This window comes from Ovis canadensis, chromosome 24, assembly GCF_042477335.2.
Source record: "Ovis canadensis isolate MfBH-ARS-UI-01 breed Bighorn chromosome 24, ARS-UI_OviCan_v2, whole genome shotgun sequence".
NCBI classification, from domain to species: Eukaryota; Metazoa; Chordata; class Mammalia; order Artiodactyla; family Bovidae; genus Ovis; species Ovis canadensis.
Window position 1 is genome coordinate 36,192,200 of NC_091268.1, and position 118,348 is coordinate 36,310,547.

General features: G+C 47.4%; 1 protein-coding gene, 1 long non-coding RNA gene and 1 other non-coding gene across 6 annotated transcripts; 2 read left to right on the forward strand and 1 right to left on the reverse strand.

Annotated features, from left to right (window-relative positions):
- Positions 1 to 25,745: 25,745 nt before the first annotated feature.
- Positions 25,746 to 41,202, reverse strand: LOC138429645 (uncharacterized). Its single transcript, XR_011252872.1, has 3 exons — positions 41,088 to 41,202; positions 27,904 to 28,033; positions 25,746 to 26,233 (listed from the first exon to the last, which is right to left on the reverse strand). It is a non-coding gene; the product is annotated as an uncharacterized lncRNA (long non-coding RNA).
- TRNAV-CAC (transfer RNA valine (anticodon CAC)) lies at positions 31,167 to 31,239 on the forward strand. The gene has a single exon. It is a non-coding gene; the product is annotated as a tRNA-Val (tRNA).
- SCNN1B (sodium channel epithelial 1 subunit beta) lies at positions 39,847 to 113,816 on the forward strand. 4 transcript variants are annotated; one of them, XM_069571391.1, is made up of 14 exons: positions 40,578 to 40,652; positions 53,389 to 53,529; positions 88,969 to 89,287; positions 92,239 to 92,515; positions 93,601 to 93,791; positions 104,049 to 104,152; positions 106,363 to 106,526; positions 106,813 to 106,920; positions 109,583 to 109,700; positions 110,391 to 110,466; positions 110,556 to 110,613; positions 111,014 to 111,075; positions 112,180 to 112,255; positions 112,980 to 113,816. In XM_069571391.1, the coding sequence occupies exons 3-14, from the start codon at positions 88,977 to 88,979 to the stop codon at positions 113,358 to 113,360; spliced, it is 1,926 nt and encodes a 641-aa protein (XP_069427492.1). In that variant the 5' UTR covers positions 40,578 to 40,652; positions 53,389 to 53,529; positions 88,969 to 88,976; the 3' UTR covers positions 113,361 to 113,816. The 4 variants fall into 4 exon arrangements, with proteins under 4 accessions (XP_069427490.1, XP_069427491.1, XP_069427492.1 ...); XM_069571389.1 differs by lacking the exons at positions 40,578 to 40,652; positions 53,389 to 53,529 and adding an exon at positions 39,847 to 40,312; XM_069571390.1 differs by lacking the exon at positions 53,389 to 53,529 and having other exon boundaries at positions 39,876 to 40,652.
- Positions 113,817 to 118,348: the final 4,532 nt, after the last annotated feature.

Sequence of the window (118,348 nt, forward strand, 5' to 3'; positions counted from 1 at the left end):
GTAAGTACAGAAAGTTACAGTAGATGCTAATTATGACCTGAGTAGCTAGACGTGACATGTGAGCCTAATTGAGTGAGCAGATTTCACTAAGTATGGGGGTTGAGGGTCTCAGAAGAGGGAACACATCTGAAAATGCACACAGGCATGGAAGGGCATGAGGAGTTGGGTGAAGCAAGATGTCCAAATTATTTTTCCATGAGTAGGAGGGCCAGAAAACTGGAATGGTCAGCTGCGGTTTGTCAAGTTCTTGAAGGAGAGTGAAGTCATCCTACAGCCAGAGGGAGACGATAGGCAGATGGGCAGAGATGATGAGATTAGATCCTCACTTTAGGTAAAAACATAAAAACACTGAAACAGAGCAGGGATGGATTGGAGCAAAGTGAACTTTCATTCATTCAATTCCATAAATATCTGTTGAGATCACCTGGTATTTGTTTCCTACTGCTCCTGTAAGGAACTATCACAAACTCAGTGGCTTAAGATAATCAGTTCAGTTCAGTTCATTTCAGTTCAGTCGCTCAGTCGTGTCCGACTCTTTGCGACCCCATGAATCGCAGCACGCCAGGCCTCCCTGTCCATCACCAACTCCCGGAGTTCATTCAGACCCACATCCATCGAGTCCATGATGCCATCCAGCCACCTCATCCTCTGTCATCCCTTCTCCTCCTGCCCCCAATCCCTCCCAGCATCAGAGTCTTTTCCAGTGAGTCAACTCTTCGCATGAGGTGGCCAAAGTACTGGAGTTTCAGCTTTAGCATTATTCCTTCCAAAGAAATCCCAGGGCTGATCTCCTTCAGAATGGACTGGTTGGGTCTCCTTGCAGTCTAAGGGACTCTCAAGAGTCTTCTCCAACACCACAGTTCAAAAGCATCAATTCTTCGGCGCTCAGCTTTCTTCACAGTCCAACTCTCACATCCATACAGATTTCTTATTTTACAGTTCTGGATGTCCGAAATTTGAAGTAGGTTGCAATCGGGTCTGAAATATCTAAAATCAGGATGAGGGCAGGGGGTGCCTGAGGAGAATCCATTTCCTTGCCTTTCCAATATCTAGAGGCCCTCTACTCCTGGCTCCTTTCTCCATCTTCACAACCAGCATCATCAACCTGAGTTCTTCTCTTTGACTCCCTTTCTCTTGCCTCTCTCTCCCCCTTCAAGGTCCTTGTGATCCCATTGTGTCTATCCAGATAATTCAGAACAATCTTTCCATCTCAAGATCAATGAATTGGTAAACTTAATTCCATATGCAGTATTAACTCCCCTTTGCCTTATAAGCTAATGTAGTCACAGGTTCTGCAGGTTGGGATGTTGATGTCTTTGCAGGGGGTGCATTATTCTGCCAACCACGCTCTCTATGTATTAGGGGTGTGTTAGGTTTTGGGGATTGGAATGAAAACTGACCTTTTCCAGTCCTGTGGCCACTGCTGAGTTTTCCAAATTTGCTGGCATATTGAGTGCAGCACTTTCATAGCATCATCTTTCAGGATTTGAAATAGCTCAACTGGAATTCCATCACCTCCACTAGCTTTGTTCATAGTGATGCTTTCTAAGGACCACTTGACTTCGCATTCCAGGATGTCTGGCTTTAGGTGAGTGATCACACCATTGTGATTATCTGGGTCATGAAGATCTTTTTTGTATAGTTCTTCTGTGTTTTCTTGCCATCTCTTCTTAATATCTTCTGCTTCTGTTAGGTCCATACCATTCCTGTCCTTTATTGAGCCCATCTTTGCTTGAAATGTTCCCTTGGTATCTCTAATTTTCTTGAAGAGATCTCTAGTCTTTCCCATTCTGTTCTTTTGCTCTATTTCTTTGCATTGATCACTGAGGAAGGGTTTCTTATCTCTCCTTTGGAACCCTATTCTTTGGAACTCTGCATTCAAACAGGAATATCTTTCCTTTTCTCCTTTGCTTTTTGCTTCTCTTCTTTTCATAGCTATTTGTAAGGCCTCCCCAGACAGCCATTTTGCTTTTTTGCATTTCTTTTCCATGGGGATGGTCTTGATCTCTGTCTCCTGTGCAATGTCATGAACCTCCATCCATAATCAGGTACTCTGTCTATCAGATCTAGTCCCTTAAATCTATTTCTCACTTCCACTGTATAATCGTAAGGGATTTGATTTAGGTCATACCTGAATGGTCTAGTGGTTTTCCCTACTTTCTTCAATTTAAGAAAGGCAATGCCAAAGAATGCTCAGACTACCACACAATTGCACTCATCTCACATGCTAGTAAAGTAATGCTCAAAATTCTCCAAGCCAGGCTTTAACAATAAGTGAACTGTGAACTTCCAGATGTTCAAGCTAGTTTTAGGAAAGGCAGAGGAACCAGAGATCAAATTGCCAACATCGCTGGATCATGGAAAAAACAAGAGAGTTCCAGAAACACATCTATTTCTGCTTTATTGACTATGCCAAAGCCTTTGACTGTGTGGATCACAATCAACTGTGGAAAATTCTGAAAGAGATGAGAATACCAGACCACCTGACCTGCCTCTTGAGAAATCTGTATGCAGGTCAGGAAGCAACAGTTTGAACTGGACATGGAACAACAGACTGGTTCCAAGTAGGGATAGGAGTACATCAAGGCTGTATATTGTCACCCTGTTTATTTAATTTATATGCAGAGTACATCATGAGAAATGCTGGGCTGGAAGAAGCACAAGCTGTAATCAAGATTGCCAGGAGAATTATCAATAACCTCAGATATGCAGATGACACCATCCTTATGGTAGAAAATGAAGAAGAACTAAAAAGCCTTTTGATGAAAGAGGAGAGTGAAAAAGTTGGCTTAAAGCTCAATATTCAGAAAACTAAGATCATGGAGTCTGGTCCCAGCACTTCATGGGAAATGGATGGGGAAACAGTGGAAACAGTGTCAGACTTTATTTGAGGGGGCTCTGTAAGTCTGTTCACAGCATGTCTTCCCTCAGAGCAAATAATGAGAGCAAGAGGGTGAATGAGAGCTCAGAATGGAAGCCTCAGTCCTTTTGAACCTATCCCAGAAATGCTGCGCTATCACATTCTGCCATACGCAATTACCTACAGAGCTGTGTTCCTACTGATGCTGCAACAAGCTGCTACAAGCTTCGTGGCTTTAAACAGCACAGATTTATTATCTTACCATTCTCCAAATCAGAAGTCTGAAATGGGTCTCACTTGGCTACTATTTAAGATGTGTCAAGAAGGCAGGGTTCCTTTCCAAGACTTTAGGGGAGAGTCCATTTGCCTGCCTTTCTCAGTCTCCAGAGACACCTGCATTCCTTGGCTCCTGCTTTCTTCCATTTTCAAATCCAGCAATGCCTGGTTGAAGCCATTCCTCTAGTTCTGACTCCTCTGTATTCTTCTTCTGCATTTAAATTCATGTTGATATATGGCAAAATCCATCAAGATGTTATAAAGTAATTATCCTCCAATCAAAATAAAGTAATTAATTGGAAAAAAAAGAACACCTGTGGTTACAGTGGGGGCTTTCCAGGTGGGGCTAGTGGTAAAGAACCCATCTGCCAATGAAAGAGACATATGAGAGGCAGGTTCAATCCCTGGGTCAGGAAGACCCCTTGGAGGAGGGCATGGTAACCCACTCCAGTATTCCTGTCTGGAGAATCCCATGGACAGAAGAGTCTGGTGGGCTATGCCCCATAGGGTCACAAAGAGTCAGACATGACTGAAGCGACTTAGTACACATGCCCGCACATGATTACATTGGGCCCATCCAGATAATCCAGGATAATCTCCCCATCTCTAGGTCAATTAACTAATAACCTTAATTCCATTTACAACCTTAACTTTCCCTTTCCATGTAACCTAAAGCCTTTGACTGTGTGGATCACAAAAAACTGTGGAAAATTCTTAAGGAGGTGAGAGTACCAGACCACTTTACCTGTCTCATGAGAAGCTTGTATGCAGGTCAAGACACAACAGTTAGAACCTTACATGGAACAACGGATTCCAAATTGGGAAAGGATATTGGGAAATATACAACAAGGCTGCATATAGTCATCCCACTTATTTAACTTATGGGCAGACTATATCATGTGAAATGCCAGGCTAGATGAATCACAAACTGAAATCAAGATTGCCAAGAGAAATATCAACAATCTCAGATAATCTGCATCCATTCTAATGGCAGAAAGTGAAGAGGAACTAAAGAGCTGGCTTAAAACTCAACATTTACAAAACTAAGATCATGGCATCCAGTCCCATCACTTCATGGCAAATAGAAGGGGGAAAACTGAAAGCAGTGAAAGATTTTATTTTGAGAGGGCTCCAAAATCACTGCAGGTAGTGGCAGCAGTCATGAAATTAAAAGACACTTGCACCTTGGAAGAAAAGCTCTGACAAACTCAGCATATTTAAAAGCAGAGACATCGCATTGCCAACAAAGGTCCATGTAGTCAAAGCTATGATTTTTCCAGTAGTCATGTACAGATGTGAGAGCTGGACCATAAGGAAGGCTGAGCACTAAAGAATTGATGTTTTCAAATTGTGGTGCTGGAGAAGACTCTTCAGAGTCCTTTGGACTGCAAGGAGATCAAAACAGCCAATCCTAAAGGAAATCAACCTGAATATTCATTGGGAAGACTGATACTGAAGCTGAAACTCCAATACTGTGGCCACTTTATGGGAAGAGATGACTCACTGGGAAAAAACCCTGATACTGGGAAAGACTAAGGACAAGAGAAGCAGACAGCAGAGGATGAGATTGTTAGATAGCATCACTGACTCAATGAACATGAATCTGAGCAAACTCCAGGAGATAGTGGAGGACGGAGGAGCCTGATGTGCTATAGTCCATGGAGTCGCAGAGAGTTGGACACAACTTAGTGACTAAACAATAACATATTCACAGGTTGCAGGAGTTAGGGCATGAAATCTTTGGAGGCCGTTATTCTGCCAACCACTCAGACCAGTCATGGTAAATATGGGAGAAACCCCCCCAAGGACAGGAATAACAGGAGGCATGGATAACTGGGGGCCTTCCACAATGCCCTGTGGATTTCCAGTTTGAGCCATTGGTTGAGTAGATGATAAATACTATAGCCTGGCCTCAGACACCACTGGAAATTAAAGCTCGATTTGTTTTCTAGTCATTTGTATGGTCATGTCACAATGATGAGTCCCTATCTTCTTGTTCAGCAGCTGGGCCAAGTTTCCCTTCAGAGAAAGATTCTCAAGGTGCTGGGAATACGGAAGCGGGGGGGCGGGGGGTGTGGGATTCCCATTTTATCAAATTGCCCCATGTTCATCTGTCACCCTCATTACACCTGGCTTCTTAAAGTCAAAGACAACAGGAAAAGTCCTAAGGTGACATTGCTATTCCCATCTCCTCTTAATCCCCTCTCCCACAAAGCAGGTAAATCCAACCTTTGTTCCACTCAGTGGACAAAACAAAATATAACACAGAAAGCAGGGAGCATCAATGTTTGGACAACCAAAGAGTGAGGGTTAAGGGTGCTCATTTCAAGGTGACGTGCTCTGGGTGTCTGATTTCTCAACTTCATTCCATCCCTGGTATCATTATGAGATCTGTCCTCATGCTAAGAGACTAAAGCAATGTTTTCCATGGTCACCCTCCATTTACACCATACCATCCAGCTGTATTTTCAGCAGGAAGTTTCTGATTATGCAATAAGCATTGTAGGATATGAAAACAGCTCAGGCAGCAGGCAAGGTCATCCTAAGGTGATTCTCACGCTAAAACTAGTTGCAGGCAGCTTCTGGGCTGTTTGGTCTGTACCTGGGCCCCAGGTATCATCTCCGTTCCAAAAAAAAAAAAAAAAACTAAAATAAGTCCAGGATTCCTGGACTTATTGATACTCTCCTTTCAATACCCTCCAACTGATCTTACATCAATAACCAAGACCTGTTGCTTGAGTTCCCTGGACAGCCCTAGAGTCTGTCTTCTCTCCATCCTCAGGGTTACCACCCTCTCCCAGACGCCACTGTCTGGCTCCTGGACTCCAGCAAGATCTTCCTCGTCACTGCTTCCGCATCCTCTTTACCCCTTCTCAATCCATTTTTCTCTTCACAGCCTAAAGATACAGATTTTTTAAATTCTCTTTTTATTGAAGTATAGTGGTTTATCTTGGCTGTGCTGGGCCTTCATGGTTATGCCGGACTTTCTCTATTTGCAGAGAGAGGCAGCTGCTCTCTAGTTGTGATGCGCACGCAGGCTCTTCATTGCAATGTTTTCTCTTGTTGTGGAGCCATGTCTCTAGGCATGCGGGCTGCAGTAGTTGTAGCACTCAGGCTCAATAGTTACGGTGCGTGGGCTTCGTTGCTCCATGGCATGTGGGATCTTCCCAGACCAGGGATCAAACCCTTATCCCCAGCATTGGCAGGAAGATTCTTTACTGCTGAGCCACCAGGGAAGCCTGTGAAGAATAGCTGATGTACAATGTTGTACTAATTTGTGCTGTACAGCAAAGTGACTCAGTTATACACATGTATACATTCATTTTTATTTTTCCATTATGGTTTATCCCAGGAGATTGGATATAGCTCCCCGTGCAATACAGTAGGACCTTGTTGCTTATCCATTCTATAGATAATAGTTTGCATCTGCTAATCCCAAAGTCCCACTCCATCCCTGCCTCTCCTCCACCTCCTTGGCAACCACAAGTCTGTCATCTATGTCTGTGAATGTTTTGCAGACGGGTTCATTTTGCGCTATTTTTTCCCATAAATAAAGCTCTGTTGGGAACACAATAATACTCATTTGCTTATGCATTGTCTGTGACTGACTGCTTTCACACTGCAATGGCAGAGTGGAGTAGCTGTCACAGATACCGTACGACCCAAAACCTAAAATATTATTTGTCTGGTCATTTACAGAAAAAGTTTGCTGACACTTTCACAGACTCTAATCTCTGTTAGAATCAACTTTATGTTTGTGCACAGTTGCTGTATCCGTTCAAGACCATGTCTGTTTTGTTCATGGTCAAGGCTGTTGAACTGATTGTAACCCACCTGTCATGGCAAATAGCTGTCAAAACAAAGGAAGCAAAAAGCAAAGGAGAAAAGGAAAGATATACCCATTTGAATGCAGAGTTCCAAAGAATAGCAAGGAGAGATAAGAAAGCCTTCCTCAGCAATCAGTGCAAAGAAATAGAGGAAAACAATAGAATGGGAAAGACTAGAGATCTCTTCAAGAAAATTAGAGATACCAAGGGAACATTTCATGCAAAGATGGGCTCAATCAAGGACAGAAATGGTATGGACCTAACAGAAGCAGAAGATATTAAGAAGAGATGGCAAGAAAATACAGAAGAACTATACAAAAAAGATCTTCATGACCAAGATAATCACGGTGGTGATAATACTCACCTAGAGCCAGACATCCTGGAATGTGAAGTCAAGTGGTCCTTAGAAAGCATCACTATGAACAAAGCTAGTGGGGGTGATGGAATTCCAGTTGAGCTATTTCAAATCCTGAAAAATGATGCTGTGAAAGTGCTGCACTCAATATGCCAGCAAATTTGGAAAACTCAGCAGTGGCCACAGGACAGAAAAAGATCAGTTTTTATTCCAATCCTAAAGAAAGGCAATGCCAAACAATGCTCAAACTACCACAGTTGCACTCATCTCATACACTAGTAAAGTAATGCTCAAAATTCTCCAAGCCAGACTTCAGCAATACGTGAACCGTGAACATCCAGATGTTCAAGCTGGTTTTAGAAAAAGCAGAGGAACCAGAGATCAAATTGCCAACGTCCACTGGATCATCAAAAAAGCAAGGGAGTTCTAGAAAAACATCTATTCCTGCTTTATTGACTATGCCAAAGCCTTTGGCTGTGTGGGTCACAATAATCTGTGGAAAATTCTGAAAGAGATGAGAATACCAGACCACCTGACCTGCCTCTTGAGAAACCTATATGCAGGTCAGGAAGCAACAGTTTGAACTGGACATGGAACAACAGACTGGTTTCCAAACAGGAAAAGGAGTATGTCAAGGCTGTATACTGTCACCCTGCTTATTTAACTTATATGCAGAGTACATCATGAGAAACGCCGGGCTGGAAGAAGCACAAGCTGGAATCAAGATTGATGGGAGAAATATTGATAACCTCAGATATGCAAATGATACCACCCTTATGGCAGAAATTGAAGAGGAACTAAAGAGCCTCTTGATGAAAGTGAAAGAGGAGAGTGAAAAAGTTGGCCAGAAAACTAAGATCATGGTATCTGGTCCCAGCACTTCATGGGAAATAGATGGGGTGGTGTTGGAGAAGACTCTTGAGAGTCCCTTGGACTGCAAGGAGGCACAACCAGTCCATCCTAAAGGAGATCAGTTCTGGGTGTTCATTGGGAGGACTGATGCTGAAGCTGAAACTCCAATACTTTGGCCACCTGATGCAAACAGTTGACTCATTGGAAAAGACCCTGATGCTGGGAAAGATTGAGGGCAGGAGGAGAAGGGGATGACGGAGGATGAGATGGTTGGATGGCATCACCGACTCAATGGACATGGGTTTGGGTGGACTCCAGGAGTTGGTGACGGACAGGGAGGCCTGGTGTGCTGCGGTTCATGGGGTCGCAAAGAGTCGGACATGACTGAGTGACTGAACTGAACTGAACTGTCCTGGCATTCTCCACCTTCCATTAATAGTTGCATTACAATTGTTTGAGCTCTTCTCCTAGTTGATCCACTGGAGTTGCAGCCTTATACCAGCCTGCCCTTCCCAGGTATTTCTGGGGAATTTTTCCAAGTTCCCGACATCTGCTCTAAGGATCTTCTTCTGGGCTCCTGCTCCTAAGTTGTCTGTTGAACATCTCTTATCACCTTAGCCCTACAGCATTTACTGGGTGCCTGGAGGCTTCATAGGAATTCTGTCCCAGGGGTGGCAACTCTCAGGTTCAGAACTCTGAGAACTTTTTTCCCTTATTCTTAGTCTGTTTTCACTTCCTCAAAGTGAGCCTCATGCAGAGGCCTTTCTCCCAGGATTTCAGACCAGACCTCATACTATGAAGAGGCTGTTTCAATACCTCAACTCAGCAGGCCCCATTTATCCCACATTTTAGACTGCACATGCAAGTAATGTCATGTGGCATTTGTCTTTCTCTTTCTGACTTACTTCACTTAGTATGAATCTCTAGTTGCATCCATGTTGCTGCACGTTATTTTTTATGGCTGAGTAGTATTCCATTGTATACATGTATATATGTACCACAACTCTGTTTTTTTTTTATTTTCAGCCATGCTGGGTCTTCGTTGCTGTGCATGGGCTTTCTCTGGTTGTGGTGAGTGAGACCTACCCTCTAGCTATGGTGCATGGGCTTCTCATTGCAGTGGCCTCTTTTGTCGCTGAGCACAGGCTCTAGGGTGCATGAGCTTCAGTAGCTGTGGCACATGGGCTTAGTTGCCCCATGGCTTGTGGAATCTTCCTGGAACAGGGATTGAACCCGTGTCCCCTGCATTGGCAGGCAGATTCTTAACCACCAGACCACCAGGGAGGTCCTGTACTACATCTTCTTTATCCATTCACCATAAGGTTGTTTCCATATCTTGGCTATTGTGAATAGTGCTACTATGAACAGAGGGGTGCATGTATCCTTTTGAATTATAATTTTGTCTCTATATATGCCCAGGATTAGAATTGCTGAATCATATGGTAGCTCTATTTTTAGTTTTCTGAGGAGACACCATACTATTTTCCAAAGTGGGTGCACCAATTTATACTCCTACCAAGAGGATGGGAGGGTTCCTTTTTCCCCACACTCTCCAGCATTTGTTATTTGTATACTTCTTTAATGATAGTCTTCTGACCAGTGTGAGGTGGTACCTCATTGTAGTTTTGATTTGCATTTCTCTAGTAATTAGTGATGGTAACCATCTTTTTATGTGCCTACTGGCCATCTGTATGCCTTCTTTGGAGAAATGTACATTAAGGTCTTATGCCCTTTTTCTAATTGTGTTGTTTGTTTTTTTGTTGTTGAGTTGAATGAGTTGTTTTTGTGTTTTACAAATAAACCTTTATCAGTCATATCATTTACAAATATTTTCTCCCATTTTGTAGGTTGTCCTTTTTTTAATGGTTTCCTTTGGTGGGCAAAATCTTGAATGTTTGATTATATTCCATTTGTTTATTTTTGTTTTGATTTCTACTGCTTTGGGAGATTGACCTAAGGAAACATTGGTAGGATTTATGTCAGAAAATGGTTTGTCTATGCTCTCTTCTAGGAGTTTTATAGTGTCATCTCTTAGGTTTAAGCCATTAGGAGTTTCTTCTTGTGCATTGCGTGAGGATGTGGTCTGACTTCACGGATTTACTTGCAGCTGTCCAACTTTCCCAGTACCATTTGCTGAAGAGGTTGCTCTGTCCCATTTTTGTATTTTTGCCTCCTTTGTCAAAGAGGGGTGGGGTTAAGAAGAGGCATAATGACCAGATCTGTGTTTTCAAAAAATCTTTGATAGACCAGGGTGTGTTGGTTTATTTTGGGCTATTATGTTCCATTGATGCTTATGGATCAGAATCAATAGAAAGATCTTTTGATCTTTCCACTGGCCATTATGCCTCTCCTTACCCCTCCTATCCCCCCACCCCAAACATAATGCCTTTCCATTGTTCTTGATTTAAAGCCTAAATCCTCACTCAGCCTTACGTGACTCTTTATAGCTGGATCCCTTTTTACTTTACTCTCTGTACTTGATTTGCAGGGGCCTTCTGTGTAGTGGACATTCCACCCTTTCCCTCTTCCAAACCACCTCAGGACTCTGTCTTGCCTGAGTTCTTCCTCTGGCCTCTGAAACTCCTCTCCTACTTCCCTCCCTCCACTTCCCCCCCTCACCCCACCCCCCGCCGCCAGCAGTTATCAGACAATGGATGATGAGAGTCTGAGTGTAAATACCCAATGTTCCTCGCCTGAGTGAATCACTCTGACATGTCTCTGGTGTGTCGCTGTCTCCTAGTGTGCCCCAGCAGGATTAAACCCACAGGAGGCACCGGCTTGAGTGTTAATTTTCTATGTCTATTTGGCTAAGGGGTTACCATGGCAGAGAAAAGCCAGTTCTAATTCCATGCTTGGGAACTTTCCAAAGTTTCTTTGACTTGCTTTTTTGTTGCTGTTGATATTATAATCATACATAATGACCTGTCTCAACCAGCTATGTAAGTCAAGAAGCAACAGTTAGAATTGCATATGGAACGATGGACTGCTTCAAAATTGGGAAAGGGGTACATCAAGGCTGTATACTGTCACCTTGTTTATTTAACTTCTATGCAGAAAATATCATGTAAAACACCAGGCTGGATGAATCACAAGCTGGAATCAAGATTTCCAGGAGAAACATCAATAACCTCAGATATACAGATGATACCACCCTAATGGCAGAAAGCAAAAAGGAACTAAAGAGCCTCTTGACAAAGGTGAAAGAGGAGAGTGAAAAAGTTGGCTTAAAACTCAACATTCAAAAAAACTAAGATCATGGCATCTGGTCCCATTGCTTTGTGGCAAACAAATGGGGGAAAAATGTAAACAGAGACAGACTTTATTTTCCTGGGCTCCAAAATCACTGTGGATAGTGATGATAGCCATGGAATTCAGAAAACTTGCTCCTTGGAAGAAAAGCTATGTCAAACCTAGACAGTGTATTAGAAAGCAAAGACATCATTTTGCCAACAATTTTCGTATACTTGAAGCTATGGTTTTTCCAATAGTCATGTACAGATGTGAGAGTTGGACAATAAAAAAGGCTGAGCACTGAAGAGTTGATGCCTTCAAACTGGTGCTGGAGAAGGCTCTTGAGAGTCCCTTGGACTGCAAGGAGATCAAACCAGTCAATCCTAAAGGAAATCAACTCTGAATATTCATGAGAAGGATTGATTCTGAAGCTGAAGCTCCAGTACTTTGGCTGCCTGATGTAAAGAGCTGACTAATTGGAACAAAACCTGATGCTGGCAAAGATTGAGGGCAGGAGAAGAGGGTGACAAAGAATGAGTTGGTTGGATGACATCATCAACTCCATGGACATGAGTTTGGGCAAGCTCCTGGAGATAGTGAAGGACAGGGAAGCCTGGCATGCTGCAGTTCATAGGGTCTTCCTGGCAGAGCAAGCTTAGATTTGGTAACAGTATTACCCAGTTATTCCATCAAATACTAACTAAAATGTGACTGTATTTGGTAGATGTGATTAACATCTATAGTCAGTTGACTTTAAGTAAAGGAGATTACTGTGGAAAATTCTGAAAGAGATGGGAATACCAGACCACCTGAACTGCCTCTTGAGAAATCTGTATGCAGGTCAGGAAGCAACAGTTAGAACTGGACATGGAACAACAGACTGGTTCCAAATAGGAAAAGGAGTACGTCAAGGCTGTATATTGTCACCCTGCTTATTTAACTTCTATGCAGAGTACATCATGAGAAACGCTGGGCTGGAGGAAGCACAAACTGGAATCAAGATTGCTGGGAGAAATATCAATAACCTCAGACATGCAGATGACACCACCCTTATGGCAGAAAGTGAAGAGGAACTCAAAAGCTTCTTGATGAACATGAAAGAGGAGAGTGAAAAAGTTGGCTTAAAGCTCAACATTCAGAAAACGAAGATCATGGCATCCGGTCCCATCACTTCATGGGAAATAGATGGGGAAACAGTGGAAACAGTGTCAGACTTTATTTTGGGGGGCTCCAAAATCACTGCAGATGGTGACTGCAGCCATGAAATTAAAAGACGCTTACTCTTGGAAGAAAAGTTATGACCAATCTAAATATTGTATTCAAAAGCAGAGACATTACTTTGCCGACTAAGGTCCGTCTAGTCAAGGCTAGGGTTTTGCAGTAGTCATGTATGGATGTGAGAGTTGGACTGTGAAGAAGGCAGAGCCCTGAAGAATTGATGCTTTTGAAGTGTGGTGTTGGAGAAGACTCTTGGGAGTCCCTTGGACTGCAAGGAGATCCAACCAGTCCGTTCTGAAGGAGATCAACCCTGGGATTTCTTTGGAAGGACTGATGCTAAAGCTGAAACTCCAGTACTTTGGCCACCTCATGCAAAGAATTGACTCATTGGAAAAGACTCTGATGCTTGGATGGATTGGGAGCAGGAGGAGAAGGGGACGACAGAGGATGAGATGGCTGAATGGCATCACAGACTCGATGGATGAGTCTGAGTCAGCTCCTGGAGTTGGTGGTGGACAGGGAGGCCTGGCGTGCTGCGATTCATGGGGTTGCAAAGAGTCAGACATGACTGAGCACCTGAACTGAACTGAAAGGAGATTACAGTCAGTAATATGGATGGGCTTCCATCAGTTCAAGGCCTGGTGTAAAATCTGAGTTTCTCAAAGGAGAAATTCTGCCTTAAGCTTGCATCAGCTCTAGCCTGAGTCTCCAACCTGCCAGCCTACTCTACAGGTTTCAGATTTGCCAGCCCTCACATTCATGTGGGTTAATTCCTTAATATAAATATCTCAATATATCTATGCATGTGTGTATCCATCCATCCATCTATGCATGCATTTGACTACCCATCCATATCTCTCTATTTATCTGCTTACCCGTCCATGTCTATCTATCTACTGACCTATCCCCTGCATGTCCAATTTCTCTGGATACCCTACCCTGGAGCAAGACTGTCCCCTTAATTGGCTTCCCCATCTCATTTTCCACTTTCCCTACTCTTCCAAATAAATATCTTGCACAGGAATCCTCTTCTCAGGGCCTACTTCTGAGGACACTCACTCTAAGAACTTTTTTCCGTTTCTTGAAGGTGTCACACAGGGTGACCAAACTGTTCTAGTTTGCCCAGAACTTCCTCAGGACTAGCACTGAAATCCTGTGTCTCAGGACTCCCCCGTCCCTGGTGAACTAGAACAGGTGCCCCAAGACTGTTGCAGTTTTAAAACTGAAAATCTGGTGCCTAAAACCCACCCTACCCACTCAATCTTGAGCAAGCAGGGGATAGCCGATAACAGTGCACACGGGCTCCAGAAGTGAAGCCTCTACACCAGCTGGTGCTTCTGCCTGGAAAGCCTTCCCCCAGTTCCTGGTTAATTTCTACTGATCACCCTTTCAGATCTCACCCACATGTCATTTCCTCAAGGAGACTGTCTCAGACCCCCAAGCCTGGCCCACATCTCCCTGTTAAAATACTCTGAGCACCACGAACGTCTCCCTCATAGAATTTCCACATGGTTATAATTTTACACTTGTGGGTATAATACTAATGTCTGTCTCATACACTAGAGTGTGCACTACGGTGGAGGAAGCTTGTTCCAGGTTCTCTTCTGTGATGGCCAATCAGCTGTGGCCACAAGAGGGAACACAGGAGAGACTCAGGAAAACAGTTTATTCTATAACTGATCCTAGAAACAGGGCCACTGGGGAAAGCCCAGTATGGTCAGCAGGCAGAAGGCAGGAGCAAGGAGAAAGCATGACTGGGATGCTCTAGTCTGAATAATTTCAGCAGGCTCTTAGCTATAGGGGTGGCCCTGAGTTACCTGGTATCTGACTCTGGGACGATTAAGACCTGGAATAGTACTTCTGGAACAATAATATCTGGAATATTATATGGTGTGGGGGCCAGAGAGAGCAGCCAGGCTCTGGATGGGTTCGCTTGTATATGAAAGACTGAGTCTCTTCCTGTCTCTAATTGGCTCTGCCCAGAAAGGGCAATCTCTCCTCAGCCAGACACTCTCTCTCTCTCTCTTTTTTTTTTTTTAATGTTTATTTATTTGGCAGTGCCAGGTCTTTAATTGCAGCATGTGGGGTCTTTGATCTTCATTGCAGCATGTGGGATCTAGTTCCCTGACCAGGGATCAAACCCAGACCCCCTGCATTGGGAGCGAGGAGTCTTAGCCACTGGACCACCAGGGAAGTCCCAGACTTCTTCTAAGATGTCAAAACATCATAATATACAGAAAAATTTAAATATAGACAATGAAATCTGTATTAGAGGTTGCTTTCCATTGATTCCTGGCCCACAGCAGGCATGTCAAAGAGATTTATTGAATGAATGGATTTTCAGGACAGTGAAGGTCTGTCCCATTTACCTTCCATCCTTTGGTTGTCCTGTGGAGGGTGTCTGTGACCTGGATGGAGAATGAATTCAGAAGAGAAAACATAGGAAAGACCCTAGGAAGCAAAAGGTTCAGATCCACTAAAGGAAGAATTGAGTGTTTTCAAAATTCTTTGCTGTTACACAGGTGATATGTTCAGATTAACAAAATAGAGAATACTAAAGCTGCATGTAATTTAACAACTGGAGACATCTGAGTAATGCCTGTTCCTGAATTAATAATGTTATAACAGTGAGTAAGATGTTATCGTGGGGGAAGCTGGGTGAAGGGTGCATGGGGTCTCCCTGTGTGAGTCTTAAAACTATTTCAAAATAAAAAATTATAATTAAAAATCACTTGTAATCCTACCACCCAAAGACAATGACATTAACATTTTGTTACTTTTTCTTCCAGATGCTTTTTATGCGTATGTATTTGTGCTTTGTAAATTATATTTGATCATGCTGTTCCTCACCTCCATACCCTCTTTGATCACAGTGATTCTTAACTCTGGTTGCATATTACAGTCACCTGGTAAAACTTGAAAAGCTTCTGGTGGGGACTTGCCTGGCAGTCCAATGGCTAAGACTTCACACCCACAATGCAGGGGGCTCAGGATGGATCCCTGGTCAGGGAACTAGATCCCGCATGCCGCAACCAAGACTCAGAACAGTCAAATAAATTTAGTTAAATAAATATATTTTTAAAAGATACTGGTGACTTACTTTCAGAGTGAAGTCCTTCTCTCTATTCCTCCCACAAAGTGTAATTAAAGACTCTGGACATTATATATAATACAAACATGGGAAGACTGCCAGGTGGAAAGAAGGAAGCAGACAGAGGGATGCTGGGATCAGGAGACACAGTGTTGAAATCCTTGGGTTTTCTTTCTGCCTCCTACATCCAAGACTTGAAGCTGAGGAATCTTGAACCTGAAAATGTGAACAGGCACACAACCAAACAAGCACCAAAAGCCAGCAGAGGAACAGCTTAAAGCCTGTCTGTCCATTTCTCTCTTTTCTCACCTCGCCCCTCCCTCCCCAGCTCTGCTTCCAACATCGCATCTGCTCCTCTATCTGATGCTCCAGCATTCCTCTTGTAAGCAGGACTTTTGTGATTGATTGCATTAAGCCCACCCAGATAATCCAGGATAATCGCTCCCTGTCAAGGTCCTTAACTTAATCACATCTGCAAAATCCCTTTTGCCACATAAGGCAAGGTTCATGGATTCTGGGAGTTAGGATGTGAACATCTTTGCTGGAGAGGGGGGTAGGGAGCCATTATGAAGCCTACTCCGCAGTAGAGGGAGTAAAAGTTAAATCCCTCTCCCCCCCCCCGCCCCCCCGTCCCGACTGGGGCCAGGACTCTACTCTCCTCCCACCCTACACTGTGCTATTTCCAGTTTCTGAAGTGTTCTTATAAAAATGTTTTCATGCAAACTCCAGTGTATCTATATCTTTTTTTATTTTTTCATGTACCCTGTTTTCTATCCCCAACTTCTTTTTGCTAACAACGTAGCTTGGTGATTGCCCCACTGCCAGAGCCTCAGCTTGTCGCAAAGAAAGTTCCAGGGCTTGAGAAGAAAACCAGTCCAGCAGACGCAAAGGTGACATCCAGAAGGCAGACAGCAGGCATGAGAAAATCAAACAGTGTCCAGGATCCTGACAGGTGGGTGGAGACCCAGGCTTGGGAGCTGTGGCAATATTGGGAAATCGGAGGGGCAGCGGGCAGTTCGCTTCGGGAGCTGTGTCATCAGGGAGTCCCAGCTATTGGGCTGGTTCAAAGGCAGGTCCTGAGTAATAGGAAAGGACTGGGGAGGTGAAGGAGGAATCCCAGTCGTGGGCAAGTTACCAAAATAGGCACCTAGGGAAAGAGAATTCAACAGCCACAAAGCAATTCCATAAATATTTATTTAGTGGCTGTGACACTCCAGGTGCTGAGCTGAGTGCCCATTCATACTTAAGACAGGCCTGATCCATCCCTATTCTCCCACGGGTGAAGACGCAGACAGGTGAGAGGCTGTTGTTATTTAATATGATAAGTGCTGTGGTGGGAGGTAAAAAAATGATATGGGAGAATGGGGGTGGGGTAGGAGAGGGGAGAACAATTCATTTAAATATATTTGCCAGGGCAGGCTAACTGCTATTTAACAAACCAGCAAGTCTCAGTGACTTAACCCAACAAAGTTTATTTCTCATGTTATAATCCCATGCTGGTTGGGGAGAAGGCTGGTGGGACTCTGCTCCACACAGTCATTCAGGGACCCAGGTTCTTTCTATCTAATTGCTCCACTGCCCTCTCCCAGGGTGTCAGAGTTCTCCATAGGGTTCCTTGCATCCACCAGGCAGAGGAGGGAAATAGAAACTGTGAGAGGTTTGGGGGTATGCTTTAAACCTTGAATGCTGGGCTGTGCTTAGTCCCTCAGTCGTGTATGACTCTTTGTGACCCCATGGACTGTACCCCACCAGGCTCCTCTATCCATGGGGATTTTCCAGGCAAGAATACTAGAGTGGGTTGCCATGTGCTCCTCCAGGAGATCTTCCCAACCCAGCGATTGAACCCAGGTCTCCCTCATTGCAGGCAAATTCTTTACCGTCTGAACCACCAGGGAAGCCCTTAAGCCTTGAACAAATGTTCCTCACTCTTCGAGAAACTTTTCATTGACTGGAACTCAGTCACGTGACCCCACCCATCCCAGGCATGGGAACCTGGGAAACGTTCAACTGTGAGCCCAAGGAGAAAAAGAACCAGAGTTTGGTGAACACATAGTAGTCTACAGTGCTCCAGACTTGGGAAAATGGGGGAAACTTCTGGAGGGGTGGTTTCTGTATATAGAAATATACCTAGGGGATATATTATGAGTTACAGGATGAAGAGAGCCAGGAGAGAGTGGGAAGGGCTGTATTGCAGACAGACATTAATATAAGCAAAAACTGTGAAGCCTTGACAACCACGGTACACTGAGGAGAATCAGCTCTGCAGAGGGCGGAAGGCAAGCCTGGTGGTGGAGCCATCATGAGGGGTGAGGTTGGGGGAACAGGCACGGTATCATAAGCCGGGTTAGGGAATTTCTCCCAAGGGTCAACAAAGCCGTGGCAGGTTTAGCAACCGAGGATCACGTTCGTATTCCAGAGATGTCTCTCTGGCTTCTGTGTAGAGAATAAACTGGAAGGGGGCCAGAGGAGATGCCGGAAGACCAGCTGTGTGAGAAAAGATGACACTGAACTATGGGAGTGGCTGTAGAGAGAAGTAGACAGTTCTAGATATCAGGAAGTGGGGTTTATGGATTGGTGATGGATTAGATGTACAAATAAGCAAAAGAAAAAAATGAATCAAGTTCATTTCTATGTTGGGTTTCTATGTTGGACAGCTGAGTGGTGGGGGATTCTATTTGCCAAGAACAACCTGGCTGTTGGGAGGGTTGTTTCACCCTGGACTTGTGAGTTTGCAGTGCCTCCGGGGTGTTTATAGAGAGATGCCCTGAAGGCAATTGCGCGTGAGTCTGAAGATTAAGGAAAGGACTTAGGCTCATGTATTCATGAAAGTGAGCTCACTGCAGGGAGAGGAGAAAGGAGAGAAGAGGACTTTCATGAAAACTTGTGAAATGCCAACATGTAAGGGATGCACAGAGGAAATGGAGCTCACACAGGCATCTGAAAGGAAACGGCCAGGTATGCAGGGACCAAAAAAAAAAAAATGAGCGCATGGCATCAAGAAATGCAAGAACAGAAACCATTTCATGAAGGTGTGAGTGGTCCACAGGGTGAAATGTGCAGAAAGGTAAAGGAAATTAGGGGCCCAAAGCCATCAATTGCATATTCTAGAAAGAGCCTGAGTACAAAGGGCCTGAGGTAGGAGAGACGTGATCATGTGTGTTGAGAGCCAGGATGCTGGCCCGAGTGGGACGACAACACTGATGATGGCAGAGTTGAACTCAGAGATGTGATCAGAGGCTGGGAGATGTCAACTTTGATCGTGAATGAGATGAGGGCAGGGGCGCTGGAGGGTTTTGATCACAGGAGGGACATGATGTGCCTTAAGCTTTAACTGAATCACTCTGGATTCTGGGTGGAGAGGAAAACTGGACAGAAAGGTTGGGGTCTGGGGATAAGAAGGACAGAAACAAGAAAATGTGATAATCCAGGTGAGAGGCGATGGTCTGGATGGGACAAGGAGGTGCAATAGAGATGACAAGTAGTGAATCCATTCTAGAAATATTTTGAGGAGTTCCTTGGCAGTCCAGCGGTTAGGACTCCACTCTTCCATTGCAGGGGCATGTGTTCAGTCCCTCATTGGGGAACTAAGATGCTGCAAGCCAAGCCGAGTGGTGGGGTCAAAAACAAGAGAGAGAAAAGAAATATTTTGAAGGTAGCCAACTGGCTTGTTTAGCTGGCTGATTGTGGAGTGTAAAGACAGAGTAATCGAGACTATCTCCAGAGCATTCTTCAGCTATGAGACGGAATGAAGTGCTGACACATGCGGCAACATGAAAGAGAAAGTGTTAGTCGCTCAGTCACATCCAACTCTTTGCAGCCCCATGGACAGTATAGCCCACCAGGCTCCTCTGTCCATGGGATTCTCCAGGCAAGAATACTGGAGTGGGTTGCCATTCCCTTCTCCAGGGGATCTTCCCAACCCAGGGATCGAACTCAGGTCTCTCCCACATTTCAGGCAAATTCTTTACCGTCTGAGCCATCAGGGAAGCCTGAACCTCAAAAGCATTTTGTTAGTGAAAGAAGCCAGACAGGAGAGGCCACATGTTATATGATTTCATTTATACAAAATACTCAGAATAGGTAAATCCACAGAGACAGAAAGTAGATTAGTAATTGCCAGGGATTAGAGGAAGATGGAGAAAGGGAAATGACTGCTTAATGGGTATGGGTTTTCTCACAGGGTGATAAAAGATATTTGGAATTAGATAGAGGTAGGCTTCCCCTGTGGTTCAGCTGGTATAGAATCTGCCTGCAGGGTATAGTCCATGGGGTGGCAAAGAGCTGGACATGACTGAGCGACTTTCACTTCACTTCATTTCAGTGGCTCCTGGACACTGCGAATGAACTTAATGCCATGAAATTGTTCGCTCTAAAATGGTCAGTTTCGGGTTTTCCCTGGCAGTACAGTAGCAGTCCAAAAACATCTTCATTTTCTGATCCTGGGTGTGCTGGGTTCAATCCCTGGTCAGGGAACTGGCCTTGGCCAAAAACCCAAAACATTAAAAAAAAAAAAAAAGAGGAAGATTTTCCTGGTGGTATAGTGGATAAAAATCTGCCTGCCATTGCAGGGAAGACAGGTTCGATTTGTGGTCCAGGAAGATTTCATACACTGAGGGGCAACTAAACCTGTGCACCGCAACTACTGAGCCCACAAACTGCAACCTACTGAACGCATACACCCTATAGCCCGTGATGGGTGAGAGGGCTTCACAGGAGAAGCCTGTGCACCACGAGGAAGAGTATCCCCCTCCCATCGCAGCTAAAGAAAGCCCACGCGCACCAACAAAGAGTTCAAACAGCCAAAAAATAAACAAATTTTAAAAAGAAGCAATATTGTAACAAGTTCAATAAAGACTTCAAAAATGGTCCACATCAAAAACATCGTTTAATAATAATAAATTAATTAAATGGTTAATTTTATGTCATGTGAATTTCACCCCAATTTTTTTTAAAGTGTTTTTTTTAAATGACTCCGATGTCTTCTATCTGAAAACTTGAAGAATGGGGTTGCCCTCACTGAGATGGAGAAGACTGTAGGAGCAACAGGGCTGGGAAGAAAATGTCAGTGTTCAGTTTTGAATGATTATTCATTTAAAGATGCCTATTGACGTGAGATTGTCAATAGACAGATGTGTGCTTGGATTTCAGGGAAGATGCTGGAGATAATTTGAGAGTCTTCAGCATGTAGCTCACCTTTAGACTTAGAACCTACTGATAAAGTTTCTGTTTCCTAGAAGAAGTCAGAAATAGGAACGATATTGTCACAGAAAAGTAAACAATTTTATGTATTACACATACAAGTTTGTGGAGTGAAATTCATACCTTCTACGGGTTATAGCTCTTTAAACCCATCTAGGCATGACTGATCTGGAGCCAGGCAGGGCTGGGCTCTCTGGCAGGGAGGAGGAAGGCTACAAAGCTTCCGGCTCGCTTCTTCACTGCTTCTACGCAGCACCTGGAAAACAACAGCTGACTTTCAGTCTTCACTAAGTATCCGTCTGTCTTGCCTACTAGCATTGTTCTCATCCTGCTGAGACTTGTCAGTTGGAAAGCCAGAAAGAATGCATCTGGTTTGTTAGACCAGCAGAACTTTGCCAAGCTAAGGGGTGTAGTATTTAGAGCAACAGCCTTCTATTGTTGGCTACAGGCAATTAACAATCGTCATCAACAAGTAATAGTAACCACAGATAACTGAGCCGTCTTTGTGTGGCCAGCACTCAACTAAGAGACCTTTGCATTTATTGTATCTTCCTGCCTTAACATTAAGCGCGTGAGGCAGGTATCACTATTATTATTTATTAGCCCCAGTTTTATGTATATAAACCAGCCCAGAGAGGTTAAGTCATCTGTTTGAGGTCACACAGCAAGTAAAGCAAGAAGCAGGAGGAAAGCTTAATTATGTCTGATTCTAAAGTGCTGTGCTGCCTGGCGTTCCATGATGACCTAGTAAGGTGTGATGGTGGGGGGTGAGGGAGGGAAGGGACAGAAGGAAGGGATATGTAATTATGACTGATTTGAGTTGGTGTACAACACAAAATCATAAAGCAATTTCCCACCAATTAAAAAAATAATTTTTAAAAAGAAAAATAAAGGGCAGTACTTTGGAGGAATGAAAAGAGGAAATGTCAGAAGCCTCCCATGTTACCGCTCTGCACTCCATGGCTACAGAAGGTAAGTCTGGGTCCCCAAGCCACCTTGAACGTCCTCACCAGCCTTTCGCACAGATTGGTGCCTAATGGATACCCAGAGTTTGCTGAATGAATGAATGATTGGATGCACAGGCACGCAAAGAATGATTGGCATGTGCAGCACTGCGTTGTGCTTAATAATGAACAAACCTGTCTCTCCAGCTAGACTGTGCACTGTTTGAGGGAAGAGACCCTTTCTCACCTGCCGCAACAATGGAGGGCAGCATATTGAGGGTTCACGGTGTAGGTTAAAGGACACGGGCTCCAGAGGCGGTCCACACAGTTTCGCATCACGCCTCCTCTGCCATGAGACCTTGAGCAAGTTACTCAACCTCATCGGGAAAATAGGGAGAAGAGCAAGATCTATGGCTTAGATACATTTATCAAGAGTAAATAAGTTAAGACCTTGGAAATAGTAGATGCTCAGTGAACACAAGCTGCGTTGTCGATGGAGTCATAGACGAAGAAGTCACTTGGTGTCCCCTGGTCAGTGGAGGGGAGAGGGGAGTGTCGGGTACAGTCTATAGACCGTGGTCTAGAATAATAGGTCACATTTTTGAACACTTACTGTTAGGTTCCAGGAAATGAGCTAACCACCTTATATGCATCATTGCGTTTCATCCTCACAGCAGGAATATGAGGGAAATACCATTTTCGTCCTATTTTCCTGACGGGAAGACAGAACAAAGTTAAGAGAGATTGAGTAATTTGCCAAGAGTCACAAAGCAAGTAAACGCAGATAAAGACCCAGTACATGCTCCCTGAGGTCAGGGGCCAGGTATGTTTTATGAGAAAAATCGAAACCAGTCCAGGTATTTCACACAGGGCGAACTTCATCAAGGAATTGATTCTGCAAATGAGTTAAGAGCTGAGAAGAGGAGATGGTGAAACCACCTTGGGCTGAGCAATGGCAGGAAGCTGCTGTCACTGCTGGGATACACGGAGGGCAGGGGTGTCCGTCTCTGGGGCCATCCAGGAGGAGCTAGAGTCACAGCAGGGGCTGCCCAGCGAAAAGCTAAACCATGGAGGAGACGCAGCCTCTGCTGGAAAACACTCTCTGAGGTTGGGAAGGAGCTCTGGCTCCTCCTCAGCCCACCATGCCATCTCCTGCCAGTTTTTGGCTCAGTTTAGCTGGAAACGAGGGCTTCCCAGGTGGTGCAGTGAAAGACTCCACCTGCCAATGCAGGAAACACAAGAGACACGAGTTCAGTCCCTGGGTCTGAAAGATCCCCTGGAGAAAGAAAAAGCAACCCACTCCAGTATTCTTGCCTGGAAAATCTTGCGGACAGAGGAGCCTGGTGGGCTACAGTCCATGGAGCTGCAGAGGGTTGGACAAGACTGAGCAACTGAGCACGCACGCGCGCGCGCGCGCGCACACACACACACACACACACACACGCGCGCGCGCGCACACACACACACGGCTGGAAACCAGCCAGCCAGCCACTGGCAGTGGTGCCTGGGAAATGTACTTTGCAGAAGAAGGTCAAGGCCTGGCTCTAAGATCAAACAAGCCAATGACCTCAGTATTTGCCTTGTCTGCCTTTAGAAGCCCAGCATTTCACATCAGTGCTTGGCACCTAGACGCCACTTCATACGTAGGAAAGATGGGAGGGAGGAGGAAGAGCAGGCAGCAGCAGAGTCTGTGTTAAGTTCTTAACCCAAAGGGCTGCAGAAGCCGGGCGGCTTACATAAAGGCATGGTACAAACCGGTCCTGGGGAGTGGTGGGGCTTCTGTCAAGCTCACGGGTACACGCCCTGTCTAAATGGGGCAGCCCTACTAAGCTTGGGCCAGTTTCTGCCAAGCAGGAAGGCAAGTTGCCAGATCTGCTGACTTCAGAAGGAAAACTGAAAATCCCGACTTTCACTTTAAATCTGTGCTGTGCTTAGTCACTCAGTCGTGTCCAACTTTTTGAGACCCCATGGACCGTAGCCCGCCAGGCTCCTCTGTCCATGGGATTATCCAGGCAAGAATACTGGAGTGGGGTGCCACGTCCTTCTCCAGGGGATCTTCCCAACACCAGGGATCGAACCCAGGTCTCTTGCATTGCAGGTGGATTCTTTACCAGCTGAGCTACCAGGGAAGCCTTCACTTTAAATCAACTACTTTTTAAATGTTGTCAAGGAAGTCAAATCCAGATGAGCTTGGGACATCTTGACGGTCCAGAAAGAAGTTTAACAAAACTAGCTGGGGTCATGGTCATGTCAAGAGGATCTGGGCCCAGCCTCACTAGGCTCCCATTTAGTTCTGTTAGGTCAGTTTTAAGCATCAAAAAGAATGAATGAATGATCCTAGACTGAATCCTGAAACAGAAAAGGGACATTCATGGAAAACCTAGTAAAATATAAATAAAGTCTGGAGTTTTATTAATAGCAGTATACCAATGTTGATTTCTCAGCTTGTCAAAGGAATCATGGGAATGTAAAGTGTTATTATAACATTGAATTACATTATGGGGAAACTGCTTGTGGGAATTCTCTGTACTATTGTAGCAACTTTTCTGTAAATCTAAAATTATTCCAAATTAAAAGTTCTTTTTTTAAATTAATGAGTGCACTTGAATGAAACATCTGAGCTCTATTTTTAAGGGTCAATGAGTTTACAATGATACCCAAATAAACAAAAACAGAAAGAAAAAAGAAACAGAATAGAAAGGACTAATTTGTCACCATTGGAGGTAGCTATTGCATCAAATCCTTACCCTTAAAAAGTAGCAGTAAGAGGGAAATAGGGCTTCCCCGGTGGCTCAGCGGTAAAAATCCACCTGAAATGCAGGGAACATGAGACTCGGGTTCAGTCCCTGAGCTGGGAAGATTCCCTGGAGGAGGGCATTGGTAGTCCACTCCAATGTTCTTGCCTGGAGAATCCCATGAACAGAGGAACTTGGCAGGTACAGTCCATAAGGTTGCAAGAGTCAGACACTACTGAACTGATCGAGCACACACACACTCAAGAGGGAAATAATTTATTCTGCCCTAGTCAGTGAGGGAAAGAAGCTCTTCTTTACAGGAGAATGACAGCTCATAATTGTCGAAGGAGGGATTGCATTAGATTTTGCAACCCTGAATGAAATACTTGACTCAGGCAATGAGTAGCAATGGATGCTGAAACCATGGGGTGAAAGGTTCAAGGGAGACTGGATATTCACAAGGTGCCAAGAATACATAACGTCACAATGGAGGGATCAGGCTGTCACCACCTGAACCCAGTGATCCATCTTAGCTTCACTCATGAGATACCCAGTCATGAGCCTGCTGGTGTGAGTCAACAGAGGGTGCTCGTAGCACCACCTGGGAAGAATTATTGCTAAAATGTTCAGCTAAAATCTGATGATGTCTTTAAATCTGCTGCTAGTTTACCAGAAATACAGGGTGTTGAGGGAAAAATTAAATGCTTCATGAGGAAGCAATCAAAGACAAGAAGTAGGGCATTCCACCAAAAGGACTATGAACCTGGTTTCTTCAGTGACCTGGAAAAAAGGGAGGAGACGCGAGAGAGATTCTAGACGTAGACACTTATGAGATGTGATCAAATGCAATATGAGGATCTTGACTGAGTCCTGGTTTGAAGCAATGTAAAAGGCATTTTGGGGGCAAATGGGGAAATGTGTATAAGGAGGAATTTAATGGCACTATGGATTTGGGGTTCATTTTGTTAGGTGTTATAATGGTATTGTGGCTAAGTAGTGTTTCATTTTTAACAGATTGAAAGAAACTGATAGAGATTAAGGAGAATCCTAGAGATCATTATTTAGTGATGAAATGTCATGTTGACTATAAATACTTTAAAATACTCAGGCCAAAAAAGGAAAGAGATGAAGCAAATACGGCCAGTGTTCACAAGTTATGTCTAGGAGATGTTCCTTACTTACAAGTCTCTTTACTCTTCTGTGCATTTGAAATTATTCAAAATAAATGACAAAAGAAAAGTGGAGTTTAAACAAGCACTCATTAACTGCACAAATAGTAATATCCCAAGCACTGATTTAGGCATTAGAGTTTTGCTCATTGATTTTTTTATTCATTATTTTATTTTTGGCTCCCCTGTCTTCGTTGCTGTGCACAGGCTGCTGCAGTGGCCAAGAGTGGGGGCTGCTCTCTAGCTGCGATGTGTGGGTTTCTCTTGTTGTGGAGCACAGGCTCGAGGCACGCGGGCTTCGGTAGTTGAGGCACTCAGGCTCAGTTGTGTGGCACAGGCTTTAGCTTCCTCACAGCATGTGGAATCTTTCCAGACCAGTGACTGAACCCACATCCCCTGCATTGGCAGGCGAATTCCTATCCCCTGTACCACCAGGGAAGTCCATGATTTAAGTCCTCACTTTCCTGAAATTACACCTGGTTGGAGAAAGAAGACAATCAATGCTCAACATCACTCATTATCAGAGAAATGCAAATCAAGACCACAATGAGGTACCATTTCACACCAGTCAGAATGGCTGCAATCCAAAAGTCTACAAGCAATGAATGCTGGAGAGGGTGTGGAGAAAAGGGAATCCTCTTACACTGTTGGTGGGAATGCAAACTAGTACAGCCACTATGGAGAACAGTGTGGAGATTCCTTAAAAAACTGGGACTAGAACTGCACTGCCTTATGACCCAGCAATCCCACTGCTGGGCATACACACTGAGGAAACCAGAATTGAAAGAGACACGTGTACCCCAATGTTCATCGCAGCACTGTTTATAATAGTCAGGACATGGAAGCAACCTAGATGTCCATCAGCAGATGAATGGATAAGAAAGCTGTGGTACATATACACAATGGAGTATTACTCGGCCATCAAAAAGAATACATTTGAATCAGTTCTAATGAGGTGGATGAAACTGGAGCCTATTATACAGAGTGAAGTAAGCCAGAAAGAAAAACACCAATACAGTATACTAACACATATATATGGAATTTAGAAAGAAAGTAACGATAACCCTGTATGCAAGACAGCAAAAGAGACGCAGATGTACAGAACAGACTTTTTGACTCTGCAGGAGAGGGAGAGGGTGGCATGATTTAGGAGAATGGCATTGAAACATGTATAATATCATATAAAAAACGAATCACCAGTCTAGGTTCGATGCAGGATACAGGATGCTTGGGCCTGGTGCACTGGGATAACCCAGAGGGATGGTATGGGAAGGGAGGTGGGAGGGAAAAAAAAAAAAGAAAGAAGACAATCAAGGAACCAAACAGATAAAGTGTAATGTATGTCAAGTGCCACAGAGAAAAACAGGGCATGCAAATAAGGACAAGAATTTCTGTATGTGGCATATATTGCTATTTCATATGGGATAATCAAGGAAGACCTCTCCGAGGACTGGCAGAGTCTCTACCTGAGAAAAGTAAGAAAAACAGTCCCTGGGAACTGACAAAGGAGCAAGAGGGACTGGCAAGCGCAAAGGCCCTGGGGTAGGAGCTGCTGCTAAGTCGCTTCAGTCGTGTCCGACTCTGTGTGACCCCATAGACGGCAGCCCACCAGGCTCCCCCGTCCCTGGGATTCTCCAGGCAAGAACACTGGAGTGGGTTGCCATTTCCTTCTCCAATGCATGAAAGTGAAAAGTGAAAGTGAAGTTGCTCAGTCGTGTCAGACTCTTAGCAACCCCATGGACTGCAGCCCACCAGGCTCCTCCTTCCATGGGATTTTCCATGCAAGAGTACTAGAGTGGGGTGCCACTGCCTTCTCCAGGGGTAGGAGCAGGAGGGGGTATTCAAGAGGCAACAAGGGGGCCAGTTAAAGTCACATGGAAGAACAATGGGAGAATGTTAGGAGATAAGCTCAGAGAAAGTAACAAAGGGGATGGGGGGTTTCAGATAAAGGGGAAACTTACAGGCCATTTCAGCTCTTATTCTCACTAAGTGAGAAGGAAAACATTAGATTTTACTTAGATCTTTTTTTTTTGAAAATGGTTTTTATGGAAATTTCTAAATATACGAAAAGTAGAGAGAATAGAATAATGAACACACAAGTACTCATTATGCCGTTTCGACATTATCAGTTCATGACCCATCTTACTTCATCTGTATCTTCCACACCATCCTAATGCATCGTTTTGAAGTGGATCCCAGACATCTTCCCATTTCACCTCTAAATATTTCTGCACATAAGCATGCCTTGGAAATATCGCAGGTTTGATTCCAGATCACTGTGAATACAAAGTAAATGTCACAATAAAGCAAGTCATAAATATTTTGGTTTCTCAGTGCACATGAAAGTTATGTTTATACTTTACCACAGCCTATTAGTATGCAATAGCATTATATCTAATAAAACAAGGTTATAGCTTAATTTAAAAATACTTTCTTGTTAAAAATATGCTTACCATCAATTTGAGCCTTCAGTGATTTGTAGTAACATCAAAGATCGATCATTGATCACAGATCATCATAATAACGTATAATAGTATAGTAATAATAATATAAAAATATAATAATAATAATATAATATATAATAATATTATATATAATATAATATATAATTATTATATTATATTATATTAACTATTGCAAGAATTAAGTAAAATATGACAGAGACACAAAGTGAGCAAATGCTATTGGAAAAGGAAAAAACGATGACAATAGATTTGCTCAACACAGCACTGCCACAAACCTTCAGTTTGTAAAACCTGCAATATCTGCAAAGCACCATAAAGTGAGGTCTGCCTTTATATCTTTAAAATATAAGGTCTCTTTTTGACACAGATGTGTATAACGGACTTTTGGACTCAGAGGGAGAGGGAGAGGGTGGGATGATTTGGGAGAATGACATTCTAACATGTATACTATCATGTGAATTGAATCGCCAGTCTATGTCTGACGCAGGATGCAGCATGCTTGGGGCTGGTGCATGGGGATGACCCAGAAAGATGTTATGGGGAGGGAGGTGGGAGGGGGGTTCATGTTTGGAAATGCATGTAAGAATTAAAGATTTTAAAATTTTAAAAAAAAAAAATAAATAAATAAATTTAAAAAAATAAAATAAAATAAAATATAAGGTCTCTTTTAGAAAACTCACAAAAAACCATTGCTATACTTAAAAATGTAAGAATAAGTTCTATATACCACAATTGTGTTCAAATGTGCCGTTTTATTGATAATTTTCACAGAGTTTGCATGAATCAGCATCCAAGTAAGTCATGAATTGCAATTGTTGGAATAGCTCTTAAACCTCTTTTAATCTCTAGGATTCTCCTCAATTTCTATCAGTTTCTTTCAATCTGTTGAAACTGGTCCTTTGTCTTATAGTTTCCCACCATCTGAATTTCACTGGGTATATCCCCATGGTGTTATTTAACAAGTTCCTCTGTTCCCTGGATTTCTCATAAACTTGTAGTTACATGTTGTTGTTGTTGTTATTCAGTTGCCCAGTCGTGTCCAATTCTTTGCAACCCCATGGACTGCAGCACGCCACGCCTCTCTGTCCCTCATCATCTCCTGGAGTTTGCCCAAGTTCATGTTAATTGCATCTGTGATACCTTCCAGCCATCTCTTCCTCTGATGCCCGCTTCTTCTGCCCTCAGTCTTTCCCAGCATCAGAGACTTTTCCATTGAACCATCTATTTGCATCAGATGACCAAAATACTGAAGCTTCAGCTTCAGCATCAGTCCTTCCAGTGAATATTCAGGGTTGATCTCCCTTAAGATTGACTGGTTTGATCTCCTTGCTGTCCAAGCGACTTTCAGGATTCTTCTCCAGCACCACAGTTTGAAGGCATCAATTCTTTGGCATTCTGCCTTCTTTATTGTCCAGCTCTCATAACCATGCATGACCACTGGGAAGACCATAGCCTTGGCTATGCAGACCTTTCGTCAGTAATGTCTCTGCTTTTCAATACACTGTCTAGCTTTGTCGTTGCTTTCCTTCCAAAAAGAAATTGTCTTCTGAATTCATGGCTGCAGTCACCAGCCACAATGATTTTGGAGCCCAAGAAGAGGACATCTGTCACTACTTCCACCTTTTCCCCTTCTATTTGCCGTGTAGTAATGGGGTTGGATGCCATGATCTTAGTTTTTTCAATATTTAGTCTTAAGCTGGCTCTTTCACTCTCCTCCTTCACCCTCATCAAGAGTCTCTTTAGTTCTTGTTCAGACAGACCTAATCACAATCAAGGGGGGGAGGGGGTTGTGTTTGTTTTTTGGCAAGAATACTTCATAAATGAAGTTAGGGACTTTCAGCAAGGGATGTATACTGTTTGATTGCCGCTCACATCAGGATATAAGCAGCCACGAATGACCTTTGCCCAGGTTCACTAATTCATTAGAAGTTTCGAAGTGCTGACATTTTATTTTTTCTTTCTTTAGTTAGATGGTATGTATACGTACAGAACATTTCCTCACAGCAACTATCTGGTTACCCTGTATAGCACAGGCAGAATACATGCTTGACTCTTTCCTTTATTCGAAAGTGAAAGTGAAAGTTGCTCAGTCGTGTCCAACTCTTTGTGACCCCATGGACTATACAGTCCCTGGGGAATTCTCCAGGCCAGAATTCCGGAGTGGGTAGCCTTTCCCTTCTCCAGGGCATCTTCCCAACCCAGGGATCAAACCCAGGTCAAAACAATGAACTGGCTGTCTGATCTAATCGGCTGTCTGTTCTCTAATACCACGAAACAAATCACCACATTTAGTGGCTTACAACAGCACACATTTCTTCTCTTTCAGTTCCTGTGGGTCAGGGGTCCCAGCATGGCTTAGCTGGGTCCTCTGCTGCAGGGTCACCCATGAAGCTACCGTGGAGGTACTGGCTGGGGCGGTGGTCTCACTGGAAGGCTCAGCTGGGGAGGGATTTGACTCTGACCTCACTTATGTGGTGGGGGAGGGGACTACACAGGGTGTCAACGCTAGGAGGGGAACCTCAAGGGCCATCTCAGGATAACGCTGCCACAACCACTATGTTCCAAGGTGACTACTAAGTTTCCTCTTTTGTTTGTTTGGTATGACCTGGATTATTAAAAGATAAAAGGATTATCCTGTCAGCTGCGTGGAGACTATGTGCCAGTATGCCAGGGGACCTGCTGTCAACATCCCCATAGCCTCATTGTTTGCCGCGTCACCATTAAGCCCTGCAACATGATCCAAACCTCATAAGTGAAGTAAAAAGACAAGAAACAGGCAAGGAGGAAACAATAGGAGATGGAATTTATCCCCAGAATGTGCAATGAGTGGAAATCTGTGTGCCTCTATTTCCTTCCTGTACATTTAGGCTAATAGTCTCTACCTCCCTGGGCTATTGTTAGTTAGTACATGTGAAATGTTTCGAGCATTGGTTGGCAGAGGAGTTCTCTGGTGGTCCAGTGGCTAAGACTCTGCATTCACAATGCAAGGGGCCCGGGTTCAATCCCTGGTCAGGGAATTATTTCCCACATACTGTAACTCAAGGTTCCACATGCACAGTGAAGATCAAAGATCCCATGTGCGGCAAGTAAGACCCAGCCAAATAAATAAATAAATGAATTTTTAAAAATAGAGCTGGCACTGCAAGTGCCACCTAGGTGTAAGTGGTTGCTGCTGCTATTTTATCGTTGTTGAAATGATTATTGTCACTTATGTGATTACACGTTAATATTTGCTGACTTCTCTAAGGCTGCCTGGTTGGTCCTGGGCTATGTGCCCATGCTAGCTGGAAAGGCTTTTGCTTTCAGTAGACAGAGCCAAATGAAAGTCTCCTATTTTTCTTCCCAGCATGAATGAGTGATTCATGCCACTTCAGTAGCAATTAAATAGCTTCAGAAGTGAATCTGACTCATTAAATATCCAATTGGCTGGGAGAACTTGGCCCTAAATTAAACCAAGCCCCTTCTAGTCTTTTTAAAAGGTGAACACTATTCACTAGGGATTTTTTTAAAGTTTTAATTACACAAGTGGTATATGAATATACTCTTTTATTTTAAATGATGAACACACCTAAAGATAAGATTCTCCGGACTTCCCTAGTGATCCAGTGGTTAAGAATCTGCCTGCCAATGAAAGAGACATGAGTTTGATCCTGCTCTGGGAAGATTCCACAAGCCATGGGGCAACTACGCTTGTGAGCCACAGCTGCTGGGTCTGTGCTCTAGAGCCTGTGCTCCGCAACGAAGAGAAGCCACCCCAATGAGAAGCCAGGGCACCGCAACGAGAGAGCAGTCCCAACTCGCCACAGCTAGAGAAGGTCCATTAGCACCAACGAAGACCCAGTTCAGTTCAGGCGCTCAGTCGTGTCCGACTCTTTGCGACCCCATGAATCGCAGCACGCCAGGCCTCCCTGTCCATCACCATCTCCCAGAGTTCACTCAGACTCACGTCCATCGAGTCCGTGATGCCATCTCATCCTCTGTCGTCCCCTTCTCCTCCTGCCCCCAGTCCCTCCCAGCATCAGAGTCTTTTCCAATGAGTCAACTCTTCGCATGAGGTGGCCAAAGTACTGGAGTTTCAGCCCAGCACAGCCTAAAAACCAGAGAGAGACAAGGTTCTGCTTGAGGACACTCACCTCTGCTTCCTCTCTCTCATTCGAGAGGCAACCATGGTTAATAATCTGATATGTATTCTTTGAGAGCTCTATCTTTGCGTTTACATGGTTTTATATGTTTTTATGTAAATAATGTTGTTTGGCATGCATTATTCTGCAACTTTCTTAAATAGCTGCAAATGACTCATTAAACACCAAGTTATCTGGGAAGGTTTGGTCTTAAATTGTCTCACACCCCACACCAGATCCTCCAGCAAATTATGTCAGCTATCCTTGAAAAATACATCCAGAATCTAACCACTTCTCACCCCCTCCACAGCTCTGACCCTGGACCCTGCTCCAGCTTCCATTTCAACTTTCGATCAGATACACCTAAAAAATTTGAAAGCAAGTTCTTAAAAAGGTATATTTACCTTTGAATAGTAATTACTCAGTGCTACCTATGTTCATTGTAGCAGTCTTCACAATGGCCAAAAGATGGAAATAATCCAAATGTCCAGTGGATGGGGGGATAAAATGTCATATACATTACACTGGGCTATTATTCAGTGTTTAAAAGGAAGGAAATTATGTCACATGCTACGGTATGAATGAGTCTTGTAGACATGAGATAATCAGACACAAAAAGGCAAATATTGTATGATTTCACTTAAATGGAGTATCTAGCTGAGTTAAACTGATAGAGACAAGAGTAGAATAATCACTATTCTACCAGGAGCTGGAAGGAGAGGAAACCGGATAGTTCTGGAGACAGGTGATGGCGATGGTTGAACAACAACATGAGTATACTTAATGCTGCTGTACTTATACTTTTAAATGGTTAAAATGGTATTGTTATGTGTATTTTATCACAATAAAAAACACATCAGAAATTTTTGATCAGGTTGCTTGCTTGCATGCTTAGTTGCTCAGCCGTGTCCAACTCTTTGTGACCCCATGGACTGTAGCCCACCAGGTTCCTCTGTCCGTGGGATTTTTCAGGTAAGAATACTGAAGTGGACTGCCATTCCCTTCTCCAGGGGATCTGCCTGACCCTGGGACTGAACCTGTGTCTCCTGCATTACAGGCGGATTCTTTACCTGCTGAGCCACCAGGAAAGCGCCTTTGATGGGGTTATATCACCCCAAAACCTCTACAAGCCCACATCTCAGGGCTTCAGGACCAAAGTCCCTACCCTGGCCTACAAGGGCCTGTCCTGGGTTGTTTCCACGCCCTGTGCGAACTTTCTGAATCTCCCTCTCATGGTCTTCTTGTTCACTTCCACTACAGACATGCTGGCACCTTTACTGCTTTTCAAACACGCCAGGCATGCTTTGCCTCAGGGCCTTTGCAGTTTCTATTCTTCTGCCTGGTACATTTTTCTCCCAGGTATCTGCAGGGCTGGCTTCTTCTCCTCCTTTAGGCTTATGGATCTTAGTTCCCTGACCAAGGGTTGAACTCATGCCCCAGCAGTGGAATCACAGAGTCCTAATTTCTGAACTGCCAGCTGACCCTACTTTTTAAAACTCAACTTTCACCCCACCCCTTTTGGCCTGCATTCTTCTTCTCCACAGCAGTTAAACCATCTAAAAGCTTCTTTGTCTTATTTATTGTCTGTCTTGCCTCACTAGAATGTATGAGTGTTCGAATGTTTTAAAGTCTCCAAGCAGCAACCTGACCTTTCTCAAGGTTCCTGGATGCCACTGATAACCTCAATAGCAAAGTTGCAAAGTTTGTTCTCAGATCTTCCTTTTCCTTGGGTCACAGCCCAGAAGCTGATTAAATTTTTCCTCTAGGCCAGGAAGGGGAGACAAATGGAAAGGTATGTGCTCTGAGTGACCAGGTGAGCCCTGAGTGCCAGCCTGGCTGTTCCCTGTGTGATTTAGACTCCATGGCTGGATTTCTGGGAACAAAGTGAAAACTGCCAGCCTTGGCAGTAGCTGGGAGCTTTTGTGGCAGACTGGCCTGGTGAAGAAGAAGAAGCAGAGACGGCCTGGACGTGATGGGAGCAGAGGCTCCATACTCAAACATCTATCAGTCATCAATGCACAGGCAAGCTGGGCAAGGGGACACTGGACAACTTGGAAATGGAGAATCACGGGAAATCAGGACCCATTCAGCTGCCACTCAGCTCCAGGTGACTCGGACCAAGCAGGAATGAAAGCATTCTTGTTGCCAGACCTCCTGACTGCTTATTTTCCAGAGAATCAGGAAGTTGATTTTTATGAGCTATTTTCTCACTTTTAAACATTGGTTAAAATTTTTTTTTTTTAAATACCACATGATCTTACAAAACATGTTTGAAAACTGGATCTCTTCCATCCCCATTCCCTCCCATACACACCCGCCACTGTTTACAAATCTGCAGTTTAGGAAAACACTTAAGAACATGGACTTTAGCTCCAGAGAGACCTGGCTTCGCTGCTATTTGGGCCAAGTTCCTTGACATCTGCAAGTCTGTTTCTTTATCTGTAAAATGGGAACAAAACTAGAACCTACCTCATAAGATTGTTTGGGAGGATAAAGGAGACTTAGCAAGGTGCCTGGCAAATAGTATCACAATTCAATATGAGTAGTAGTAATTGGAGAAGGCAATGGCACCCCACTCCAGTACTCTTGCCTGGAAAATCCCATGGATGGAGGAGCCTGGTGGGCTGCAGTTCATGGGGTTGCTAAGAGTCGGACACGACTGAGCAACTTCACTTTCACTTTTCACTTTCATGCATTGGAGAAGGAAATGGCAACCCACTCCAGTGTTCTTGCTTGGAGAATCCCAGGGACGGGGGAGCCTGGTGGGCTGCCATCTATGGGGTCGCACAGAGTCAGACACAACTGAAGTGACTTGGCAGTAGTAATTGGGGGAAGGGGGAGCCAAAGGGTACTACTAGGGAGAGAAAGTGGAATAATAGAAAGGTCGTGCATGGTATGAGCTGGTGTGATGTGGTCAGAGGCAGAGGAACATCCAAGCTTGCTTGCTATGGCCTGAGGGAATGAGACTGAAGATCCAGGACCCACCATAAGCAATGGACTCAGGTAAAGATTCTGCCTGGTGGCTCAGGCAGTAAAGAATCCGCCTGCAATGCGGGAGACCTGGGTTCGAACCCTGGGTTGGGAAGATCCACTGGAGGAGGGCATGGCAACCCACTCCAGTATTCTTGCCTGGAGAATCCCCATGGACAGAGGAATCTGGCTGGCTACAGTCCATGGGTTTGCAGAGTCCAACATGACTGAGTGACTAAGCACAGCACACAAGGATTCTGCCAACCACGCCAGAGACCAGCACGTCCCAGGTCTTCCAGGCCTATGGGTGGCACTGCATCTCTAAGAGGCTCTCTATCTCAGAGGGTGGCACAGGTCCCAAGCCAGAATTTGTCTGAATGACCCAACTGTAGGACTTTACATCTGTGCTTGTGGGAGTTAATCTTCTTAGTTTGGGACCTGACATTTCAGATGTCAAGATTCTGCAACTGTCCCTCCTGACTTCCTTCTTTTGTAGTTTGGATAAAATTTTCACCAGAATCACTCAGGAGGAATACAGTGTGTGATTTCTAGGCCAGGGCAACATCAACTTGGATGGGGGTGGTGATACCTGAAATCAGCATCACCAGGATCAAAATATGGATGAGGGGTAAGAAAAGGAGGCTGACCCAAGAACTAAATCATGTGCACTTACCTAAAGTAGAATAAGTGGGTATTCAGTGACCCTCCTCTCCTTAGGGGAAAAAAATAGTCACCTTATCTTTTATGCAATGTATTTTTAAAATAGTCATTACAAAGAACAGCATTTAACACTCTACGGATCCCCAGGGCTGGCTTGGCTGATCTTGGATTCCTTTTTATATTTATCATCTCCTAGAATTGCACTACCTTGTCTAAAGAAAGCAGGAGGACTATTCTTCCACAATAATATAGAATAAGATATTTAGGGGGCACTTACCTTTCAAACCAGTCATGAATCTATCCAGGCCTAAATTTGCCCCAACTGTGCCATAACTCACCCCACATATCTTTGTCTAGAAAAAGATTTTTGTTTTCTCGCCAAGTGATCCATGGTTCTAAACACCTGGCAAAAGTCCACACAGACTCTCTTATGTCCTTCAATCAACTCTGAGAACACCGCTCTCCGTGTTCACAACTGTTTAAAATACATACTTCAAAATTTGTCAGCCTAATATCACCGAGCTCGTAGTTCCTATGCATCCCTCAAATGCCACCTCCCCCACAGTGGAAATCATGACATAAAGAAAGACATAACATTGGTGCAAAGCTGCCCACAGCAACACAGTCCCAGCGGAGACACACCGAATGATGTTTTCCTGGGCCTGGCTAGGAAAGCAGAGTGTGAACCAAATAGAAAACCTTCCAAAATAACATGTATTCGCTGGAACAATATGAAATTGCCATTTTTGTATCAACAATTTTAATGATCACAGCTACATGTATTAGGGCAGTGGTTTTCAAAGTGTGATTTACAGACTTCGGGGGAGGTTGGGGTGGGGAGTAGGGATGTGTCCCAAAGATCCTTTCAAGAAGAACGTGAAGTCAAAACTGTTGTCATAAATGTTATTTGCCTTTTCACCATATTGACATTTGCCCTGAGAAAAGCAATGAAAGTGAAAGTCGCTCAGTCATGTCCGACTCTTTGCAACCCCATGGTCTATCTGGAATTCTCCAGGCCAGAATACTGGAGTGGGTAGTAGCCTTTCTCTTCTTCAGGGGATCTTCCCAACCCAGAGATCAAACCCAGGTCTGCTACATTGCAGGCGGATTCTTTACCAACAAAGCTATCAGGGAAACCCCCGAGAAAAGCAATGGTGAGTAAAATTACAAGAAGCTGAATTTCCTTCCTGTATTCATTTCAACTAAACAACATAATGCAACAGATTGAGTTTAGAGGCAGATTATGAACCCACCTATCCTTTTTAAATTTTAATCGAAGTATCAGTTCAGTTCAGTTGCTCAGTCGTGTCTGACTCTTTGTGACCCCATGGACTGCAGCACGCCAGGCTTCCCTGTTCTTCACCAACTCCCAGAGCTTGCTCAAACTCACATGCATCAACTCAGTGATGCCATCCAACCATCTCATCCTCTGTCATCCCTTTCTCCTCCTGCCTTCAGTCTTTTCCAGCATCAGGGTCTTTTCCAATGAGTCAGTTCTTCGCATCAGGTGGCCAAAATATTGGAGCTTCAAAGTCAGCATCAGTCCTTCCAATGAATATTCAGGATTGATTTCCTTTAGGATTGACTGGTTTGATCTCCTTGCAGTCCAAAGACTCTCAAGGGTCTTCTCCAACAGCACAGTTCAAAAGCATCAATTCTTCAGTGCTCAGTTTTCTTTATGGTCCAACTTTCACATGCGTACATGACCACTGGGAAAACCAAAGATTTGACCAGATGGTTGATGTACACTTGAAGTACAGTTGATTTATATATAGTTGAAGTAAATTGAAGTATAGTTGATTTAAAATATTGTGCTCATTTCAGGTATTCAGCAAAGTGATTTGTAGATAGGTAGTTTTATGTCCTCTAAATACCTATGTATATATTGTTTTGTGTGCTCTAAAATTTTTACTTGAAGTAATTCATACTGTAAAAATTGATCTGCTACAGTGACGTGCACAGGCTCTGGATTAAGACTGACTCTGGATTCAAATCTTGACTGATGATTCCTAGTTGCATGACCTTGGGCACGTTATTCAACTGCCTGTACCATACTTTCCTCCAGGAATAATACTTGTACATATCCCATGGGATTGCTCTGAGTGTTAATATACTATACAAGTTCCTAGGAACAGCATCTGGCACAGAGTAAGCACTACAAAAGTGTTTGCTCTCATTATTATGTCAGTCTGCTTGCTTTTTTCACTCAGGATTTTTTTTTACGTGTTTGTGTCAGATCTTAGTTAAGTCAGGTAGGACTCTGTTGCAGCATACTGACTCTCTAGTTATAACTCAGACTTAGTTGCTCCTCAGCATGTGGGATCTTCGTTCCTCGACAAGGGATCAAACCCACATCCCTTGCATTGCAAGGTGGATTCTTAACCACAGGACCAGCAGGGAAATCCCTTCACTCATGATTTTGAACCTTCATATGCCTAGACGGAATAGGTTCTTGTTTGGGGCTGTATAGTATTCCATCACATGAACAAACATTCCACATTATCTTTTTATCTATTCATGGTCACATTGAGCTTTCATTGCTTTTGTGTGAACTTTCTCTAGTTGCAATGAGCGAGGGCCACTCTTTGTTGCAGTGCCAGGGCTTCTTATCTTAGTGGCTTCTGTTACTGTGGAGCACAGGCTCTAGGTGACCAGGCTTCAGTAGTTGCAGCACACAGGCCCAGTAGTTGTTCCTTGGTATGTGGAATCTTCCTGGACCAGAGATAGAACCTATGTCCCCTGCATTGGCAGGCGGATTCTTATCCACTGTGCCACTGGGGAGATCCCCAAACATTCCACATTTTATTATGTCTCTGCTGCAAATACTGACAATGATAAGCTTCTTTCTACTTATAGATATTCATAAGTTTATAACATCAAAAATCTTCTCAGATGACTAATTTTCTCCAGTAAGGATCGCCTCTGTGGTAGGCAGAATAACAGTTAAAAGATGTCTCAGTCCTCGTTCCTAGTACCTGTTAATATGTTAAATTATGTGACAAAGAGTAAGTAAGACTACAGATAGAATTACGATTGGTTAGAATTAGAAATGGAGACATTATCCTGGATTGTCCATCCAGATGGGCTTCCGTGATGGCTGAGTGGTGAAGAATCCCTCTGCCAATGGAGGAGATGTGGGTTTGATCCCTGGGTCAGGAAGATCCCCTGGAGAAGGAAATGGCAACCCACTCCAGCATTCTTGCCTGGGAAATCTCATAGACAGAGAAACCTGGTAGGCTACAGTCCATGGGGTCTCAAAAGAGTCGGATCCGACTAGCAACTAAACAACTACAACAACAATCCATCCAGGTAAACCGAACATAATCACAAGAGTCCTTTTAAGTGGAAGAGGGAGGTAGAGGAGAGACAAGACAAGACAAGAAAGACAGTCAGTATTCAGAAGCTAGAAAAGGCAAGAAAATAGATTCTCCCCTAGTTCCTCCAGAAGGAACACAGTCATACCACTTCTTGATTTTAGTGGTGTCCCACTTCTGACCTCCAGAACGCTAAGATAATACATTCGGACGTATTAAGCTAGCACTCCTGTGCTCATTTGTTATGGCAGCAAGAGAAAAGAAACGGGCTCTAAATGGTGGCTCTGTGGTAAAGAATCCGTCTGCCAATGCAGAAGATGTGGGTTTGATCGGGAAGATCCCCTGGAGAAGGAAATAGCAGCCCACTCCAGTATTCTTGCCTGGAGAATCCCATACACAGAGGAGCCTGGAGGGCTACAGTCCATGGGATCGCAAAGAGTTGGACACCACTGAGCAAATGAGCATTCAAGCACCGCCGGACAGAGAAAGGCTGACATTTGGGGTTTGCCATGCACACGTGAAATGGATATATGAAATTAGCGTCCTTGGAACTTCCACCAGATGGGAAGAGGGAAGGAAGTGAGGATTAGAGAAGGGAGCCTGGCAGCTGCTGAGGCTGCAGCACAGGTGTAGCGGGTGTCACTGGGAGGAAGCCAGAGGTCCAAACAGATGGGGTCCTCATGGGCTGACAGGAATCTGCGAGTGACCTTGGAGCAGGTGGCCAAGGACAGGAAGCAGAAGATCACTGAGAGTCCAGAGCTCCGGTGAAGGGCAGGGAAATCAGCTGCAGAAGCCGGTTCCTATGCAAACTCCTGGAAGTCCTCACGCCGCCCGAGGACACTGCCTGCGGCGGGTTAGGGTTGCGATGATTGGACAGGTGTGCGCCCTGAGTCCAGGCGCGCCGCGGGGCAGAATGGGGCCCTGCGCAGGGCCTGTGTGTGCTGCTGGGACCGTGGTCTTTCTGGGAACACGAGGATGACGGATGACGGGGTCTGTGTGTACGGATCTGTGCCACGCATCTGGAGGTGCGGAGGGAAAATGCGGGGGTGTGTGCGCAAGAGTCTGGGTGGATGAGCTGGGGAGACGCGGCTGTGGACGCGGGAACAAGGGAGCGCGCGAGGCCAGAGCTCCTTTGAGGGCAGAGGGAGAAAGAAGGGCCGCGGGAGCCGCGCGGTGTGGTGGCCCGGCCGTCCTCCCCGCCAAGCCCCGCCCGCCGCGCTCCCGGGCTTCCCCGCCCCGCGGCCCGCTCCCTCCCCGTCCCTGTCTCCGCGCGCCCGCGGCACCGCCGCCAGAGCCGCCCGGCCGCCGCCGCCAGCCGCCGCCGCCGCCGCCGCCGCACGCACCCCGAGCCGCCGCGGGAAGCAGGTATGACCGCGACGCCGGGCTCCGCGCTTTCCCCGCCGCCCGCCCCGCCGTTTCCCACCCGAGGGCGCTCGGCGCTCGCGCCCGCGGCACTGCTGGGATCCGGCCTCGGGCGCAGGGCGACCGCCCGGCAGGATGGGGAGGGGAAGACCCCCGGACGCGAGCCGAGGTTTCGGACGAGTGCGCCGTCGGGGGCGGCCGAGAGGGTGGCGGCGTCCTCGGCACCGAAGGGGCGGGATGCGAGGTCCTCTGGGAGGGTGACAACAGCGACACCTGAGAGCTAGGCGCCTGGACGCACAACGCGTTGCTGAACTTAGGTTGTCTTCACGGTGTTTCCATTTAACAAAGGGGAAAACTGAGGGCCAGAGGCCGCAGCAGCTTCCCTGGGTCCTTGGGACAAGTTGCTGAGGCCAGATTCTGAGCACAGAGCTCACTCACCTTAGCCTCCTCGACCAGCCTCCCTCTGGGGAACGGGGGTGTCTTCAATGAGTGTGCCCCTTGAGACTGCCCAGCGCGGGGAGACCAGCTCCGAAGGCCCTGCTCTCTGTTTCCCAGAGAAGCAGAAGTCAACACTTAGGTGGGCTGGGCAGGGGTGGGGGCGGGGTTGGGGGCAGAACGTGTGCCGCTGAAGCGGGACCTTGTCGTCTAGTCTGGAGGGAGAAACTGAGGCAGGGGGAGGTTTAGAGAGGAAGTTGCAGAGCTTCTCCATCCACAGGGGGCAGGACAGCTCCCCCTACCACCCCCCACCCCCCCCCCCACACACACAGACACCCGCCCATCTCCACTGGAGTGAGGGCAGAACAGCCAAAGCAATGGATTGACCCCGACAGCTCAGTCCTCAGTCCACGGGAGGCTTGTGTGGCTAGTTCCCTGAACCTACGCATCCCCTGCATGAGCAATGACCCCACCTGCCTGCCCACTGAACTGCGCGATCCAAGAAGGAATATACACTCATCCGGTCTCCTTTGCCTGTAACCCCTGCCCCCCTCAAAGGTTACCACCTTCATATTTGGGGGTGTTCCTTTTGGGTCTTTCCTACACCCATGCAGTCATATAGATGCCTATCCACAGAAAGTATGTAAGCGGCACAGTAACGAGGGTGGATGTTTCCAGAAATGGTACAGTACATCCGGCATCCTTCTGCAACTTGCCACCCCTCTCCACTCAGTTATCGTTGCTTTGAAAGTTATCCAAGTGGCTGCATATAAAGCCAGCTCATTTAAACTGCTGCCTTGTCTTCCACCATGGATATGCCAGGTGATAGTGCTGTTACTCCCCCAGTGGTATCCACCTCTTTGCAATCCCATAGACTGTAGACCGCCAGGCTCTTCTGTCCATGGAATTCTCCAGGCAAGAATACTGGAGTGGGTAGCCATTCCCTTCTCCAAGGGATCTTCCCGGCCCAGGGATCAAACCCAGGTCTCCTGCATTGCAGGCGGATTCTTTACCATATGAGCCGCAGGAAAGCCCATGGATATGCCTGCTGCTGCTGATACTGCTAAGTCGCTTCAGTCGTGTCCGACTCTGCGCGACCCCATAGATGGCAGCCCACCAGGCTCCCCCGTCCCTGGGATTCTCCAGGCAAGAATACTAGAGTGGGTTGCCATTTCCTTCTCCAATGCATGAAAGTGAAAAGTGAAAGTGAAGTCGCTCAGACGTGTCCGACTCTTGGCGACCCCATGGACTGCAGCCCACCAGGTTCCTCCATCCATGGGATTTTCCAGGCAAGAGTACTGGAGTGGGGTGCCATTGCCTTCTCCATGGATATGCCTATTGCTGAGTATTTAAGTTGTAACATTAGATGACTCTTTTCTATTTCAACCTCTTCTATAAATTGACATTTCTGGGTGAAATAAGATTTCTTTGTTCTTTGTTCTATACTAACTTCGCAGGATCTGAATTTGGGGGACAAGTTCCCCTGTTCCCCATTGCACACACACGTGCCATGCACACATGCACAAGGCACACACCCATGCACAGGTGTACGTATACACATCTCTGTCCTTCTGTCTTTGGACAAGGACAAACCCTGAAGCCCCTATCTGCGGTCATTGCTGAGCCAAAAGGCCTGGGACTGAGCCAGGCCACAAGCCCTGATTATCCAGGCCCTGGTGGGCAGAATTCCCATAAGGGACCGTGACCAGGAGTTTCCTCTAGACATGCTCGCAATGCCATCCCCACCATCCGGTAGGATATGGAAGGACTTAGAAACCATGTCTGACAGACTAGAGTGTCTAGGGTCTTCCTAGCGTACCACAGACTTTCCAGGTCCAGGCTGTGCCGTGGGAGTGTCCTTAGCCTAGACTGTGGGCTGGGACTGTCAAAAGTTTGGTGGAAGCTCTGATGACAGCTGGCTGAGGGAAGCTGGAATCCCAGCTCTTTGCATTACAGTCCCAGCTCCACCTCTTCCTTGCTTGGGCAATAACTCCCTTCCAGTGTCTGAGCCACAGTTTCACATCTGTAACATGGGATGATGACAAAGGCAGCCTCCCAGAACTGTTGAGTGGGTCAGTGGGATGACAAAACCAAGCACTTAGCACGTTGTCAGCACTCAGAAAGCAGCAAGTCTTATCTTGGACAGAGAAGACCCAGCGATGGCCCCAGGGAGGGGGTGACACTCAGGGCCACCATTTAGGACCTCATCTACATCCCAGCGCAGGGCAGAGAATCCCAGCGCTGAGTGGGACGGAGGGTGAGACCTCAGCGTATGGGAGCCACGCCCAGCTCACAGTGGGGTCCAGAAGTATCATGACACCTACAAAGGACCTACTGTGCACCTGGCCCTGAGCTAAGATACAGAAACAAACTGAGCCACGGTCCCCGCAAAGCACACCTGTGCGCAGCTTTTGTGAGGCCCATGCTCCTTTTGAAATTCCTATTTACTCCCAAGATTTTAAAAGGTGGGAGAATAGGATTTGGGGATCCTCCTGAGAAGAGAGGATCAGAAAAGCTGACAATTCCATCCCTAACTTTCGGCTGCCCCCTGGCATGGGGCAGGCACCCTAGAGCGTGGCACAGTCCCCAGCTGGCCCACCCCTTAAACATAAAGAGCAGCATACTATAAAAGTTAGTAACTCAGACTCCATAGCCAGCTTCTGCATCCCAGCTCTGGCGTGGATTACTTGTGTGATCAAAGCAAATTATCTAGCACTTTTTGGGAGACAGTTTTTTGATCTTTTTGAAAAATTTACATTTTTTTCACATGTGTGCACTGCTCTATTTATTTATTTATTTATTTTTGGCTGTGCTGGATCTTTGTTGCTATGCAGACCTTTTCTAGTTGCAGAGAGCAAGGGGCTGCTCTCGAGTTGCTGTGCATGGGCTTCTTATCGCGGTGGCCTCTCTTGTTGTGGAGCACAGACTCTTCAGGCAATTGGGCTTCAGTAGTTGCTGCTCACGGGCTCTAGAGCTCAGGCTCAGTAGTTGTGACGCACGAGCTCAGCTCCCCTGCAGCGTGTGGAATCTTCCTGGACCAGGAATCAAACCCGTGTCCCCTGTATGCGCAATCGGATTCCTATCCACTATTCCAATTTAGCACTTCTGTGATTCAATTTCCTCGTATGGAAAAGAGGGATAATAAGTAGCACTTCCCTCAAACATTATTTTCAGCATTAAATGAATCAACAAACCTCAGTCTCTTACAACAGTGCCAGGAGCATGGAATAGACTAAGCGTTGATGATGGTGATGCTCGCTGCTGGCGGTGTAAGCTGTCTGATCCCTGAAAGAGTGCAATTTGTATTCCAAATTGTACTGCACGTAAAATGTTGGGGGAGCACAAGTGAAAGAGGAAGGAAGGAATGAAAGTAACACTTTAAGCTCTTTCTTCAAAGAAGATGCTGCAATCCTGGATATTCTGCCCAAGGTCAGGAAGAGGACAACATTACAAGGAAAGTGACAAAAGGAGGGGACTTCTAAGATGGGTTTTAAAGGATCAATAGGCATTTCTCTGGAGCAATAGAGTGAGAAAAGCATTTCCACACAAAGGAAATAGCCTTTCCAAAGCCCTGGGAGCATGACCAGGGAGACCATGTTTAGGAAGTGACAATATCCAGTGTTACTTTAGGCAAGGTATCTCAGAGTATAGGGAGTGGCAGGATGATGAATCTGGGAAGACATAAAAGGATGAGGCTTTCAGGAAAGGGGATGTACATTTCTTCTGCTTCTACTGTGTGCAGGTGCCCTTGTAATCTCCACTCCCCCTCATCCTCATAGTACCCCAGGAATCAGGTTTTTTGGTCTCCATTTACTGATGAATTAGAGGCTCAGGAAGGTAAGCCACTTGCTCAAGAGCTCAGACTATGGTTCAGTGGCAGAACTGAAATCAGACCCCAGATCTGTCTGATTCTAAAGCCCATGTTCCCTCTCTGAGCCTCCTGTTTTCTCATTGGAAAGTGGAGGTAGTACTAGTGAAGCCTACTGAGTGGGCTTGGCGTGAGGATGAGATGAGATTGAGCATGCAGCCCTTAGCACAGTCCCTGGCACAGAGCAGTTGCTGTTGTTGTTGTGATGGAATATGTTGCTCTAGGTTTCGCGCCTGAACTCACACCACTGCCCAGCCTGAAATGGGGGTCCCCAGGGAGAGAATGTCCGGGGCTAGTCGATCTCTCTGGGCCAGAAACATCAGCATCACCTGGAGCTTTTGTCAAAATGCAGATTCTCAGACCCAATCTAGACCTTCTAAATTGGAGACCCTGAGGGGTGGCCCAGCAACCTGTATTTTAACAAGCTCTTCAGATGATTCTCATGAATGCTGAAATTTCAGAACCACTGACCTGGAGAAAACCTTCAAATGAGATCCTCCTTGGCCACCTGCCGGTGGCGAGAATTCTGTCCTCACCAAGAGCAAGCAACAAAACATCCCCTTCAGCACGGGAGGCTGGAAAGAACCATTTCTTTACAGATAAGAAAGTTGCCAAGGCCTTGTGGGGTTTTTACTTTTTAATATTTATTTATTTGACTGCATTCAGTCTTAGTAGCAGCCCTCGGGATCCTCGTTACACCATTCCGGCACACAGACTCTCTAGTTGTGGTGCGTGGGCTCAGGAGTTGTGGCTCAAGGCCTTAGTTGCCCCAAGGCATGTGGGATCTTAGTTCCCCCACGAGGGATCAAACTCTGCATTACAAGGTGGATTTTTAACCGCTGGACCACCACCAGGGAAGTCCCGGGGTTTTTATTCTTGACAGCTTGCTCTCCCTTCTAGTCTCACAGCCTCCAGGGGGCCCACCTTGAGAATCTAGGGGCAAGATTTGACTTGCAGAGGAGTTGTTCTCCAGGGCAGGATACCCCAGGCAGCTGAGGAGCTATCCCCCTCCAGTATGAAAGCCCTCAATTACAGACTCCCTGTGCCTGGGGGCCTTCATGGGCTGTCTCTTCTCCCTCAGAGCCTTGAGATCACGTGTCCAGGCCCAAGTCCAGGTTGGACAATCATGTTTTTTAGCGGACCTCTTAGGGAGAAACAGAGCCACTCTATATGTCATCTTCAAATCGCTGATCAGAGCAGAGAGGCCAGACAGCCTAATGGGTAGAAGCAGGGGCCTTGCCTTAAAGATAAAAGTTGTTAAGTCTGCCTACATAAAAATTAATTATTTCTACATGACCTCTGCAAGGAAATCAAACCAGTCAATCCTAAAGTAAATCAATCCTGAATATTCATTGGAAGGACTGATGCTGAAGCTGAAGCTCCAATACTTTGGCCACCTGATGCAAAGAACTGACTCCTTGGAAAAGACCCTGATACTGGGAAAGATTGAAGATAGGAGGAGAAAGGGACAGAGGTTGAGATGGTTGGATGGCATTCCCGACTTGAGCTAGCTTGGAGAGTTGGTGATGGACAGGGAAGCCTGGCATACTGCAGTCCATAGGGTCACAAAGAATGAGACATGACTGAGCAACTGAACTGAACTGATATGACCATAACAAACAAAAATCCATAAGCCCAGGCATGTCCAACTAATAAAAATATATGCCACTTTTATGACAGAGAGTTAATTTCATAGAGAGCTCTTACAAATTAAAGATCAACTGCTTGTTTCAAAAATGGAAGGAAAAAGGAATAGAGGATATGATTCAGCTGTTTACATCAAAAGAAATACAAATGGAATTCAAACAGATGAAAAGATGCCCAACTCTGAAAACAAAAGCACACAACAAAACCACATCAATTCTATTTTCCACCTGCAGGATTGCTAGGTAACACCCAGTGCTGGTAGAGACACCAGGATTCTCAGCCTTCCTTGGTGGGAGCATATACTGAGCAATCTCGGCAGGGGTGGTGGGGCAGGAGTTAGGAAAACTGTTGATATTTATGATGCTCACAACCTCTGTCTCTACCACTTCACCTCTTGAAATGTATCCCGTGGATATCGTTGCATTGGACACATTCTGTTAGAACAAAGAGACTCAGTGTTGTGTGAGAGCAAGTGATTGGAAATTAGCTAAACAGCCACCAGAGGGGAACTAACTGCCGTACATGTCCGTACAGCCATACAAGAGAATATGAGGCAGTCGGTCAAAAGACAGCAGTCGCTCTTCATGAATAAATGTGAAACCGTCTCCTGGATGTAGTGTAAAAAGAAAAATGCAAGGTATAGAACAGCATATAGTGTTCTACCAGGTGTGTGTGTGTGTGTGTGTGTGTGTGTGTGCCCGCGCATTTGTCTGTATTTTAAAAAGGGAGTTTAAGAGAATGGATACATGTATATTTATGTCTGAGTCCCTTCACCGTTCATTGGAAACTATCACATTATTTGTTAATTGGCTATACTCCAATACGAAAACAAAGTTTAAAGTAAAAGTAGATAATTAAAAAAGGGGAATCATGTGCATATATTTGTGTAGATTTGTATACACACATTAGGATTTGGAGGGCACACTAGAAGCTGGTGATACTGATTGATTTGGGGAAGGAAACTGATGAATAGGAAGCATACAATTTGGTACCCATTAGATGTTTTTTCCCCTCGTACAGTTGCTAGTGTTATAAAATCCAGCCACATGTATCTTCCTTCTCCTTACTTAAAATAAGCATGATGCTAGAGATAAGGTTAATTCCCCCTTTGACTGTGACCCAAATTATATAATATGTGTTCGAATAAAAATGAAATTAACTGTTTCAGGCAGGGCCTTTGTCACAAAAGAACAAATATTGCATAATTTCACTTATGTGAAGTGCCTGAAATAGGCAAGTGCAGAGAGAAAGTAGAAAAGATGTTACCCGGGGCAGAGGAGGAAGAGTGGATGGGGTGTTCATGTTTAGTGGGTACAGTTTCATTCTGGTTGGGATGATGAAATTTTTCTGAAGATAGACAAATGGTGATGGTTGCACGATAGTGGAAATATATAATGTCACTGAAATGTACACTTAAAAATGGTTAAAATGGTGATCCTTTATCTCACGTCTATTATGAATAAATTTTCCCTAGTGGCTCAGACAGTAAAGTGTCTACCTGCAATGCAGGAGACCTGAGTTCGATCCCTGGGTCGGGAAGATCCCCTGGAGAAGAAAATGGCAACCCACTCCAGTATTCTTGCCTGGAAAATCCCATGGTCAGAGGAGCCTGATAGGTTATAGTCCATGGGGTCGTAAAGAGTTGGACACGACTAAGCAACTTCACTTTCTTTCTATACCAACAGCATATTAGCAAGTTAGTTTTAAAACAATTAGCTGGGTGGGAAAAGTGAAAGTGTAATTGCTGGTAAGCCAAGGCTACTTCAATTTTTATTTTGTGGAATGGATATTACTCCTTTGATGTAAGAAACAGGCAGGAAAGGCTCAAGGGGGACTGGTGTGGCACCTTGCAGTCAATGATGACATTTCAATTTACAACCTTTGTAAGACAATTATGTTTCAACCTGAATGTTGATGTTAATGTGTATCTTTACCAAAAGAAAGGTTAAAATGGTAAATTTTATGTTGTGCATTTTGTCACAGTGAAAAAACTTTAGGGATGATTAAAAAAAAAAAAAAAACAGGGGCTTTGATATCAGATTGCTTTGGTTCTAGTCCTGGATTCCAGTGTGTGTACTTCTTTAAATCATTGGTTTTCTCACCTGCAAAATGAGTTGTCAGAGAGTACCTGGCTCACAGAAATCCTGCAAGAACTAAAAGACTTTATCCATATAAAGTGCTTGCTCTGCATCTCTTGAATGTAGGAGGTAGGAGTTCAGGTTTAGGAGGATAAGGAATATTAAAATCAGCAGATTCAAGTGGAGTGAGTTTATATATAAGGAGTTTGTGTAAGCTCCATCTGTATTTTTCTGTCACTTTGTATTTGCAAAAAAAAAATTTTTTTAATGCATTTCCATAGTGTGAAATTACAGAATAGTCAGACAAATCATCTTGGCTGGTGGGAAGCCACCAAAGATGAAGCAGTTCTAAACCTGTGGCCTCCTTACCTACACAGATTTGAATCCTGGCTCTGTCACTTATTAGCTGTGTGACTTCAGTCAAGTTAGTCTAACCTCTCTGTGCTTCAGTTTTCTTATCTGTAAACTGAAGGTAATAATAATTCTCATCCCATAAGGGATGTTACTAGGATTAAAGGTGTCAAGTGCTTAGAGCAATGCCTGGCCCACAGTAAATCCTAAGTAATTGTTAAGAAAATAGACTTGAAATAAACCTGAAAGTCTTAGCATTTTTGTTTTTAAAAGAGGAATTTTTTTTTTTTTTTTAACACAAAGGGAATAGTCTCTTAACAAAGCAGCAAAGATTCAGAATCTGGAGCTTAATCTGGAGGACTTCCCTGGGTGGTTGTGGGGAGCGAGCTGGGGAGACCAAGGTAAGGTGACAGGAGCCCAGCTGATGAAGGATGGGGCAATAAGGGGCTCCAGGGGGTTCAGGGATTTTCCCAAGAGGCCCCACAGAGATAACAACAGAGCCCCAGTTCAGCCCAAACTTCCCCTCCCCACACAGTGCCTCCTGATGGCGAGAGTCTTGAGGATCGGAGGCCCTCAGCCTTGCTTCCTCCTGATGTGCCAGGGAGCTCATTTCCAAACCGAGGCCTGGACTGAGGCCTGAGAAGCCTGGCACACCTCCTTCAGGAGCCACACCTGCACCTGTTACATCAAGGCCCTTAAGCCGGAGCTGGAGTACAACCTCCCCAAACAAGCTGATTCCTGAAATTCCGCTCTTACCTGTGTCTGTGTGTGGAGTTGGTTGATTTCCCTGGTTGAAAGGCCCTACCCCGCACCCCAGGGGGGATCACTATTCTCGTTTCTTAGCGGGTTTGCACCACGGGGAGGAGGAGTTTGGCTGGTGAGAGAGACCACAGAGAACCTTCAGGGTCTGAGGCTGTGGGCCTGAAGGCAGCCTTGGAAGGGCTGTTTTAGAGACTGGGAGGAGTGTGAAATGGTTAGACATGCCTTTGCCCCATGCTGGGTGCTCCCAGGTGGAAGGAGGGTCTTGGAGGTCCTAATTTACCACAGGCTGTCTGGGAAGACAGCTCCTGTCCCCCAGAGCCTTGCTGCCATGTTTTAAATATTAAAATCCCCCAGATGCTTTAATTCTCTTCTTTGGACACTCATTTATGTTGGGAAGATCCCCTGGAGAAGGAACGGCTAACCCACTCCAGTATTCTGGCCTGGAGAATTCCACAGACTGTATAGTCCATGGGGTGGCAAAGAGTCGGATACGACTGAGCGACTTTCACTTATGTAACCATTAAGGGTTTGGGAGTTCAATGTGCTGGAGTTGCAGCTCAGTTACGTGTGACCTTGCGGGTGAGGTACTTAACCTCTGAGTCCCAGCTCTGGCCTGTGGAATGGGGACAATAGGGCCTCCTGCAGGGGCATCATTAAGCAAGCCCAGCACCTTACCTCTGTGGCCAGCAGATAATAGACCCTCATTCCCAGGCCCCACCCTTCTTACTGCTCCAGTTAACTCCAGAAATGCTGTTCGAGCCCCGCATTGGAAAGAGATGAGGGTGGGGGCAAAAGGAGGAGAGTTCTGGGCTGAAAGGTCTGAAACTCCTATAGAATTCAGGGCAAGTTGAAAGATCAGAATTGGGCCTGGGTGTGTGTGTCCAGGGAGGGGTGATATTCCAGCGGAGGATGGACGGGATGGTTGTAGCTTGCTGGCTGGAGGAGCGGGAGCCGGACTGGGCCTCACCCTCTCTGACCCCTCAGATACCTGATGACAGAGGGTGGCAGTCTGGCCACAGGATGACCTACCCTTTGGGCAAATCTCCACCTCGCCCCCAGTAGAAGGCAGAACCTGGAGGGAAAGGGTAGGGCAAGGGGAGGGAGGAATCAGACCCATTTCCCAGCACTGGGGGATAATTTCAGGAGTGTTTCCTGAAGCCTAGACACTAGTTCGCAGGGATTTAAACTTCAGGGGACAGATTTTTGTCTGTTTTGTTTTGTTTTGTTTTTACTGATTCACTGCTATAGCCCCAGCTCTCTGTAGACTCTCAATGATATTTTGTTATTGTTCAATCGCTAAGTCGTGTCCGATTCTGGGACCCCATGGACTGCAACACACAGACTTCCCTGTCCATCACTAACTCCCGGAGTTTGCTCAAACTCATGTCCATCGAGTCAGGGATGCCATCCAACCATCTCATCCTCTGTCATCACCTTCTCCTCCTGCCTTCAAACTTTCCCAGCATCAGGGTCTTTTCCAATGAGTCAGTTCTTCGCATCAGGTGGCCCAAGTCTTGGAGTTTCAACTTCAGCATCAATCCTTCCAATGAATATTCAGGAATGATTTCCTTTAGGATTGACTGGTTTGATCTCCTTGCATGATAATGATATTGGTTGAGTGAATAAATGACAGGTGGCTGGATGAGTGCCAGTGATGGACTAGGCCCTGGCGATCCAGAGCCGAGTGAGCCACATCTCTCAGCCCCCAGGAGACTCCTCGACCCCCACCCCATCCTGAGAGGCCCCCTCCATCCTCACCCCCACTCTTGAACTCCCACTAGGGTCCCTGATGCCTGGGCTTGGGAAGGAGGGGCTGTGTTCTTATTGGATCTTAGAATCTAATGGGCTAGAAAAAACCTCCCTGCAGTCAGCCCCCAAACCATCTCAGTCATTGGAGGAGGTGCAGGCGCTCTGTCTGGGATCCATGTTGTTTGCTTGCCTTGTACACAGGGATGGACTGACTTTAGTTTCTCAACATAAGATACCTCTCATCAGATACATGTTGGTGGGGTCAATGTGGCTTTCCCCTCTACAGTAATAATAGGTGGCACTCTACATGCCGGGTTACAGCATAGAATTTGTTCAGTGACTATAAAGTTACCCTCTCCCTCACTTGACCTTTGGAGACACTGAGTTCTCTCACCGCGTGATCTCATCGTACTCTTCCAACAGTCCGGTGAAACAGGTGATGTTGTTGTCTGCACTTTGCAGATCAGAAAATAGGCTCAGAGAGGTTAAGTCATTTGCCCAAGGTCACACAGAGCTAACAAATGGTTGGACTGGGATTCGAACTCAAGCAGTCTGATCACAGAGCTCATCCTGCCTCTCCTCGGCTTCCAGATGAGTGTGGAGGAGGAATAGAAAAGTTTACTCCATGACAATGGCTCTCAAAGCTGTTGGCTCACCAGCAGTGGAGTATAAGGGTTCAGGGGTCACTCCCACAGGACCTCCCCTGGGTCACTGTAGGGGTAAAGATCCTAATCTCCCCCAACAGAGAGTGGGCAGACCAGAGCCTGGCTTGCATGTGGCTGTGATTCCTGGGGCAGCAGCCCCTTCCTGGGCACCACTTTCGCAGCCTCCAAGTCTCCCTGGAGGCTGGGGGAGATGGCCACCCAGGGCCCAGGAAGCCGGCCGAGGCCAGGCCTCCCTCCCAGGGACTCGGTTCCAAAGCCAAGCTAGATTTCAGAGGTTGGCAAGAATGGAGACTTAGCAGGAAACAGGAGGGACCAACAGAAAAAATGTTGCCCTTTTCCCCCTTTCTTGTCTCTGGTTCATGCCTTTGACCTAGTGTTTGAGGAGGAGGGTGTTTGTTTAAAAAGGCAGTGGAACCCACTCTGGAGGTCTAGAGCACAGAGACCTCAGCTGATGCAATGCTTATAGAGTGCTGATTATAGAACCGGCATGGTGAGCAATGTTTGACCTGAGTTACATCATGCGGTCTGCACCATCCCCCTATCAAGTGGGTACATCGTGGTCCTCGTCACCACCATCCTCATCATTATCATCCCATCCTCTTATCCCATCAGCTTCATCTTCATCATCATCACCATCATCCCCATTATTCTCATCGTCTCCTTCACCACCATCATCACCAACAGCAACATCATGCTCACCCACATGGCTTCCCAGCCCCATGACCCAGCCTGCTCACAGGGAAACAGACCTAGAGGACGTGACACATTCATCCCTCAGAAAGATAAAGAAGTAGACTCTAAAGGAAAAAGACCCAAATCTGATTCCTGCCTCTGACACTTTTCTAACTGTGTGACTCTGGGTAATTGATTTAACCTCTCTGAACCTCTCCAAGCCCTTGTCTGTAAAATGAGAGTAATCATAGTTCCTGCCTCCTGGGAATCTGATGAGGGTCACATGAGCTGGCACAGGGCCTGGCTCAAATCATAAAAGCAAAGCAAACACAGGAAAACACTCTGGCAAGGGCAGCAGTGAAGGGGAGAGCTGGGGGCATTGGGCTGGGAGTTTCCTGCAGCCCTGCATAGCCAGGGGCAGTGTGTGTGAGAACGGGCACTGGAGGGCTGATGTGGGGCAGTTTGGGGTCAGGACTGGAGAGAACACTCAAGGGCCCTTCTTTCTTTTCAAGGAGGCAGGGTGTGGAGGAAAGAGCTGGGGACCTTTCACCTGGAGCGAGGCTGAGAGTTCAGAGCTGGAGCTGTGGTCAGTCCAATCCGAGAGAGATCAGGGAGCAAGATCCAGTTTTCCGAACTGGATAGAGGAGGTTCCAGTAAGTGCCAGCTGCTCCCTGCCCCAGACCCAAAGGACTCCCCAAAACTGCCTGCCTAAACCTTCACCATCTATGATGGTGTTCCCTTTGGGGCCACCTCTTTTTTGGATGAATTGTTTCTGAACGGCAGTAATGGTGGGCACCCAAGGCCACTCTTATGCCAGGCAGCTCTGAGCATCTCACCTCCAGCCTCCAGCTCCACAGACCCATGGGTGCTATTCACACAGAGTACGTTGTGAACAACACCCCCAGTGTACAGCCTGCACAGTCGTACGGGGCCGCTGTGCTAGCCTCCCTCTTCCTGGAGTGGACACAGAGTCTATTTTGGATGCCCCAGATCTGACTGCAGCTCAAAGCAGAGAAGGTTGGTTGGTGTCTGGATGCCAGGTGAGATGCAGAGAGCCCAGCTGTGCTGCCGAAAGCTTGTCCTTGAGAAGGCTGTCTCTGACTGTCACATGGACTGGTGATGTGATGGATTATTGAGAGGTGATATGGCAGGGCGGTTATGAGAGCAGCCTCTAGAGTCAAGCTGACATGGATTCAATTCTGTTCTATTTCTCTCACCCTGTGACTTTAGGAAAATCACCTGACCTCGTTGTGCCTCAGTTTTCTCATCTGAAAAATGGGTATATAATAATACACATGAGCATATACTAGTCCTCTCTCTCTTGAGGAGTGAGAAGGAAATAAGATGATGCAGGTCAGGCTAAATGGTCACTACATGTGGTCAATGACATCTCCAGCCAGGGAGGTGGGCTCAGAGTTGCCCACTGGAAGGCAGCTCCCTGAAATCCTGCCAGGGTAATGAAGGACTTAGGTTCTAATCTGACATTGTTGGCCCAGAGCCAGACCAAGTCAATACTTGATCCGGCCTTGTCAACATAACCTTTTCATAATCCAGTGCTGCTAAGGTTTCAGAGATTGTGTGGGTAAATACCAGGAAGAAGAAGGAGGCCTGCAGTCCAGACCTCCATGCCCTCAATTCATTCCTCCAGCCCAGAGGTTGGCAAACTATGGCCCAAAGGCCAAGTCTATGCAGTCCATGAGTTTCCTGTGGTTGGAAAAAAAAAATCCAGAGAAAAAAATCATATCCTGTGACATATGCAAACTACATGAAGTTCAAAATTCAGGATTCATAAAGAAAGTATTATTAAAACACAGCTGTGGGACTGCTCTGGTGGGCCAGTGGCTAAGACTCCATGCTTCCAATGCAGGGGCCCAGGTTTGATCTCTGGTTGGGGAGCAAGATCACATATGCCAAAATAAAAAGGTCAAAGATCTTGCATGCCCCATCTAAGACCTGGTGTGTGTGTGTGTGTGTGTGTGCTAAGCTGCTTCAGTCGTGTCCAACTCTTTACAACCTCATAGACTGTAGCCCACTAGGCTCCTCTGTCCATGGAGTTTGGAGTGGGTTGCCATGCCCTCCTCCGGGGGATCTTCCCAACCCACAGATCGAACTTGCATCTCTTTCATCTCCTGTATTGACAGACGGATTCTTTACCACTAGAGCCACCTGGGAAGCCTAAGACTGGGTACAGCCAAATAAATAAATAAAACTAAAAAAAGAAAAAAGAAAAAACAGCAACAAAACCAAAAGTGAACACACAGCCATGCTGGGAATTCCCTGGTGGGCCAGTGGTGAGGACTCCATGCTTCCACTGCCACAGCCCAGGTTCAATCCCTGATCCAGGAACTAAAATCCTGCAAGCTATTCAGCACCGCCCCAGGGAAAACACACACACACACACACACACACACACACCACACACACACACACACACACACACACACACACACACACACACACCCGTGCTCAGTCATTTAATATTATCTCCGGCTGCTTTCACGCTCCCGTGGCAGAACTGAGCAACTGCAGCAGAGACTCTGTGACATGAAAAGCCTAAATTATTCCTGTCTGTCCTGTTTGCCAATGCCTGCTCTATCAGGCCAATGGTTCTCAAACTGCTGCAGTTTGGAATTACCCAGAGAACGTTCAAGACCAAGTAAATCAGACTGTTTGGAGGCGGGAGCCAGGTATCAGTATTTCAAAGATCTGCAAGCGATTCCATTATGCAGACGAGTCCGAGAAGTTCTCTCCCAGCCCTTCTAGAGGCCCTGCTGCACGCCTCTTGCCATGCCTGGCAGGGCTGTCCCAAGCTCAGATAGCTCACCCAGGGAGGAGACAGCTCTCCTGCCGCAACACCTACGTGCTGGTGCCCCATAGGTCTGGTTTTATGTTATCTACACAGTAATTTTTTTTTAATTCATTTGACTGCACCAGATCTCTGTTGCAGCACATGGCATCTTCGATCTTAGCTGCAGCATGCAGGATTTTTTAGTTGCAGCGTTCAGAAGTCTGTAGTTCTGGCATGTGGGTTCTCGTTCTCTGACCGGGACTCCAATCTGGGCTCTCTGCATTGGGAGCACGGAGCCTTAGCCACTGACCTCCAGGGAAGTCCAGCAGTTTTGTTGTGGTGGTGGTTATGCTGGGTCTTCATTGCTGTGCACCAGCTTTCTCCAGTTGCAGCGAGCAGGGGCTCCTCCTCGTTGTGGTGTGTGGGCCTCTCACTGCAGTGGCTTCTGTTGTTGCGGAGCACAGGCTCTGGTCACGCAGGCTTCTGTAGTTGTGGCTCACGGGCTTAGTTGCTCTGAGGCACGTAGAATCTTCCTGGACCAGGGATTGAACTCGAGTCCCCTGCCTTAGCAGGTGGACTCCTAGCCACTGCGCCACCAGGGGAGTCCAAGTCTAGCCATTTTTTTTTTAAATCAGGAAATGTTCACTTTGGCATCTGGGTTTCTAGATTTTCTTGAAAAAAATGAAAAGATCTAGCCATCCTGGGCTCACATTTCCAAAGAGCAGTAATCAGCTGGATCTCACCTGGCTTCATTTTTTAAAATATTTATTTGTTTATTTTTGGCTGCATCGGGTCTCAGTTGTGGCAGCCGGGACCTTTTGATGCAGCGCCAAGAGCTCTTTATGTGGTGCCCGGGCTTCTCTCGGGGCTCAGGCTTAGTTGCTCCATGGCATGTGGCTAGTGGTAAAGCATCCGCCTGCAGTGCAGGAGATGCAAGAGATGAGGGTTCAGTTCTGGGATCGGGAAGACCCCCTGGAGGAGGAAATGGCAACCCACTCCAGTATTCTTACCTGGAAAATCCCATGGACAGAGGAGCGTGGCGGCTACAGTCCATGAGGTCACAAAGAATCGGACATGACTGAGCACAGACACACTCATGTGGGATCTTGGTTCCCTAACCAGGAAGTAAACCCATGTGCCCTGCATTAGAAGGTAGAGTTTTAACCACTGGACCCCCAGGGAAGTCCCTGGCTTCATAATTTTTTGACATCACCTGCTTGGTCCCTGGAAACATTTGAGTTTGAGACCCCTGACTTCATGGCAAGGAGCTCTAGGCCAGCGTGTCCTCAATCTTAGCAGATACACGAGGCCCAGGGTGTGCTACTGAGCGCATATTCTGACTCTGTAACTGAAGTGGGGCCTAAATATTGTGTCTCTAACAAGCTGCTAGGCGATGCTGATCTGCTGGTCTTGGTACTCGAGAAGTGAGGCGTAGGCTGTAGGCCTTGGTTCTCAAATTTAGCATGGCCCAGAATCTCTGGGGGCTGTGAAAATCCAGAGTGTTTGTTCAAACCCAGAATTTCCAATTCGGGAGGTCTGAAGTGGGGTCGGAGGAGTTGCCTTCTAGCAAGTTCCAGGTGATGTTGCCGCAGCCAGTCTGGGGCCAGACTTTGAGAACCATTGCTCTAGGTTCTGGTTGACCCACTGACTGGCTCGCAGGCTGGGGCTCTGAGGTTCCCCAGACAGCAGGATCTTTATTCCCACTGAGGTCAAGCTCCCTGACACACAGCTGTCGCCAGGGAAACCAGGTCTTCGTTGGCTTCCTCAGTCACTGTCTCTTTGACCAGACCCGAGCAGTTTCCTCGAGTTCACACTGACAGTTTAAAGATGGAATTGGATCCCAAAGATGGGAGAATTTTCTGACCATGTGTTGCACCCCATCCCCATTCCAGAGGGTCCTGATCCATGCATCTTAGGATCGAAGACCCCTCCAGAAAGATCTCACGTTAGATCTTAACACCACCTGCTCAAGCGATCTGAGCCCCAGAGATGGAGTCTCAGCTGACTCTGGGCCTGAAAGCCACAGGGCAGGAGGGGAGCAGCCGCACCGCAGACCCTGCGGCCTCAGGCACGGGGCAGGGCCCTCGGGGGGGTCAGGCTGGGCCCAGTGCCATCCACCACAACCGCCTTGAGCAAGAATGACCACCTGGGCCAGGACCGGTTCCCGGAGTCCTTGAAATGGAGAGGCCCGGCAGCCAGATCTGAGTGGATGAGCTCGAGGAGATCAGGGCTTATGAATGGTCTCATTTTCTTCCTGGACCCAGAGGACAGGGACTCAATACCTCCTGGGGGTTTTCTCTAGACTCTGGAAGCCAGAAGCCCCTGCTCACTGTCTGGCTTAAGAAGGGTCTGCAAGTCCTTCGTAATAGGATGGCACATGGGGCCTGGCCTGGAATGGGCAGGTGTTCTGGAGAGGCTGGGCCAACCCTCTCTCCTCACCAGCTGGATGCCCTTGGGCAGCTGGTTATCCTATGGAGGCAGTGGTCCCTTAAAGGACTGACTTGAGAATGGAATGAGATACTGTGGGCAAAGTGCCGTGACAGTCCCTGGTGCATATTAGGTATTCCACAACTGCAGCTGATGTCATCATAACAATAGGTATTAATTATTAATTTTGATGATTTCATTATGTAAGTGCACCGCCATTCTCTCCTGGCAGACAGAACATTGCCCTTACACTCAAAACAGCACCTTTTTTTTTTTTTTTGCTGCAATGCACAGTGGACAGGATGTGGGATCTTAGTTCCCCGACCTGGGATCGAACCCGCTCCCCCTGAAGTGGGAGTGCAGAGTCTTAACGACTGGACCACCAGAGAAGTCCCAGAATAGCACCTCTTTGGCAGCAGCTGTATTCATTTTGATACTCAATTCATACTGAAGTGCCTACTGTGGCACAGCTGTGCCACAGCTGTGCCAGCTGTGGTTCTAGGTCAGCACTGATCAGTAAAAATATAACACAAGTCACAAAGCTGAACCACATAACAACTTAAAGTTTTCTAATAACCACATTGAAAAAAATAAGTAAAGACAAAGAAATAAGTGAAATTGGGTTTAATAATATATTTTATTGACCCATTAACAGGTAGTCAATATTAAAAATTATTGAGATTTTCTATGTTCAATATACCTTTTAAAAGTTTTTTAACATAGTTTTCTTCCTAACCTATACAGATAAATAATTTTTATTTATTTATTTATTCATTTTGGAGTAGGGACTGGCAACCCACTCCAGTATTTTTGCCTGGAGAATTTCATGGACAGAGGAGCCTGGTGGGCTGCAGCCCACATTGGACACAACTGAGCAGTTAACACACACACATATATAGATAGATGATATTTATTCATTTATTTATGTATTCCTGGAAAATGCTATGGATGGAGGAGCCTGGAAGGCTGCAGTCCATGGGGTCGCAAAGAGTCGGATACAACTGAGCGACTTCACTTTCACCTTTCACTTGCATGCATTGGAGAAGGACATGGCAACCCACTCCAGTGTTCTTGCCTGGAGAGTCCCAGGGATGGGGGAGCCTGGTGGGCTGCCGTCTCTGGGGTCACACAGAGTCGGACATGACTGAAGTGACTTAGCAGCAGCAGTCACTTATTTTTGGCTGCGCTGGGTCTTCCTTTCTCTAGTTGTGGTGAGCCAAGGCTATTGTCTGGTTGTGGTGCGTGGGCTTCTTGTTGCAGTCGCTTCTCTTGGTGCAGGCTCTAGGTGCGTGGTCTCAGTAGGTTGTGGGTCATGGGCCTAGTTACCCTGGAGCATGTGGAATCTTCCTGGACCAGAGATTGAACTCATGTCCCCAGCCTTGGCAGGTGAACTCTCAACCACTGGACTACCAGGGAAGTCCTTAAAGTTTTAATTTTACTAAAACACACACAACCTGAAATTGATCATCTTAACCATTTCTAAGTGTGTGGTGTAGTAGTGTTACTCACATTAGTGTACAGTTCTTCTCCAGAACACTTTTCATCTTGCAGAATACTAGTATTTTATGTCTCTCTTTTTTCTACAGTTTCTTTGCTTTGGATTTTTTTAAAAAAAGAAGTTATTTTTAAAAAACATTTATTTATTTTTTGACTGCACTGGGTCTTAATTGCTGCTGTGGGATCTAGTTCCCAGATGAGGAACCGAACCCAGGCCTTCTACATTGGGAGCGCAGAACCTTAGCCGCTGGACCCCCAGGGAAGACCTTCAAATGGTTTCTTCGAAATGCAGGTAGTGTTCCACATGGAACCACATCTCAGTTCAATGGAGTCTGCAGTACCCAGTATTCGCCACTCATGTGGCTCCTGTGTCGGCCAAAACAGCTCTGCACTGGGGCAAAGCTAGGAAGACAGAGGCCCAGTCGCCTTCACAGGGAGGTTCAAACCCCAGTAGAGGGAGACAGACAGGAAATGAAGAGAGTAGACAGTTTTAATGGTGTCGGGTTCTGTGGAAAGAATAAACAAGGCAGAGGGCTAGAGTGTCCTGAGGGGCTTGGGGGTCAGGGTGGGTGTCTCAGAGGTGGCATCTGAGCTGAAGCCTCAGAGATGAAGCAACTTGATGGAAATCTAAGGCGATGGGCCCCAACCCTGCCTGTGCATCAGGCTTTGTGTGAGAGTTTAAAGAATACAGATATCCCGACCTGGGGGGTCAGAGCTGCTGTGCATGAGGCTCTCGCATGTGGGTCTTTGAAGGGCTCGCTGAGTGATGCTGATGCTGGCCCAAGGGGGCTGTGGAAGCTGCTAAGGATGGCTGATTCAGCAAGAATAGTAGGTGCAAAGGACCTGAGGTGGCCTGATCTTGGCAAATTGGAGGAGCAGATGTGAGGAAGTGTGAGAAGGGCAGGAGGAGAGTCTGGAAAAACTGAAGCGACTTAGCAGCAGCAGCAGCAGCAGCAGCAGCAGCAGCAGCAGCAGCAGCAGCAGCAAGGGCTTGCTTGCTCTCCAGAACTTGGAAAGGAATTGGGGTTTCATTCTAAGTGTGACCGGAACCCATTGCTGGATTCATTGCAGGAAAACTGTAAGGTCTTTTTTGTCAAAAGTTTGGACAGTCACACTTTGTTGAGGCTTAAGTTTAAAAACCAACTCTTTTTTTAAGGTGCCACTTATTGCCTTTAACCTGGTAATGAGGAATGACTCGCAAAGCAGGTTGTTAAATATGGGAGTGTGTTTCCAAGGAAGGTTATGACATCTCTTGGTTGGGGGAGAAAAGAACAGATTCACCTCTAAGCCGAAATCATTCCTAGCTGAGGGCAGGGGGATGGACTTACTGACCCCATCATCCAGATCCTAGAGAGTCAGTGGGGAGCTCTCCAGAGTCCTCTCTCCTGACCCCACTCATTCCCTTGCCTACTGGTTCCTTCTCCCTTTACAGCTTTTCCAAATCTGCCTGGGCTGTTAGACCAACGACTACAGACTAGGTGACTTAAACAACAAACATTTCTTTTCTCGCAGTTTTGGAGGCTGGAAGTCTAAGTTCTAGGTGTCCACCAGGCTGGTTTTGCAGAAGCCTGCCTCCTTGGCCTGCATATGGCTGCCTTCTCACTGTGTCTCCACATGGCCCTTCCTCTGTGCATGCCCTTCCCTGGTGTCTCTTTGGATGTCCAAACATCTTCTTCTTATAAGATGTGGGTAAGATTGGATTAGGCCACCCTACAGGCTTCATTTTCACTTAGTCTCTCCTTTAAAGATCCTGTCTCCAAGTCCCATGCTTAGGAACTTTATAGCTTCAATATATGAATGGTGATGGTAGTAGTGCTGAGTCATGTCCGATTCTTCGCAACCCTGTGGACTGTAGCCCATCCGGCTCCTGTGTCCATGGGATTTTTCCAGGCAAGAATACTGGAATGGGTTGCCATTTCAGATCTTCCCAACCCAGGGATCGAACCCACGATCCATCTCCTGCATTGGCAGCAGACTCTACCTCTGTGCCACCATCACACAGCTCCAGGTAGCAGGTGGATGGAGGGAAGCCAGGTGCTCCCCGCCTCCACCCCATGCACGTAAGCAATGGCAATAACTGGAATGTTTAGGAGAAGGGTGCCTTCCAGCCAGGAGTTTCCAGCATAAACCATCCTGGCAAACCACTCTGGGTCATAGCTGCTGAATGTCAACCCTGCCTCCCAGCGCAGAAGTCCAGACATATTTACTGAGCAACTATCACGTGCAATTTCAAGTGTCGGGAAATCTGACCAGGGCCCTCCTCACCACGTAAGACAGATTAGAAAGGGGCATAAATAGCCATGATACGAAGTAGTTGGGAACAAGCGAAATAGGAGCGCTTGGCCCACAGAAAGTATTATGGGGCTGAGGAGGAGGGGAAATGATGTCCATTCAGTGAGCACTGGGAGCTTCTTGAAAGAGGCAGCACGGGAGCTGGGCCTGGGGGAACGGCACTCCAGGAGAGAAACAGCGTGAGATGGAGCGAGCTCGTGGGCTCGTCCAGAGTGCCAGGGGCTCCAGCAGGTGGCCCAAGGGGCCTGGTATGAGAGGCTCGGAAGCTGCTGCAGACACTGATCCCTCTCTGCCCTCCAGAGTGCCCTGTCCTTCACATTTACCATTGAATCTTCAACACCAGCTCCATGAAGGAGGGACTGTCTCCCCCTCATTTACAGATGGGAAAACCAGGACACAGAGAGGATAGGTCAATTCCACGCAGTCACACAGCAAGTAAGTGACAGAACTAGGATTCGAACCTAGGTTCTTACCCATCAGTCATTCTGAAGGGAAGTGAGGGCTTCCCTCATGGCTCTCGGGTGAAGAATCCCCCTGCAATGCAGGAGACACAGGAGATGTGAGTTCAGTCCCTGGGTCGGGAAGATCCCCTGGAGGAGGAAATGGCAACCCACTCCAGTATCCTTGCCGGGGAAACCCCATGGACAGAGGAGCCAGGCGGGCTACAGTCCATGGGGTCGCAAAGAGTTGGACACAACTAAGCAACTAAAGACACAAAGAAAGGAAAAAAGAGGGGAATAAAGAAAGACATGGAGAATGGGGCCATACTGCTGCTGCTGCTAAGGCGTTTCAGTCGTGTCCGACTCTGTGCAGCCCCATAGACGGCAGCCCACCAGGCTCCCCCTCCCTGGGATTCTCCAGGCAAGAACCCTGGAGTGGGTTGCCATTTCCTTCTTCAATGAATGAAAGTGAAAAGTGAAAGTGAAGTCGCTCAGTCGTGTCCGACATACTATAAGGCCTTTATTCTGCAGATACTCAGAGCCATTGAAAGTTTCCGACAGACATGGGACACAGTAACAGCTAAGCCTCTGGGAAGTGCTGTCCCAAAACCAAATCATTCTTTTATCGAGTTGGGAAACTCCCTTTCCAGCACCTGTCCATTCTAAAGCAGCCTTGCAGGTAAGTATGTAAACTTAGCGGCCACCTACATATTGTCATCATTCTTTCTCTTAGTAAAGGTAATAATAGCCAGTGTTTGTCCAACCCTACAGTAAGTGCTTTATATGCATTATCTCATTTTAGTCTTCACTGGGGGAGATGCCATCGTGGTGCCCATTTACAGGTAAGACAACTGAGGCTCAGAGAGGTGACGTGATGGTTCCAAGACTCCACTCAAGTCTGTCTGACTCCAAGGCTCTCATTTTTAATGATAATAGAATAGTTTATGCTTCCCAGTGAGAAATAGAGAAAGAGAGAGGCTAGACCTACTTTGTGAGCCTCAAAATGTTACCAGGTTGACCTTGTTTTTCTGACTTTAGTCAGGGACACTGCACTTTATTCCCAATTCTCTGACTGCCTGCCTTCTCCACCTGTACCCCGCACACCCCTGGCATCTTCCAAGGCTCAACAGATACTCTCCCCTGCAAAGTTGCCTCCAGCCCTTGGCAGGGAGAGAGGTATGGAGCAGATGAAACGGCCACATTCTTCCCTGCCAGCTGTCAACACACACCACCCACCCTGGGCAAGTGGCCACTTGCATGGATGGGTAGGGGCAGAGCCTTGGGCTTGCGTGTGCGCCATGGGCACCCCTGAGTCCCCGAGTCATCTGTCCATCAGGACGCGATGACTCTGCTCCTGGCAGAGGGCCTGGTGGGCAAGGCGTTTTCCCATGTAATTGTGCTTGTACAGGATGAAGCCTGGCATAGCAGAGTCCTCAGCAATAAGGAAGCAAACACAACACTGAGACTCTGTCAACAAGGATTTGGAAGACGGGAGCCATCCAGGAAACACGGGTTCTAATGCCGCCACCTCCTCTGAGACCCATCTTGGGCTCACCTGTCCCCAAGAGGAAAAGAAAGATCATCCTGTGTAAATGACAGACAGGGTGGTCTGCCTGTTAGAGACCCCAGCAGATTTTCCTAGTTGACTGAATACCTCTCCCTTTGATTTGGTTTGGGGTTGTTTGTTTGCTTGTTTTTAAAAAAATTTTTTTAAGTATTAAAGTAGTAGAAATGCTTGGAAAGTAGTTACAAAAACAATACTAGAACACAAGCTAAGTTCCGTTCAGTTCAGTTCAGGCGCTCAGTCGTGTCCGACTCTTTGCGACCCCGTGAATCCGCAGCACGCCAGGCCTCCCTGTCCATCACCAAAGTATACATCTAATCTGAATTCTCTGACAAGTCCTCTTTCTGCCAAAGAGTAGACACTGAATCCCCATCGGTCCAGCATTTTCCATGTCACTTTCCTCAGATTTTTCTGTAAATCCTCAGAAGCCTATATTTAAAATTTTTTTATCTACGTATTTATTTTTGGCTACAGTAGGTCCTCATTGCCGTGTGTAGGGTTTCTCTAGCTGAGCAGGGGCTCCTCTCTAGTTGCGGTCCGAGGGCTTCTCATTGCGGTGGTGGCTTCTCTCCTTGCGGAGCACGGGCTATACGCACACAGGCTTCAGCAGTTGGTGCACAGGGGCTCAGCAGTTGTGGCGCATGAGCTTAGTTGCTCTGCACCATGTGGGATCTTCCCGAACCAGGAATCGAACAGGTGTCCCCTACATTTTAAGGCAGACTCTTAACCACTGGACCACCAGGGAAGCCCTGGAAATCTACATTTAAAAAAAGAATTATTCTATAATTCCCAGTGCTCTAACATTTTCCCTGACAATTGATTTCCCATAAAGCTGTAATCTCACTTTGCTCATGTAATATTCTATCATAAGCTTTTCCCATTTGCTATAATAATCATTTTTTTTATTATACAAGCAATATGTGTTCATTGTGGGAATGTTCCAAAGCACAGATAAAGTAAACCTAATTTATTAAAAATAACCCAAGAAAGATCCTTCCAGCCAAACATCATTACTCTCAACATCCTGATTAATTTCACCCAATTTTTCCCCTATGCATATAGATACTTAGAAATTGATTTTTTTTTAAAGAAAACAAAAGTAATTAACCTTCCCCAATATTCTCTCCTGTGCCTCTGTCATGGTTTGTCTGTTGTACATTTATATTTTCTTGCCATGAGCATCTGTATCCATGTGGGGAAGCCAGGCAGTGAGGGTTGAATAGCCACAAGGTGTGGTCACCTTTCAAAACCACCAGTGGTACTTGGTCAACAGATGGACAAGGAAATGACAAACCAGGAGTACTCTGACCTCAAGATAAGATGGGTCCTCCAGGATTTAGCATATAGGCTGAAGCCCACATGAATGCACATTTCTCTTTTAAAGTTTACACAAAAAAAAAACCATGTTTTTTCTGGCAGCTGAAGCCACATCTGCTGCCTCGGACTTTAGGATCTTCCGGCTGTGGTGGCAGGACATGTGTCAGGCGACTCCTAGGATAGAGGCTGATATAATCCTACCCCCAGGAGCAGAGAAACCTACAGAATGGGTTTTCGTAAGAACCCCGATGTTTGCAGCAGCTCAGGGCCAAGGGGTCAGTATGGCAGGTTTTCTTGGAGTTGTAAGTACCAAGGTATTTTATCTAATCTGGTGAGTTTGTGAAACAAAGGAAGATCTTTGCTGAATCTGTTTCCCTATGTAGCGTGGCATGTGGAGATAGTTTTTAGATGGTGCACAGATGTCTTTCATCTCATTAGTAATTATTTATGTTGAGGTGTATTAGGAAACATATTAATATATAATTAGTAACATCAGGCTTGTGATTTTGTGGACATTCTTGCTTAGGACAGAGCTGAAGTAGGTATTTAAGTGAAAACAAGAGTGAGTCAATGTAAAGAAAGATATTAAGTTGATGAAAGTATAATTGGTACCCAGTTGCAGCTCAGATCATGAAGACAGCACTCAAGGTTGACCCTTGTGCATCCAATGGTCAGTCCTGGAGAACAAAAAGACAGCCAGCGTCTTCAGCTCCAGTCATTGACCTGCCTTTGCCGCAAGAGGCCTATCTTCAGAGGCAGCTTATTGGAGCTTCTTCACCCTTCCAGTGTGATTTGGATTAAGAATCCAGAAGGTGCTGGAAACAGGCAGTTAGCACAGATGCATCATCTGAGTTCCTACACCCTGGAAGCTGGTCTGGTCCAGTCACTTTTGAATGTAGTAGTTCTGTCCTGCAAGATTATGGTAAATGCCTCGGAACTGTGGCCTCTGGTTTTATCATGCATGCCATGACTTGAGAGTTTATCTTTGAAGGGAGATTTTATTAAAGATTTGTGTATTGAGATATTCTTCATATTAATATGTTGGATCATCATGTTGGCATGTGAAGTGATCCAAGACGCTTCCCAACTATTGTTGATGATCCTATTTATGTATGTGGTTTTATTTTTTTCCCCCTAATAGAGTGGTTCTAGGCTTTTGACTCTAAGCTCTTGGCTAGGGTTAGTATTAGTGACTCCTAGGAAGTAGGTAGTGGATCATCACCAGGAGAGGGGGCCCCCAGTCTGTGCCCTCAGGATGTACCAAAACTTAAAGAATAAGTGAAGACCAAGGTTCCTCATACTTGTGGTCATTTTCTTTTGTGATTTTTATTTCTTTCACTATCAAAAAAAAAAAAGTTCCCATATTATTTGCATATCACTACCTAAGGGGAAGATCCCCTGGAGAAGGAAATGGCAACCCACTCCAATATTCTTGCCTGGAAAATTCCATGCACTGAGGAGTCTGGTAGGCTATAGTCCATGGGGTTGCAAAGAGTCAGACATGACTGAGCAGCTTCACTTTCACCTAAGAAGTGAATGGCATTTCCCTGATCGACCTCCATGTTGCAAACATTTGTTTAACCGTTCCATTTGTTTTAAATGCTGCAATTTTCTTTTCGTATTTGGAAAACAATCTTTTTTTTTTTCACTTGCATAGATCCTTGAATAAAGCTATTAAGTGCTAATGTGCTTAATATCATTATATTGCTGTGAATCAGGCATTTTTCTAAGCACCCTCAGAGGTAGGTGTAATATTGTCTCTGGTATTCAGTGAGGGAATGGAGGCACAGAGACACCATGTAGCTTGCCCAAGGTTGCACAGCACACCTGGATTCAAACCCAGAGCTCGGCTTCAGCTCATAAGTCCTGAGCTGCTCTACTATATGGGGAGTTGTGAGTACTTTACTGAAAACTCTCTCTTTGTTAGATTTTTCCCTGTATTGGAGGAAATTCACCCTCACATTCCAGCCAATGTACCAGAGACTCTTCTTTTGAAAATATGGCCAAAGTGAATGTGAAGTCGCTCAGGTATGTCTGACTCTGGGACCCCATGGACTGTAGCCTACCAGGTTCCTCTCTCCAAGGGATTTTCCAGGAAGAATACTGGAGTGGGTTGCCATTTCCTTCTCCAGCTGATCTTCCTGACCCAGGTATCGAACCTGGGTCTACCACATTGTAGGCAGACGCTTAAATGTCTGAGCCACCAGGGAAGTCTGAAAACATGCATGGCCAAGCTTAGCCAAATGGTGATGACTGTGGCTCTGGGCAGAAACGAATGTTTGGCAGGGCCTCCTCTTTGAGCTCATATGATGCCTCCAAGTAAATTAGAAAAAAGTGCCCAGAAGAAGCTCCTTCAGTTCAGTTCAGTTCACTCAGTCATGTCCAACTCTTTGCAGCTCCGTGGATTGCAGCAAGCCAGGCCTCCCTGTCCATCACCAACTCCTGGAGTTTACTCAGACTCATGTCCCTTGAGTTGGTAATGCCATCCAACCATCTCATCCTCTGTCGTCCCCTTCTCCTCCCGCCTTCAATCTTTCCCAGCATCAGGGTCTTTTCAAATGAGTCAGCTCTTCACATCAGGTGGCCAAAGGATTGGAGTTTCAGCTTCAACATCAGTCCTTCCAATGAATATTCGGGACTGATTTCCTTTAGGATGGACTGGTTGTATCTCCTTGCAATCCAAGGGACTCTCAAAACTCTTCTCTAATACCATAGTTCAAAAGCATCAATTCTTCGGTGCTCAGCTATCTTCACAGTCCAACTCTCACATCCATACATGACCACAGGAAAAACCATAGCCTTGACTAGATGGACCTTTGTTGGCAAAGTAATGTCTCTGCTTTTTAATATGCTATCCAAGTTGGTCATAACTTTCCTTCCAAGGAGTAACCATCTTTCAATTTCATCACTGCAGTCACCATCTGCAGTGATTTTGGAGCCCACAAAAATAAAGTCTGCCACTATTTCCACTGTTTCCCCATCTATTTCCCATGAAGTGATGGGACCGGATGCCATGATCTTAGTTTTCTGAATGTTGAGCTTTAAGCCAACTTTTTCACTCTCCTCTTTCACTTTCATCAAGAGGCTTTTTAGTTCTTCTTCACTTTCTGCCATAAGGGTGGTGTCATCTGCATATCTGAGGTTATTGATATTTCTCCCAGCAATCTTGATTCCAGCTTCTGCCTCTTCCAGCCCAGCATTTCTCATGATGTACTCTGCATATAAGTTAAATAAGCAGGGTGACAATATACAGTCTTGATGTATTCTTTTTCCTATTTGGAACCAGTCTGTTGTTCCATGTCCAGTTCTAACTGTTGCTTCCTGACCTGCATATAGATTTCTCAAGAGGCAGGTCAGGTGGTCTGGTATTCCCATCTCTTTCAGAATTTTCCACAGTTGATTGTGATCCACACAGTCAAAGGCTTTGGCATAGTCAATAAAGCAGAAATAGATGTTTTTCTGGAACTCTCTTGCTTTTTTGATGATCCAGCAGATGTTGGCAATTTGATCTCTGGTTCCTTTGCCTTTTCTAAAACCAGATTGAAAATCTGTAAGTTCACAGTTCATGTACTGTTGAAGCCTGGCTTGGATAGTTTTGAGCATTACTTTACTAGCATGTGAGATGAGTGCAATTGTGTGGTAGTTTGAGCATTCTTTGGCATTGCCTTTCTTTGGGATTGGAATGAAAATTGACCTTTTCCAGTCTTGTGGCCACTGCTGAGTTTTCCAAATTTGCTGGCATATTGAGTGCAGCACTTTCACAGCATCATCTTTTAGAATTTGAAATAGTTCAACTGGAATTCCATCACCTCCACTAGCTTTGTTCATAGTGATACTTTCTAAGGCCCACTTGACTTCACATTCCAGGATGTCTGGCTCTAGGTCAGTGATCACACCATCGTGATTATCTGGATCGTAAAGATCTTTTCTGTACTGTTCTTCTGTGTATTCTTGCTACCTCTTCTTAATATCTTCTGCTTCTGTTAGGTCCATACCATTCCTGTCCTTTATCGAGCCCATCTTTGCATGAAATGTTCCCTTGGTACATGTTCCCTTCTCTAATTTTCTTGAAGATGTCTCTAGTCTTTCCCATTCTATTATTTCCTTCTATTTCTTTGCACTGATCACTGAGGAAGGCTTTCTTATCTCTCCTTGCTATTCTTTGGAACTCTGCATTCAAATGGGTATGTCTTTCCTTTTCTCCTTTGCTTTTTGCTTCTCTTCTTTTCACAGCTATTTGTAAGGCCTTCTCGCCAGCCATTTTGCTTTTTTACATTTCTTTTTCTTGGGGATGGTCTTGCTCCCTGCCTCCTATACAATGTCACTAACCTCCGTCCATAATTCATCAGGCACTCTGTCTATCAGATCTAGTTCTTTAAATCTATTACTCGCTTCTACTGTATAATCATAAGGGATTTGATTTAGGTCACACCTGAATGGTCTAGTGGTTTTTCCTACTTTCTTCAATTTAAGTCTGAATTTGCCAATAAGGAGTTCATGATCTGAGCTACAGTCAGCTCCCAGTCTTGTTTTTACTGACCGTATAGAGAGCTTCTCCATCTTTGGCTTCAGAGAATATAATCAGTCTGGTTTTGGTGTTGACCATCTGGTGATGTCCATGTGTAGAGTCTTCTCTTGTGTTGTTGGAAGGGTGTTTGCTATGACCAGTGCATTCTCTTGGCAAAACTCTATTAGCTTTGCCCTGTTTCATTCTATACTCCAAGGCCAAATTTTCCTGTTACTCCAGGTGTTTCTTGACTTTCTACTTATGCATTCCAGTCCCCTATAATGAAAAGAACATCTTTTTTGGGTGTTAGTTCTAGAAGGTCTTGTAGATCTTCATAGAACCATTCAGCTTCTTCAGCATTACTGGTTGGGGCATAGACTTGGATTACCATAATACTGAATGGTTTGCCTTGAATAGAGATCATTCTGTCATTTTTTAGATTGCATCCAAGTACTGCATTTCAGACTCTGTGAGGGCTACTCCATTTCTTCTAAGGGATTCCTGCCCACAGTAGTAGACATAATGGCCATCTGAGTTAAATTCACCCATTCCAGTCCGTTTTAGTTCACTGATTTCTAAAATGTCACTCTTGCCATCTCCTGTTTGACCACTTCCAATGTGCCTTGATTCATGGACCTAACATTCCAGGTTCCTATGCAATATTGCTGTTTGCAGCATCGGACCTTGCCTCCATCACCAGTCTCCTCCATATGTGTGGGACCTTTTGAAGGAAGTCACCATTGTCTTCATTACCTCCACCATAGTTTGGCCCCAGGTAAATAGCAGGGAGGGAACACAGCTCCACCCATCAACAGAAAATTGGATTAAAGATTTACTGAGCATGGCCCCGCCCATCAGAACAAGACCCAGTTTCCCCCTCAGTCAGTCTCTCCCATCAGGAAGCTTCCATAAGCCTCTTATTCCTTCTCCATCAGAGGGCAGACAAACTGAAAACCACAGTCACAGAAAACTAACCAATCTAACCAATCTTAGCCTTGGTTTTCTGTTAGTCCCAGAAAACTAACCAATCTTAGCCTTGTCTAACTCAATGAAACTATGAGCCATGCTGTGTAGGGCCACCCAAGACGGACGGGTCATGGTGGAGAGTTCAGACAAAACACGGTCCACTGGAGAAGGGAATGGCAAACCACTTCTGTATTCTTGCCTTGAGAACCCCGTGAACAGTATGAAAAGGCAAAAAGATCAGACACTGAAAGATGCAGCTCCTAGGGGCTCACAATTGGGCACACGGAGCATGGGCTGGACTTCAGCAACTCTTACCCCATTCTCCAAAGTGAACAGGCCTGACCTGTTGAATCCCGCTGGCTCCCCTGGTAGTTAGGGAGAAAAGCAGGTATCAGCAGCCATTCTTGAGGCCATAGATGCCTCGTTTCCATCCGGAGCATCAGTCCACCCTGAGCCATTGAGTAAGTGTTTCCTCCCAAATGCCCTTCTTGCTTTTGGATCCTGCAACCTGCTTTTCACGTGATCCCTGAGGGGCAAGGGTGTGTGGTCGGGCTGAGCTCTGTGCAGTGAGGTCTGCTGTGCTCTGGAACCTCCATAGAGCTGGCTCGGGTGGGGGACCTCAATCATAGATTCACATCTGGAGACTAGGCCAGGTTTTCCAAGGACCCTGGTCCCTGCAGGGTGTGGCCAGTGTTCTTCACCGGCTCTGAGGGCTAATCTGACATGATTACTCATCTTCAGCCCAGGACCAGCCAGACTGGCACAGCAGGGCTGCTTTGAACTAGGAGGTGGGCATGATGGAACCTGATGTGGGTTTGCAGTGAAGATGACGACAGCCTCTGACCGCACGCTTTGCCACCCTGGCTCTGTCAGGGTCACCGCGCTGTCCCTGTTCCTCCTGGGCTGTGTTCAGTGCTTAACGGGCTCCCTTCCCTTCCCGACACCCCACATGACAAAGTCCTAGTTTTAAATGGCCTCTTCCGGAAAGATGGGTTGATTTGGCTTGGGGACAGAGAGAGAGTGCTGGCACCTGAGTCATTGCAGGATGCCCCAGGTTTTTAAAGGAGGTGCAGGGAGGGAGGTGCATGGGCTGGGGGCCGCCTGCCCCCCAGCTCGACACAGCAGGGACCCCCTTGCCAGTTACTTCCCAGGATAGCTTAGAGCTAGCACAGGAGGAAGGGAGGCTGGGCTCCAGCTCTGGGTTCCGCCTTGCCACTGCAGCCTTGTGGGTTGCCCATGGGCGCGCAGAGGGATAGGATGAATCTACACCACCACAGGTGTGAATTAAGGGTAACCCATAAGATCAGAGTCAGAAGCACAGAGTTGTTTTTTTTTTTTAAGGAGCTGTGTTTTTTTTTTTAATTAATTTTTTTCCGTGTGAGATCTTTATTGCTTGGTGCGGGCTTCCTCGAGTTGTGGGGACAGGGGCTACTCTTCATCGCTGTGTGTGGGCTTCTCATTGGTGAGATCTTTATTGCTTGGTGCGGGCTTCCTCAAGTTGTGGGGACAGGGGCTACTCTTCATCGCTGTGTGTGGGCTTCTCATTGGTGTGAGATCTTTATTGTTTGGTGCGGGCTTCCTCGAGTTGTGGGAACAGGGGCTGCTCTTCGTCGCTGTGTGTGGGCTTCTCATTGCAGGGGCTTCTCTTGTTGCAGAGCACGTGCTCTAGGCACACCGGCTCGGTAGTTGTGGTGCACGGACTCAGTTGCTCTGCAGCATGGGGAATCTTGCCAGATCAGGGATCAAACCCGTGTCCCCTGCATTGGCAGACAGATTCCTATCCACTGTGCCACCAGGGAAGTACCTCACAGAGATGTTTTTAATCTCTCAGATTTCTCATTGTCCCTCAGAGAGGCATGCCAGGACTAGCACCTGCTGAGGAGATGAAGGCTCTATTTCAGGGAGGGACCCCCAGCTCCATGGATCTTTTTTCATGTGGGACAAGGGTAGAAAGTGGTCTCAGTGGCCAGTCAGTATTCACGGTCTGTGTACACGAGCCGTGTGCATGGCTGCCAGTGCCAGGCAGCCTGGGTTTAGGTGCCCCTGTTCATAGGAATTGTCTGGGAAGGCCCACTGCCAACTGTGGGGTGTTTGGGGATCAGTAGCGACTTCACTTTGAATTTTCACTTTCATGCATTGGAGAAGGAAATGGCAACCCACTCCAGTATTCTTGCCTAGAGAATCCCAGGGATGGGAGAGCCTGGTGGGCTGCCGTCTATGGGGTCGCACAGAGTTGGACATGACTGAAGCGACTTAGCAGCAGCAGCAGCAGAGATCTTGGGGACCGTAGGATTTCCCTGTCAGGAAAGGACTCAGTGCCACAGGAAGCAGAGCCTGGGAGCCCCTTCTAGGCTGGCCATTTCCCTACAAAAGACAGTCTCAACAACTCAGGCTGAATACTCTGGTTAATTCTGAATAATTCTGCTCCTTGCATGCTGCTGCTGCTGCTGCTAAGTTACTTCAGTCATGTCCGACTCTGTACAACCCCATAGATGGCAGCCCACCAGGCTCCTCTGTCCCTGGGATTCTCCAGGCAAGAATACTGGAGTGGGTTGCCATTTCCTTAAACAATGCATGCACACATGCTAAGTCGCTTCAGTTGTGTCAGACTCTGCAACTCTATGGACAGCAGCCCACCAGGCTCCTCTGTCCATGGAATTCTCTTAACAAGGATACTGGAGTGGGATGCAATTTCTTTTTCTGGCTCCTTGCATAAAATAATAATAATAATAGCATTTACCATTTATCAAGACTTATTATGTGCAGGCACTTTGCAAAGTGCTTCCCACATATGATCTCATTGAATCCTGACAACAATCTAGAAAGCACAAGTACTATTATCCCCACTTAACAGATGAGAAATGGGCTTCCCTGGCGGCTCAGACAGTGAAGAATCTGCCTGCACTGCAGGAGACCCAGGTTTGATCCCTGATTCAGGAAGATCCCCTGGAGAAGGGAATGGCAACCCACTCCAGTATTCTTGCCTGGAGAATTCCATGGATAGAGGAGCCTGTGGGCTGCAGTCCATGGGGTTGCAAAGAGTCGGGCACAACTGAGCAACTAATACTTTGACTCACAGATGAGAAAATTAAGACTCTGAAAGGCCAACCTCTTGTTGCCATTCATTGAGCCCCTGCCCACTAGAGGAAGTAACAGAGCCAGACCCTAAGTGGGGACTGACTCGCAAGCCCTCCCCCTTCTGACCGTGATGAGAAAGTAAGCCCCTTCTGGGTCCTTAACACTGGGCAGTTAGTGGCCTGTCAAAGCCCCAGGGTTTGCTCCTTCCATGCTGTGTTGGGGATGGGAATCTGTCATTGCTCCGCCCTGTAGGATGAGAGGGTGACTCCACCATCACCCCACCATGGAGTGAAACAGTGGGACACCTACAGCACCCCCCACACCACCGCAGACACCTCCCCAAAGTGCGGGGCAGCGACCCCCCAAAGGACATCTCCACAGGGTGCGGGAATATGGTCACTGCCTCAGCACCATAGCAGAGGAGATCGAGGACTCAGACGTGACCTCAGCACGACAGAGCCTTAAATTCTCAGCATTTCAGGGCTAGAATGGACATGAAAGTGCTTCTAAATCAGGGCCTTCCAACTTCTCATGGAACAGAGAACGAACATGTTTGTATCCAGCACAAAGGTAAAGGGCCGAGGTGTCTTATGCCTGCTGGTGATGGCAGTGGATACTCCTGCAGCTCCAGGCCAGACCCATCATCCAGTGACCAAGAACATCAACACTTAAGCTCACCTGAAGCACTCACTCCAGGCACACCTGTCGGAACTGCTCTAGTCCAGCCTTTTTCTGCGCCCAAATCCCATAATAAGCCTGTTCTTTCTTGCTTTGCTCCCAAAGCTCTTGCGGTTAGCAGCTGGCACCCCATCCACCCTCCAGCATAGCTTTTCACTCTGGAGGTTAGGTTGTTTCTAGTTTGAGGGTATTACAGTGTTGCAGTCGCTGTCCTTCCTGTGTGTGTGTGCACACATGCACACACAGGCACACACACACGCAAGCACCCATGCATATAAGCGCATAGAGACACCTACACAAGAAGTGCAACTGTTAGGTCCTGGCTATCACATTTTAAATGTAATAGAGACTGCCAGACTACTCGCTAGTGACTGCGCCAGCTTAGACCCCATCGGCATGTAGGCTTAGTCAATACCTGGTATTATGAAACATTTACATCTTTGTGAATGGAATGGTGACATATTGACTTTTTTATGCTTAACTCCGATTAGCATAACTTTTAAAATTGCTTCTTTAAATTTTTTTTCTGACTCCTGGGAGCATGTAGGGTACACAAAGGTAAGGATACTGTTTGTTTACTGATGGATTCTGGATGCCTAGAACAGTGCTGAGCACACAATAGGTGCTTAATAAATATTTCCTGACTGAATAAATGAATAGATTACACATTGATATGATCCAAAATATCAGTTCAGTTCAGTCGCTCAGTCATGTCCGACTCTTTGCAATCCCATGGACTGCAGCACGCCAGGCTTCCCTGTCCATCACCAACTCCCTGAGCTTGCTCAAACTCATGTTAATCGAGTCAATGATGCCATCCAACCCTCTGATCCTCTGTCATCCCCTTCTGCTTCTGCCTTCAGTCTTGTCCAGCTTCAGGGTCTTTCCCAGTGAGTCAGTTCTTCACATCAGGTGGCCAAAGTATTGGAGCTTCAGCTTCCACATCAGTCCTTCCAGTGAATATTCAGTACTGATTTCCTGTAGGATTGACAGGTTTGATCTCCTTGCAGTCCAAGGGACTCTCAAGAGTCTTCTCCAACACCGCAGTTCAAAAGCATCAATTCTTCGGTGCTCAGCTTTCTTTATAGTCTAACTCTCATTCCATACATGACTACTGGAAAAACCATTTGCCAACAGACTTTTGTTGGCAAAGTAATGTCTCTGCTTTTTAATATGCTGTCTAGGTTGTTCATGGGTTTTCTTCTAAGGAGCAAGCATCTTTTAATTTCACGGCTGCAGTCGCCATCTGCAGTGATTTTGGAGCCCAAGAAAATAAAGTCTGTCACTGTTTCCATTGTTTCCCCACCATTTGTCATGAAGTGATGGGACTGGATGCCATGATCTTAGTTTTTTGAATGTTGAGTTTTATAAAAGGTGCCAAAGAAGTAACTCATTTTTATTTAATTTTATTTATTTTTAATGGTGGAGAGTTACTTTACAATTTTGTGTTGATTTCTGCTGTACAACTAGAATCAGTCATAATCACACACACACATATATATATATATATATATATATCCCTTCCCTGCTGAGCCTCCTCCTGCTTCCCCAACCCCGCCCCTCTAGGTCATCCCAGAATTCCAGCCTGGGCTCCCTGTGTTAGCAACTCCCCACTAACTATTTGACACAGGATAGTGTATATATGTCAACGCTACTTTCTCAATTAATGCCACCCTCACTTTCCCCCTCTGTGTCCATTTTTAAAAACCTCCTTCCCTGCCTGTGCCCCCAACCATGCAGTTCCCCTCTTTTCTTTTTTTAAGTAATTAATATCTTTAGTTTTGATTGCGCTGGGTCTTCCTTGCCGTGTGCGGGCTTGCTCTAGTTGAGGAGAGTGGGAGCTACTCTCAGCTTGTGGTGTGCAGGCCTCTCATTGCTGGGGCCTCCCTTGTTGCAGAGCCCGGACTCTAGAGCCCAGGAGCTTCAGTAGTTGCTGCACGTGGGCTCAGTAGTTGTGGCCCCCCTGGCTTAGCTGCTCCAGGGCATGTGGGATCTTCCCAGACCAGGGGTTGATCTGGTGTCCCCTACATTGCAAGACAGTTTCTTAACCACTGGACTACCAGGGAAGCCCCAGTTCCCCTTCTTGAAGGCAGTTTATGTCAGGACTTTGTTGCATATCCCCTTGCAGGTGGATTGCACACACACAACTAAATATCTCTATGTTCTCTTTTTTCTACACAAATGCACCCCTGCTTTATGTATGGTTCTGCCCTTTCTTATCTCTCACTTAATGACAGACCTTGGCAGCATTCTCCATCTCTGAGCAGCTCAAATAGGACCATTGCATCCTTCTCTCCTAGAGGACTGGAGGGGCCACATTTTTTTTTATTGAAGTACAGTTGACTTACATTATTAGACTAGGCTCAAGTATACAGCATAGTGATTGAATATTTTTATAGGTTATATTCCATATAAAGCTATTATAAAATATTGGCTATATTCCCATCCTTGTATCTCATCTATTTTATACCTAGTAGTTTGTTCCTGTTAATCCTCTTCCCCTCTCTTACCCTCCCTCTTTTCTACCCCCACCCCCACCCACAGCTCCCCCGACCCCATCCCACCCCGGAGCCACTGTTTTAAGGGTTTATCTTATCAACCACACTGCTTTATTTGGTTTCATGGAAGGACCCCTAGAGGCCTGTGAACTACAGAGGAGACAGCCTATCGCTACACTGCAGACTTTCCCAGCACCCACCAGAACAGAAGCAAGAGATCCCATCAAGCGTGTGGTGAGAGGTGCCTGGAAGGCAGGTAACCAGGCTTCTATTTCCAGATCTGCCCCACTCACTGTGCCTCTGTACTCTGGCTACCGTCTCTGTGAAATGGGCATAACTCTGGCTACCCCAACATCCCTGAAAGACACAGGAGGAAGTGCTTGAGAGAGAGGGTATGCTTCAAGTGGGCAGAGAACAGTCAACAGCGCATTTCTTCCAGAGTCGTAAGGAAGATGGTTTTAATCTTTTGAGTGAAAGTGAAGTCGCTCAGTCGTGTCCGACTCTTTGCGACCACATGAACTGTAGCCTACCGGGCTCCTCCATCCATGAGATTTTTCAGGCAAGGATACTGGAGTGGATTGCCATTTCCTTCTCCAGGGGAGCTTCCCAACCCAGGGATCGAACCTGGGTCTCCTGCATTGCAGGCAGACGCTTTACCATCTGAGCCACGAGGGAAGCCAGTCTTTTGACGGGAACCCTTTTTAAAATCATAGAACTATTCTAACATTCATTAAGAAAAAAATGGCTTAGCACATCAAACATCCACAGGCATAGTGTTGCTTAGGATGAGGGTGAATTTTTTCGAGGAAAACAGGTGAATTCAGATGATGTTATATATTAAGTGACTAATGATACAAGTGCTATAGCGATTTAGTGAAAACCGTTCGGGTGGTATGCAAATGATTGACATTTGGGAAACATTGAATTAGCAGGTATTTGGGGGGCAAATAATGAAATCAAACTTACAAATACTTATATGAAAACCCAACCCAGTTTAAGGATTTCCTCTTATTTAATGCAAACATATAGGACACAGTAAATCAGATTTTGACAAATGTTTTTTTCTGTAAAGGGCCAGATATAGTTAATAGTTAAGGCTTTGTGGGCCACAGACACTGCGTGTTCTTTTTTTTTTTAACTCTTTGAAAACATCGGAGAAGGAAATGGCAACCCACTCCAGTATTCTTGCCTAGAGAATCCTGTGGACAGAGGAGCCTGGTGGGTTGCTTTCTATGGGGTCACAGTGTTGGACACGACTGAAGCGACTTAGCATCCATGCATGCACTGAAAACATAAATAGTATTCTGAGACTGAGGACCATACAGAAACAGGCTGGGTTTTCAACTTTACAGATCCTTGCAGAAAATTAAGGAATTTATTGAACATATAATATCTGCTAGCGCCCCTAATGTAGGTGTAACAACCTATAGGGGACCTATTTATTAATGAATTTATAAATAACATTAATGTTCTACTTACTCCCTCTTTTTTCAATATTATTATGAACTCGTGGGTTTTATGCATTTAATATATTTCAATTAATCCCATACTTTCTTTTTAAAGATGTTCAAATTGTCCCATCTTTGCCAGTAAAAATCCCTTCAAAGAGTCCTTTGACCCACCCGAATAGTCTTTGATGGGGTTTCCCTGATGGCTCAGTAGTAAAAAGTTCACCTGCCAATTCAGGAGACATGGGTTTGATCCCTGGGTCAGGAAGATCCCCTGGAGAAGGAAATGGGAACCCACACCAGCATTCTTGCCTGGAGAATCCCATAGACAGAGGAGCCTGGTGGACTACAGTCCGCAGGGTCACAAAAGAATGGATACAACTTAGCGACTAAACAACAGCAACAAGTAGTCTTTTATAGCTTCCTTTGTTTTCTGGATGGTAAGAGATCTCAGGCTCATCTTGTACGTTTCCTGCATCAAAACTTGTATCAGCAGTTTTTCTAAGAAGCCCTGGTTCATTGTAGTCGAGAATGGTATTTAGAGGCCAAAATCAAGGTGTCTGGAATGGGCATATTTGCATTTATGAACAAAAATGACATCCAGGGAATGTCCTGGTCCTTGGAGCAATTCCAACTGCCCCTCTAAAGCCCTCCTTCACCCTCTCCAGCCTGGTACAGTTAGCCCCATCAATCGCTCTGACCTGGCTAAGTTCTCAAGAACAAAGAGTCAGTCATGCCCTGGGGCTCAAGAGGCAGAAACATGAAAGATTTTTTCAATATCGAGTCCAGTCCATTTTCAGGTTAACCTTCAATTAACATAAAAATCCAGCTACCCAGAACTCTTATTCCCTGATAATCTTGGATAATTGAGGTTTTGCTGCAAAATTAAGTACAGGGGATTTTAATGATAGCATCTGACCTACAATTTATAGGGGTCACAGAGTCAGATGTCCACATAAGCCAAGGCAGGGAATTAAAAAAAGAGTGAAGTGAGCTGAGCTAAGAAAATATGAAAATGGGGAGAGTTGGGGTGAACTGGGGAGCACAGGCTAAGGAGGGCTTTTCTAGAAGAAACTGCCATGTGGGGACAATTATCAAATCTTTCTGATTTTTTAAAAGTTGAAGAAAATCTTTATTTCTTTAAAATGTGAACTTGTATAATTTTGAGATGGCATGGATTTAAATGTTTTGTTAAAACTTTATTTAGGTGTAATTTGCAGACAAAATACTTCCATTTTAAGTATAGCATTTGATGCTGCTGCTGCTGCTGCTAAGTCACTTCAGTCGTGTCCGACTTTGTGCGACCCCATAGACGGCAGCCCACCAGGCTCCCCCGTCCCTGGGATTCTCCAGGCAAGAACACTGGAGTGGGTTGCCATTTCCTTCTCCAATGCATGAAAGTGAAAAGTAAAAGTGAAGTCGCTCAGTCATGTCCGACTCTTAGTGACCCCATGGACTGCAGCCTACCAGGCTCCTCCGCCCATGGGATTTCCCAGGCAAGAGTACTGAAGAGGGGTGCCATCGCCTTCTCCGAGCATTTGATGGGTTATTGCAAATGCATCATCTAATTAACCACCATCTCACTCAAGATATAGAATACTTGCATCACCTCCAAAAGGCTCCCTGGTTTACACTTTGGGTGGATCCACTATTCACATCAGGCCCAGAAAATCACTGTTCTGCTTTCTATCACTGTAGATTAGTTGTGTCTTTGCCAGGGCTTCATATAAATAGAATTGTACGGTATGTACCCTTTTTGTGTCCAGCTTCTTTTCCTCAGCATAATAGCTTTAAAAAAAAATCCATCCTTGTCATTGTATATATCAGCAGTTGGTTCCTTTTATTACTGAATAGTATTCCATTGTATAGATATGAAACAGGTTATTCACTCACCTGTTGGTGGACAGTTGCTTGTTTCCAGTTTGGATTAATGAATAAGGCTGCTATTATTAATGAACAAGGCTGCTGTGAGTATATATGTGCACATCATGTGTGAGCCTATGTTTTTGGTTCTCTTGGACAAATAAGAGGGGCCCTGCAAGGTTGTATGATTAGTGCCTGTTTAACTTTATGAGAACTGCCAAAGTTTTCCAGAGTGACTATACCATTTTGCATTCCAGCCAGTTATGCAGGAGAGTCTGATTCCCCCACATCTTCCCTAACACTAGATACTGTCAGTCCTTCTAGTGGGTGGGAAATGGTGTCCCACTGTGGTTTTGATTTGCATTTCCCCAGTGACTAATGAGGTTAGGCATCTTTTCAGGCCCTTATGAGCCATTCACATATCTTCTTTTATGAAAGGTTTTTTAAAATCTTTTTCCCTTTTGGAGGGGAGGGGTTGTCTTATTGTTGAGTTGTAGGGGTTGTTTACATATTCTGCATACAAATTCCTTGTCAGACATACAAGGATTTTCTCCCAGTGACTTACTCTTGCATTTCCTTGAAAGTGTTTTGAAAAGCAGAAGAATTAATTACTTAATAAAGGACAATTTTTTTTCTTTTATCATTCATAACATTAGTGTTCTATCTAAAAGGTCTTTTGCCTACTGCAGGATTGCACCGATTTTTCTCTTATACTTTCTTCTGGATGTTTTACAGTTTTAGCACATGTATTTAGGTCTCAGATCCATTTCCAGTCAATCTTAAGTGTGAAGTAGGAGTTGAGATTCCTTTTTCTTATAAAGATATCCATTATTGCAGCATATTTTGTTGAAAAGATTATCCATTCTGCATGAATTACCTTGGCACCTTTCTAGGTCTATTTCTAGAGTTTATTCCATCCCATTGACTAATATCTCTATTAGTATGCCTATCATCACACCAATATTGCACTGTTTTGATGACTGTACTTTATAGTAAGTTAAGTCCTTCAACTTTGTTCTTTTTCAAAAGTTTTTTTTTCCATTTTAGTGTTTTTACTTTTCCATGTAATGTTTGAAATCACTTGTTAATTTCTATATCATGTCTGCTGGGATTTTGATTTAAATTGAATTAATTCTAGAGATTGATTTGAGGTTAATTGACATCTTATCAACATTGTGACTTCTGATCCATGAATATCTCCACTTATTGAGGTTTTCTTTATTTTTTCATTTATTTATTTCTGAAAATTTATTTTTAATTGGAAGATAATTGCTTTACAATATTGTGTTGGTTTCTGCCATACATCAACATGAATCAGCTATAAGTATACACGTGTCCCCTCCCACTTTAAGCCTCCCTCCCACCTCCCAATAAGTTTTCTTTAAATTAAATAATTTAAAAAAAACACTAAGGGCACTGAGACAGTTAAATAGGGGAAAGAATAGCCTTGGTGTTGGCGTAAGTGGTTATCCTCATGTGAAAGAATGAAACCGAACCCCTACCTCACACCATATACAAAAATTAATTCAAACTGGGTCAAAGACCTCAAAGTAAGATCTAAAACTATAAAACTCTTAGAATAAATCATAGGAATGATTCTTTATGACCTTGAGTTAGGCAATGAACTCTTAGATACCATTCCAAAGCATAAACAATAAAGGAAATATGGACAAGTTGGGCATCATGAAAATTAAAACCTGTGCTAAGTGAAGACTTCCCGGGTGGCTCAGACGGTAAAGCGTCTGTCTACAATGCGGGAGACCTGGGTTCGATCCCTCGGTTGGGAAGATCCCCTGGAGAAGGAAATGGCAATCCACTCCAGGACTATTGCCTGGAAAATCCCATGGACAGAGGAGCCTGGCAGGCTACAGTCCATGGGGTCGCAAAGAGTCGGACACGACTGAGCGACTGTTCTGACCGATGCTAAGTGAAAGGCCAGTCACAAAATACCAGATAATATATAGTTCCATTTATATGAAATGTCCAGAATAGGCAATCTATAGAGACAGAACATAGATTAGTGGTTGCCTGGAGGTGGGGTGGGGTAGAGGAAGGAGTGGGGAGTAACTGGTGATGGGTACAGTTTCTTTCAGGGGTAGATGAAAATGTTTTAAAATATATTGTGGTGATGGATGAACAACTCTGTGAATATACTAAAACCCGCTGAATCTACACTTTAAATGGGTGAGTTATATAGTATGTGACTTCTATCTCAACAAAACTGTTATTTACAAAAGGAAATTATATATTTGTTAAAATACTATGCAGCTTCCCTGGTGGCTCTGATGATAAAGAATCCTCCTGCAATGCAGGAGACCTGGGTTCAATGCCTGGGTAGGGAAGATCCCTTGGAGGAGGGCATGGCAACCCACTCCAGTATGCTTGCCTGCAGAATCCCCATGGAAAGAGCAGCCTGGTGGGCTACAGTCCATGAGGTTGCAGAGATTTGGACACGACTGAGTGACTAAGCATGGACACATATGCTAACAACTACAAAAACTTTTGCAAACCCAATACGGCTCATGGGTCATCCATTTGCAACATCGAATAGAGGGTTCAGAAGAACTGACCGTATTAAATAGTATCAATATTTATTTGTGTCTTTTGTCAAAATAATAAGTAGAGACACACACTGGGTTTCTCATTATCCATCCGCTAGGACACTGAGTCAAATCTCAAGTGCAATTTGCGTCTGAAAGTGAGCAGATGTTTTCTCTTAGAAGAAAACAGAAATGGTTGTACACGGCATTTATGGCTTCTTCATTTGCTGCCAGGAATGTTACCACAAGTTCAGGGACAAGGTATAGATAATAATCTGTGACTCTTGAAGTATGGCCGACTGCATCCGCTCTTCCCGAGTTCATACCTGGACTTGGTCTCCACTGGGCTTGTTTGGGTTGGTTTAAGCTGTAAGCTAATTCAAACCTTTCTACACAAGGTGTGTATACATTCCAAACACAGGCCACCTGTCGCCCAGGAGGTGAAATCTGACAAGAACAACATAAAGTTGTTTATAGCATTTATTGATTTTAACTTGGCTAATGTCCCAGACTAGTTAGGTGATAAGACAGTACTCAACAAACTTCCGTTATTTACCTACCATTCACAGTTCTTGTTGCATGTAATACTATTGTTTAATCAATATTTTTAAATCAATTTCTCTTTTTTTTAACTTACATGTATCTATGAACCTAAAGCAAAAGCCAGTATCTCTTGTTTATTAACAGAAGATCCCTCTTAAAAAGAAGACCAGTGGTACACATGCCTCTTTCAATTCTGGTTTCCTCGGTGTGTATGCCCAGCAGTGGGATTGCTGGGTCATAAGGCAGTTCTATTTCCAGTTTTTTAAGGAATCTCCACACTGTTCTCCATAGTGGCTGTACTAGTTTGCATTCCCACCAACAGTGTAAGAGGGTTCCCTTTACACCCTCTCCAGCATTTATTGCTTGTAGACTTCTGGATCATAGCCATTCTGACTGGTGTGAAATAGTACCTCATTGTGGTTTTGATTTGCATTTCTCTGATAATGAGTGACGTTGTACCCCAATGTTCATCGCAGCACTGTTTGTAATAGCCAGGACATGGAAGCAACCTAGATGTCCATCAGCAGATGAATGGATAAGAAAGCTGTGGTACATATACACAATGTAGTATTACTCAGCCATTAAAAAGGAATACATTTGAATCATTTCTAATGAGGTGGATGAAACTGGAGCCTATTATACAGAGTGAAGTAAGCCAGAAAGAAAAACACCAATACAATATACTAACGCGTATATATGGAATTTAGAAAGATGGTAACGATAACCCTGTATGCGAGATAGCAAAAGAGACACAGATGTATAGAACAGTCTTTTGGACTCTGTGGGAGAGGGAGAGGGTGGGATGATTTGGGAGAATGGCATTGAAACATGTATAATATCATATGTGAAACGAATCGCCAGTCCAGGTTCAATGCAGGATACAGGATGCTTGGGGCTGGTGCACTATGATGACCCAGAGGGATGGTGTGGGGAGGGATGTGGGAGGGGGGTTCAGGATGGGGAACACCTGTACACCCGTGGTGGATTCATGTTGATGTATGGCAAAACCAATACAATATTGTAAAGTAATTAGCCTCCAATTAAAATAAATTTAAATTAAAAAAAAAAAAAGAAGCCCAGTGAAAACAGAAGGTTGTTGATACCAGATAGATAGCGGAGGACACAGAAGCCAGGCAGCCACAGTCCATAGGGGGTTAAAGAGTAGGACATGACTTAACGACTCAACAACAACCATTGCCTGACAAGGCTCTGAGCTTGAGGTCTCATTGTTAAGCTGGGAGATTAGAGGGGCTTAGATGGATGGACTTCCCTGGTGGCTCAGAGGGTAAAGAATCTGCCTGCAATGTGGGAGACCCAGGTTCGATCCCTGGGTCAGGAAGATCCCCTGGAGAAGGGAATGGCAACCCACTCCAGTATTCTTGCCTGAAGAATTCCATGGACAGAAGAGTCTGGTTGGCTTTAGTCCATGGGGACCCAAAGAGTTGGACACTACTGAGCAACTAACACTTTCACTTTCAGACCGATGTTAGTGACCTAAGACTTTCTTCTTGACTGAATCAGAATAGTTAAAGGAGAATGCATGAGAGTATATATCAGAGAGACCCTGGGTCAATTTCTTCCACAACTTTTTATTGGAGCCATGAACTTCCTGATGTTCAAGCTGGTTTTAGAAAAGGCAGAGGAACCAGAGATCAAATTGCCAACATCCGCTGGATCATCGAAAAAGCAAGAGAGTTCCAGAAAAACATCTATTTCTGCTTTATTGACTATGCCAAAGCCTTTGACTGTGTGGATCACAATCAACTGTGGAAAATTCTTCAAGAGATGGGAATACCAGATCACCTGACCTGCCTCTTGAGAAATCTGTATGCAGGTCTGGAAGCAACACTCAGAACTGGACGTGGAACAACAGACTGGTTCCAAATGGGAAAAGGAGTATGTCAAGGCTGTATATTGTCACCCTGCTTATTTAACTTATATGCAGAGTACATCATGAGAAGTGCTGGGCTGGAAGAAACACAAGCTGGAATCAAGATTGCTGGGAGAAATATTAATAACCTCAGATATGCAGATGATACCACCCTTATGGCAGAAAGTGAAGAGGAGCTAAAGAGGCTCTTGATGAAAGTGAAAGAGGAGAGTGAAAAAGTTGGCTTAAAGCTCAACATTCAGAAAACCAAGATCATGGCATCTGGTCCCATCGCTTCATGGGAAATAGATGGGGAAACAGTAGAAACAGTGTCAGACTTTATTTTGGGGGGCTCCAAAATCACTGCAGATGGTGACTGCAGTGATGAAATTAAAAGACACTTACTCCTTGGAAGAAAAGTTATGACCAACCTAGATAGCATATTCAAAAGCAGAGACATTATTTTGCCGGCTAAGGTCCATCTAGTCAAGGCTATGGTTTTTCCAGTAGTCATGTATGGATGTGAGAGTTGGACTGTGAAGAAGGCTGAGTGCCGAAGAATTGATGCTTTTGAAGTGTGGTGTTGGAGAAGACTCTTGGGAGTCCTTTGGACTGCAAGGAGATCCAACCGGTCCATTCTGAAGGAGATCAACCCTGGGATTTCTTTGGAAGGAATGATGCTAAAGCTGAAACTCCAGTACTTTGGCCACCTCATGCGAAGAGTTGACTCATTGGAAAAGACTCTGATGCTGGGAGGGATTGGGGGCAGGAGGAGAAGGGCACGACAGAGGATGAGATGGCTGGATGGCATCACCGACTGGATGGACGAGAGTCTGAGTGAACTCTGGGAGTTGGTGGTGGACAGGGAGGCCTGGTGTGCTGCGATTCATGGGGTCGCAAGGTGTCGGACACGACTGAGCGACTGAACTGAACTGAATGTATTCTTCACCTCTTGGGCCTTGGGGTGCTGGACCATACAAGACAGATGAAGCCCCAGTTCTTTCCGGGTTTAGGGTTGTGGATTGAAGTAACATAAGGAATGAAGTAACATAAGAAGCACATTGTGGTGCCTGGATCATGGTAAATACTCAGTACTTTGATGTTATTCTTGTAGTTGTTATTATAATTATTATTACTTTATTATGCCAGAGCAGGGAATGGGCTCTCTGGGAAAAAGAGGGGTTGGGTTAGTCTGTGAACATCTGTCCACCAGCCATGATAGCCTGGAGAGGCACATGGAGCTTGCCTCCCATCAGAGGGCAGAGACAGTGGAGTTAGCCAGTACAGCCCTTAGTGCTTTGACCAGGAAGGTGAGAAGTGTTACTGTGTCAGAAAATTAGGTCAGCAGTGAGCATGCTTGGGTAAGTTTAAGATCTCTGTTTAGATATCAAGGTCTGGCGTCATTCATTTCATTATTCAATGGTGTCCCAGGCATTGTGCTGGGCTTGTTGGGAATACAGTGTTGGAACCTTTGGGGGGCTTATGACGTCAGGACAGTGACAAAGCACAGGACAAGTAAGTATGACACAGAGTAGAACGGGGAGAATTTCTTTCTCATTGGTTGCAAATGACAGACATCCAGTTTGTATCAGCATGAGTAAGAAAGAAAATTTACTGGTTCCCGTAGCTGCTGAGTAAATAAATGGAATAAATGGCTTCAGCAATGGCTGGATCCAGGTGTTCACGTGATGTTGTCAGAAACCTCGGTCTCATGGCTCTGCTTTCCTCTGTGTTGGCTTTCCTTTCAGGCAGTCTCTCCCCATCTGTGATGCCAAACACCACCAGCTTAATAGTCTTAGCTGAAAGGGAGGTTGGTGCCTCAGTTGGATGCATGTGGCTCAGTCGCTTCAGTTGTGTCTGACTCTTTGTGACCCCGTGGACTGTAGCCCACCAGGCTCTCCTGTCTGTGGGGAGGATTCTCCAGGCAGGAATACTGGAGTGGGTTGCCATGCCCTCTTCTAGGGGATCTCCCTGACTCAGGGACTGACCCCATGTCTCCTTTATCTCCTGTATTGCAGGCAGATTCTTTACTCACTGAGCCACCTGGCAAGCCCACACTTCCTCAGTTACTCCAGTATAAAGTAACAGAACTGAATTCCAATGGTCCAAACTGGGGTGATGCGAGACCCCTGCCCCAGAGCTAGGCATGGTGGCTTGGCCACCCACACCCACTGAACTTGGGCGAGGGGTTCATGTGGGAACATCAGAGCTGGGGGAGGGGTTTCTGGGAAGCAGGCACCGCCCTGCCCACCGCAGAGCCCCCAGAGAGACAGAGGCTCTGAGAGGAAGGCAGGGGTCATTCCAGCCAGGGAGTCAGAACAACTTCACAAAGGAAGTTTGGCCTTTTGGGGCTCCAGGGATGGGGCTGGGGTACTCCTGCAGCAGGTTCCAGCTCTGTATCTGGGGAGAAGGAAGGAGGAAGCAGGTATTTCCTGAGACACCATCATCTGCCAGGCTCTTTGACAAGTTTCTTGGTTAACATCCCAAGAGCCCTGTCTGCTCACGCAGGTGGGAAATAGTCTCGGAAGGTTTCCTATTGCTGGATGAACCTCAGCTAGCTCCCAGGGCTCCTGGACCACCCTCACCGACTCCGGTCCGTCTCCACCAAGCAGCTGGGTGATCTTTTCACACTGCAGAGTTGACAGCGTCTCACCGCCGCTGAAACCCCGATCCTCAGCCTGGCCCACAAGGCCTTGCCCGCTGCCCACCACCACTCCTCTCCTGCCCTCCCTTTCAACTCTTCCAAGAACTCACTCCCAGATTTAGGAGGAGTGATATTTATTTGTAACAATGGTAGCTGACGCTTAGGTGCCAGGCCTTAATCGACACTCTGTATTTTCATTCATTTCAGTCTTCACAACAACCTTGTGAGGTGGGGACCATTATTATCTCCATTTTATAAGACGAGGAAACTGAGCCACTGAGAAAGTGATTTGCTCAAAGTCACCCAGCTAGAAAGTAGCAGAGCCAAGATTCAAAGCCAGGCATTTCGCTGCAGAGTCCTCATTCTTAACCACCACTGTCTCCTGCCTCTGGGCGCTCAGGGTCCTCATCCTTCCTGTCACATTTCCTAACTACTCATTCTGATGGGTTATATGACTGATGTCTGTCTCAGCACTAACAGCTGCTGTAAAGGCAGCCAACACTTGGTCTGTGCTGGGCACTGTGTTTAGCACCTTTTAGGCATCAGTCAAGTTCACCCTCTCACAATTGTGTAAAAACTAGGTACACCTGTCCCTGTTTTGCACACGGAGAACCTAAGAAGTTGAGAGTTTAAGTAACTTGTCCACTAAGCTGGAAATTCCCAGAGGGAAGAAACCATGTCCATTTTGCACATCACTGAGTTCAGAGGGGCTAATTAAGTGCCTGGCATACAGTAGGCACTTAATAAAGGTTTTGGGGTGGGCACTAGTGGTAAAAAACTCACCTACCAATGCAGGAGTTGTAAGAGATTGAGGTTGGATCCCTGGGTCGGGGAAATCCCCTAGAGGAGGCCATGGCAACCCACTCCAGTATTCTTGCCTGGAGAATCCCATGGACAGAGGAGCCTGGTAGGCTACAATCCATAGGGTCACACCAAATCGGACATGACTTTAGTGCCTTAGCACCCAGCTGGCTGGATGATAAATGGCAAGATGGAAGGGAGGGAGGTGGAGAGGAATGGAGAGAGGGCCAGCCTGCCTGTCTCCAGTGCCCATGCTCTGGTCACAGCTGGGAGATCCTGGGACGTGAGGCTGGCGTGGTATCTGACGTGGCTCTCGCGGCTGTCTCTGCAGGAGCCACGATGCACTTGAAGAAGTACCTGCTCAAGGGCCTGCATCGGCTGCAGAAGGGCCCCGGCTACACATACAAGGAGCTGCTGGTGTGGTACTGTGACAACACCAACACCCATGGGCCCAAGCGCATCATCTGCGAGGGGCCCAAGAAGAAGGCCATGTGGTTCGTGCTCACCTTGCTCTTCACCTCCCTCGTCTGCTGGCAGTGGGGCCTCTTCATCAAGACCTACCTGAACTGGGAGGTCAGCGTCTCCCTCTCCATCGGCTTCAAGACCATGGACTTCCCCGCCGTCACCATCTGCAACGCCAGCCCCTTCCAGTAGGTGGTCCCTGGAGCACGGCTGGTCTCAGCAGGGCTGCTTCCCTTCATTTTCCGTCCTTTCCCATTTCCTCCTTTTTCTTTCTCTCTCTCTGTCTCTTTCCCTCTTTGCAGCAAGTAAGATTCAAAATTCATAAACCTACTCAGCTTAAAAAGAACCTCCAAAAATACCTGGTAGTCCCTTCAGTCATACTCAGTTCAGTTCAGTCGCTCAATCGTGTCCGACTCTTTGCGACCCCATGAATTGCAGCACGCCACGCTCAGTCACACTGAGCCTATTTATTGGTTCAGTGTGTATTTATTGAGCACCTACTATTGCCACCTACTACTGGGGCTTCCCTTGTGGCCCAGATGGTAAAGAATCCACCTGCAATGCAGGTTTGATTCCTTGGTCAGGAAGAACTCCTGGAGAAGGGAATGGCTTACCCACTCCAGTATTCTTGCCTGGAGAATTCCATGGACAGAGAAGCCTGGCAGGCTACGGTCCATGGGGTCATAATGAATAACACAACTGAGCAACTAACACACTACTACTGCCAGGCACTGTTATGGGGCACCAGAAATACATCTGTAACTTAAACAAAGTTCCTCCTGTCCTCATCACAGCCTCCCAGAGAAAACAGACATTCATCTTTTCTTCCATAAATATTGAAATCATTCTCATCGTGAGGATTAAACTGGACCTGTATCCAGGGTTTAGTACCCTCTCCTACAGGGAATCTTCCAGCCATCTATAGCAACCATGCATTGAGTGCATTTCATAATATTGCCTAAATGCCAGGCAATATGTTGAGTGTTCTTTGGATAATTCGTGTCATTCTAATCCACACAACCACTCTGGGGTGGGGGGGCACTACTCTAGTAGCCCCAGTGCACAGGTCAGGAAATGGAGATTCAGAGTGGTGAGGGAACTTGCCCAGAGACACACAGTGGGCAACTGTGGGATTCTAATCTAGGTCTTATCTGACTCCAGAGCTGCCACTGTTTAACCACTGGATGGCAAGGCCTAGGAAGGAGACACCCAAGGAGACCCAGCCTAGTCGGTTGACGAAAGGCAGGGGGTCACAGAAAAATGCCCCAGCAAATGAGTAGACGTCAGCCAGGTGGAAGGAAGAGAGTGCTCCAAGTGGAGGACATAGTACGTGCAAAGGTTCTGGGGTGAGACAGAGCCTGGTGCATTCACGGGGCTGAAAAATGAGCCAGCCTGTCTGAGTCACAGGAAACGTTCTTGTCCAAAAGGAGGTCCTGGAAGGAAAATCATAATTCCTGGTTACATTTCCAGTTATTAGAAAGTCACCTCATTCTGGTCATAGGGCTGTTCTTCCTTGCTTGGGTGGGTCTCTGAATCTACTCAAGAAAACTCTTAATAGTTATAATAACAGACCCTGCTTATAAGCATCACCCTATTGAATCCTCCAAAAATCCTCTAGGGTAAATGTTTAACCCCCCACTATTTCACACATGAGAGAAGAGAGCCTCAGAGAGGTTACCCTACCCACGGTCACACAGATATTAGGTGGCATGCACTCAGTCGTGTCCGACTCTGCAACCCCATGGACTGTAACCCACCAGGCTCCCCTGTCCACGGGGATTCTCCAGGCAAGAATACTGGAGTGGGTTGCCAGCCCTTCTCCAGGGAATCTTCCTAATCCATGGATCAAACCCAGGTGTCCCGCATTGCGGGCAGATTCTTTAACATCTAAGCCACCAAGGAAGCCTAAGAATACTGGAGTGTGCATAGCCTATGCCTTCTTCAGGGGATCTTGCTGACCCAGGAATCAAACCAGGGTCTCCTGCTTTGCAGGCAGATTCTTTACCAGCTGAGCTACCAAGGAAGCCCATTAAGTGGCATGCTGGAATTCAAACCCAGATCTTACCAAGCTTGACAGCAGCTGTAGACATCCAGGCTATAATAGCAGCCCCCACCCCACAGCCCAGCACATTCCCAGTCCTCCCCTCCCTGTGTGCACAGAGGTGGCTGGTTTGGTGATCAGGGGACAGGCAGTGTCAGCATCTGTGACTGATGTTAGCTCTGGCTGCTGGCCGCCTGCATACTAGCCCTTGGGCCTATATCCAGGGTTTAGTGCCCTCTCCTACAGGAAGTCCTCCAGCCAGAGCTGACACACACCACCCTGCAGACCGCACTCTGGGCAGGGTCTTGGATAAATTGGGCTCTGTAGTGACAGGGGTGCAGGGCTTGGAGCCCCCCAACCTAGGGCCTGGTGGAAAGGGGTGGACACATTTCTGCTGGACTGACTGGTCACCATTTCCAGTATGGGAAACTCCGGGACTGAGAAGATCCTGGATCCCAACCCCACAGTCTTCTCCCTGCTGAAACTGGCTCCTATGCCCCAAATTGCTGCTGGAGATTTAGGACTTTAAGGTCACAGACCTGCCCCTCTTCCAATATTATACCCCTCCTAGGAAGAAGTCCGAACCCTGTGCACCCACAGATACCAACTGGGGCCCACCAAACCCAGGTTCTCAGCTCTGTGCCTTCTTCAGTGGGGTGAGCTCAGGAAATCATAGCAACTCCCAGAGTTTCTTTATCCACATGTGGGGGGTCATTGTAGAATTTTACTTATAAATTAACTCAAAGAAGATGCAGGGAACACCTAGCACCTGACACATGATGAGGGATCAATAACCAGAGGATTCTGTCTCAGTAGCATGAGAATTTCATCTTGTCTTGTTTCTGTCTTGTTTGCTATAATAGCCTCTGTGTACTTGGCACATGGTAGATAACTCACCAAATACTGGGTGAAGAATGAGTGAGCAGGTGGTGGAAGGAGGCATGGATGCATGGGTCGCGAGGTGGGTGCTGGGAGCGGGGAGGAGCAGCCTTCCACACGTGGTGGCAGCCACGCTGGAGTAGGAGGGGACTGAATTACAGCCGCTCTGCTCTGCAGCTACCCTCCTTGCCCCCCTGACTGGCCCTCTCCCTCACCTAGGTACTCCAAAGTCCAGCATTTGCTGAAGGACCTGGACGCACTGATGGAGGCAGTCCTGGGGAGGATCCTGGGTCCTGAGCTCAGCCAGGTCAATGCCACCACGGCCCTGAACCTGTCTATCTGGCACCACACGCCCCTGGTCTTTATCAACGAGCAGAACCCCCACCACCCAGTGGTTCTGGACCTGTTTGAGGACAACTTCAATGGCTCAGCAAGCAGCAGCCCAGCACCAGGAAGGCCCTGCAGTGCCCGCAGGTGCAAAGTAGCCATGAGACTAGTAAGTGGGTCCCCCTCCCCAAGCATGGCTCAAACAGTGGGCCCTCTCCAGTGAGTCTGATGGGAGTCTCTTTCCCTAACTAATCTGGGTCTTGGCTAGGGGAGAGCTGAGGGTGAAGTCAGCCTCTATCAGACTACATGGACTGAGCAAAGGGGAAGGGGTGGGTGGCTTCCTGAAGAAGGAATTAAGTCTTATTATCAGAAGACAGGGGCATAAATATTGGGCAGGTAGAAAACCACAGCTATGCTGTACAGTCATTGCCAAAGCAAAACTGGACTGCTGGGATGCCCGCAAGCCTGCAGATGGGAAGAAGGTTCCCTGTCTGTGCCTGGGATCCCCGGGGGCTCTGTAACTACACAGAGCCCTGGGCCCAACTCTTAGAGAATCTGAAAGGGCAGTTCTGGGCCCAGACCCAGGAATCTGGCTTGTTAATGGGCTGCCTGATGATTCTGATGATCCGCCCTGGTTGGGGACCCAGGCTGGGGCTATACACTCCCCACTGCCTCCCATACCCCATATGTGGTCAGGATCTTCCCCTATCAGAGAGGGAGTCAGAACCTGAAGTCTCGAGTCCTTCATGGTCCACCCGGCCTCCAGGGGGCTGCCTCTGGATGTCTGGGAGGGGGCTGGGAGTGGAGTTGGGGGAGCGGAGGGTCAAATGTGTCTGCTGCCCACATGTCCATGTGAGCATGAGTATGGGGCCACTTGTGTGACTCTAGGCATGTGGACACGTGTGTATGTGGTTGTGACGCCAGGACATCATATGACTGCAGGTGTTAGAAAGATGTCTGTGTGGACGTGACTGTGTGGATGTGTGTGCAAGTGAGTTGGCTCAGGCCTGAGGCAATGTTATATGGGGGTGGCTGGTGCTTTGTGTGTGTGAGTGGACAACCCAAGCCTTGTGACTATGAGTGCCAATATACTGCCCACCAGCCCAGCCGCTGGCCACCCCAGCACCAAGGTGCCACCCAAGGAAGGGCAGCTAGCAGCACCCTCGCTGCCCTGACTTTCAGGGTGGGGGGGGCCCTGCAGCAGCCCCCACCCACAGGAACTCCTCTCGCCGCACCCCCACCCCCCCACTGCAGTGCAGCCACAATGGAACCACATGCACCTTCCGGAACTTCAGCAGCGCCACCCAGGCCGTGACGGAGTGGTACACTCTGCAGGCCACCAACATCTTCGCACAGGTTCCAAACCAGGAGCTGGTGGCCATGGGCTACCCCGCCGAGCGGCTGATCCTGGCCTGCCTTTTTGGGGCAGAGCCCTGCAACTACAGGTGAGAGCCAGTGGGCCTCCCGAGGCCGGAGTCCCCATCCTGGGTCCACACCCCAGCTCGGCCACTCAGCATGCACCCCAGTTGTCTGTACCCTGCTGTCTTCGGCTTCTTAGAGGGAATCTGAGAAGAGGATGCGTTGACAGCCCCATCACGTCCCGAGGGCATCGCTTTAGGGACAGTCTGTAGGGAAAGAGGACAGCGCTAAGGGAGGATGTAGCCTCAGGTAGCGTCTAACCCAGGCGTCATCCCCGTAAACTGCACAACAGAGCTGTCCTCCCTTAAGTGGGGGCCTGTCCCCTTGCACATGGCCCCATCAGTCACTCCCTGCATTTGTGCCACCCCCAGGAGCATGGGCTGGGGGTCTCCTAACTTCCCAGGCAAGGAGGCGGGAGAAGGGGCAGCCATGAGCTTTTATCCTCCAACGCCCAGCATCTACTGCCCTCAGTTTTCTCATCCCTAAGATGGGACAATAACCATATCTGTGTCTCATGTAGAGTAAATGAATCAGCTCATGTCAGCACTTAGAACAGAGCCCTAGAAGCCTTTGGCATAAACACCATTTTCCCAAACAACCCCAGGGTTGAGAAGATGGCAGGATGAGGGCAGCGTTAACTCCAAAAGCCTAGGTCCTCTTACACGTGGTCCACAGATCTCCACCTCCTTCCCCGCACCGCCACCTCCAGCTTCTGACCATCCAGACCCTGGGTCTGAGAGCCCAGCTCTGTCCCCAGCTGTCGGGCAGACTCCACGGGCGAGTCACTCGGGAAGGGAGGCTGGGCATAGGCAGGCGAGCCGCTGAGGCCCCAGTGGCCCCTCCTGGCCTCGTGGCAGGCCTCCTGGTGTAGCGGCCACGCCCCCCCCCCCGAGTCTGGCCCCAGGCTTTGGCCGGTCCCATTTCCCTGAGGCACTAGTGTCCTCCTTGCCTGGGGCTTCAGATTTCCTACACTTCAGGTCTCTGGAGAAAGGGACTTTTTGCCAAGTCTTGCCGCTTTGGACGAGTGACAGGCTACCAGTTTCAAACTCCCAGGGACTGTGGCCTCAGCCCTCATCAGTCAGCTCATGAATCCTCAGGAACCTCTGTCGAGAATCTGCTGATTCTGTCCCCCAGAAAGCACAGGCTCAGGGCAGGTGTAGGTCGTGTCAAGGATTCAAGCCCCCCTGAGCGGGCAGAGCTGCCCACCTGGCCCTTTGTGAGAATCTGAGAAGGAGGGAGCTACAGGTGGAAGAACTGCGTGCCGGCCCCCCACTGATGGCACACGTCCTCGCTGGCTGGTTGCAGGCTGGGTTCCAACCCCTCTCTCTGGGGGGACTTGCTTCAGAGCCTACCTGCCCCACCACTCCTGGCAGCCTGCCTTAAGGTTGTGGGTACCCAGTAAACGAGGTCTGTGCCTATAAGTTCATCTTTACCCTCACAGCTAAAAGAGAGAGGTGTAATATGGTAATTTAAAACATATGGCTTGTCTGCTCAGTCAGAATATGCCCTGAAGTGCAAGTGAGTTGAAAAAGTGGGATCTGTTAGGATCCACTGGGACCTGCTGCCCTGTTCCTGGCGCTTTGTGTGAGCAACCCTTAGTGGGATCCCAGGGCTCAAAGATGTGTGTTCTGCACACAGCGCGGTCCCTAAACAGAGCCCCGAGCGACTTCCTGGCCTGATCCAGGGCCCGAGGCAGCCTGGGGATGGCGTGCGTGTTGCCAAGATGGCGCCCTCCAAAGCCAGCCCTGTTTGGGTCAGGTGACTAGAAGATGGCTGATGGGCAGGCAGCACCCGGTGTTGGCCGCATAACTTTGTGGTGTGGCTGTGACTGGGGAATAAATCTAGTGAGGCGGTCAAGGCTGGACTCTGCAGTTAGACCACTGGGTTCAAATCCTTCCTCTGTCTTTCCAACTGTGTGGCTTCAAGCAAGTGTCTTAACCTTGATATGCCTCCATTTTCCTCCTGCATAAAATAGGCAACAACAGTGCCTACTCTGCGTGCATGTGCGTGCCCAGTCATGTCTGACTCTGCAACCCCATGGACTGTAGCCCACCAGGCTCCTCTGTCCTTGGGATTTCCCAGGAAAGAATACTGGAGTGGGTGCCATTTCCTCCTCCGGGGGATCCTCCCAACCCAAGGATCGAACCCATGTCTCTTGTGTCTCCTACACTGGCAGGCAGGTTCTTTACCACTGACACCCCTGGGAAGCCCATGCCTACTCTTCTGGGTTCTTTGGAATATTAAATAAGTTAATGTGCGTGACAGGCTGACAGTAGTGATGAACTCAGTATTGCTCTCATTAAACCCACATTTCACAAGGAACTCATTCTTCAGTAATGATGCTAACACTTATTGCACCCTTCTTATGTCCAGGCACTATTCTTAGCACTTCACATGTATAAAATCAGTGAGTCTAACTCTGGCAACAAGCCCTTGTTTTATGTGATACAGCCCTGCTCAGAGAGGTTAAGCAACAGCTCTGAGGTCACACACCTGGTGAGTAGCCGAGGTGGCAGTCTGAGCCAGGCCCACCTGGCGTCACTTCATCGCTCATCAAAAATCGAGATCATTTTCCTTCCCCGCCTACCCTTCCCAAGCCTGTTTCTTCAGCCCTCGGCGGTTCCTTGGCACGGAGACCCTGGTCCACCCGCCTCCATGCTGCCTCTCGGTCCCACAGCCTACTGGTTGCCCATCTTCCTGAATTAGCCTCAGACTCAGCGCCAGAGGACACATGCCTCTCTCTGCCCTCCCAGTGTTGGGCCCCAGACACTTTGGCTCCCTTACTCTGTCCTACTCTCCATCCTGTCTGCCTCGTATTAGCAAATGCTGCAGGTGCAGCCACTGGAGTTCTAGGAAAGTATGAGCCACGTTTGGACCCTGACACCAAACTACCTGGATTTGAATACCAGCTGGGCTTTCCTGGTGGCTCAGATGGTAAAGAACTCACCTGCAATGCAGGAGACCCGGGTTTGATCCCTGGGTTGGGACAATCCCCTGGAGAATGGAATGGCTACCCACTCCAGTATTTTTGCCTGGAGAATCTCATGGACAGAGGAGCCTGATGGGCTACATACCATCCATGGGGTTGCAGAGTCAGACAGGACTGAGCGACTAATACTTTCAACTTTTTTGTTTGGGGGCATACTGCCTAGCTTCTCTGGGTCTCAGTTTTCTCATCTGGAAAATAGGGATAGTGAAATGACCTCATAAGGCTATCATGGGGATTAAGTGAGTTTATACAGATAAAGTGCTTAGACCAGTGCTAAGCACGTGCTAAGAATTATAGGAGCAATTTAAAGATTAACTTTTTATTGTGGAGTAGTTTTGGATTTATAGAAGAGTTTCAAAGAGAGTGCACAGAGTTCCCTGGTACTCCTCCCCCAGCTTCCCCTATCCATAACATGTTAAGTCACCACGTAATCTATCAAAAGTAAGAAGCCAACATGGCCACATCACTTGTAAACAAACCCAACACTTTATTTGGATTTATCGGTTTTTCCTGATGATCTTTTCCTGCTCAGGCTTCCATCCAAGAGACCACATTGCTGTCGGTTGTTATTCTCCTTTGTCCCCTCCAACTGTGACACTTTCTCAGATTTCCTTCTTCTGGATGACCGTGACCGTTTCGGGGTGCTGGTCAGGTGTTTTATAGCAAGCCGTTGATCTGGGTTTATACAGATAAGATGGGTTTGGAGGAAGAAGACCACAGAGGTGGAGGGCTTCCTTGTCACATCCTATCAGGGGGTACGTGTTAGCCACTCAGTACCACCTGTGATGTTGACCTTCCTCCCTCCGTTAAGGTGGGGTGTGCTCAGCTTCTCCGGCCACGCTCTGTATCATGAGCTCTAAGTTCAGCCTGTACTCTGCGGGGTGGGGTCGGGGAAGTGGCACGGGGAGAGAGATTAAACTCCACTTCTCCTGGAGAAGGGAGCAGACGCTATTCGGAATTCTTCTGTACAGAATGTCTTCTGCTTTTGTTTATTTATTCAATCATTTATTTATACTAGTATGGACTCTTGTATATTTGGGTTGTAATCCAATACCACACTATTTATTTTATTACTCAAAATGTTCCAGTGTTGGCCACTGAGAGCTCCTTCAGTTGGCTCCTGTGTCCCTTCGACGTGTCCTCATCCATTTATTTATTGTTTTGGTATTTCTTTACTTTCTGGCACTAAAAGATGCCCCAGTCCTAGAATCAGCCATTTCTCTGAGAAGCTCCAGTCCTTTTATTGGAGAATGGGATTTAGAAACCAAGCTCTAGGCACATATGGCTTCCCTCATAGCTCAGTTGGTAAAGAATCCGCCTGCAGTGCAGGAGACCCTGGTTTGATTCCTGGGTCAGGAAGATCCCCTGGAGAATGGATTGGTTACCCACTCTAGTATTCTTGGGCTACCCTGGTGGCTCAGCTGGTAAAGAATCTGCCCGCAATGAGGGAGATCTCATTTTAATCCCTGGGTCGGGAAGATCCCCTGGAGAAAGGATAAGCTGCCCACTCCAGTATTCTGGCCTGGAGAATCCCATGGACTGTCTCGTCCATGGGGTTGCAAAGAGTTGGACACGACTGAGCGACTTTCACGTTCACTTCTTCAGGCAAATGTGTGTCATTGTTGCTTCAAGGGTTGGTCCTCCGGTTTCTCCCTTCCCCAAACCCTGCTACCCAGTGACACTGTCATTGTACGGCCCCCAGCTAGGGTGCTCCATCTCCCAGTCTTTGCAGGAAGCTGGCTGGTCTCTGTCTTTATGCCTCGCCTCTGTTCCAGGGAAGGTTTGGGGAGGGAAACGCTTAGCTGGAGCCAGAGTCAGCCAGTGCTGGGAGCAGCCTCTCCAGGTAAAGAACATTTATCAACAAGCAAATAGTTGGCAAGCCTCAGAGTGCAACCTGGGACAGGAGGGGATCTGGCCGCGCCCAGAGCCACCTCCCGCTCCTGGGCGGTAGGTGTCCGAGGCAGCTCCTTGGGAACATCGCGTGCCCATGTCCCAGGGGCGGGGTCTCTCCTTCCAGAGCCGGCGCCCAGCTGCAACTGGTTTTCCCCACTCATTTCCTCCCTTGTGGCCGCAGCCCTGATCCCCCCTGGGAGAGAGACTCCACGGTGCCCGCCCAGAGCAGTTTCTTCCCTCTGGGCCTTCAGTGTCCTCCCCACCCTCACTCCCACCCCCAGCCTGGGGTGCCCTTCGTCCACCCTGCACCTGCAAAGCTCGGCTACCTCTTACTCATCCTTCAAGTCTCAGCTCAGGCCTCATTTCCTCCAGGAACCCTCCCCCAACCCACTCCCCACCCCCACATCCACTCTTCCAGGCTTATCTCTGCTGCTACTCTTATCATGTATTATAATTTAGCCAACAAATATTTACTGAGTGTCTGTCTACTGAGTGCCAGGCTCTGAGGATCGGGGGTGAATTTGTCTAGCAATTCAGTGTGCTCAGCTTCCAGCCCCCACCTTAGTCCTTTTGGGTGGGTGCTGTTGTTGCCCTGGTGTTAGGGCGGGAGAAACAAGGCCCAGGGAAGTGAAGTGACTTCCCCCAAGCTCACCAGTGAGTAACTGGCAGAGCCAGAAGTCAAATTCAGGCAGGCTGGTTCCCAAGCCTGAGCTCTTAGCTTTTAGGTTCTTTCTCCCTCCAGACAGACAGCTGTCCTCCCTGGGATTATTTTCTAAAGCAAGAGGCCACTGATAAGCAATTAAGTCAAGATGCATTCAGCTTCTGATGCATGCCAGCATGGGAATGTTGTTGTTGTTGAGTTGCTAAGTTGTGTCCAACTCTTTGCGACCACATGGACTGTAGCCTGCCAGACTCCTCTGTCCATGGGATTTCCCAGGCAAGAATACTGAAGTGGGTTGCCAGGGGATCTTCCCAACCCACATCTCCTGCATTGGCAGGTGGATTCTTTACCACTGAGCCACCAGGGAAATAAGCAGGTGGAAATGGTCAAGTGACTGGGAGGTGACTTTGCATAGGGAGGTCAGGGGACATCTCTGAGCAGATGAAACCTGAAGGAGGAGAAGAAACCAGACACTTGAAGATCTGCTCAGAGAATATTCCAGGCACAAGGAGCGGTGGGCCTTGAATTTGAAGACAACATGGAGTGTCTCTGGAGTACAATGAACAAGGGGGAGGAAGCCAAGTGGGGCATTTGCATTTTATTCTGAGAGCAGCAAGGAGCTTCTGGAAGGTTCTAAGAGGGGCGTGCTACGGGCTGATTCACAATTGGTTTTTGGTTTTTGTTTTTTTTTTTTTTTTTGATGTGGACTATTTTTTAAGTTTTTACTGAATTTGTTATAGTATTGCTTATTTTGGCTGCAAGCTATGTGGGATCTTAGCTCATCAACCAGGGATAGAGCCCAGACCCCTTCCATCGGAAGGCAGAGTCCTGACCACTGAACCACAGGGAAGCCTGTGATTCACAGTTTAAACAGTTGCCCTGACCATTGTGCAGGAGGAAGATTGTAAGACAGCAAGAGTGGAGGCAGAAGCTCCTGCAGGAATCAGGATGAGGGGAGCTGGCAGCCCTGGACCAGGGTGGGCGCCTTACAGGTGGAGGAGGCGGGCAGGAAAGAGAATTGCCACGACCCCAGTCTGTGGTCTCTCCCACGCCATGAGCTTCAAGCGCAGGACTGTCTTGCTGGCCTCCGTGTCCCGAGCCCAGTGCGTGACTCAGTAAGTGTTGGATGAGAAATGCAGTTTGTCTTTCATGGTGGAGGACACCTCAGCTCAGAGGCTGAGGAAGCCTCTCACGTGCATGTCAGGCGCAGTCAGCTCCTGGATCGGGTTTCACCACCTGCCCTGGACCCACCTGATTTGGCTGGCGCAGAGGGTGAGACCAAAGAGACAGGAAATGGCTTCCTAATCTGAACATGGGGACGAATACCTGCTGACCTCATGGAGTTATTGTGAGAATTAAACGAAAGAACATACACAGAAATCTTCAGCGTGGTCTGGGGAAATTTGCTCAGTAAATGCTGTGGAACAGAAAGCTTAGAAAGTGTAGCATTTCAGGTATGTTTCTGCAGTGTCTGATGCACCAAGCCCCATTCCCTCCTGTTTTTAATAAAATAACAGAAAACCATGTAAAAACATCCGAAGACATTTTAAATGCTAGTTCCATTATATATATATATATATATATATATATATATATATATACATACATATATATATATATATATATATATATTCAGCTCCATGGGTCTTAGTTTGTGGCACTCAGGATCGTAGATCTTTGGTGCTGCCTGTGGGATCCTTAGTCTTGGCATGCCGGGTCTCTTCATTGTGGCCTGCAAACTCTTAGTTGCATCATGTGAGATCTAGGTCCTTGACCAGGGTTTGAACCCAGGCTCCCTGCATTGGGAGTGTGGAGTCTTAATCACTGGACCACGAGGGAAGTCCCCTTAAATGCTGTTTTCTATGGAGACTTGAAATTGGGCTTCCCAGGTGGTGCTACTGGTAAAGAACCCACCTGCCAATGCACTTAAGGGGCGTGGATTCCATCCCAGTCCCTGGGTTGGGAAGATCCCCTGGAGAAGGGAATGGCAACCCGCTGCAGTATTCTTGCCTAGACAATTCCAAGGACAGAGGAGGCTGGCAGGCTGCAGTCCATGGGGCAGCACAGAGTTGAACACAACTGAAGTGACTTGGCACACATGGGGACTTGAGAACATACACATAGGACAGGATGTGAGGAACTCACGTGGACCCACCACCCAGATCCAATAAGTGTGATTCTCATCCTGTGGTTAAAGCAAATCCAAGACATCATATCCTTTTCATCTACATGGTGTGTAGAATGTAACTTCAGAGAAAGGCTTTTGGCAGAGGCACAATACCGTTTCGCCACCTTAAAAGAGAGACGATGGGTGATTCCTCATTACATCATCTATCCAGTGGTGTTAAGTCCCGTCAGTGTCAGACTTTGGGTTTGCTTGTTTGAATGAGGATCCAATTAAAGTCCACAGGTTGGGAATAGAACCAAGTCTTTGAAGTTGCTTTCAATCTGAAGGTTACCTCCCTTTCCCTGTCTCATAATTTATTTGTTGAAAACACTGGGTTATTTATTTTTTGGAGTCAGGATTTTGCAGATTGACTTTTTGTGGTATCTTTGAACTTGTTCCTCTGTCTCCAGTATTTGCTGTAAATGGTAGTTAGAGATGTTCGATCCTGTTAAGTGCTGGGTGTTGTGGTTGTTTTGTTTTTGGCAAGGCCACCTCCTGGGCAGCCTGTGCCCTTCCATTGGGACACACAGCATTGGTCACCACCGATGCATGTTGCCCAAAACCCCCAAAATCAGGGAACAAAATGATGACCCTCTAATTGTATCACTCTCTCTTCAGTTACTAGCTTGATGAAACCAGAAGTTAACAGCTATTTCACAACCAAAAAAAGTCAGTTGAAGGAAGCCATAGATTAAAGGAGATTTAAAAGGCATATCAACCAATCACATGTCAATGTCGTTTGGATCCTAATTTAAACCAGTAAATTGTAAAACCAAAATTGACCTCTATGAGACAATATAAATTGAATGTATAATAATATTAAGGAATTTTTATCAGTTATGTTCAACCTGGTAGTAGTGGTGTTTTAGCAGTTCTTACGGGGACTCCCCTGGAGGTCCAGTGGTTAAGCATCCATCTTCCAATGCAGGGGGTATGGGTTCTCTAGAGGGGAACTAAGATCTCAACTAGAGAGCCTATGCATAAGTAGAGAAGCCTGCACACACACACACACACACACACACACACACAAAGCGTTCTTACTTATAGACATATAGAAATGCTTACAAATAAAATTATAACATCTGAGATTACCTTCAATAGGGATAGGTAGAGATGAAACAGCTGACTGTAGGGGATTGTTGAAGCTGGTAGTAGGCTTTGTTCTCTCAACTTTTTATGTTTGGAAAGTTCCATATAGAAAAAAACTGAACTAAATTATTTGAAACTGATATTATGCTGTCACTTTTCCGTATCTTTATAATAATATTTTGTGCTATTGTTCAGTTATCGAATAGTTCCTTGGAAACATTCCCCTGATGTAAAATAGGATCCTAGATAGGCTCACACCTCACTGTGAAGTTCTCTCTTTCCTGACCTCTGCTTGCACCGTGATGTCCTGATTCACATCCCCCTCTAACCCCCCATCTCCATCTTCTTCCCTCCTTGCCTGAGTTCCCAGGGTTCCCAGACAAGCCCACCCGTCTGGATTCGGCCAGCTCCTTGGAGCAAACATTGCCTGGAGCTGCCCACTCACTCACATTATCTGTATTAGTTTCTTGTGGCTGCTGCAACGAATGACCACAAACTGGATGGTTTAAAGCAACAAAAGTGTATGCTTTCACAGAGGAAGCTTGAAGTCAGAAATCAAGGTGTTAGCAGGACCAGGCTCCCTCCCACGTCTCCAGGGGACAAGCCTTTCTTGCCGCTTCTAGCATGTCGGGGTTGGGGGGTGGCGGTATGGCGGTGGGGGGGCGGTGCGCTCCAGCATTCTTTGACTTCCGTCTTTGTACCTTTCAGTCTCAGCCTCTGTCTTCATGTGACCTTCTCTGTGACTCCTCTGCTGACTCTTTAAGGACACTTGTGGGTGGATTTAGGGCCCACGTGATAAAACCAGTTAATCTCACCTCAAAATCCTTAACTGTGCCTGTGAAGATCCCTTCTCTAAATAAGGTCACATTCACAGGTCCCTGGGGTTAGGATGTGGACATCTCTTTTCGGGGGTCACCATTTAAATGACCACATGGGTTACAAGACCCTGTAGATGAGGCAGCTGAAAACATCAAAGCAGCTTTCTTTTTTGGGTCTCAAAATATAAATAAATAACCCTCAGGGCAGATGTTTTTGACAAAACTTTTGTTTCACTTTTATATATGTATACATCTTATGTATGTGTATATGTTTGTTGGATTGTGATGTAAAATATATTTTTAGATCAAAAAAGTTCACAGGCCACTGTAGTTAAATTACACTGGCAGATAAATCACAAATTAACCTAAAAAAAAAAAAAAGAAACAAAAAGCAACTTCTTTTTCATACTTCATGACTAAGAGAGCCTGGCTCCTACCCCCAGAGAACCCCCTCTTTCCCAAAAGAGTCTGGGAATCTCCTGTCTGGTGGGTGCATAGATACAGGGAAATGGACAGAATGACCTACCACTCACCTCTCCGTTCCTGAGCCTCTCTGAGCAGTAATCTACCAGCTCCCCCCTGCCACACACCCGGGGGTGGCAGTTGGGGTGACATCAGCTGGGATGGGGATGGGCCCTGGCCTCCAGCTGATGGTATTTTTTTCAGGAACTTCACACCCATCTTCCACCCTGATTATGGCAACTGTTACATCTTCAACTGGGGCATGACGGAGAAGGCCCTCCCTTCAGCCAACCCCGGAACTGAGTTTGGTAAGTCTGTCCCGGAGCCAGAGCCATGAGGTTTTAGATCCTATCATGTGAGGATGAAAGACCAAATTGCCATCAGCCCCGTGGCACAGTGGTAAAGAACCCACCTGCCCAGTGCAGGAGGTGTAGGAGGCTTGTGGGTTCAGTCCCTGGGTTGGGAGGATCCCCTGGAGTAGGAAATGGCAACTCACTCTACTGTTTTGCCTGGAGGATCCCATGGACAAAGGAGCCTGGTGGGCTACAGTCTATGGGGTCGCAAAGAGTCAGACATGATTGAGTGATCACCAAGCACACACACCATCAGCTGTTGAGGGACAGGACTGAGTTTAGCCAGGGGCCGGCATGCAGAGGAGCAGCGTCTACGGGGTACCCCAGGGCAGGGCCAGGTGCCTTCTCAGCTGTCCCCGAACCCAATGTGCAAAAATCCCTGGGTACTGAGTGACTGGTGCGCCCCTTCTGCTGATGAGCAAAGCTGGGAAGCAGTGGCTGAGAGCACAGGCTTCTGTGACCAGGGGGAGTCCCAGCCCCACCATTTACCCCCGGGTGATGCTGAACCGAGACTTAACTTCCTGAAGCTCTCGTTTCCCCATATCGCACAGAGCAGAGGATGTGGTGCAGACCCCATTGCATCATCCTGGCCTAAGGCAGGTAGACCTCGGAGCACAGAGCAAGTGGCCTTGCCCCTGAGCCTGGCCGGCAGCAAACTCACTAAATGCAGATGTTCTAAGACGTTTTAAGTGACTTTCCCATGATCACACAGTTAGCCTGGGGCAGAGCCCTTACTGTCAGCCTCGTTTCTGTGCAGTTCGTGAGAGACAGAGAAAGGTGAAGTAGTGAACAGAAGTGAGGAAAAGGGAAGCGGTGGATGGCAGAAGCTGCTCTTCTTGGGGGCAGCTGGTGGACTCAGCATGTGCGCCAGGCCTTGGGGAGCAAATCCTTCCTCCCCACCCTTAGGTTCTGAGCTCCCCAGCCATCCAAAGGTAGGTGTCATTCAGCAACTGTCAGAGCTGCTGGTCTAGAGGGGTGTGGGGTGGGCTGCCAACACTTCACCCACCCCTGAGCCCCTGAGGACACTGGGCATCACAGAGATGCCAGCTAGCTCACTCTCTAGTGATGACTGATGATTAAGATCAAGGCTACTTCCACTTCCTCATTGAGTGACCTATGACAAGGTCCCTTACTCTCTTTTGGGCTCAGTTTCCTCATCTGTAAAATGGGGACAATAATTGTACCTATCTCATATGCCTCTTATAAGCCTCAGTGAGATCATGTAAATAAAGCCCTGAGCCCAGCACTCAGTATGCAGCAAATGCTCAATAAATGCTAGGCTTCTTGTCCTGCCCAGTCCTTTCTTGCTTGTCTCAGTTGTGTCCAACTCTTTGTGACCCCATGGACAGTAGCTTGCCAGGGTCCCCTGTCCATGGAAACTTCCAGGTAAGAATACTGGAGTGGGTTGCCATTTCCTTCACCTGGGGATCTTCCCAACCCAGGGATCAAACCCACATCTCTTGCATCTCCTGCGTTGGCAGACGGGTTCTTTACCACTGGCACCACCTGGGACACACCCCCTGCCATGATTCATAAAATATTGGGTCTGGTCTCCACCTTCAAGAAGAGAACAGTGGAGTGGGGAAGAAAGACAGATAATAAAAGAAATATTTCAAAAGTGAGACAGGTACTTGGAAGGCGAGTTCCAGGACAAGGAGAGAGTATGACAGAGATCCCGAGACCCAGTCTAGATAGTCAGGGAAGGCTTCTGGAGGAAGTGATACTTGGACTGAGGCCTGAAGGAGGAGCAGGAGTTTCTAGATGCAAGGTGAGGCTGGAGACAGCATTCCAAAGAGAAGACATCCTGACGAAGGCCCAGCAGTAAGAAGGAGCATGGCAGCTGAGGGGGTGAGCAGAGAGAATGAAGATCCTGGAGACGAGAGGCAAGGCCGCTTGGGCTGCAGCCTTAGATCTACCTGCCCTGTGGAAGAGGCCATGGAGTAGAGATGGGGCAGGCGGAGCCCAGAGTGGAGACCGTGCTGGCTCAGACTAGGAAGTGGGCCTCAGAGAAGGCAAGAAGTCCGGGTTTTCGTAAAGTGGAGCCAGCTTCCTGCGTAGACCCTGGCCTTCCCTTGGCTAGTGGGGGCTGGGACCAGTGGGTGGTGGGTCTGCCCTCAGCCTTGGGGAGCCAGCTCAGGCTGCCCTCTGCCCCATCTTCCCCTCAGGCCTAAAACTGATCCTGGACATGGGCCAGGAAGACTATGTCCCCTTCCTCACATCTACGGCTGGTGCCCGGCTGATGCTTCATGAGCAGAGGTCATACCCCTTCATCAAGGAAGAGGGCATCTACGCCATGGCGGGGATGGAGACATCCATCGGGGTGCTCGTGGTATGCCTGCAGGCTGTCTGCCCAGCGCCCACCTCCCGGGGCCTGAGAGGAGGAGCTCCATGCCTCCCCAAGCCCTGGACCTCCCCACCTCCTCACCTTCTGCCTGGAACCCCAGTGGGCCCCACGCTTGGGGGAAGATGAGTGCCCCCCACCCCTGGCCCCTGCCGGGGCGTCAGCCCTCCAGCCCCTCTGAGCATCCCCTAGGCCCGCTTGCTGGATGGGAGGGAGGAACAGAGTGGGGTTCCTAGGGGTGATCAGGGGTCCCCACAAACAACCTCTCACACAGGACAAGCTGCAGCGCAAGGGCGAGCCCTACAGCCAGTGCACCAAGAACGGCTCTGATGTCCCCATCCAAAACCTCTACAGCAGCTACAACACGACCTACTCCATCCAGGTGGGACAGCGGTGGCCTGAGGCCTGAGGTGTCTGGGAAAGCTGGTCCCAGCAAGGCTGGCTCTGCTGGGTCTTTGGGACCACAGGGTTCCCTGGAGGCTAGGGAGCCAGTCTAGTCCTGGTTCTTGTCCTTGCTTGGCAGGTGTGGCCTTGGGGGTCTTGCTCTGGGGTTTCCCAAAAAGAACTCTTGTGTGTACTAAGGATTTACATGGATTAAACCATCATTTGATCCTTTCAGTACCCATATGAAGCAATAATATTCTAATAATAATCATTAATTATTGTTAGTATATATTAATGTGGTATTAACAGCATTTATTGTATATGCTATTTATTATACTTGGAGAAGGCAGTGGCACCCCACTCCAGTACCCTTGCCTGGAAAATCCCATGGACAGAGGAACCTGGTAGGCTGCAGTCCATGGGGTCGCGAAGAGTCAGACACGAATGAGCGACTTCCCTTTCACTTTTCACTTTCCTGCATTGGAGAAGGCAATGGCAACCCACTCTAGTGTTCTTGCCTGGAGAATCCCAGGGATGGGGAAGCCTGGTGGGCTGCCATCTATGGGGTCACACAGAGTCAGACACAATTGAAGTGACTTAGCAGCAGCAGCAGCATTTATTATACTATACCATTATTATTATAATATACTAATAATAGCAGGGTTATCATGTGCTATCACTGTTCCATGTGCTTTACATATATATTTTTTTACATATGTATATCCTATATATACATTATGTATATATAAATAATTTAATCCTCATAACAATACCAAGATGTAGACGCTATTATTAAGAATGAGGAAATTGGGGTTTATAGACCCTAGTCCAAATGCCTCATCAGTGTTCCTAAGTCCCTCTTTGTATCTGGCCTTAATCCCCTCTGCTGCAGCTGGGGCTTACTTACCTCTTATCCTGATCTGCAAGGTCAGGCCACAAGGCCTGGCCTCAGACCTGGCCCCAGAGGAGAGGACAGACTGACTTTTTGCAAAAGTGGCCAAAGTGACCGCTCACAGTGACACTTTTCTCTCCCAGTCCAGTCTGCCTTGGTGGATGAGGACACAGGATGGCTGGGGGGCAGCCCAGTGCCTGGCTCCATGTCTGAGAGCCCCAAGCAGGGTGTGGTTTTCCCTTTCGTCTTAGTCACGGAAATCCACCATCCCCGCTGCCCACTCTATCCAGCTGACCCCAGGCACCGCTCACTCTGACCCTCCTGTCTTGGGGGCTTCTGCCTGCGATGGAGAGCTTGAGGAGTCTTCAAGCCTCTGGAGGGACAGATGGACAGACAAGGCACCCAGGGGTGTGGGGGCTTGTGGGAACACAGAGAAGGAGGCCACAAAGGCATCAGGCCCCGGCCCTGGAAACCCCATTCCAGAGAAACCTCAGATCTCATTTTGTCCAGTGCCATCACCAGTCTGGACAGAGACCTTGTCAAAGCCCCAGGCCCTGGTCGGGCGCTCTGCCTGCCAGCCCTGGGCCTGCCCTGGCCCACCCTGGAGAGGGCCCCTACCTTCCAGGTACGACAGTGAGGTCTGGGTGAATGTCGGACACTTGGCCCAGAGCTCCCTGCTGACCCACTGCCCCCGATCTCACCCCAGACCCCCTCCTCCCGGCTGTGCCGTTTCATCTGCCACCCAGCCCCCTGCCCACTCCTACTTCCTCCCACGAGGAACCTACAGGTTCACAGGGGAGAACGGAAGCAGCAGGCAGGAGAGCGGTGGGGAGGATGCGAGCTCCTTGGCAAGGGTGGGAGCGGGAAGCCCTCCAGAGGTGGACTTGGGAAGCCGGACAGGAGAGCCGTGATGGGCAGCTGCTTCCATTCTCCAAGTGCCCAACAGCATGCTGACCTCCCCGCCTTAGACAGAGGAGCAACAGGAATAAACTGAGGCTCGGAGGGGAGGGCTGGCCCTGGAACACGTAGCTCATTTCTGAGTGGACTGAAACCAGGTCTGACCTGAAAACCCAGAAATTATAGATTCATCTCATCCAGCCTAGAGGGGACTGGTCCACTCCCCCGCTTCCCTCACCCTCCACCAGGGGACATTCCAAAGAAAGTCACTTCCTCTCCTTTGCACTGAGGACTCGGATCACCCTTCTCACCTTCCCTGAGGGTTTCCCTCCAAGATGAAGGAGCATAGAGGGAGCTTGCTTGCTTTCTCTTCTGGGTCCTTCCATGTAAATGGCTTGGAAGGCTGCTGGCAGCCTTGTAACAAGAGCTTTCTTAAGAGTTAGCCATTTTTTGTTGTCGAGGGGAGACGGTGGACACATTTGGGATCTTAGTTCCCTGACCAGGGATCAAACCCACGCCCCCTGCTGTGAAATCATGGAGTCCTAACCATTGAGGGAAGTCCCTGAGAGATAGCTTTAGGGTTGGAACAAGCCTCCTCTCCGTGTGTCATCTGTGGGGCCAGCCTCAGAGAGCCGGGTTCTGGCTTGAGTCCTCCTGTGGGGACAGAGGCAAGGAAGGACAGCCGCCTCCCACCTCGGGGGGCAGCGGGGAGGAAGCTTAGTCACCTCGCCACCCTCCTCCACGGGAGGGGCGCCTCCTCGGCTCCCCCAGCCCCCGGCCTGGGCACCCAGCCCCCTGGGCCCCGTCCCCCTGGGTGGAGGTGGGGACGTCGCCTTCACGTCTGCCCCTCTCTGCCCCTTCCCACCACCAGGCCTGCATTCGTTCCTGCTTCCAGGAGCACATGATTCGGGAATGTGGTTGTGGCCACTACCTGTACCCGCTGCCCGACAAGAGGAAATACTGCAACAACCAGGAGTTCCCGGACTGGGGTGAGCGGGGAGCCCCCCGGGGACTGGCCCCCAGCCCACTGGGCCTCTGCCCACAAAAGGCTGTGACTGCAAGTGGGGCTGGGGGGCTCCATGAGTCCTCACCGCCCACGGCCCCTCTCGCCCTGGTTCTCCCCACCCGCAGCTCCCCGATGCCTTCAAGTGTAGGCATGAAACGTGTACATTCGGGAGAGAGTTTGTCCTTGAGACCTGAAGTCACCAGAAGGGGAGCCCCTACTGGCTCACACAGGGCCAATGTCATCCAAACACCAATGGATGTTGTCAGTGGCAGAGGGAGTCCTACCACCTCTTAAAAATAACAACATGTATGGACAGGAGGGGAGAACTTTATCCCTTCCAATACCCATCCCTCCCCACGTGACCCGCTGGCCCTAGCCTGCCCCTGCCAGGCTCAAGGGTGACAGGTGGAGGGAAAGCTGCTCTGATCCTCCTGGGCTGGGGCTGGGGTGCTGGGGAGGGGGTCCCTCTGGCCAGGCTGGGGCCAAATGGCTGGAGAGGGGGCACCTAGGGTGGGTGATTTTCCGTGACAAGGGGAGTTTGGATCGAGACAACGCTCCCCACTCAACTTAACCACAGGCCTTGGGTGGCTCAGGGCCGGGAGATCAGAGGGTGGCCAGGGGCTCAAAGCAGAAAACCTGTCTCAAAATCTCTCCCCCAACCCCTCCCACCCAGCCCATTGCTACTCGGCCCTGCGCATCAGCATGGCACAGAGGGAGACCTGCATCTATGCCTGTAAGGAGTCCTGCAAGTGAGTCCACCGAGACGGGATGGGCGGGGGCGGGTGTGGGGGGCGCGGCGGGCGGGCACAGTGACGATGGGCTGCCGTCTCTCTTCCAGTGACACTCAGTACAAGATGACCATCTCCATGGCCGTCTGGCCTTCTGAGGCCTCCGAGGTGAGTCAGGGGGGCGGCCAAGCTCCTGGCCGCCCAGCTTCAGATGGGAGGCAGATGTGGCTGGCGACCTGCAGGCTGTTGGGAACCTCTCCTCCACTCCCTCCCTGCCTCCTTCCACCCATGTCCCCCAAGGACTGTGCGGGGGACACGACAGTGAATGGGACAGACCGTCCTTTGCGCAGGTCTGGGGAGGACCTGGGCGGAGGGAACAGCAAGAGCAAGGGCCTGCGGTGGGAAAGAACTGAAGCAGGGAGGCCGGGCCTATGGGGAAGAGCCTGGAGACCCAGTGCCTTTGGAGACTGGAGCCTGGAGACCCAGTGCCTCCCACGGGTAGCAGGGCCCATGCCTGGGAGGGGATGCTGCAGGCACCGTTGTTCTCAGCTGCCTTTTTGGGTTCCAGGACTGGATTTTCCACGTCTTGTCTCAGGAGCGGGACCAAAGCAGCAATATCACCTTGAGCAGGTGAGCTCAGAGTCTGGACCGGCCAGGGAGGGCAGGAAAGAGGAGAAACCAGAGCCTTGTGGGAGGGGCTTGGACACAGGGTAGCTGCTCAGACACCTTCTCACACTGGTCAGATCCAGAAACAAGCCTGGAGCAGGAAGTACTGGGAGTGAGAGAGAGGCCAGCCAGTGGGGCTCAGAGCCTCCCATTTCCTAAAGGACAACCTGTTCATTTCCATCCATCCCTCTGGTCCTTTCATCCTTGAACCTGTCCACCCATATATCCATCATCCATCCTTCCAATCGTCTCCCCATCCATCTGTCCACTCGCATCCATCCATCCATTTACCCTCCATCATCCATCCTTCCATTCTTCCACTCATTGATCCACCCACCCAACCTCCATCCATTCATGCATGTTTCCATCCATTCAACACAACCAGGCATGGAGCACAAGAAAGACAGGAACTTTCATTCTATCCGGAACTTCGAGTCTAGAGGACAGAAATACATGAACAGGGCTTTGGTGGTGGGAGTCTGCACAGTACCCTTTCTCAGGGAGCCCAGCAGAGAAGGAGGCCCCTTCTTCCTGAGAGATAAGGGAGATCTGTATAGGGAGGTGACCCTTGAGCTAATCCCCTAAGGAGGAGTAGTAACTGTTTAGACAAATAGGAAGAGGCGCTGATGTCCCGGCAGAAGGCTGGAGGTATGAGAGAGAATAACCTTTCTGAGGACCATCAGGTGTAAGGGGAAAGCCCTCTTGGCCACACTTCCCTGCCCCGAGTCCCCTGACAGTGGGCCAAGGCCTAGGACTCTATGTCAAGTCTACTGTACTGGGAGTGGGTGAGGGGAGCCCAGAGCTGATCCTTAGCACTGTCTTGGCCCCCAGGTCCTTTGGAGAACTGGTTCAGAAAGGGATGCACGGAATGGGTGCTGGGAAGAGATGCCTTTTGTGGCCCCAAGGCCTAGAGTGGCCCTTCCTGGTTCTTGTTTGGACTCTCCACTCCTGGGAGTGGGCACATGGGAAGCTTGAGCCAGAGGAGGGTACCTTTCCTCTGTGTGTGTGTGTGTGTGTGTGTGTGTGTATTGGGGAGAGGGCACCAGTTCCCTTTGCTGCCTCCTGCAGGAAGGGGATTGTCAAGCTCAATATCTACTTCCAAGAATTCAACTATCGCACCATTGAAGAGTCAGCAGCCAATAACGTGAGTCTGGGGGCTCCTGACACCTCAGCCCTGCCTTCTGCCCCTCCACCCTGCAGCCTGAGGGTGGGGAGGATCCAGAGCCCAGCGGAGGAATTAGGAAGGTCCCTTGTTGTTTGCATCACCAACTCAATGGACATGGGTTTGGGTGGACTCCGGGAGTTGGTGATAGACAGGGAGGCCTGGCGTGCTGTGGTTCATGGGGTTGCGAAGAGTCGGACACGACTGAGCGACTGAACTGAACTGAACTCGTTGTTTATGGGTTTCCCTGGTGGCTCAGATGGTAAAGCGTCTGCCTGCAATGCGAAAGACCTGGGTTTGATCCCTGGGTTTGGAAGATCCCCTGGAGAAGGAACTGGCAACCCACTCCAGTATTCTTGCTTGGAAAATCCCATGGACAGAGGAGCCTGGCAAGCTACGGTCAATGGGGTCACAAAGAGTCGGGCACGACTGAGAGATTAACACTTGCTTACTTGTTGTTTAGTTGCTCAGTCGTGTTCAACTTTTTTGCAACCCGGTGGACTGGGACGCAATACTAGCAGGCGGATTCTTTACTGCTGAGCCACCAGGGAAGCAGGAAGATCCCATAGGCACTCCCCGATTACTTCCCTGGGCTGAGATGATCACCTCTTCTCCCCTTCCGGCCACCAACTCACCTCACAGGAAGCCGGAGGTTGGGCTTGAGGCAGAGATCTGTGGCCAGGCCCTCACCCCCTGCTCCCTGTAGATCGTCTGGCTGCTCTCGAACCTGGGCGGACAGTTCGGCTTCTGGATGGGGGGCTCGGTGCTCTGCCTCATTGAGTTCGGAGAGATCATCATCGACTTCGTGTGGATCACCATCATCAAGCTGGTGGCCCTCGCCAAGAGTGTGCAGCAGAAGCGGGCCCAGGCTCGCTACGACGGCCCGCCGCCCACTGTGGCCGAGCTGGTGGAGGCCCACACCAACTTTGGCTTCCAGCCAGACTCGGCCATGCCCGGCCCTGACGCGGGGGCCTACCGCCGTGAGCAGAACCCGCCCATCCCGGGCACACCACCCCCCAACTATGATTCCCTGCGCCTGCAGCCCCTGGACGTCATTGAGTCTGACAGCGAGGGGGATGCCATCTAGAGCCTGCCCTGCCCCTCCCGGCAGGCCAAGAATTTGGACCTGAGCAGCTGAGACATCGCCCAAGGCCAGGGTCCAGGTCCCTCTACAGAGAGGCTGGCAGCTCTTGGCCAGCCCCAGGCTGAGGGCTCCAAGGGGTCACGGTGCTGGTATGGATATGGGAACTGTGTTCCTGCCCACACCCCCAACCTGACCTGACCCTTGGCCTGGGGTCCGAGACCCAAAGCACCGTACCCTGGAGCCAGGCTACTTCTCTCCCAGTGCCAGTCACCATCTGCCCCAAAGTTGAAGGCAGGCAGGCACACTGTGCCCTCTGACCCCAGAAGGAGCCTTCTTTTCCTTCCTGCCTCAGCTGACCTAGTGAATGGGTTGAGTGAGGGCAGAGTTGCTGGAGAGCAGGCATCAGGGTCCTGCCAGGTGGCACATGTTTTGTTCTGGAAAATAAAAGTGGAAAACAGAGAGTCTAGTTTTCTTCTTTGTCCGGCTGAGCATCCAGAGCGCCCTGATACATCTCTGGGGGGCAGAAGGGCATCAGTGCTGACTTGAGAGCACAGACATGGCCAAGGAGAGGCCCAAGCTGGTGATTAAGTTTCCTTCAAGTTGTTCCTGAAAGACAACTTGACCCTGAAAGACAAGTTGTCCCTGAAAGCCACAACAGTAGCTTTAAGTGGCTTTATGCCTTTTTCAGTGTTGTCCAACTTATTTCTTTGGGTTTCCAGAACCAAGAGAGCAAGGGAAGGAGGTAAGGTGGGATAAATTCTTAAAACTGGCTTAAGCACAAGCGTCTCCAGCAGCTCAAATGATGTCTCTTCCCAGGCAGGCTCACCTGACATTATAGCAGCAAAGGGCCATTTGCAGCTGCAAACTCACATCTCCAGCTTAGCAAATCCAGCTAGGAGAGAGTCTCTATTTCCCAACTGTCTCAGCAAGCTCCCAGGCTGACTCTCATTGGTCACTGAGTCACATGCCTGCCTCTGAACCAATCAGTGTGCCCCGTTGGTAGGCTGCTGGAATTGATCAGACCCTGCCCATACCTAAGGCCCCTTGCCCCCTCCGCAGAATCACATGGTCTGAGGGTGATGGGGACATGGTTCCTAGGGGCTCCAGAGAAAATAAGTAAAATTGGAACTTTTTTAAAAAAATATTTACTTACTTTTGGCTGCCTGGGTCTTTGCTATGCACACAGGCTTGCTCTAGTTTTGGCAAGCAGGGGCTACTCCTCATTATGGTGCATGGGCTTCTCATTGCAGTGGCTTCTCTTGCTGTGGAGCATGGGCTCTAGGGCGAGCAGGCTTCAGCAGCTGCAGCTCGAGGGCTCCAGAGTACAGGCAGTGTAGTTGTGGTGCACTAGCTTAGCTACCCTGTGGTGTGTGGGATCTTCCTGGACCAGGGATCACACTGGTGTCCCTGCATTACAAGCAGATTCTTAAACAATGAAGCACCAGAGAAGCCTGAAACTGGAACTTTAGATAGGGAAATTAACTTTTTAGTAGACATCCATGTAATATTGAGGGCATATTGTACTAATATAATCAAGAGGAAGTCAACCCTGAATACTTATTGGAAGGACTGAGGCCGAAGTTCCAATATCTTGGCCTCCTGATGCAAACAGATGACTCATTGGAAAACACTCTGATTCTGGGAAAGATTGCAGGCAAAAAGGAGAAGAGGGTGGCAGAGGATGAGATGGTTGGATAGCATCACCAATTCATTGGACATGAACTTGAGCAAACTCTGGAAGATACAGACAGGGAGGCCTGGCATGCTGCAATCCAGGGGGTTGCAAAGAGTCGGACATGCCTTAGCAGCTGAGCAACAACAACATTATACTAATAAATCATTGTTTTTCTGAAATTCAAATTTAACTGAGCTTCCTGTGTTTTTCATTGCTAAAGATGGCAACCCATAGCCTGGTGGGCTACAGCTCACTGGATCGCAAAAGAGTCAGACATGACTTAGCGACTAAACAACAACATGGCAATACTATCGGCCTCCCAGAGAGGAAACAGGAGGCATTATCAACGAAGAATGGGATCTGGCAGCTGCAGACAGTTGACCACTGCAGGGCCCTGCTGTCACCTGCCAGCCCTGGTGGTGAATGAGTGCTGGCTTCAGAGTCTGGGACCAGGGCATCCCCGCCCTGCTGGTCTAGAACACCTGAGTCCTTGGCCTGAAAGGCAAGCTGTGCTCCCTTTCAGTGCCCATTCAATGGCACCTGTAGACGAGGGCAGCACCACTCCAGCCAAAGGCAGCATTGCTAAGGACTGAGAGAGGCGAGTCTGGGGGAAGCCAGGTTTCCCAGCTCAGAGCCAGACCGAGTCTGCAGGCTGGAGTCAACAATTCTTGATAATTATCACACTTATTACCATGACTAGGGCTGTTATTATTAGCAGTGGTAGTTGTCACCACACTCACTATTATTTGTTGTTGTCTTTAAACAATGACTGTATTGTATCAAACACTTACCACATGCCAGGCACCAGGCCAAGTGTATACTTTGTAAGTCTTTATTTCATTGAATTCTCATAACCACTGAGAAATATGAGCATCCCATTTTACAAGTAAATAAATTGAGGCTTGGGGAGGTAAGGTACTAGACTAGATTGCTGTTACCATAAGTGACAAGGGCAAGACTCCAGCCTCCTCCTCTTGCTGCCGTAAGAATACCAGTGATCATTAGAACAGCAGTTCCTCAGAGGAGCCCAGGGCTTTCATATTTATTATCTCATCTGAGGCTATGGGGCAACGCAATGATTATTATCTAACTCTTTTTACCAGTCTTTTGGTCACAAGTTAATTTGAATTTGAGTTAAAAAGGGAATTCATTGGTTCTTTAATTAAAGTCCAGGGATTGCAGGCAAGGCTGTATCCAGGGGTTCAGCTCAATCTAGTGATTTCTCCAGCTGCTGGCTTTATTATCTTCTATGTTGACATCTGTCTTACATACTTTCTCTCCATGAGCTTTTCTTTCCCTTTTAGTCCCAGAATCCATTCCCTCAGCTCAGCAACACAATAGGAAGAAAACTTCCTAGCAAAAATTTTGAGAATGAGGCTCATTTGGATCAGCCTGGGCCACATGCTAATCCTGAACCAATCACTGTGACTGAGGATGGGAGATGCTGCCCAGCCTGCCCAGGGGGCGTCTATGGCAGATAGCCCCTTACAGACTCCGGTGAAAGGTTTTGCTCAGAGACAGAAGCAGGAGTGGGAGGAGCTTCCAGCCCCCAGCGCTGCTTATAGATGGGAGAAAAGGACCAGGCTGATGTGGGCCTTAGTTGCTATTCTCCCCTGGGGAGTACTGAGAGCTGGTGTAAAGATGGATGATGGTCCCACCTCTGAGAGCAGGTCTGTCAGGCAGATGGTCACTACTCTCCCCTCTGGATCTAGAGGGGAGAAGGGGTATCCTATTCTACCCTAGGGACTTATCAGAGCCTGAAAAATTAGCAGTTCCAAAATTGCCCAGGAATGGCACTCTGTCATTCCCACTACTCTCTCCAGTGGGAAGGTAAATTACAGGTGCTGGAGGACTATGAAGGTAGCATCTACTATACACCTACCATCTGCTGTTAAGTGTTAGCTAGTCCCTCAGTCGTGTCTCTTTGGGACCCCATGGACTGCAGCCCACCAGGCTCCTCTGTCCATGAAATTCTTTAGGCAAGAATTCTGGAGTGGGTTGCCATTCCCTTCTCCAGAGGATCTTCCCCACCTAGGCATCCAACCCCAGTCTCCCACATTGCAGGCAGATTCTTTACTTCTGAGCCACCAGGGAAGCTCTTCATCTCATCTCATCTCAAGCACCCTTCAAATAACCCTATGAGTTAGGTACCATGATGACTCTTGTTTTCCAGATTTGGAAACAAGGCTCAGAGAGGTGAATGACTTTCCCAGGGTCACACAGCTGGACGGTAGCAAAGCTGGAATCAAGCCTGAGCCTGTCTTAGTGGCACTCACCGACACCGGCAGAGGTCACTGCAAAGAGGTTTCCACTTCAAAGCAGCACTTTCCACCTTCCAGGTCTCCAGCTCCCATTTTGAGGGAGGAGCCAAACTTGATCCCCGCCATGGATGGCTGTGATCCACCACGTGAGAAACCAAAATATTTTTCTTGGTGCAAGTTTGCAGCTAATGCTCTTTCAGGGCCAGCCAAACTGTTTCCAAAGGTATGGGGAACAGAAGGTGTGTGAATTCCCTGGGAGACAGAACCAGAGGGAGATACGGCCCTCGCAGCCCGGTGGGGCTGTTTCAGAGGCTGAGGTCACAGTGGTGCCCCTCCCAGGGGGCTGGCAAGGGCAGGCTGACCTGGGTGGGATTAGGTGGAGCCAATGCCTCTGGGCTCCCAACCCTGCACATGGCCACTGAGTGACTCTGGGCAAGCCCCTTAGATCTCTCCAAGCCTCAGTTCCTTTGTTTGTGAAATATTCCCAGGCTCTGTGTTCCAGGAATGTGAGGCAATGGGTAGGAGACAAGGAAAGCCCACCCAGGCTTAGAACATGGTGCAGTTCAATTCAAAAGGAGCCTGTGAGGGACTCGGCTGCCTGCCCATCTCCCAATTTTCAGGTGGCAAGAAATCCTGCATGGTCTAAGTCAGGGTTTCTCTACCAGAGGTGGTTTTGCCTCCTGGACCATGTCTGGAGACACTGTTGGTTGTCACAACTCGGGCATCCAGTGGGTGGAGGCCAGTGATGCTACTCAACATCCCACAGTGCACAGGACACCCCACGACAGAGCTGTCCAGCCTGGCGGACGTCAGTCCTGCTCCGGTGCTCCCAGCCTCGCTTGCAGCTGGGGAGACGGCTGGCGAGCCAACATGGCCATGAGGCCTTGGAGGAAGTCACGGGTGGGGCTCTGGGAAGGCCTTTGCCTCCCCAGTGGAAGGGATGGAACTGCTGCTCGGCCACCCCCTCTCTGGCTCCTTCCTCTCTGGATGCGGATGCTGTACCTAGTTGCGGGAGGATGAAGCACCAAGCCCATAGGGGAACGTCAAGATCACAG

Excerpts from the sequence above, each read along its gene's own strand:
- SCNN1B (XM_069571389.1), top strand. The coding sequence starts at position 40,270 with ATGACGGGGTCTGTGTGTACGGATCTGTGCCACGCATCTGGAG. Across the intron at positions 89,288-92,238 it reads TGCAACGCCAGCCCCTTCCA|GTACTCCAAAGTCCAGCATT; the intron begins GTAGGTGGTCCC and ends TCCCTCACCTAG. Across the intron at positions 110,614-111,013 it reads GGCCTTCTGAGGCCTCCGAG|GACTGGATTTTCCACGTCTT; the intron begins GTGAGTCAGGGG and ends TTTGGGTTCCAG.